The sequence below is a fragment of the Zootoca vivipara genome, chromosome W (assembly GCF_963506605.1).
Source record: "Zootoca vivipara chromosome W, rZooViv1.1, whole genome shotgun sequence".
NCBI lineage: Eukaryota > Metazoa > Chordata > Lepidosauria > Squamata > Lacertidae > Zootoca > Zootoca vivipara.
The window spans coordinates 762,018-906,196 of NC_083293.1; the positions used below are offsets into that span (position 1 = coordinate 762,018).

The 144,179-nt window shown below is 45.8% G+C and overlaps 1 pseudogene; it reads left to right on the forward strand.

Moving 5' to 3' along the window:
* Positions 1 to 35,145: 35,145 nt before the first annotated feature.
* LOC132591459 (steroidogenic factor 1-like) lies at positions 35,146 to 103,991 on the forward strand (annotated as a pseudogene).
* Positions 103,992 to 144,179: the final 40,188 nt, after the last annotated feature.

Sequence of the window (144,179 nt, forward strand, 5' to 3'; positions counted from 1 at the left end):
GTCTGGGAGTTCAAATCAGGAACAGGAAGGGTTAAGACGGGTCCAGGGCTCTGCAGAGTCCTGGTGGCTCAGCTCCAGGTTGGTAGCAGGGAAGCAGGGGAGGAGCTAGCTTCAGCAGGGGCTGGAAAGGAGGGAGGAGAGGGAACGGCACCTCAGGAGCCTGGTTTGGGACCACGGAGGACCCATAGAGCAAGGAGGAGGGGCGTTTGGAGTCTTAAAAGGGGGGTCAGAGCCCACGAGACGCCATTGTGGGCTTCTGCCCCATGCAGAGCAGACATGATTTGAGACATCTCACCACTGTATATAGCATGCACAATAAAACTATGAAAATCCAGAGGATGTGTGGAGTGCTTACTCGGGAGTAGCCAACACCCCATCTGTGACAGCAAGCCCACAATCTTTTGATGGCTACCCCGAGGGAAGAGGGCTGCAAATGTAGCAGCCGGCATGAAGTTGGCAGCATCTAAAGCAGAAGAGAGAGATGCCAAGGGAGGATTGGCATGCGTGAGGGGTGTAGCAGAGAGCAAGCTGCAGCCAGCACCCTGCAACTATGGAACGGCTCAAGCACCAGGTAGGCACCCGGGCACAGGGGAAGCCAGGCTTAGTGAACCGAGCAGCTCTGAACACAGCCAAGCCGGAGGAGTGGAGGCTGGACAAGCAGAGAGGACACTCGGGACGGGCCAGCACTTTGTAGGGCGACCCTCAGCACAAGCTGGCTCTAAGGCTGAGAGGCATGGTGGCGTGGAAGTGCAGGAGGCTGAGAGGCGAGTCCGGGCAGAGGGGACAGACGGAGGGGAAAGGCAGCGGCCACAAGCTCCCATACAGTCCCTGGAAGGCAGCTACAGCTCAGCACAGACCCCTCCAGCCAGATGTGATGCAGAGGGACAAAGCCCGCGCACGGGTACTTTCAAACGCTGACGCGGGAAAACAGAGGGAAGAGAAAGGCGGGAGATGCCTTTACAATGCACCCAGCCACTGGGTGGAACACTGCCCCCAGAGGAAGGAATGGCGAGAGCAGGCAGGCACAGACACAAGCCTGGATGCCAGATCAGGAGGGGAGGGGCCAGGCAGAGCACCAACAACTGAGCCCTCCTGTAACACCCCACAGCACGACAAAGAGATGGAAGTAAGTCTGCAGCTGCCAAGAGGCCAGACCCAGGAGACAGTCGGGCTTCTCTGCAGGGGCAGCAGCAATGATTTCCTATCGGTGGACTTTGCTAGGCAGAATCAGATTCCCCTTTTCCCAAGGAAGCTTCCCATGAGCGTCTCGGCCATAGACGGCAGGGAATTGCAGGAGGGTGAGGTCACGCAACAGACCCCCTCTCGGAAGATGACAGTGAACAAGCACGCAGAAGTGCTAGCTTTGGACTTAATGGACAATGACCCTGTGGGCAGCCAGCGCCGGGGAGATCTCACCTTTGGAGATGCAGACGGCAAGGAGCACTGCAGGAAAGAAGGAGAATCCTCAGGATCGCACCACATCAGCTCCCCAGGCGGATGGAACGACGCCGAGGCGGGGATGCAGGAAGAGAAACTGAGCCAACTCACCAAAGAGGACACTTTTACCCAGAACATACGGAGGGACTTGAGGGAGAAAAAGGGGCAGGGGAAGAGCTTGCAGAGAAAGAGGGGTTACTCTTTAGCAATGATGCCCGGTATATGCCCCAGGACTCCCTCAGAGGGAAGATTCTCAGGCAATATCATGACAACCCCACGGAGGGGCATGCAGTACATGTCTTCACGAGGCTCACACCCAGTAAGGCCAGTCTTGGGCGAAACCCCAGAGCCTTCCCAGAGCAGGGGGAGGGGGAGATTGGGGGACCACCTATTGAGGCATGGGGTGAGAGGAGGGAGACAGTACACCAACAACTGGATGGAGACGTGGCAAGGGGCAATGAGGCTTACAAGGAGGGGGCAGACCATCACAGGGGACTGGAGAAGGTCTTCCACGGAGGGGACAGGGTCTGGCTGTGGTCAGAAGGCCTTCCCATGGGGGGAAGGGGGAAGAAGCTGGCACCCAGAAGGCTGGGGCCCTTCAAGGTTCTGACACAGATCAACCCTGTCACCTTCAGGGGGGGAGTACCTACAGCGAGGAAGGTCCATCCAGTGGGTCAAAGGTCTTTGCTCTCACACTTTAGGGAAAGCCCAAGGTTCAGAGGACGTGACACACATCCAACACAAGACGCTGACAGGAGGGAGGGGGAGGAAATCACACAAAAGACACTAGACAGAAGGGTGGAGGGAGAAGGCAGCCAAGAGGTTCCAGAAAGAAAGGAAGAGGAGGAGGTCTACAGTGCCACAGCGAGCCCGGGCTCCCGGTTGGGGGAGGGGGGGTTAAAATGTCTGATGGCCAGGCAGGACACTCCTGCTTCCCAAAACGCGGAGGCACCTATGCACACCATGCAAGGGGAGGGCCGCACACTGGAACTGCACGCTCCTTTCTCCCACAGACCCAAACCACCACACGTCAGTAGCACAGGGAACACAGAGGGGGAGGGCGATCCCAGGTGGGGAGCAGGGGAGACGCAGACCCAAGGAGCCCTCCGGGAATCGGAAGCAATTTTCCAGAGGGAGGAGGAGGATGACAACGGAAGGAACTACACGGACCAGCCACCCAGCACCGACTGGGAACAGGATTTTACACACACTACAGAGGAGGAAGACCTGTCAGGCTTCCAGCCCTCTTTACAGACATCAGACCAGGCAAACCAGGCCTCAGAAAGGGGGGGGGAGCCTGGAGGGGGGGTGGATGTAAGAGAGAGGGCTTGCAGAGAGCAGCCCACTCTGCTTACTTCCATCAGATGGGAGAGCAGCAGCAAGTCTGGGAGTTCAAATCAGGAACAGGAAGGGTTAAGACGGGTCCAGGGCTCTGCAGAGTCCTGGTGGCTCAGCTCCAGGTTGGTAGCAGGGAAGCAGGGGAGGAGCTAGCTTCAGCAGGGGCTGGAAAGGAGGGAGGAGAGGGAACGGCACCTCAGGAGCCTGGTTTGGGACCACGGAGGACCCATAGAGCAAGGAGGAGGGGCGTTTGGAGTCTTAAAAGGGGGGTCAGAGCCCACGAGACGCCATTGTGGGCTTCTGCCCCATGCAGAGCAGACATGATTTGAGACATCTCACCACTGTATATAGCATGCACAATAAAACTATGAAAATCCAGAGGATGTGTGGAGTGCTTACTCGGGAGTAGCCAACACCCCATCTGTGACACTTTGGTTCAAGATCAGGACTCAGAGGATAATGTTGAAAGCCAGTTTGAGATTAAAGAACAAGAAGTGGACATTGCAAAAACTGAGGTGGATTATAAAAAAGATGACTTGGAGGAAGAACAACAAGGACTTGGAAAAGAAAAAGACTGCTGCAAGGAACAACAAAATGAAATAAAGACCCAAGAAAAGAAGGCCTCTGGAGAGACTGAAATTTGGGGATGGGCAATAGAGGGAAAGGAAAGGCAGAAGGGGGGGGGGACAAAGGCCTGGATTTGGAAGTGGGAAAGAATTGGTGTGGGGTGAGAATTTTAGTTAAAAGGTACTTTGGTGGTTGAACAACGGTTTCTGAAATCTTGGCCTGTTAAAGGAATGCTGATCCAAGGGGGGGGGGGGGAAGGCACCGGGAGGGGGAAGGAGAGTCAACAGATATAAAATTGAATTTTCTGGAGGGAGGTAGAATAGTGGTTTTGGAAACAAATTTTAGATTTGTATTAACATTTTTGTGTTTAGATGAGTGTCTGGGTAGAGGGCCGACTTCCCTCCTCTCTTTGCTCAGAAGCACCTAGTGGCAGGGGGTGCTCTGAGGGGGGAGGAGGGGGCGGAGGGAAGCCCAGACACAAAAATGGAACCTTTGAAGTGCTGCGCCCCACAGGTTCCTCTTGTGGCAGGAGGGGACTTGTGGAGGGGCAGTATGAAGAAGGAGGAGGAATAAGTTAATATTATAAGGAGAATATTTGGAATTGGAGTAGAAAATCCGCCATAATCAATTAGAGAACTTAGGAAAACCAGGAAGAAGAGATTTGAGGAAGTCACAATTACAATGTTAAGAAATTAAGATTTGGGAATTTATAATTCTTTTTTCTTTTTCTTTTTCCTTTTTTTTCTTTTTTCTTTTTCTTTTATATTGTCCTTTTGTTGTTGTTTTTTGTTAAATTGGATGTTATGCTGAAGAATCAGCTGGGAGAAAACCAAGCCTCAGAGAACCTCCATCCCTGTCCTCTCAGTGGCAGGGAGGGGATGAGGGGGGAGGAAGGAGGGGGGAGGTCAAACCCAGCCAAAAATGGACCCCTTTGGTTCCCAACGCTCACGGGTACTACTGGTGGCAGAAGTGGTCTTGTGGATGGAGGGTAATCGAAGGGACAGAGATTACATTGTATGTTATGTTTGTCTTTTTTCGTATATCAAAGGATGTCATACAGAGGAGGGAGAAAGGTTGTTTTCTTCTGCAACAGAGAAGCGGACACGGAGCAATGGATTCAAACTACAAGAAAGAAGATTCCACCTCAACATTAGGAAGAACTTCCTGACAGTAAGAGCTGTTCGGCGGTGAAAATTGCTGCCAAGGAGTGTGGTGGAGTCTCCTTCTTTGGAGGTCTTTAAGCAGAGGCTTGACAGGCATATGTCAAGAATGCTTTGATGGTGTTTCCTGCTTGGCAGGGGGTTGGACTGGATGGCCCTTGCGGTCTCTTCCAACTCTATGATTCTATGGTTCTTTAATTATAGTAAGTAAAACCTTTATTGGCATCAATCAAACTCACAGACAAAATAATAAGAGATTAAAACTGTCACCGTGGCAAACGCTGTGTTAAGAGAGGGAAGGGAATAATCCGCTATCCGCTCTCACGACAATGGGGCTTCTAATAATTCAGACGACTGCAGAGTACAACGACGAGAAAATAGTAAATTAAGATATTGAGCCACCATCTTGGTGAGGACCTGGTCCTTCCCCAGCAAAAGGAATTGTAAGATTTCCCGCTCTGGTCTCCTTCTGGGGATGTCGAGCCGGTCCAGGAATTGTTGACGAAGGTCGACGTAAAGATTACAATGAAAAACCATATGTAGAAGGCTTTCCACCTGAGGGTCATGACACAGACAGAACCTCTCGTCCTTCGCCCTGCCCGAGAATCTTCCCCACAGGAGGTTTGATGGATTTGCATTGAACCTGGCCAACGAAAATGCCCTTCTTTCTTGTGGGTTCAGTAGGAAGTCAAGATAATTAGGTTTTGTTTCATGAGCCCACGGGAGGTGGAAAAGAAGGGGGGAACATGTTGTGCCTGCTGCCGCTATAAGATCCTGTCTCTCAATGTCCCACAACCTAGTTAAGACTGTGGCTTTGGCAGATTGTAAGGACATTGAGCGGAGGAGTTCTACTGAAAGCCCCAGTTGCTGTATCTTCCTGTTGAAGTGTTGTAGCCCTGGGGGGAGGAAGGTGTCCGAAAGCATTTCCTGGAGGAAGGGATCTCTGTCAAAGTCGAGGCAGATTTTTAGCCAGAATATAAGGAATCTTGCCCAGGCGACAGATTCCACCTTGTGTTGAGCTCCCTCTAAACATAAAACTGCATATGGGACACATCTTGGAACAGAGAAAATCTTGTAGAGGAAGGCTGATTGCACTTGCTCTACTGTCTGGGTGAACCCCGGGATCCAGATTGGAATGCCATAGAGCAGTTGTGAAATGCTCTTGGCATTGAAGATCTTGAGCGCAGAAGGGATATGCGAGTTGCCCCTTGTTGTAAAAAATCACGTAATTGCCTGCATGGATATCTTACTGGCGTTCACCGCTGCGCCTCGATGTGGAGACCAGAGGAGCCTGTGGTGAAAGGTGATTCCTAGATAGTTGAATTTAAAGACCTGCTGGATGGGTTTACCTCCAAAAACCCAGCTATAACTCTTGCATGAGTTACCAAACACCAGGATTTTGCTTTTTTCAAAGTTCAAGCATAAATTCATTTTGGACATGTACTCAATGCAGGCAATTACCAGTCGCTTTAGACCTATTCTGGTCCGCGAGAGCAAAACTATATCGTCCGCGTACAGGAGGATGGGAATGTTTATGGCCTGGAGTTTTGGAGTGTGGGAATCCACCTGCTTTAGTAATGGGGCTAGATCGTTGAGAAAAAGATTGAAAAGTGTAGGAGCAAGTACGCAGCCCTGTTTTACTCCTCTGTTGATACTGACTGGTGTTGTGATTTCGTTCCCAGAATGGATTTTTAAGCAGCAGGTGTTATTGGTATACAGCTTTTTGATCAGGTAAAGAAGTCTGAGTTCTAAGCCCATAGACTCCAATTTGGCCCAAAGCAACCTCCTATCGATGGTATCAAATGCCGCTTGAATATCCAGGAAGGCGGAGACTTCTGGTTCACCGCGGACATTTTTGGAAGCGCGGGATAGCCCCTCTGGGGAATCCCGAGCTTTTTGGGGCTCACGGAGGTACTGCAAAGGCTCTGCAGACCTCCAAAACCTCAGGGGGGGTTACCCTGAGGGTCGTGGCACCCAGCGGTGCCCAGCGTGCTCTCCTGCACCCCAGATTTCTTGCGCTATTTGCGTGGGAGCTGGGGAAGGGATTGAGCTGCGGGCGCGAAGGGGAGAAGACCACTAGCCTCATCAAGCGCAGTCTCTGGCTTCCAGTGCAAAGCGGTGAGCTTCCAAAATTTAATCAATTCGTGGATTATAAAAGAAAAGTAAGATGGATATAAAATCTGGCGAATTTGGATGGCTGAGGGTGTAAAAAGGGAGTCCGTCCCAGCAGTGGTGTGGAAAATGGCACAGTAACGGATCGCAGGAATGGAGACGGGAAACTGAAACTATCTGCTGAGTGAGGTATGCTGAAGACCTCTGCTATTTTAGCGAGGCAACAGATTGTCTTTGTTTAAAGTTGTTTTGGAATTTGCATAAAGTTACTTTGTTACCCTGCTGGAGGAACGGACCCTGCTGTAAATCCGAGACTGTATCTGTTTGATCTGCCCGATTTGAGCCCGTAAGATTTAACTGCCTGCAACGCAGTATCTATTTAACTGTAGCAACGTGAGCTTTGGGGGAAGAGGGGACAATAATTTTAACTCTATTTCTACTGGATCACCGTGTGCTTCTGACTTTAAAACAGCGATCTCCCCCACTTGGTGTCTTGGGGTTTGGAAGGGGGGCCAATTGGATTAAGCCAGTAGCGGCTGAAGAGGAACTTCTCTCTTTGTGTTTTGCTCTGCTGTTTGTCTTCTCCTTGATTTTCCCAGCGGGATCCAGGCTTTCTTTGCTTTGTGCCTTTTGAGCTTTTGAGATGGAAATTTACACCCCCTAAAAATTTGGATTAAGCCTTACAAGAGGCTGAAGAGTTGCGGGACTTGGCTTCTTTTTTACAGGTACCGTAGTGGATTAAGCCAGCAAGTGGCTGAAGGGGAAAAAGAAACCAAACTCTAGAACAATAGACTGAATTATTATCACTGACTGTGTAAAGAGTGGAAAAGTACTGAGTGAAGGGAGGGGGAAAGTAAACATTGGTGCCACCTGGTGGGGAAAATATAATATTGTATGTTGTTTTGAATTTGAGAGTTGAAACGTTAGAGCTCCACCTAGAGGTCACTTGGGTATTACAATCAAAAATTTTGCTTTGAATTGAGAGCGCCCCCTAGAGTTTAAGATAAAAATTACAGGTACAAATTAAAGTTAAAGATGGCAGGAAAGGACACAAAAGATGGAAAAAAGGGACTGGCAACACCAACGGATAGAAGAGGTTCAAAACAAAAAGAAGTCAGAGACCTGGATGTTTTATGGCAAAAAATTAAAGAAGAATTAAGACAAAATGAGCAACGTATGGAGAAGAAACTAGGGGAAATGCAAGACACATTAGATAAGAAATTCGAAAAAGTGGAAGGAGCAGTGGGGGAACTCACGACAAAAATAAAAGATTTATCGGTAAGATCTAAAGTAACAGAAGAAGCGGTGAAGAAAAATCAGAAAGAAATTAAGGAAGTAAAAAAAGATTCAGATAAAGTCAAAGAAAAAATGGATAAATTAGACTTGGCGCATGAACAAATGCTAGATAATTTTGCTATGATGGAGATGAAGCAAAAACAAATGAATCTGAAATTAAGGGGGATCCCAGAAGAACAAGATGAAGATATAAAGGCCAAAATCACCGCAGAATTGGCGAAATGGTTGGAAAAGACAGTTGAAGAAGTGGGTAGTACCATTGTTACTGCATTTAGAATAAGAGTTAAATCAGCAAAGGCCAAGGCAAGGAGAGCACCAGGAGACTGTCTGGTTATTTTTAATTCAATGGACTTGAGAAACGAAATTCTGAGATTAAGTTTCACGAACAAGCTGATTATAGGAGGGAGACCTATAATCATTTTTAAAGAGATACCAGGAAGATTCTTACGCAAAAGGGACTCTTATAAATCAATGGTGTCACTGCTGAAGAAAAACGGAGTACAACATAAGTGGGAATATCCAGAAGGAATCATGTTTTATTATAAAGACAAAAAAACATGTCTTGACAAGCATGCCTGACATCGGAAAATTTCTAAGGAAATATCAGAAGTTCCTTGGAACGTTGGAACCCAGCCTGGCATACCTAGCAGAGACAGCCGAAGAAGAAGAGGAAGACCCCAAGCCAAGAAGGAAGAGGAAGAAGAAAGATGAGGAAGAGCAAGAAAAAGAAGAAGAATCAGGAGAGGACAGAAAATCAGAGGAGGAAATGGAAGAAGAGGAAGATAAAGATAGTAATATAACTCCCATCCAAGACTAAATTGAAAATTTGAAGAGAAATAAAGATGGCATTGAAGGTGTTGTCATGGAATGTAAATGGATTAAATGATAAGAAGAAAAGAAATAAAATTGAACATCTTTTAAGAAAGAAAAAATTGGATGTAATTTGCCTTCAAGAAACACATGTTGCAAAGAAACATAGACATATTTTAATTAACAAAGGATTGGGAAAAGAATTTATTAATTCCGTTGCTAATAAAAAGAGAGGAGTAGTTTTGTATATAAAGGAGAAGTTGGACCCGAAACTGATCTCAAGAGACGAAGAGGGAAGAGTGATTGCTGTACAGATAACATTTCAGGGAGAAAAATTGATCCTAGCTGGAATCTATGCACCAAATGAGAATAAGGCAGATTTTTTTAAGTTGTTAGAGGAAAGATTAATGGAATATATGGATCAGAAGATCATCTTAATGGGAGATTTCAACGGAGTGGCGATACCCGACATGGATAGAACAAGAAAGAGAAAGCATGATGGAAAACTACCAAAATCCTTTTTTAATCTTGTGGAAAACCTGGGACTAGTGGATATCTGGAGATTAAAACACCCGACGGTGAAGCAATTTACATTCTTCTCTGAACCAAATCAAAGTTCGGGAAGAATTGATCATATGTGGATATCCAAGGAACTAGTGCCAAGGACAATACGTACAGAGATTACGCCACGGACGTTGTCGGATCATAATTCAATATTCATGGAGATGAGAGGAAAAGAACAGAACTCTTTCAGATGGAGGATGAATGAAGAACTGCTGGAAAATAAAGAAATTGTTGAAAAGGCCAAAGAAATTTTGAAAGATTATTTCCAATGGAATTTACACAAAGAAACAGGACTAGACATGGTATGGGATGCAAGTAAAGCGGTAATGAGGGGCTTTCTAATACAAAAAAATAGCTTTTTAAAGAAGAAAAAGGAAAAGGAAAAGGAAGAAATCCTGAAATATCTCATGGAAAATGAGAAGAGTTTGATTGATAAACCACATGATCAACAAATCAAAAATAATATTAAGATGTTACAGACGCAATTCTCCATGCTGGTAAATCAGGAGATAGAATGGAAGATAAAACAGATGAAACAAAAGAATTTTGAATCGGCTAATAAAACGGGGAAATTATTGGCTTGGCAATTGAGAAAACGTCAAAGTCAAAATATAACAAACAAAATTAAAATCCAAGAAGAATTGACGGAAGACCCAAAGGAAATTAGAAAGGCTTTTCAAAAATATTATAAGAATTTGTACTGTAAAGGAAAAGAAGATGTCACAAGAATAAAAGAGTATCTGGAAAAACATAAATTAAAGCAGATTTCAGAGAATGAAAGAAGTAAATTGAACGCCTCAATTACCGCTCAAGAAATTCAAAATGCGATAAAGAAGATGAAGTTGGGGAAAGCACCAGGCCCTGATGGACTGTCGACAAAATATTATAAAGTATTGAATGAACAACTGGCACCTGTCTTGGTGGAAGTAATGAACAATATACTTAAAGGAGGGAAGATCCCAGATATGTGGAAAGAAGCATACATAACATTGATACCGAAACCAGGTTCAGATGGTTTGGAAGTGAGAAATTATAGACCAATTTCTTTATTGAACAATGATTATAAGCTCTTTGCAGATATAATGGCAACAAGATTAAAAGAGATATTGAAACGATTGATTCATAAAGATCAAGCAGGTTTTCTACCTGGTCGGCAATTAAAAGATAATGTTAGGCACATTATAGATGTGATTGAATATTTGGAGACCAGAATAGATAAACCTGCGGCACTAATGTTTATTGATGCAGAGAAAGCTTTTGATAATATATCTTGGCAATTTATGAAGACGAACCTGGAACAGATGAAAATAGAAGGATCTTTCTTGAAGGGAATAGAAGCGATATATTCGGAACAAAGAGCAAAGTTGATAATAAATAACGTATTAACAGAACATTTTGAAATTACGAAGGGTACAAGACAAGGTTGCCCGTTGTCACCGTTATTGTTCATCATGGTCCTGGAAGTATTATTAAATCGAATTAGAGAAATCGAAAAAATAAAAGGGATAAAAGTAGGTGCAAAAGAATTCAAGCTAAGAGCATTTGCGGATGATCTTGTATTGACTTTAGAAAACCCCACAGAAAGCGTTGTAGAAGTATTAGAAGTAATAGAAGAATTTGGAAATTTGGCTGGTTTTAAATTAAATAAACAAAAAACGAAAATGATGATAAAAAATCTAGAGAAGGAAGAAAAAGAAGAGTTGCAACAAAGACATGGTATTGCAATCGCAAAAAAGTACAATATTTAGGAATATGGATGACAGCAAAAAATATAAATTTGTTTAATGACAATTACGAACCGGTTTGGAAAGAAATAAAGAAAGATTTAGAAGTATGGAATAGATTGAAGTTGTCGTTTCTTGGCAGAATAGCAGCAATAAAGATGAACGTGCTACCCAAAATGTTATTCCTATTTCAAACAATACCGATCATAAAGGGGACAGGTCAATTCAAAGAATGGCAAAAGGAATTGCAAAGATTTATCTGGCAGGGGAAGAAGCCAAGAATAAAATATAAAATTTTGATTGATAAGAAAGAAAGAGGTGGATTCTCCATGCCGGACTTAAAGACATATTTTGAAGCGTCCTGTCTATGCTGGATAAAAGATTGGATAACATTGGGAAACACGGACTTGTTAGATTTAGAAGGATTCAACAACAGAGCCGGTTGGCACGCATATTTATGGTATGACAAGAAAAAAACACATAAAGGATTCACAAATCACGTGATAAGAAGATCACTATTTGAAGTATGGGAGAGGAACAAAATGCTGTTAGAGACTAAGACTCCATGGTGGATTTCACCAGTGGATGTATTTACTGTGAAAAAGGTGAACATGGAAGGAGAGAGATTAACATATGAAAAAATTCTAAGGAAATCAGAACAAGGATGGAAATTGAAAACATATGAAGAAATCAAAGACTCTTTAACTAGTTGGTTGCAATACCACCAAATAAATGACATATTCTCTAAAGACAAAAAGATAGGTTTTGAGGATAAAAAGTCCAAATTCCATATAGAGCTGCTAGAAGGCAAAACAAAATTATTGTCTAGAATGTATGATTTGTTGTTAGAATGGTATACAAAAGATGAACTGACAAAAGAGGCGATGATTAAGTGGGCAAAAGATTTTGGGCATAATATAGATTATGGCTGTTGGTTGAAGCTGTGGAATCAAACGTTAAAATTTACTGCATGCACCGCACTGAAAGAGAATATTTGGAAAATGATATATAGATGGTATTTAACTCCAGTGAAATTATCTAAAATGTATAGAATGAATAATAGAATATGCTGGAAATGTAAGGAGAGGGAGGGAGATTTTTATCACATGTGGTGGAAGTGCAATAAGGTTAAAGAATTTTGGGAAATGATATACAATGAACTGAAGAAAATCTTTAAATACACCTTTCCCAAAAAACCTGAATCATTTCTGTTAGGAATGATAGGTCAAGAAATTAAAAGAGAGGACAGTATATTATTCCTATATGCAACAACCGCGGCTAGGACTTTATTAGCCCAAAAATGGAAGACACAGGAATTACCGACGATTGGAGAGTGGCAGACAAAAATGATGGACTATGCTGAACTAGCGAGACTTACTAGCGGGATCCGGAACCAGGGGGAAACAAAGTTCCTAAAAGACTGGAGTAAATATGCGGATTACATGGAAAAGAACTGTAGAAGTCTAAAAACTCTTGCAGGGTTGAAGTAAATCCTGCGAACTGAACTTAAGGGGAGAAATAAAGAAACTGCGAGATAAGCTTTGGTTAGAAAACCTTATGAGGGGATGGAGGGAGGTCACAGTAGAATACATGTTACTGTGTTATGGTGTTATTTGTTAGTTTGATTGGATGTTTAAATGTGTATCAATTGGAAAAATTAATAAAATGTTATATATATATATAAAAAGAATATCCAGGAAGGCCACATGTAGATGTTCTTTATAGAATCGCGTGGATTTGGCGACTAGGTGAGACAGCACTGTACAGTTTCGTAGGGTCGATTTACCTGGCCTGAACCCAGCCTGTTCAGGGCCTAAGATGTTATTGTCATCGAGCCAGGTAGTTAGTCTGTTTAACAGATGCTTAGCGTATAATTTCCCGATGTTAGAGAGAAGACTTATTGGCCGATAATTTGCCGGCAGCTTTTTGTCACCTTTTTGAAAATAGGGATAATTATGGATTGTTGCCAGGCGCTGGGCATAATTCCTGAACTATCGACCAACGTGAACAAATCAGCCAATATCGGAGCCCACCACTCAGGTTTAGATTTAATCAGTTTAGATGGAATGGCGTCCGGGCCAGGGGCCTTCCCTACCTTCATCCGATCAATTAAATTTATAATTTCTGACATGGATACTGGAGGCCACTCATCTAGGAAAGCGAGAGTGTTCTAATCTTGCCTGTCCGGTGGGATGCAGTTGTCAAAAAATACTGTCTTGAAATGATCTATCCATGTGCCCGATGGAATTGAGGTTAGCTGCTCATTCTGTTGCAGTGGGGGATCTGCTACGGCCTTCCAAAATTTTTTATGATCTCTAGATTGTATGGCTGAGAGTAAAATTTCCCAGCTTTTCTGGATATATCTTAACCGGCCAAGCTGGATGGACTCCCTTAGTTGTTGAGTTCTAGAGAAATAGATGTCAGGAAGGCGGGAACTGCCCGATTCTCTGGATTCTCTGTAAAGTTTCCTGATTTCGGCTTTCATAGCTAAAGTCTCTTTGTCGGTCCAATCACCGGGGCTCCTTTTTTTGGAGGCCTATGCGAGTGCGTGTGGGACAGTTCTGCTATTAAGATGTTAATAAGTTCCTCAAACCGAGTAATTCCCTCAGCTGGAGAAAGAGCACCTTTCTCTGCTGAGAACAATTGGATCACGCGATCGGTTTTTACCAGGCCTTGGAAGAGAGACAGAGTGTGTTCGTTGGTTTGTATCCTTGGGAGCTGGAGTCTCGGTTCCTGGGGGAGTGGGCCGATTAACTGTACAGTCTTGCTCAATGGAAAGACAAGCTTGCAGTGAAGAGGGAGATGGTCACTGAGCATAGGATCGCCTATGTAAAACTCGTCCACGCATGGCGTCATTCCAGCAGGTATTATAATATAGTCCACCACGCTGTTTCCCTGCGGGGAGATATGGGTGAAGTTCCCGGAGCCTTCCCATTGTGTTAGCCCGTTAAGCCATGTCAGGGCCCTGGTGGTAGTCAACTTAGTGAGATGCAGACCCGCCTGGTTTATTACTGGATCCAGGGATCTGCGTTCCCAAAGACAGAAATCTGGGAGGACATAAATATCCAGGAGCTCCCAGGCTTTTGTGTACACTTCCCACCCTTGGCCCAGGCGAGCATTAAAGTCTCCAGTTAGAATGATAGGTAAATCAGGGCAGATGAGGTCCAGATTCTCAAACACATGTGTAATGAGATTCCATTGAAGGTTCTTGGCTGCTACACCCGGCAGAGTCCTCAGAGGAAAGAGAGAACATCATACAGAGGCAAGAATAAATAATACCAATATTAACAAGAACATCAACAACATTTGGGGCAGAATTTTGTCTGGGGGGACCTGTTAAATCTACAGCTCAGTTTCACCCGTTTCTATTTGTATGTCCATGGGAGGCTTCATAGTGTAATTTGGACAGCTTCATTGTTTCTTTAATTGTTCAGCTCTATTGTCTCTTTAATTGTCCAGCTCTCTATTCTTATCAACACAGTTGTAACCGTGACATTGGTTAGTCTCTTCTGCCTTATTTAATTTTCTCTTTTTTTTTTCTGTTAATTTTTTCTGTTATTACCTCTGTTTGCTTACGTTCCCCTTCTCTTTTTCTATTTCTTTTGCTTATTCTGTCTTATCTTCCTTTCTGCCTTCTTCTTTTTCCTGCTTTCCTCCCTTTTCTTCTTTTTCTTTCTCTTTCTTTTTCTCTCTTTTCCCCCCCTTTCCTTTTTTCCCACTCATTCCTTTCTTTCTCTCTCTCTTTTTTTTCCCTCCTCTTTTTTTTCTTCCCTGTTCCCCCTTATTTTTTGATTTTTTTTTATAATTATAAATTATCGGTTGTTACTACTAAGAATTAAAGTAGGACTGGTATGTCTAATGGTAATAAGAGACGCACAAGTGTAGCGACTACATCTACATACTCTAACCCTTTAAGGAGGAACTCCAACCAGGAAGCACAAAGAAGAAACTCTTTACAGGAGCTAAACATGGGTTCCGAAATGAAAGATCTTCTATTGGGATTGAGAAAAGACTTGTCTGAGATGAAAAAAGAAATGAAAGAAATGAATGATAACACAAAAAAGACAGATCACAAATTAGACTCAATGGGACTAAAAATAGATGAAAATTCTAAAATGATCTCTGATTTGACATGCAAAATGAATGATGTTGTGGCAAAGAATTTAGAATTGTCAAACACGGTACAAGAGTTGAAAGGGAAAATGGTTACTATGGAGGAAGGATTGAGAAAGATGCAGAAAGAGAACAGAGAGAAAAAGGTAGAAATAGATAAATTAAAAAAAGAAATATCAGACATGAAGGGAACACATGAGGCGGTATTAGACGCTATTGCTATGATCGAAATGCATAGAAAAGAGAATATGTTGAGATTCAGATCTATTCCGGAGGAAACAGGAGAGCATATTGAGCAGAAAATAACAACAGAATTGGCTAAATGGTTGGGAATAGAGGAGGAAGAGATGAAAAAGAGCATAGAAAGATCATTTAGGGTGAAATCTACATTTGCTAGACTAAATAATTTGCCGGGAGACTGTCTCGTCACCTTTGGGAATTTAGAGATGAGGGACAGAATATTACAAACTAGCAGTAAGAAAAAATTAAAAATTCAGGAAGTAGATATTATCATCCACAAGATTATTCCACCAAGAATCTTGAAAAAAAGGGACAAGTTTAAGCCGTATGTAGAAGCATTACAAAGAAAATCCATTGGACATAGGTGGGAATTTCCGGAGGGAATGTCCTTTTTTTATAAAGGGAAAAGAAGAAAGTATAGAACAGTGAACGATTTAGAGAAATTCTGGAGGAAATATAAGGAGGAACTGGGCTTGGTGGGTCCAATGGGGGAAGGGGGGCCAGAAGAGGAGGAAACTCAACAATTGGAGGAGGAATTAAAAAGCTAAAATCTTATAAGGATTGTGTAAAAAAAATTCTCATTCCCAATACTTTAATTTCCTATCTTTATTCTTTTTTTATATATATAGAAGAAATAACAAAAAATATAAATAAATAAAGAAATAAATAAAAGGAAATAGAAGTAATAAAGTCGTAATACAGTTTATAAGTTAATAAAAGTTGTCAAAATGGATTTAAGTGTATTGACTTGGAATGTCAACGGATTAAACGAGAAAAGCAAAAGAAACAAGGTTGAACATATCCTTAAGAAGCAAAAACTTGATTTGATCTGTCTGCAAGAAACACATATTACTGAAAAACATGCCCGAATTCTCTCAAATAAAAGGTTAGGAACTGAATTTGTGTCATCAGGAAAATAATAAAAAAACGGAGTGGTAATTTATGCGAACCCTAAACTAGATCCAAAACTAGTTTACAAGGATACACAAGGAAGGGTGGTCGCTATCCAAATCACTGTTTATGGAGAAAAGATAATTGTGATAGGTATCTATGCGCCCAATGAGAAGAAAAGCGAATTCTTCCAAAGTTTAGAGCAAAATCTAGGGGAAGCAATTGGGGAAAAAAATATATTACTAGGTGACCAAAATGGGGTAGTTGCACCAGAACTGGATAGATCCAAAAAAGCAGCCAAAAAAAAAAATTTAAAACTCCCAAAAACTTTTTTCCAATTAATAGATTTGCTAAATCTGGAAGACGCATGGAGAGTCAGGAACCCATTTGAAAGAGATTATACTTACTATTCTTATCCAAATAATTCTGCGGGAAGAATTGACGCTATATGGACAACAAAAGATCTGACACTTAAAATAGCTGTGGCGGAAATTCAACCAAAGACCATTTCCGATCATAATGCAGTATATGTAAAAATAAAAGGAGGATTGAAAAAAAACAAAAGATGGAGATTAAATGAAGGATTGCTAAAAAATGGAAAATTTTTGGAAAAAGCAAAAAGGATCTTAAAAGAATATTTTGAATTAAATTTAAACAAGGGAACGGATCAAAAAATAGCATGGGATACTAGCAAAGCAGTACTTCGTGGGTTCTTTATCCAACAAAATGTAATCCAGAGGAAACAAAAGGAAAAGAAAAAACAAGATTTACTGGAAGAAATTAGGAAAAAAGAAAGGGAAGTATATCAACAACCAGAAAAGGAAGACCTAAAAAGAGATTTGAAAATTCTTCAATCTCAATTCTCAATGCTAATAAACGAGGAAATTGAAAACAAAATAAAATTAATGAAACAAAATTTTTTCGAATTTGCCAACAAGCCGGGGAAATTACTAGCCTGGCAACTCAAAAAAAGGGAAGCTGAAAGAATTATCAATAGAATAAAATCAGATGAAAAGATAATAACTGATCCGAAAGAAATTGAGGAAAAATTCCTAGAATTTTTCAAAAATTTATACAAAAAAGAGGGAGAATCCATACAAGAAATTAAAAAATATTTGGAAAAACACAGTCTGCCCAAAATCCTAAAAAAACAGAAAGAAATGTTGGAGGCACCAATAACAACTTTCGAAGTCCAATGTGCAATTAAAGAAGCTAAAATTGGGAAAACCCCGGGCCCTGATGGGTTCCCGGCTTGTTATTATAAAAACTTTGAGGATATTCTAACAGAACCATTGAAAGACATTATGAATAATATTATGATGGAGGGAGCTATGCCAGATACGTGGAAGGAAAGTTACATATCGGTCATACCCAAACCAGGAACGGACCATCAGGTAATAGCAAATTACAGACCTATTGCACTTCTTAATAATGACTATAAGTTATACGCATATATTTTAGCACAACGAACTAAAAAAATCCTTTTGAATGTTATTCATGACAATCAGGCGGGCTTTCTCCCAGGCAGACGCATTTCTAATAATACTAGAAACATTATAAATCTGTTAGAATACCTGGATATAAGGATTGATAAGCCGGCAATTTTTATGGCGGTCGATGCTGAAAAAGCATTTGACCGAGTTTCATGGGATTTTATGAAGGGCCTACTCTACCAAATGGACTTTGGGGAGAGGTACCTGAATGGCATAAACGCAATTTATACGAAACAGAAAGCTAAAGTTATAATAAATGGGAATATAACCCAAGAATGCGAAATAAATAAAGGGGTTTGACAGGGGTGTCCCCTGTCCCCCTTAATATTTATTTTGACATTAGAAACCCTTTGCGAACAAATAAGGGAGGAAAAAGAAATTAAAGGTATAACTGTAGGAAAGAGAACTTATAAACTAAGAGCTTTTGCGGACGATCTTATCATCACTGTGGAGAATCCCAAACAAAGTCTCATTAAAGTTTTGGACATCATAAAAGAATACAGTGCAGTTTCCGGATTCAGATTAAATTATAATAAAACTAAATTATTGGCAAAAAATATGACATTAGCGGAGAAAGAAGAAGTACAAAAAGCTACTCAATTAAACATCTACCCAAGATTAAAATATTTAGGAATAATGCTAACCCCGACAAATATCAATTTATTTGAAGACAATTATGTAAAGACGTGGGAAGAGATCAAAAGGAGTCTTGAAATATGGAGCAGGCTTAGATTATCTTTTTGCGGCAGGATCGCGGTAATTAAAATGAAGATTTTACCTAAATTACTGTATTTATTTCAAACCCTGCCAATTATTGGAAAGACCACGATGATCGATAAGTGGCAGAAAGAGGTGTCTAAATTCCTTTGGCAAAATAAGAGGCCGAGGGTTAAACACAAGATACTTATTGATCTTCTAGAGAGAGGAGGATTTGGCCTCCCAGACCTTAGGCTTTATTATGAGGCATCCTGCCTAACATGGATAAAGGATTGGTGCCTGCTAAAAAATGTGGACGTATTAGACCTGGAAGGACACGAAACGAAGTTTGGGTGGCACGCTTATTTATATTATGGAAAAGGAAAGACACATAAAAAATTTACAAGCCACATAATTAGAAATGCTTTATTTAGAACATGGGACAAATACAAAAGCTATCTTGAACCAAAAATCCCAAGATGGATATCTCCAATGGAGGCAATAACACCCAAAAGAGTAAACATGGATAACAATTGGATAACATATAATATGATGATATCAGAAGAGGAAGGACAAATTGAAATTAAAAAATATGAAGATATAAGGGAACATCTCAATACATGGTTGGATTATCATCAATTGAATGAATTATTTAAAAAAGATAAACAAATAGGATTTCAGATTGAATGTACAAGATTTGAAAAAGAATTATTGAGAAGCAATACAAAACTTATTTCTAAAATGTACAAATTGCTTCTAGAATACGAGGTCATGGACGAAAAGGTCACATCTGCTATGACTAAGTGGGCACAGGATTGCGGTTATCCAATTACATGTTTTGAATGGGAGAACCTTTGGAAAACCAATATGAAATTTACGTTGAGCGGCAATATAAAGGAGAACATGTTAAAGATGAATAACAGATGGTACCTGACACCTTCCAGATTATCAAAGATGTATAAAAATATAGCAAACGTTTGCTGGAGGTGTGGTGGTAACGATGGAAACTTATTTCATATGTGGTGGACTTGTGAAATTATTAAGAAATTTTGGAATAAAATCCATGATGAGATACAAAAAATTCTGGGGAAAAACATCCCAAAAAGACCAGAGATTTTCCTATTATAACATTTCAAACATTTCCTAGTATAACATTTCAAAAAGATATACCATCACAATCAAAAGAAATCTTATTATATGCCCTAGCAGCGGCTCGTTTGGTTATTGCCAAAAACTGGAAAGACAGAGAGGTCCCAAAAATTATAGACTGGCAAGAAAAATTGCAGGAAATGGCCGAAATGGCACAGTTAACAAATAGTTTGAGAGGGAAAGTCAAGGAAGAATTTGTAAAAGGATGGGATAGATACAAGAAATATGTTAGGAAATACACTGAAGATAAAATTACTATGATAGCGTTTGAGTGAACGGGCAAGGATATAGGTTGATTTATTAGATTTGTGGAAACTTAAAGAAATAGAATGTGAAAACATATTGGAAGTAGAAACAGTATTGATTGTATATACATTCGATAATGGACGAACAAAAACTAAGCTGCTGGCGGTAACAGGAAGTCCAGAATTGTTTCCTTTTTCCTTTTTTTTTCTTCCTTTTTTCTTTTCCTTTCCGGGGTTTTTTATTTCTCCCCCCCCTTTTTTTTCTTCTTCACACTTTTCAGTTAATTGCTTATAAACATTTTGTGATGAATAACTATTATTATGAGCTTAAATTTTGTATGTTAAGCTCCCAGATATTGGGATTTGTCTCTTTTTTATTCTTTATTCTTATTAGTCAAACGGAAAATGTATATAATATTGTTATTTGAGTGGAAAATAAATAAATATTATTAAAAAAAAAAGAAGGTTCTTGGCTGTGGCAGTGGGAGTGGGAGGAATATACACGTTGATCAGTAACATTTCCTGGTTCTCCAGCACTATCTTTGTTACTAGTAGTTTACAGGTATCATTTGTCGACAGGATGTGTTCGCATTTTATATGGGGAGCCACTAGGGTTAACAATCCACCTGAAGGTCTGCCTTTCTTGTGGCTTTTAGTTGCCGGAACAGAGTAAGCGTTAAAATCTGCAAATTCGATGTGATGTAATGACCAGGTTTCTTGTAAACAAACTACATCATGTGCCCTTAATAAGTTTGAGAACTCTGGAAGGCATAGCTTTGGAGACCACCCTGCCACGTTCCATGATATCATTTGCAGAGAATTATGCACCTGACTCCCGACAGCGGCATCAAGTCAATCTAGGTGAATATCAGAAGGATGGTTATCGCTTGATGTCCCAGGCGGCCCAAGGCGCGTTTCCACCACTACCGTTGGAGCGTCAGGGTTCTTTAATATCATAGTCACTTCTCTCCAGGATGAAGAGGAGCCATTGATGAGCACCCTTTGGGTTGCCCTCCTCTGGACACGTTCCAGCTTGTCAGTATCCTTCTTGAACTGTGGTGCACAGAACTGGACACAGTACTCCAGGTGAGGTCTGACCAGAGCAGAATACAGTGGTACTATTACTTCCCTTGATCTGGATGCTATACTCCTCTTGATGCAGCCAAGAATTACATTGGCTTTTTGAGCTTCTGCATCACACTGTTGACTCATGTCAAGTTGGTGGTCTACCAAGACTCCTAGATCCTTTTCACATGTACTGCTCTCAAGCCAGGTGTCTCCCATCCTGTATTTATTTTATTTCCCCCCCAAGTGTAGTACTTTACATTTCTCCTTGTTAAAAATCATCTTTTTTGCTTTGGCCCAGTTGTCTAATCTGTTAAGGTCATTTTGAAGTGTGATCCTTTCCTCTGGGGTATTAGCCACCGCTCCCAATTTGGTGTCATCTGCAAACTTGCTCAGGATGCCGTAAAGCCCATCATCCAAGTCATTGGTAAAGATGTTGAATAAGACTGGGCCCAAGACAGAACCCTGTGGCACCCCACTAGTCACTACTCTCCAGGATGAGGAGGAGCCATTGATGAGCACCCTTTGGGTTCGGTCAGTCAGCCAGTTACAAATCCACTGAATGGTAGCATTGTCTAGCCCGCATTTTACCAGCTTCTTTACAAGAATATCATGGGGCACCTTGTCAAAGGCCTTGCTGAAATCAAGATAGGCTACATCCACAGCGTTCCCTTCCCTTAGGTACCAGTAAAATTAGCTAAAATGTATAGAATGCGTAGTAAATCATGCTGGAAATGTCAAAATAAAGATGGTGAATTTTACCATATGTGGTGGACATGCAAAAAATTAAAAAATATTTTGGGAAATGATATATAACGAATTGAAAAAGATGTTTAGGTATACGTTTCCCAAAAAACCGGAAGCTTTTCTATTGGGACTAATGGGAGAGGAGTTACAGGTAGGTAGCCGTGTTGGTCTGAGTCGAAGCAAAATAAAAAAAAAATCCTTCAGTAGCACCTTAAAGACCAACTAAGTTTATATTTTGGTATGAGCTTTTGTGTGCATGCACACTTCTTCAGATACACGGGAGAGGAGATAGCAAAAGGAGATAGCAAAAGGAGATCAGAGATTATTTATGTACACAACAACCGCGGCTAGGACTTTACTAGCCCAAATATAGAAACTACAAGAGATACCGACGATTGAGGAGTGGCAGACGAAAATGATTTGACTATGCAGAGTTAGCAAAGTTGACCTGCGGGATCCTTAACCAGGGAGAGACAAAGTTCCAAAGGGAATGGAGTAAATTCATTGACTATATAGAGAAGAACTGTAGAAGTTTAAAGACACTTGCAGGACAGAAATAAATCCTACGAACTGATTTAAAACTGCGAGATGAGAGTGAGAAATAAAGCCGAATGACAGGAGGGAGGGACGTCACAGCTCGGCAGAGCAAAACGAACGGAGATGGGTGAATATAAGATGAATTGTATAAAAAAAGTTTTGTTTGTTTATTTGGAAAAAGTTAATAGAAAATTATTTTTTTAAAAGAGAGATTTCCTTTGACAATGTACACAATAATATATTTGATTAACCCAAATTATAACAACTACATTCATACATAGCATTTCACATGCTAATATCTTATTAATCACATTCTTTTTTTAAAAAAATATTTTTATTGTTGTTATTTCCATTTTATTAATATATTTATTTATTTCCACTCAAGCAACATTCTTATACAGATTTTCTATACATCATTGAAATAATAATAATAATAATAATAATAATAATAATAATAATAGTGATAATATATAAAATACAATTTTTTAATAAGAAAATAATAATAGTAATACTGAAAAAAGGAAAAACTCACACACACACACCCAAAACAACAACAACAACAACAACAAACAAAAAACATTTGCAATAAGAAAGATAATATATTCATAATTAATTTAAAAAAAACTAAAAAACTTCTGGACTTCCTGTTGCCTCTAGCGGCTTACTTTTTGTTCTTTCAATATCGAATGTATGTACAATCAATGCTATTTCTACTTTAACATGTTTTCACATTCTAATTCTGTAAGTCTCTATATATCTGTTAATTCAACCTATTTCTTTAACTGTTCATTCAAACGCTATCATAGTAATTTTATCTTCCGTATATTTTTTAACATATTTCTTGTATCTATCCCATCTTTTAACAAATTCCTCCTGACCTTTTCCTCTCAAACTATTTGTTAGTTGTGCCATTTCGGCCATTTCCTGCAATTTGTTTTGCCACTCTGTAATTTTTGGGGCCTCTCTATCTTTCCATCTTTTGGCAATAACCAGGCGGGCCGCTGCTAAAGAATATAACAAGATCTCTTTTGATTGTGATGGAATCCCTTTTTGGAATGTTATGTGTCACAGTGGCCGGAGTGGACTACTTCAGAGTAACGACGCTACGCAGCTCTGCATTTTATTCTTTTATTGGTGCTGCGTATTTACAGTGCTCAAGTCATTGCTATTTACACGGAGCGATGTTGTCAGTCGGTTTCAGAACCTCCTAATGGCTTTTGGCGCGTCTTTCTCCAACACAAAAGCTTTGGCAGACCCATCCTCTTGCCCCTCCTCTTCCTGCGTAATTCTGGAGTTGGAGGGATGGGTCTTCCCCCCTTGCTTGCCCCTTCCTGTCCCACCTGGGACCCTGGCTCCTCTACCTTGCCTGAGCCTCGGACACGACTTCCTGCTTCCCCACTGGAATCGGAACTCTCCCTGCTTTCCCCTTTGCTCGGGGACGGGCTTGAACTCAGGAGGGGAGGGACTTCGCGATATCCCCTGTCCCTCACATCCACCCCCCTCCCAAGCTCTCCTTCACCCCTCCCCAGGCCCCCCCCATGTGTCGGTGACGACTGGAAGCCTAAGAACTCAGTGCTCTCCGAGCCCGTTGGTGTGAATACCTCCCCCCAGTCCTGCGAGCCCCCCCCTTCCGCCTGGGCGGACGGGAATCCCAAAAAGTCCGTGGCGTCAGAGCTGGTGGGGGTAAAAACGTTCTGCCAATCTGCTCCTTCCTCTGACTGGGTGGATCTCGGTGACACCCATACCTCATCCTCTGGGTCCTCAAACTCCGCTTCCCAGCGCCATGGTGAGCTGCTCTCCCGTGCCTCCTCCTCCTCCCCCTCCCTTTCCATGTGCCAGGGCTTGGGTCTGTGGGGAAAGAGGGCGTGAAATTCTTCCACCAAGAATTCCTCCTGTATCTGAGTGGCTGGGACCCATTCATTCTGGGACGGTGGAGCATCCTCCCATGCCATGAGGTACTCCAGTCCCCCCACCCCCCACCTTGAATCCAGGATGGCCGTGGCCTCATTGAGTTGCTCCCTGCCTTCCCTCTCCCCCCCTCCCTCGGGGGTTTGTTCGCCGTCTCGGAGCCTGCTGCTTTCCCTGTACGGCGACAGCAGCGATCTATGAAACACTGGATGCACCCTCATGTCCTCTGGCAGTGCCAGCCTGTATGCCACCGGGTTTACCTGTTGCGTGACCGTGAAGGGGCCCAGCCTTTTGGGTGCCAGCTTTTTGCACCTCCCTCTGGTGGGAAGGCCCTCCGAGGACAACCACACCTTGTCCCCCACCCTGATGACCTCCCCTTGTCGCCTGTGGCGATCTGCCCCCTTTTTGTACGCTTCCTTGGCCCTCTCCAAGTGTTCTCTGAGCTGCTGGTGCACCGTCTCCAGTTCCTCTGCCCAATCCTCAGCCTGTGGGCCCTCCTCCTCCTCCTCCTCCCTCTCCCTCTCTGGGAAAGATCTGAGGTCGCGCCCGTAATTGGCCTTAAAGGGCGACACCCCTGTGGAGACGTGCACTGCATTGTTGTAGGCAAATTCTGCTAGTGGCAAGCGATCCACCCAGTCCGTTTGCCGCTGGCTGACGTAGCATCTCAGGTACTGCTGCAGAATGGCGTTGACCCTCTCCGCTTGTCCGTTGGTCTGCGGGTGTCTAGCCGTCGACAAGCTGACCTCCACCTGCAGGAGGTTCATGAGCCGCCGCCAGAACCTGGAAACAAATTGGCGGCCACGATCCGAAATAACCCTTAAAGGTAATCCATGCAGTCTGAAAATGTGATCAACAAACAGTTTGGCTGTCTCTTCTGCCGAGACTGCCCTGGCACACGGTATAAAGTGACACATTTTGGACATAAGGTCCACCACCACCAACACTGCAGTCTTACCCCTGGACGAAGGCAGATCTGTGATGAAGTCCATGGACACCACTTCCCACGGCCTGTGTGGTGTGGCTAAGGGCTCCAGCAACCCTGGTGGCGCTGCTCTGACCACCTTCGCCCGCTGGCAGGTGGTACAGCCCCTTACATAGTCTCGAACATCTTCCCGCACCCCTGGCCACCAGAAGTGTCTCATGACTAGGTGAGCGGTTTTGTCCCTTCCAAAATGCCCCGCTGTAGGGTTGTCGTGCATCTGCTTGAGGACCGTACGTCGAAGCTGGGTGGTGGGTAGGTACAGCGCACCCTTGTAGAAAAGCAGCCCTCTGCGTTCTGCAAAGTCTTTTGCCTGCTCCCTCCCCCCTCTCAGTTCTCTGAAGATGCGGTTGGCAAATTCATCCGCTGCCGTCAGTGCTGTGAGTTCTGCCTCGCTCACCACAGCTGCTCCGCAGGACCATGCCGACGGGGGGAAAATGTGCCTTGGGGCTGGTGGCGCCTCCTCCTCCATGTACTCTGGCTTGCGGGAGAGGGCATCCGCCCTGACATTCTGCTCCCCCGGGATGTAGTGGATGGAGAAGTTGAAGTTCGAGAAGAACTCTGCCCACCGTATCTGCCGCTGGTTGAGCACCCTGGCAGTTCTCCAGAACTCCAGGTTCTTGTGGTCTGTGCACACCTGGATGGGGTGCTTCGCGCCCACCAGGAAGTGTCGCCAGTGCTGGAACGCAGCGTAGATCGCAAGAAGTTCCCTATCAAACACTGTGTAGTTGCGTTCAGGCTGTGTCAGCTTCCTGGAGAAGAAGGCACAGGGTCTCCACTCCCTGTTGGCGTCCAGTTGCAACAAAATTGCGCCCACAGCTTTTTCAGAAGCATCTGTCTCAATGCGTAGGGGCGCGTCCTGCACCACATGGAACAGGTTTTGGTCTGAGGCGAACACTCTCTTGAGGCTTTCGAACGCTGCTTGCGCCTCTGGTGTCCACTTGAACTTCTGCTTGCCTCTCAGGCAGTCCGTGATGGGAGCCGTAACGCGAGAGAAGTTCTTGATGAACTTCCTGTAGAAGTTAGCGAAGCCTAGTAGGCGTTGGGCATCTTTGCGCGTCCTGGGGCTGTGCCAGTCCAGGATGGCCTGCACCTTGTCCTTGTCCATCGCCAGCCCCTTGTCTGACAGCTTGTAGCCCAGGAAGTCCACCTCTTTGGTGTGAAACTTGCACTTCTCCAGCTTCACATACAGGTGGTTCTCCTTCAGGCGTTGCAACACCTCTCTGACATCTTTCACATGCTGCACTGGGTCATTCGAGTAGATAAGGATGTCATCTAGGAAGACCAAGCATTTCCTGAAGAGGAGGGACCCCAGGACGTGGTGCATGAAGGCCTGGAAGCATGCTGAGCCCCCTTGCAAACCGAAGGGCATCACCAGATATTCAAAAGAGCCCAGAGGCGTGAACATCGTGGTTTTCCATTCATCTCCTTCCCGGATCCTGATCAAGTTGTACGCCCCCCTTAGGTCCAGCTTGGTGAAAATCTTGCCCCTGCGTGCCGCTGTCAGGAGATCATCCACTCTGGGCATGGGGAAAGCCACGGGCTCTGTCACCGAATTCAGCCGTCTAAAGTCCACCACAAGACGGCGCTGTTGCGTGTCTTTCTTGTCCACCCAGAAGACCGGGCTGCCCCCTGCTGCCTTGCTTTCCCTTATGAACCCCCGCTTGAGGTTCTTGTCGATGAAAGCGCGCAGATCCTCCAGCTCCTGGTCTGACATGGCGTACAGCTTGGCTGGGGGTATCGTCGCCCCTGGCACCAGGTTGATCTGGCAGTCAAAAGGCCTGTGCGGGGGTAGGTGGTCGGACTCCGCTTCGCTGAAGACCTCCTGCAGGTCCCAGTACTGCTTGGGTATTGCCTCACCCCCTTTGATATGCATGGTGGCCACCGTGGCTATCGGAGGCCCCTCCCCTGGTTGGTGCTGCATGCAATGTTCCAGACAAAAGTCTGACCCAAACGTGATGCACCTCTGGTGCCAACTGATGGAGGGGTCGTGGCGCGCCAGCCAGCTCATGCCCAAGACGATGGGGGGGTCTGAGATGGTGGTGACGTTGAACGCCAGTGTCTCTGAGTGCCTTCCCACCGTCATTCTCATGGGGGGGGTTTGATGTGTGATGGCCCCTCCCAGCAGCTCCCTGCCGTCAATGGTTGCTACGTGCAGAGGAAAATCCAACTGCAAAAGCTGGATTTGGTGCTCTTCTGCAAAGCTTCTCGAGAAGAAGTTGGCGGACGCCCCACTGTCAATTAAGGCGAGGACCGTCAGGGGATAGCCATTTGGGAGCGTTAGCGTCACTTCTAGAACCACTCCTGCTCTGGGAGGGGTGGGCTGCCTCTGCACCTCTCTGTGCGGGTGGGCGGGCTGGGGCTGTTGTCTGCTGACTGTGCCTGGCTGCTGCCCCTTGTCTCCTGCAGCCAGGCTTTCCCGTTTCCCTGCTGTGGTGCTGCGTCAGTGGGGGAGGGCACCACCGTTCCCGCCTTTCCTTGCCACTCCCTGCGATGTGGGCAGTCTCTGACGAGATGCTGGGGTGAGTTGCAGAGAAAGCAATTCCCGCCCCTTCCCTCCTTGCGTCTTGGCGCCGCTGGGGTTTGAAAAGCCCGCGCGCGCGCGCTATCAATCTGCATGGGCTCCTGGTCCTGGCTGGCTCCAGGCGTGGCCTGAAAGGGTTGTTGAGGGAGTGGCTTCTCCTGCGACCGTGGGAACCAAGCCCGCTTTGCGCGCGTCGCTTGCTTGTCGTTCCACCGGGATTCCTGCCTCACCCCCACCGCCAGAGCTGCTTTGCTCAGCTGATCCATAGTACTGGGCTTTGGACCTCTCGAGAGTTCATCCTTCACCTCCTCGCTCAAACCCAAGTAAAACGCAGCTTGCATGGGAGGCGAATCCAAAACCCACCCCAGTCTGTGCACCAGCATGGTGAATTTCGCCCAATATGCGCGAACTGTCATATTTCCTTGGCGTAAATTATGCAGTTCCTCCTTAGTCTGGTCCAAATGACTATCGGACGAATACATCGTCCTCAAACCTTCTAGAAATTGTTGGACATTTTTCATGCAAGGATTCTTGGTTGCGATTAATGGTCTTAGCCACTCCCTGGCTGCTCCGGTGAGATGTTCCACAATAAACGCTACTCTGTGCTCATCATCGGGGAACTCATTCTGGTGCAGCTCAAGAGCATACACGATCTCAGTCTCAAAGCCCTGAAACTCCTTCGGGTCTCCATTGAACTTGCTTACAAGGGTCCCTGCTCTCCTTCCTGGCAGCACTTGGACTTGGGGAGCCCCTCCCGCCTTGTTTTTCTCTGCATCCAGCTTGTTTTGGAGGTCTACCGCCACCGCCCTTAAATGCTGCTCTTTCTCCTGGAGCTCTCTCACCTGTTCCGCAAGTTGTAGCCGGTCGTCCTGGACCTTCTTAGTCTCCTCTTTAGCTGCCTTCAATTCTCCCTGCGCCTGCAGCGACAGCTGTTGCAGTTCTAGCTGGGCTTGCTCAGCGATCTGCCGCCACTTCTCCGCCTCGGACACGCTCATCCCGGCAACTCCGAAGTAGCCCAAAAATGATTAGGAGGTTGCTGTCACAGTGGCCGGAGTGGACTACTTCAGAGTAACGACGCTACGCAGCTCTGCATTTTATTCTTTTATTGGTGCTGCGTATTTACAGTGCTCAAGTCATTGCTATTTACACGGAGCGATGTTGTCAGTCGGTTTCAGAACCTCCTAATGGCTTTTGGCGCGTCTTTCTCCAACACAAAAGCTTTGGCAGACCCATCCTCTTGCCCCTCCTCTTCCTGCGTAATTCTGGAGTTGGAGGGATGGGTCTTCCCCCCTTGCTTGCCCCTTCCTGTCCCACCTGGGACCCTGGCTCCTCTACCTTGCCTGAGCCTCGGACACGACTTCCTGCTTCCCCACTGGAATCGGAACTCTCCCTGCTTTCCCCTTTGCTCGGGGACGGGCTTGAACTCAGGAGGGGAGGGACTTCGCGATATCCCCTGTCCCTCACATTATGCTTAGTAGGAAGATCTCTGGTCTTTTGGGAATATTTCTCCCCGTTATTTTTTGAATCTCGTCGTGGATTTTATTCCAAAATTTCTTAATTATTTCACAAGTCCACCACATGTGAAATAGGTTTCCGTCATTCCCTCCACACCTCCAACAAACGTTTGCTATATTTTTGTACATTTTTGATAGTCTAGAAGGTGTGAGGTACCATCTGTTAGACATCTTTAACATGTTTTCTCTTATGTTGCAGCTCGACAAGAACTTCATATTGATTTTCCAGAGATTTTCCCATTCCAAATTCATAATTGGATACCCACAATCCTGTGCCCACTTAATCATAGCGTTTGTAACCTTTTCGTCCATAACTTCATAATCTAGCAGCAGTTTATACATTTTGGAAATTAGTTTCGTATTACCTTTCAACAGCTCTTTTTCGAATCTTGTACTTTCAGTTCGGAACCCAATTTGCTTATCTTTTTTAAATAATTCATTCAGTTGGTGATAATCCAACCATGTATTTAGATGTTCCTTTATATCTTCGTATTTTTTAATATTAATTTCTCCTTCTACTTCGGTTATCATCATGTTATATGTTATCCAATTTTTCCCCATGTTTACTCTTTTTGGTGTTATTGCCTCCATTGGAGATATCCACCTTGGGATTTTTGGTTCAAGATATCTTTTGTATTTGTCCCATGTTCTAAATAAAGCATTTCTAATTATGTGGCTTGTAAATTTTTTATGTGTCTTTCCTTTTCCGTAATTTAAATAAGCGTGCCACCCGAACCTGGTTTCATGTCCTTCCAGGTCTAATACCTCCACGTTCTTCAGCAGGCACCAGTCCTTTAGCCATGTTAGGCAGGCAGCCTCGTAATAAAGCCTAAGGTCTGGGAGGCCAAATCCTCCCCTCTCTGGAAGATCAATCAATATTTTGTGTTTGACCCTTGGCCTCTTGTTTTGCCAAAGAAATTTAGATAACTCTTTCTGCCACTTATCAATCATCATGGTCTTTCCAATGATTGGCAAGGTTTGAAATAAATATAATAATTTAGGCAAAACCTTCATTTTAATTACTGCGATCCTACCGCAAAAAGATAGTTTAAGCCTGCTCCATGTTTCAAGACTCCTTTTAATTTCTTCCCACTTTCTTACATAGTTATCTTCGAATAAATTGATATTTTTCGGGGTCAACATTATTCCGAGGTATTTTAATCTAGGGTGGATAGTTAACTGGGTAGCTTTTTGTAATTCTTCTTTCTCCGCTGGTGTCATATTTTTTGCCAATAATTTAGTTTTATGGTAATTTAGTCTAAATCCGGAAACTGCACTATATTCTTTTATTAGATCCAAAAGTTTAATAAGACTTTGTCTGGGTTCCTCAACAGTTATGATAAGATCATCCGCAAAAGCTCTTATGTTCCCATTTATTATAACTTTGGCTTTCTGTGTTGTATAGATTGCGTTTATTCCGTTTAGGTATCTCTCCCCAAAGTCCATTTGATGAAGTAGACCTTTCATAAAATCCCATGAAACTCGGTCGAAAGCTTTTTCAGCATCCACCGCTATAAAGATTGCCGGCTTATCTATCCTTATATCCAGGTATTCCAAGAGATTTACAATATTTCTAGTATTATTGGAGATACGCCTACCCGGGAGAAAGCCCGCCTGATTGTCATGAATGACTTTCAAGAGGACTTTTTTTGTTCGTTGTGCTAAAATGTATGCGAATAATTTATAATCATTATTGAGAAGCGCTATGGGTCTATAGTTTGCTATTACCTGATGGTCCGTTCCCTGTTTTGGTATTACCGATATGAAACTTTCCTTCCACGTATCTGGCATAACTCCCTCCATCATAATATTGTTCATGATATCTTTCAATGGTTCTGCTAAGATATCCTCAAAATTCTTATAATAGCCCGCAGAGAAGCCATCAGGCCCCGGAGTTTTCCCAGTTTTTGCTTCTTTAATAGCATTTTGGACTTCATAGATTGTTATTGGTGTTTTCAACAATTCTTTCTGATCTTTGAGGATTTTGGGGAGACAGTGTTTTTCCAAATATTTTTTAATTTCTTGTATAGATTCCCCCTCTGTTTTGTATAGGGTTTTGAAAAATTCTAGAAATTTATTCTCAATTTCATTTGGATCCGTTATTATTTTTTCCTCTAGTTTAATTCTATTAATAATTCTTTCAGCTTCCCTTTTTTTTAGTTGCCAGGCTAATAATTTCCCTGGCTTATTGGCAAATTCGAAAAAGTTTTGTCTCATTAGTTTGATTTTATTTTCAATTTCCTCACTTATTAGCATTGAGAACTGAGATTGAAGAATTTCTTTTTAAATCCTCTTTTTCTGGTTGTTGATATATTTCCTTTTCCTTTTTTCTAATTTCTTCCAATAGATCCTGTTTTTTCTTTTCCTTTTGTTTCCTTTGGATTACATTTTGTTGAATAAAAAAACCACGGAGAACCGCTTTACTAGTATCCCACACTATTTTCTGATCCGTTCCTTTGTTTAAATTTAATTCAAAATATTCCTTTAGCGTCCTTTTTGCCTTTTCCAAAATTTCCTCATTTTTAAGCAACCCTTCATTCAATCTCCATCTTTTATTTTTTTTCCTTCCTCCTTTTATTCTTATATATACTGCATTATGATCAGAAATGGTCTTAGGTTGAATTTCCGCCATATCTACTTTAAAAGTCAGGTCTTTTGTTGTCCATATAGCGTCAATTCTTCCAGCCGAGTTATTTGGGTAAGAATAATAAGTGTAATCTCTTTCAAATGGGTTCCTAACTCTCCATACATCTTCAAGATTTAACAAATCTATTAATTGAAAAGGTTTTTGGAAGCTTTAATTGTTTTTTTTTTTGCCGCTTTTTTAGATCTGTCCAATTCAGGTGCGACTATTGTTGTTATTTCCATATATCATTACATTTGTAATTTAGGATTTTGTCCATTCCTATAAATCATCATATATTTCCATTCCAATTTGTAGATACATATGTATATACATATTTTAATTTTAATTTTGATGGTTTAACAAATTAATGACAATCTTTATTGCGGCCCATAGACCCATCAATTCGTTACAAATCTGTTTTAACAAATTCTCTAATCCAGGAAAGACTCCCGGCTGAATCACCGCTGCATCTCCCTCTGCGCGCTTTGCGCTGACCTTGAGGAGGGAAGCGCACCGCCGCTGGGGAAGCCCGGTGCGACGTCATGGGTGCGTGCACGCACCCACCCATCCAGCCAGGAGGGAGACACTTGCCCCCCAAGAGGAGAAGGCCTCTGAATAACCCCCCATATGCCCCCCCCGTCCGATGTTTTCCCCAGGAGCGCAGAGTTTGGGTCGCTCCAATCTGGAGTGAAACCAGAACAGCCACGGTGCCTTAGCTGTGCTGGGGAGACGCGCTCGACATCACACGCACGTGCACCCACCCACCCACGCATCCAGGAGGGAGACTCTTGCCCCCCAAGAGGAGAAGGCCTCTAAATACCCCCATGTGCCCCCCGACCTATGTTCTCCCCTCCTGAGGAGCGCAGAGTTTGGGTCGCTCCAATCTGGAGTGAAACCAGGACAGCAACGGTGCCCTAGCGCCGCTGGGGAGGCCCTGTCGACGTCACACGCGCGTGCACCTACCCATCCAGGAGGGAGACTCTTGCCCCCCAAGAGGAGAAGGCCTCCGAACACCCCCTATATGCCCCCCGCCCAGGGGCGTACCCACCACGGGGCAAGTTAGGGCAGCTGCCCTACTTTAGAAGCAGGGCTGGTGGGCAGAGGCGGAGCACAGCCCGGCGGAGTGCGAGTTCGCCATTCCCGCCGCGCCGCGCCGCACCCTCCCTCCAGCTCCCCGGCGCGCCCTCAGGCAAGGCCAAGCGCGGCGGGGAACCAGGGAGCGCGGCACGGTGGGCGGGAACGCTGAACTCGCGCTCCGCTGGGCTGGGCTCCGCCTCCGCCCACCAGCCCTGCTTCTAGGGAGGGGCACAGCCCGGCGGAGCGCGAGTTCGCCGTTCCCGCCCGCCGCGCTGCGCCCTCCCTCCAGCTCCCCGTCGCGCCCTCTGGCAAGGCCAAGCGCGGCGGGGAACCAGAGAGCGCGGCGCGGCGGGCAGGAACGCTGAACTCGCGCTCCGCTGGGCTCCGCCTCCGCCCACCAGCCCTGCTTCTAGGGAGGGGCACAGCCCGGCGGAGCGCGAGTTCGCCGTTCCCGCCCACTTTGTGGCCCCTCCCCTTCCATGCCTTGGCCCCTCCCCTTGCCCCCCCTAGTTTTGATCCTGGGTACGCCCATGCCCCCGCCCCATGTTCTCCCCAGGAGCGCAGAGTTTGGGTCGCTCCAATCTGGAGTGGAAACAGGACAGCAATGGTGTCTTAGTGGTGCTGGGGCTGCGGAAGGGCGGGAAAAGCTTTGCTAGGGAAAGAGGGATTGGGGAGGTCAAGGCCGCTGAATAACCCCCCCCCCCATATGCCCCCCGCCGCATGTTTTTCCCAGGAGCGCAGAGTTTGGGTCGCTCCAATCTGGAGTGAAACCAGGACAGCCACGGTGCCTTAGCTGCGCGGGGTCGGGTGTGTGTGTGTGTGAAAAGCTTTGCTATGGAAGGAGGGATTGGGGGGGGTTCCCGTGGCAACGGGGGTGGGGGGACGGGGAACCAACCCCTCCAAGGGCCCTTCCTTCCTCGCGCGCGCGCTGGGTCCTTCCCAATCCTTTCTTCGCTTTCGCTTCTTGTAGCCTTTCGCCTCCGCTGCTACTCCTGAGTAGCCCCGTCGGGGACACAACCAGTCCATGGAAGCCAGTCTGCATCTGGGCTGATGATAAGGACGGGACGTTTCGTCTTGGGGCTGCGCAGGGAGGTATGGGGGGGATGGAAAGTGGATTAATCCTTTCCAGAAGATGGAAAACACCCCTTAAAACAGCAATTTAACACAAATCTGACTGTCTAATGAGACCATTGATCCATAAAATGAAGGCAATAATCAATGAACAGCGATACCTCAGGTTAAGCACTTAACTGGTTCTGGAAGTCCGCACTTAATCCGAAGCATCCTTAACCCGAAGCGAACTTTCCCATTGAAAGCAATGGAAAGTGGATTAATCCATTCCAGACGGATTATATTGAAAGTGCTCAACCTGAAGCGTCCTTAACCGGAAGCGAACTTTCCCATTGAAAGTAATGGAACGTGGATTGATCCGTTCCAGACGGTCCGCGGAGTACTTCAACTGAAGCGTACTTAACCTGAAGCGAACTTTCCCACTGAAAGTAATAGAAAGTGGATTAATCCGTTCCAGACGCGTCCGCGGAGTACTCAACCTGAGGCGTACTTAACCCAAAGTATGAGTGTCACTGGTTCTGGAAGTCCGTACTTAACCTGAAGCGTACTTAACCTGAAGCAAACTTTCCCACTGAAAGTCATGGAAAGTGGATTAATCCGTTCCAGACGGATTATATTGAAAGTGCTCAACCAGAAGCGTCCTAACCGGAAGCAAACTTTCCCACTGAAAGTCATGGAAAGTGGATTAATCCGTTCCAGACGGATTATATTGAAAGTGCTCAACCTGAAGCGTACTTAACCTGAAGCAAACTTTCCCACTGAAAGTAATGGAAAGTGGATTAATCCGTTCCAGACAAGTCCACAGCGTACTCAACCTGAAGCGTACTTAACCCGAGGTATGATTTTAATTAGTTCCGGAAGTCCGTCCTAAACCGAAGCGTACTTAACTCGAAGCGAACTTTCCCATCGAAAGTAATGGAAAGTGGATTAATCCGTTCCAGACGGTCCATGGAGTACTCAACCTGAAGCGTCCTTAACCCGAGGTATGACTTTAATTCGTTCTGGAAGTCCGTACTTAACCAGAAGCGTCCTTAACCCGAAGCGCACTTTCCCACTGAAAGCCATGGAAAGTGGATTAATCCGTTCCAGTTGAAAGTGCTCACCCTGAAGCGTACTTCACCCGAGGTAGAACGGAGCCCTACCTCTCCACTCGCCAGCGCCCTCCTCCCTCTTACTCCCGCCCGCCCCCTATCCCACCTCCACCCCCAACCCCCCCCCCACTCACCCTCCAGAGACGCAGCGAGCGGAGCACACAGCTATAAAGGCGGCTGGACGAGTTGTGCCCGGTCTGCGGCGACAAAGTGTCCGGGTACCATTACGGATTGCTCACCTGTGAGAGTTGCAAGGTAAGGGACAAAATGAATAGGATTCTTCTTTGGCGATCCCTCGGAGCCGAGTAATAATAATAATAATAATTTATTTTTTATACCCCGCCCATCTGGCCACTCTGGGCGGCTTCCAACAGAAATATTAAAAGACACTCATTTCTTCAAGATTAAAACCTTCCCTAGCAGGGATTAGTTACAGGTAGGTAGCCGTGTTGGTCTAACGCAGTCAAAATAAAAATAAAAAATCCTTCCAGTAGCACCTTAGAGACCAACTAAGTTTGCCATAGGTAAACAGGGATTGTCTTCCATCAACAGGGTTCTAACAATGGGTCCCTAAATGCTGGACCCCCACGTCCTTCCACAGTGGGGACACTGGTTTCCAGGCGGGAGTTGATCCCGGTGTGGGTTTGCCAAGCACGTTTCACCCTTGCGTCCTGAGTTCAAGTTTCCACCTTAGAGCCCAACTAAGTTTGTCATTGATATGAGCTTTCGTGTGCATGCCCACTCCTTCAAATACGCGTCGAGGGACGGCGATCCGTGCCTTGCGCAACTGAGAAAGGGGCTAATAATAATAATAATAATAATAATAATAATAATAATTTTATTTATACTCCGCCCTTCCCAGTCAAGACTGGGCTCACAACAAAAATATCAACGCAGGTATAAAAGAAACAATTCAATTCAACTAAGAGAACTGAATCATAGAATGATAGTTGGAAGGTACCCCCAAGGGTCTTCTAGTCCAGGCATCCCCAAACATCGGCCCTCCAGATGTTTTGGACTACATTTCCCACCTTCCCCGACCACTGGTCCTGTTAGCTAGGGATCATGGGAATTATAGGCCAAAACATCTGGAGGTCCGCAGTTTGGGGATGCCTGTTCTAGTCCAACCCCCTGCAATGCAGGAATCTCAGCTAAGGCATCCATAACAGATGGCCACCCAACCTCTAATAATAATTTGGTCATCTAGAGAATTATCTTCTGTTGGAAGCTGCCCAGAGTGGCTGGGGAAGCCCAGCCAGATGGACGGGGTATAAATCATAAATTATTATTATTATTATTATTATTATTAATGAGATGTAAAAGAAGAGAAATACTATCGAAAAGTATCTCGGACCACAACCCAAGAATAATGGAAAGAAGGGGGAAGGAGCTGATATATATATAATTTCCATAGAACATTACATTTGGAATTGAGGATTTTGTCCATTCATATAAATCACCATATATTTCAATTCCATTCCGTTTGTAGATACATATGTATATGCATATTTTAATTATTATATTTATGGTCAAAGAGATGTCAAAGAGAAAAAGAGCTACCAGATTTGTAGAAGACATCTGAAGGCAGCCCTATTTAGGGAGGCTTTTAATCGTTAATCGATTATTTTATTCTTCTGTTGGAAGCCGCCCAGAGTGGCTGGGGAAACCCAGCCAGATGGGCGGGGTATAAATAATAAATTATATTATTATTATTATTATTATTATTATTATTATTATTTAACAAATTCTCTAATCACATTCTCTTTTGGCATGGCAATATGCAGGTGAAACTCAGAAAATTAGAATATCGTCGAAAAGTGCCTTGATTTCAGCAATGCAACTTATTATTATTTTCTTTTTCTTTTGACAAATGCTTTCTTTTGGAAATTCCGCAGTAATGAAACAGATAGTTACAATCATACGAAAATAAACATCCCTATTACATTTCCTTAATGACATTCCATTTAGAATTGACAAATGATTACAATAATTGGCAAATAATTACAATTACAACAAATCAAGGCTTGGCATATCTTGCTTTGCATGTCACGCATCTATCTCATATATCGGTTTCACCTTTTAGAATCCTAGAATCCTAGAGTTGGAAGAGACCCCAAGGGCCATCCAGTCCAACCCCCTGCCAAGCAGGAAACACCATCAAAGCATTATTGACCTATGCCTGTCAAGCCTCCACTTTTAAGTTGCGTTACTGAAATAAATGCACTTTTCAACGATATTCTAATTTTCCGAGTTTCACCTGTATAGCCCGCCCATCTGGCTAGGTCTCCCCAGCCACTCTGGGCGGCTTCCACAGAATATTAAAATACCATAATCTATTAAACATTACATGTTGTTGTTTAGTCGTGTCCGACTCCTCCATAGCTGTCACGTTCTCCCTTTTTTAAAGGGAAATTCCCTTATGCTAAATAGGCTTCCTCGAGAGAAAAGGGAAAACTAGACAGCTATGTGGCCAACACGACTAAACAACAACATGTAATGTTTAATAGATGATTGTATTACATACAATAATGTATTAAACATCAAGATAGCCGAAGAATGGATGCTTTTGGATTCTGGTGCTGGAGGAGTCCCATTCTTGAGAGTCCCATGGACTGCAAGGAAGATCCAACCTCCCCATTCTGAAGGAAATCAGCTCTGAGTGATCACTGGAAGGACAGATCCTGAAGCTGAGGCTCCAAGACTTTGCCCCCCTCATGAGAAGAGAAGACTCCCTGGAAAAGACCCTGATGTTGGGAAAGATGGAGGGCACAAGGAGAAGGGGACAACAGAGGACGAGATGGTTGGACAGTTTTCTCGAAGCCACCAACATGCTCCAAGACTTTGGCCACCTCATGAGAAGAGAAGACTCCCTGATGTTGGGGAAGATGGGGGGGCACCAGGAGAAGGGGACGACAGAGGACGAGGTGGTTGGGCAGTGTTCTCGAAGCTACCAACATGAGTCTGACCAAACTGCGGAAGGCAGTGGAAGACAAGAGTGCCTGGCGTGCCCTGGTCCAGGGGGTCACGAAGAGTCGGACACGACTACTACTACTACTACTACTACTACTACTAATAATAATAATAATACAGTAATAATTTATTATTTATACCCCACCCATCTGGCTGGGTTTCCCCAGGGCCCAGCCGCTCTGGGCAGCTTCCAACAGAAAAATAGAATAAAATAATATATTAAACATTAAAAGCCTCTCATTTATATGAATGGACAAAATCCTCAATTACAAATGTAATGTTCTATGGAAATAATAACAATAAATATATATATATTTTTAAAAAAGAATGTGATTAATAAGATATTTCTGAGTTTCACCTGTAACTAATATATTATTATTATTATTAGCCCCTTTCGATTAGACATTAAAAGCATCCCTAAACAGGGCTGCCTTTAGATGTCTTCTAAACGACTCAACAACAATTAAACCTTAAATGCTTCCCTAAACTTAGTGGCCTTCTTCCTAGGAAGGAGAGAGGGAAGAGAGGTCTGAGATCAGAATTGGACACCCCCCAAAAAAATGTTTCAGGGCAGCAGCGTTGGTTTGTGGGGGTCGAAAAATAAATAAATGCAGGCTCCCCCCTCTCCAAAAAACTGCATAGCGCTGACTGAATAAAGACCCCCCCCAAAAAAATGGGATTATCATAATAAATGCCGCATTGGAAATTGGGCGTCTGAACTGTAGCGCCCTAAAAAACCCCAGCGCAAAAGCGTCGGTGCAAAATAATAATAATAATAAAAATGATGGTGGCACATTTTATAATACATGACGCTGGACGTGCGTATTTGAGGGTCCTCTTTTAAGGGACGGGGCTTGCAAATCTTGGCAGGACGAGAACGGGATTGGAAAGGAAATAATTTGGATGAAAAGAAAATCTGAATTAGAATGCGGCAGGGCGAAAGGGCCAGAACGTAATTGGAAAGGATGCAAAGAAAATCTGAATTTTTGCCAGGACGTCATATGAGAAATAATGTAAGAACGGTTATAGACGTCATTGAGTATTTAGACATGAGGATAGATGTGAAGTCTGCCCTAATATTTGTAGATGCCGAGAAGGCATTCGACAATATATCATGGAAATTTATGCAAAAATCTTTGGAAATGTTGGGCGTAGGAGAAATTTTTTTGAATGGCATCAAAGCCATTTATAACGAGCAAAAGGCCAAACTTATAGTAAACAGTGTATTAACCGAGGACTTAAATATTGAAAAAGGCACGAGACAAGGGTGCCCCTTGTCACCCTTATTATTTATCTCGGTGTTAGAAATACTAATGAAAAAAACAAGGGAAAACAAAGCAATAAAGGGCATAAAACTGGGGAAGAAAGAATTTAAACAAAAAGCATTTGCGGACGACTTGGTTCTAATGCTAGAGGACCCGCAGGACAGTATTAAAGAAGCTCTAAAAGAAATAAAGGAATTCGGTACGCTTGCCGGCTTTAGGCTGAACACTGGAAAAACTAAAATGTTGGTCAAAAATTTAAGTAAACAGGAGATAGTGGAACTACAGAACGAATATGGTATTAAGGCAGTCAAAAGAATAAAATATTTAGGGATATGGATATCACCCAAAAATATTAACTTATTTAATGACAACTATGAATCAACTTGGAAGGATATAGAAAAGGATTTAGAAAGATGGAAAAACCTAAATTTGTCATTATGCGGCCAAATAGCCACAATAAAGATGAATTTACTCCCGAGGATGCTTTTCCTTTTCCAAACACTCCCGGTGGTTAAGGGGACAGGCTGCCTCGATCAATGGAGGAGAAAGATTTCAAGATTTGTATGGCAGGGAAAGCCCCCAAGGATAAAACACAAATTGTTAATAGACAAAAAAGAACGGGGAGGCTTTGCCCTGCCAGACTTAAAAACATATTATGAGGCCGCCTGTCTAGTCTGGGCTAGGGAATGGATGGCTTTAAAAGATGTTGATTTACTAGACCTGGAAGGCTTTAAGAACAGGTACGGGTGGTGGTATAACAAGGTAAAAGTGCACAAAGGATTTTTATCACACGTATTCATAAAGCCTATTTATGAAGTGTGGGAAAGGTATAAAAACTTACTAGAAAGAAAGACCCCTTGGTGGCTATCACCAACTGAAGCCTTGACAGTTAAGAAAAAAAATATGGAAACTAACTGGTTAACATATGGCGACATAATAATAAGATCAGATGAAGGCTGGAAAATTAGACCCTATGATCAATTAAAATCCAAAATGACCAGTTGGCTCCAGTACTACCAGGTTGTAGATTTATTCAAGGAAGATAATAGGAGGAATGGCTTTGAAAGGGAGAAATCTAAATTTCAAATAGAAATTGTGGAAGGAAACAAAAAGATGTTGTCAAAAATGTATGAATTTATTCTTGAATGGAATACCAAGGACGAAGAAATAAAAGATGTCATGATCAAATGGGCAAGGGACATCGGCCACAACATAGAAATTGATCTCTGGTTAAAACTATGGAACTCTAATATCAAGTTCACCGCGTGTACGATATTAAAAGAAAACATTATGAAACTTATGTACCGTTGGTATCTGACCCCAGTCAAGCTAGCGAGAATTTATAAGAAACAGGACAGGAAATGCTGGAAGTGCAAGGAGGAGGTTGGAGAAATATATCATATGTGGTGGCAATGCAAAACAGTTAAACCTTTTTGGGAGGCGATTTATAATGAGTTAAAAAGATTGTTAAAATACACATTCCCAAAGAAACCTGAATTATGTTTGTTGGGCTTAATTGGGAAAGAAATAAGAAAAGAAGATGTAAGAATATTTATGTATGCCACCACAGCAGCCAGGGTGCTCCTAGCCCAGAAATGGAAATCCACTATGGTACCATCAATAGCGGACTGGAAAGAGAAAATGGTAGAATATATAGAGCTAGCTAAACTGACTGGAAGAGTAAGAGACCAAAAAGATCAGAAAATCGAGAAAGAATGGGGAAAATTTACGGAATATCTTAAAACACACTGCGAAACACCAATTGTATCTTTTGTGACTTCATGATACCTGCATCTGTAAATAATGGAGATTACATAGAGGATGATAAGATGTAAGAACACCAATAAGAATCTGTTTTATATGAGCGCAAGTCGTAAAAATTCGATTAATAAAACCAAGGATGGGAGAAAGGGGAAGTCGTGTTCGGCAGAACAAATGTAAAATATGTTGTAATTAAAGGAGATATCCCTAAAAAGGTATAATCAGGGATATATTTTTCAATTTAAGTTGTGATTATGTAAGAATATTTGATTATGTTTACTCGTGAAGAAACAATAAAAATTATGGTTAAAAAAAGAAAAGAAAATCTGAATTAGGGTGGGGTTTGCAAATCTTGGCAGGGCGAAAGGGCGAGAACGGGATTGGAAAGGGAATAATGCGGATGCAAACCAAACCTGGATGATTGTCGCTATCACTGCTTGAAAAGAAAATAGGATGCAAAGAAAATTTGAATCATTCTGGCCGTCGCTGCTTCATTGTGATGTGAAATAGCGATCACTGCTTCAGTATTATTATTAAAATTAATCCTTAATTTTTTAATATATACACATAGCTGCCAAGTTTTCCCTTTTCTCGCGAGGAAGTCTATTCAGCAGAAGGGAATGTCCCTTAAACAAAAGGGAGAACTTGACAGCTATATATATATATATATGGAAAGAAATAAGACATGTAATAAGGGAAAACCAGATGGATGGATAGAATTTGTGGTGGTGTGTTTGTATATTTGTCTGTAGTTGTGTGTCGGTGTTCGTACTTACGGAAATTTGCAATAAATATAAATGGGGGGGGGGGAAAGCAATCATTACAATCAAGCCACGCTACTCATATTAGCAACATAATTATATGTATAAAGGTAAAGGGTAAAGGGACCCCTTACCATTAGGTCCAGTCATGAATAATTACTGGTATAAATATATAAATATATATATAAATATAAATATTTAAATATTTAAATAATTTAAATAATTTACATATAGAAAATAATTTATATAAATAATTATCTTGATTCAAATAGCTCCCAAATTATTGTTAAACACCTTTTTTCCTTAAGCGCCAAGCCGTCTGCATGGAACTGAGCCCGGTTTTGACTGGGGAGGGCGGGGTATAAATAAAATATTATTATTATTATTATTATTATTATTATTATTATTATTATTATTATTATTATCATCATCATCATCATCATCATTATTATTACTTTGGATAACCCAGCGCTTCAGAACAGTCTTTCATTAATTCCAGCTCCTTTCCCCATATTCTGTTGAAAATCCAGTACATATTTCGACCTTCCCTCATCTTCATTTTCTCCGGCACGCCTCTGAGGAACCCACAATCTGGCCTCAGTTCCTTTGCCCCCCCCCTTCTCTTTCCTGTTTAGGGAAGCTTTTAATGTTTAAGAAATTAGTGTATTCTAATATTTCTGTTGGAAGCCGCCCAGAGTGGCTGGGGAAACCCAGCCAGATGGGCGGGGTATAAATATATTATTATTATTATTATTATTATTATTATTATTATTATCATTATTATTATTATCATTATTATCATTATTATTATTAATCCTTTGTTATCTTTTAGAGCCTATGATTAAATTAGATATAAATTATCTATTATTAAAGTAGATATAAATTATCTATTATTAAATTAGATATACATTATCTATTATTAAATTAGATATATATTATCTATGATTCAATTAGATACAAATTATCTATGATTAAATTAGATACAAATCATTAATTTAATTTAATAATAATTAATTTAACCTATTATTGAATTAGATATAAATTAAATTAGAGGCCGCAGGAGGACTGCAAATGTTTTTCGCTTCTCCTGGCTGGAACCCCGGTTTTTGCGCATGGCGAGTTTTAAGGGGTCCTGATTCCCGATTTTTACGCATGGCGAGTCTTAAGGGGTCCTGATCCGGCGCCCCAAAATCACCACTCCCGTTCAGGAGCGGTAGGCTCCCGAGGTCTGTTCCGGGGCGCATAGTTGTCCACTTTTTCCTTTTTCTCGCGAGGAATCCTATTCGGAATGAGGGGATTTCCCTGAGAAAAAGGGAAAAGTTGACCGCTATGGGGGGGGGGTGGTCAAATCCTTCCCCTGCGCGGCCTTTCCGTCCCTAAAACCCTTTCCGAAAAATGCGCGCGGTGGGAATTATTTGGAAATCTGATCGGAGAAGGAATAAAACGTTTCTGGAATAAAAATGAAACCGACTGATTTGACGGCGATTCGGATCAGGAAATGCGTCCGCGGAAACGCATTGCGCTCTGGCATTCTCAAAAGGAGATTCCAAAAAGGAGACCCGTCTTTTGGAGACCCGCAAGTCTTAGCACTTCATATTATTAAAAGCCTTAATTTGATGGCAAATCCGGTGTCTCCATCTAATTTTGAAGACTGTTTAAAAAACGATCTTGAAGAACCGGATTTGCTATCCTATTAATTAGCAGTTCATATTTTTAAGAGCCTTCATTTGATAGCAAATGGGGTTTCTCCATCTAATTTGAAAGACTATTTAAAAAACGACCTTGAAGAACCGGACTTGCTCTCCAATTAATTAGCAGTTCATATTATCAAGTGCTTTTGGAGAGGGTGATGATGGCCATGTGAATTGAACGCAGCTTAGTTGTATTATACCTGTACAAAGCTCAGAGGGGAACCAAGTAAAAAAAGTTGACTTTTGAATCCCAAAGCAGGGCCTGGCTCATAGTCCATTACACCCTTACACTCTGCATTATGCCAGAGGCCCCAATGATGTAAGAACCTTGAGAAGGAGACGCTGCAGGAAGACAAAACAGCCTTGCAAAAGGAAAACATTCCTGACAAAAGGATTCTCTTATCAAAAGGGTATGATGCCTAGCTGCCAGAGACAGGGAACATACCCAAGGGCACCGGGGCCAGCCAGAGATATGAATTCGACAGTAATTGACAATACGCATAGATGATGTAAAAGGGGGGGGGGAAGATGCGCAAATCACCATTGTCCCCTATAGCCCTGTTTATGTTACCCCTGCCTAAGCCAGCATGTGTTTATGCACAGGACGTGTACTAGTGACCCCCTTGTGTGCGTGACCCCCTTGTGTGTGCACATTTACAGGGAGGGGGAGAAGAGCACAAAGGAGTGGATAAAAGCCTCATGTAAAAGTGCCTTTTTACTCTTGTCATCAGGAGTCTCTCTATATAGAGATTAAAACTCTTTCTCTGAAACTGAACCCCCGGTGTCGTTTTGACTATCTCTGTCCTGCTTGGGGCAACTAAAGGACCCTTTACTAGCTGATAAGGCTACATTTTGATTTGATAGCAAATCAGGTTTCTCCATCTCATTTGAAAGAATATATAAAACATGATCTTGAGAAACCGGATTTGCTATCCAATGAAGGGAAGCCCCGACGACAAGAGAGTAGAGGATGAATTAAATCACATGATGGAACAGTTAAAGAATGATGTCGTGAAATGTCGAATGGGAAAGAAGATCAGAATGATGTATAAAGGAAATGATAGGGAAAAGATTTTAATAGAGAAATAATATGTTTAGGGAAGTGATATTTGAATGTATTTTAATCTCTGTTGGAAGCCGCCCAAATGGGCGGGGTACAAATAATATCTATTATTATTATTATTATAGTAACAATGCCTGGCTTGTGTAACAAGGGTGCTATGGGCGGGGTACAAATAATATTTATTATTATTATTGTTGTTGTTGTTGTTGTTGTTGTTATTATTATTATTATTATTATTATTGTAACAGTGCCTGACTTGTGTAACAAGGGTGCTACAAAGTTCAGGGATTTAAGGATTTAAGCTTGTACATCTACCAAAGATTATGTATGGATTTAAGTTAACAAATGTTTAATAGTGTTTAATAGATTATTGGATTTTAATATATAATAATAATAATAATAATAATATATTTATAATATATTATAGTACCTGGCGTGCTATGGTCCATGGAGTCACGAAGAGTCGGACATGACTAAACAACTAAAAAACAACATTATTATTATTATTATTATTATTATTATTATTATTATTATTATTATTACAGATTATGTGATTGGAAGGCAGACACATGTGGAGGGGGGTGGAGTGGGATGACGATCAACTGAAAATGCATTCTACCGTAGTTTTGTATTTAATTTTGATTGCATGAAGATTAGTTCAAGCAAGGAAATGATGTATGTAAGATAATTATGTATGTCTAATGATTTCAACATTTTTCTTTTCTCTAAAAAAATAAATAAAAGTAAAAAAATGAAACTCAGAAAAAGAGAATATCGTCAAAAAGTGCATTTATTTCAGTAATGCAACTTATTATTTTTTTTAATTTTAATTTTAATTTAATTTAATTTTTCCCTTTTAATTTTGACAAATGCTTTCTTTTGGAAATTCCGCAGTAATAAAACAAATAGTTGCAATCCTACAAAAATCTACAAAAATCAACATGGCTATGACATTCCATTAATGACATCCCATTTATAATTGACGCCACCGACAAATAATTACAATGACAACAAATCAAGGCTGGACATATCTCGCTTTGCATGTCACGCATCTATCTCATAGATTGGTTTCACCTTTTAAGTCGCATTACTGAAATAAAGGCACTTTTTGACGATATTCTAATTTTCCGAGTTTCACCTGTGTGTAAGATAATGTATATGTAAGATAATGTATGTATGTATGATGATTTTAATCTTTTTCTTTTCTCCAATTAAAAAAAAAAGAGCCTACGGAAAACAACCTAGGGGAGAGTTGGGTGTGTGGGTGGGATGGCAATGATTTTCCAAGAAAGCGCCTTGCATATTTTTATGTGCGGGGAAATCTATGATTCGCGGACTCTGTGCGCCCGAGGAGGAGCCTGCGTGCCTCTTTTTCTGGAGCCAAAAGACAAAAAGAAAAATGTAACAAAAAAACAAAAATAAAAAACAAATCCATACATAATCATAAGCACATTTGAACATGGATAACATTGAAATTAACTTTACATAGTCATATATTGCTCAAATACAATTCTTTATCTCTATGGACTTCCTCCTATCCTCCCTTCTACGTTTCTATTAATAACTAATTCAACACTTTCTAATTCTTATTCACCTTCTTTTTCCAAATTTACTCATTATAAATCTTATTCTTGATCCTTTTTCCTGACATTTTACCAATACATCAAAATATAGTTTGGATCTTGAAAACTCATTACCTATTTTTCATTTATCTTAAATCATCCTCCATTAATCAATTTTGCTTCTACAACCACTTTATACTTCCACTTCCTTTATTAAATATTTTTAATCTTATAATTCTTCTCTAAATAAATTTTAAATTTCTTCCAGTCTTCTTCCACTTATGCTTCTCCCTGGTCCCGGATTCTCCCAGTCAGTTCAGACAGTTCCATAAATTCCATCAGCTTCATCTGCCAATCGTCCACTGTAGGCATCTCTTCAGATTTCCAATTCTTTGCTAATACAATTCTAGCTGCTGTTGTGGCATACAGAAAAAAAGGAACATCTTTCTTTGGCAGTTCTTTTCTTGTAATCCCAAGTAAAAAAGCCTCTGGGTTCTTAACAAACGTGTTTTTAAACACTTTCTTCAACTCATTATAAATCTTGTCCCAGAAGCTCTTTACTTGGGGACAAAGTAAAAGGTTCCTTCCCCTTCTTTGCATGCTCCGTGTCCGCTTCTCTGGAGCAGCAGAAAACAACCTTTCTCCCTCCTCCATATGACATCCTTTCATATATTTGAACATGGCTATCATATCACCCCTTAACCTTCTCTTCTCCAGGCTAAACATACCCAGCTCCCTAAGCCGTTCCTCATAAGGCATCGTTTCCAGGCCTTTGACCATTTTGGTTGCCCTCTTCTGGACACGTTCCAGTTTGTCAGTATCCTTCTTGAACTGTGGTGCCCAGAACAGGACACAGTACTCCAGGTGAGGTCTGACCAGAGCAGAATACAGTGGTACTATTACTTCCCTTGATCTAGATGCTATACTCCTCTTGATGCAGCCCAGAATTGCATTGGCTTTTTTAGCTGCTGCATCACACTGCTGACTCATGTCAAGTTTGTGGTTTACCAAGACTCCTAGATCCTTTTCACATGTACTGCTCTCAAGCCAGGTGTCACCCACCCTTTCATTTTTTTGCACTTTCCATTTCTCCCTGTTTAAATCCATCTTGTTTGCTTTGGCCCAGTTGTCGAATCTGTTGAGCTCATTTGGAAGTGTGATCCTGTCCTCTGGGGTATTAGCCACCCTCCCCATTTGGTGTCATCTGCAAACTTGCTCAGGATGCCCTCAAGCCCACCCCCAAACTGACCTGAGCACTGGTCCTGTTAGCTAGGGATGGTGGGAGTTGTAGGGCAAAACATCCCTCCGGCTGCTTGGGGACTACAATTCCCATCATCCCTGACCACTGGTCCTGTTAGACAGGGATCATGGGAGCTGTCGTCCCAAAGCAGCTGGAGTTTGGGGGTGCCTTGTGCTGTAGTCTTAAGAAAAATCTCCCACCCTGTCTCACTCTCTGGCTGGGAAAAGTGAATTCCTTCCCTTAGTGTGAGTGCCTGGAGGCGGTTGGAGGATGGATGGCAGCTAACGGATTGAGGCTGAATCCTGACAAGACAGAAGGACTGTTTGTGGGGGACAGGAGGCGGGCAGGTGTGGGGGACTCCCTGGTCCTGAATGGGGTAACTGTGCCCCTGAAGGACCAGGTGCGCAGCTTGGGAGTCATTTTGGACTCACAGCTGTCCATGGAGGCGCAGGTCCATTCTGTGTCCAGGGCAGCTGCGTCTGGGACGCAGGATGAGACCCTACCTGCCCACAGACTGTCTCGCCAGAGTGGTGCATGCTCTGGTTATCTCCCGCTTGGACTACTGCAATGCGCTCTACGTGGGGCTACCTTTGAAGGTGACCCGGAAACTACAATTAATCCAGAATGCGGCCGCTAGACTGGTGACTGGGAGCGGCCACTGAGACCACATAGCACTGGTCTTGAAAGATCTCCATTGGCTCCCAGTTCATTTTCGAGCACAATTCAAAGTGTTGGTACTGATCTTGAAAGCCCTAAATGGCCTCCGTCCTGTATACCTGAAGGAGCGTCTCCACCCCCACCGTTCAGCCCAGACACCGGGGTCCCTCTCCCGTGGGCCTTCTGGCGGTTCCTTCATTGCAAGAAGTGCGGTTACAGGGAACCAGACAGAGGGCCTTCTTGGTAGTGGCACCCGCCTTGTGAAACGCCCTCCCAACAGATGTCAAGGCAATCAGCAACTATTTTACTTTTAGAAGACTGTTTTGGGAAGTTTTAAATGTTTGATGCTGTACTGTTTTTAAATAGTCAGTTGGAAGCAGCCCAGAGTGGTTGGGGAAACACAGCCAGATGGGCGGGGTATAAATAATAAATTATTATTATTATTATTATTATTATTATTATTACTTCAGAGTTAGAATTAGAATTATTCAATGTAGTGCTCCCTCTTCATCGACAGAAAGTCCCAGGGCGGCTCACAACCAATCTGAAATTCAGAATTAACAAATGCGTGGCAAGGCGGCACTGCTTCCCTCCCCCTTTGCCTATGGTTCTTGAATCCTGGCTGAAGGTTGATTACAGAAGGCAGAATATGAAAGGGCACATGGCAGGCATGCTGTACATAATAAAGCGTAAATTATCAAACACACAAACATCTCTCCTCCCAGAATCACCTTGAAAAGGACACAAAATGTTAATTGGCTGAATGCCTGGTTGAAGGAAAACATTTTCCCTTCAACATCTTTATAGACGACTTGTTCAATTTCTTCCACATCTTTATCAACAAAACTGTGGGCCCGACTAGGGAAGCAAATACCCTGCGCAGGCGCCTCGCTTGTTCACACGGGAGGGGAGAGGGGCTTGAGGGCATCCTGATCAAGTTTGCAGAGGACACCAAATGGGGAGGGGTGGCTAATACCCCAGAGGACAGGATCACACTTCCAAATGACCTCAACAGATTAGAAAACTGGGCCAAAGCAAACAAGGTGAATTTGAACAGGGGAAAATGTAAAATGTACCAAACTTGGGCAAAAAATATATATGAAAGGATGGGTGAGACCTGGCTTGAGAGCAGTACATGTGAAAAGGATCTAGGAGTCTTGGTAGACCACCAACTTGACATGAGTCAACAGTGTGATGCAGCAGCTCACAAAGCCAGTGCAATTCTGGGCTGCATCAATAGGAGTATAGCATCTAGATCAAGGGAAGTAATAGTACCACTGTATTCTGCTCTGGTCAGACCTCACCTGGAGTACTGTGTCCAGTTCTGTGCACCACAGTTCAAGAAGGATACTGACAAGCTGGAACGTGTCCAGAAGAGGGCAACCAAAATGGTCAAAGGCCTGGAAACGATGCAGGGGCGTACCCAGGATCAAAACTGGGGGGGGGGCAAGCCATGGTCGTTCAGGGGCGGGGCCAAGGCATGGGAGGGGAGGGGCCACAAAGTGGGAATGTGGGTGGGGCTACAGGGCCAGCGGGCCCAACGACTCGGCGGCGGCGGCTGCAGCCGCTAAATGAACCCCCTAAACTCTCTCTCACAAAATTCCCCTGTTCTGAAGCAGGGCCGTCTCTAGGCCTGGGTCTGGTGGCGCGGGGCGCCAGGCCATCAGGGGCACCACTGTGCCCGCTGAGAGGCACGGCGGAGGCCACCCCAGGCGCGCCTCTCAGCTGTTCATCGGCTTCAGGCTGCTTTCCGGAGGCGTGCGGGCCTGGGGCCGCCTCCGCCGTGCACAGGGGCATCGCAACAGGGGGCGGGCAGCACCCCCTGGCCCAGGGCCAGCCCTATGGCCAAGCTGGGTTGCGCAGGACTTCGGCCCTCCAGGCGGCAGTCGCACAGTGAGCTGCGCCCGCCGTGCCGGGAAACGGGGCGGGGTGGGGGCACCAGAGGGATCCGTCACACCACGGTGCCAGGGCGCCAGGTATGCTTAAGACGGCCCTGCTCTGAAAACACCGCTCCCATCCATTTACGGCTAGCCATCCCCCTGAAAAACCCCTTTGGGCCCCGCTTTCCCTCCTCCAGGTCCCCCCAAAGCCTTGCCAGTTCCCACCCTATATATCTGGGATGGGGAAGGAGCTCAGAGGTCTGCTAGTCCTGGGGGGCCATCCCCCCGTGGCCTGGGAGGATACTGGGGACCCCCCCGCCAAGCTGAGACCCTCGAAGAAGAAGAAGAAGCTGCCACCGCCGCCTCCCCATCGCAAGGGAGCAAAAGATGGAAAAGGTGGGGTGGCGCAGCGCAGGCAAGCGAGCGAACCCCCCCCCCAGTTGCGACCCTACGGCGGCAGCGGCTCCCCCGCCCTCAACGCCCCTCTCTCGGCAGCGGCAGCAAGGGAGAGCGGCTGGGGGGGGGCACATTGCAAAGAAGGAAACAGCAGCCAATGCCCGGAGAGTGCAATGCACGCAGGGGGAGCGGAGAGCTGTGCCACCCCCCAAGGCAGCTCCTTTCCTATTGCCGGGGGTGGGGGGCGGCGAGGAAGGGTCACTGCCGCTGGGCTACTCCTGCCGCCGGCAATCCGGCGCAAACGCCCCCACGCAGCTTCCTTGCAGCAGCCACGACCACCGCCTTTGGGCGCCGCCCCCACTCCTCCTTTGCGGGCTTCTGCCCGCCGAGGCTGAACTGGCTCCTGTCGGTGCACTTCCTCTCCCGGCCCAGGAGGAGTCTCAGTAGCAACTCCTAACTCAGGGGGGGTAGGGGGTGTGGAGGGGGGAAGGGGCTATTCCCAGCCCGTGGCGCCGACGATCGCAGTGCAGCCTACCGGGAGGCAGAGCGCGGCAGCGGCTGCAACCAATGCAGGGAGCTGCGTCTCCTTCACTTGCCAGCCCAGCAGAACGCTTAGGCAAGAGAGGTTGCCGCCCGGCAGGGCTTTCCATTGGGAGGCGCGAAGGCTTTAGTGGGCGGGAATTGGTGCAAATGTAGGCAGGGCGGGCACCAGCAGTGTGCACCAGCAGCGTTTCCTCCCCCTCTCCCCTCCCGTGTCAACAAGCGAGGCACCTGCGCAGGGTATTTGCTTCCCTAGTCGGGCCCGCAGTTTGGTCTTCTGGGGGGGCAGCTGCACCCCCTTGCCCCATGCTGGGTACACCCATGAAACGATGCCTTATGAGGAACGGCTTAGGGAGCTGGGCATGTTTAGCCTGGAGAAGAGAAGGTTAAGGGGTGATATGATAGCCATGTTCAAATATATAAAAGGATGTCATATAGAGGAGGGAGAAATGTGGTTTTCTGCTGCTCCAGAGAAGAGGACACAGAGCAATGGATTCAAGCTACAAGAAAGAAGATTCCACCTCAACATTAGGAAGAACTTCCTGACAAAGAGCTGTTCGACAGTGGAACTTGCTGCCAAGGAGTGTGGTGGAGTCTCCTTCTTTGGAGGTCTTTAAGCGGAGGCTTGACAGCCTTCTGTCAGGAATGCTTTGATGGTGTTTCCTGCTTGGCAGGGGGTTGGACTGGATGGCCCTTGTGGTCTCTTCCAACTCCATGATTCTATGTGATGAGATGTGATGTGATGTCTGTGTCCAGGACGGCTGTCTACCAGCTCAATCTGGTACGCAGGATGAGACCCTACCGGCCCGCAGACTGTCTCGCCAGAGTGATGCATGCTCTGGTTATCTCCCTCTTGGACTACTGCAATGCGCTCTACGTGGGGCTACCTTTGAAAGTGACCCAGAAACTACAACTAATCCAGAATGCGGCAGCTAGACTGGGTGACTGGGAGCGGCCGCCGAGACCACATACACCGGTCCTGAAAGACCTCCATTGGCTCTCAGTACGTTTCCGAGCACAATTAAAAGTGTTGGTGCTAACCTTGGAAGCCCTAAACGGCCTCGGTCCTGTATACCTGAAGGAGCGTCTCCACCCCCATCGTTCTGCCCGGACACTGAGGTCCAGCGCCAAGGGCCTTATGGCGGTTCCCTCATTGCGAGAAGTAAAGTTACAGGGAACCAGGCAGAGGGCCTTCTTGGTTGTGGCACCCGCCCTGTGGAACGCCCTTCCGTTAGATGTCAAAGACAAAAACAACTACCAGACTTTTAGAGGACATCTGAAGGCAGCCCTGTTTAGGGAAGCTTTTAATGTTGAATAGATTATTGCATTTTAATCTTCTGTTGGAAGCTGCCCAGAGTGGCTCGGGAAGCCCAGCCAGATGGGCAGGGAATAAATAATAATGATGATGATGATTATGATGATGATGATGATACAGTTTTGTCCCTCCTGCACCCGAGCTTAATCTGTGTCGGGGTTCACCGAATCATAGCCCCTGCACTGGAAGGTCTGGCATATTTACGAAAGCGAGAGTTCCCCTGGGCATACTCAGAGAGCATGTTTAAATCTTCCTCCCAAGGGACAGATGCTTTGGGCAGGGCGGGGTTTCAAGGCGAGGAGTGTGGGACCCACCTGTGTTCCCCATTTATAATAATAATACAATAATAATAATAATAATAATAATAATAATAATAATAATAATAATTTATTATTTGTATCCCGCCCATCTGGCTGAGTCTCCCCAGCCACTCTGGGCGGCTTCCAACAGAATAATAAAATAATTGATTAAAGATTAAAAGCCTATCTAAACAGGGCTGCCTTCAGATGTCTTCCAAAAATCTGGTAGCTGTTTTTTTCTTTGACATCTGATGGGAGGGCGTTCCACAGGGCGGGCGCCACTACCGAGAAGGCCCTCTGCCTGGTTCCCTGCAACTTGGCTTCTCGCAGCGAGGGAACTGCCAGAAGTCCCACGGGAGAGGGACCCCGGTGTCCGGGCTAAATGATGGGGGTGGAGACGCTCCTTCAGGTATACTGGACCGAGGCCGTTTAGGGCTTTCACGGTCAACACCAACACTTTGAATTGGTCTCGGAAACGTACTGGGAGCTAATGGAGGTCTTTCAGGACCGGTGTTACGTTGTCTTGGTAGCCGCTCCCAGTCCCCAGTCTAGCTGCCGCATTCTGGATTAATTGTAGTTTCCGGGTCACCTTCAAAGGTAGCCCCACGTAGAGCGCATGGCAGTAGTCCAAGCGGGAGATAACCAGAGCATGCACCACTCTGGCGAGACAGTCTGCGGGCTGGTAGGGTCTCATCCTGCTACCCTGGACACAGAATGGACCTGCACCTCCATGGACAGCTGTGAGTCCGAAATGACTCCCAGGCTGCGAAGCTGGTCCTTCAGGGGCACAGTTGCCCCATTCAGAACCAGGGAGTCCCCCACACCCACCTGCCCCCTGTCCCCCACAAACAGTCCTTCTGTCTGGTCTGGATTCGACCTCAATCCATTAGCTGCCATCCAACCGCCTCCAGGCACTCACACAGGACCTTCACCGCCTTAGCTGGTTATGATTTGAAAGAGAAGTAGAGCTGGGGGTCACCCGCATATTGATGAACACCCAGCCCCATAATTTGTGGGGAATTATGGGCACTTCCAGACTCCTTGTCCAAGCGAGAGATAACTAGAGCATGCAGCACTCGGCTCTAATAATAATAATAATAATAATTTATTATTTATACCCCGCCCATCTGTCTGGGTTTCCCCAGCCACTCTGGGCGGCTTCCAACCAAATATTAAAAACAATACAGCTAACCAATCTGTTAGCCGCCATCCATCCTCCAACCGCCTCCAGACACTCACACAGGACAGTCACCGCCTTAGCTGGTTCTGATTTGAAAGAGAGGTAGAGCTGGGGGTCACCCGCATACTGAGGACCATCCAGCCCCATAATTTGTGGGGAATTATGGGCACTTCCGGACTCCTCGAACTTCTCTCACACTTCCTCCCCGCACGTCTTTTCCCTCAGGGCTTCTTCAAGCGAACGGTGCAGAACAACAAACATTACACGTGTACCGAGAGACAGAATTGCAAGATCGACAAGACGCAGCGCAAGCGGTGTCCCTATTGCCGGTTCCAGAAGTGCCTCGTTGTGGGGATGAAACTCGAAGGTGACTCCCGTGGGCATAGTCTTGGGGGGTGGGCATAGCTGTCTAGTTCTCCCCTTTTTTCAAGGGAAATTCCTTCATGCTGAATAAGCTTCCTCGCGAGAAAAGGGAAAACTGGACAGCTATGGGGGTGGGGGGGGGAGGGGGCGAGTTGTTGCAACCCGGAAGGGAGGTGCTGACTGCAAAACGCCTTCTGCCAAGGAGGTGGGGAGTGGGGAGGGATCCTGACATCCAGTCAATGTCCCGGATCAGGCTCCCCAAACTCGGCCCTCCAGGCTTTTTGGGACTACAAATGGGAGTTGTAGTTCCAAAACATCTGGAGAGCCAAGGTTGCCTATGCCTGGATTAATGGATGGATGGATAAATGGATTGATGGAATGATGGTTGGATATATTAATGCAGGCATAGGCAACCTTGGCTCTCCAGATGTTTTGGAACTACAATTCCCATGATCCCTGACCACTGGAGCTAGGGATCATGGGAGAGCCAAGGTTGCCTATGTCTGCATTAATCCATCTTTCCATCTTTCCATCTTTACAACCTGGGCTCTCCAGATGTTTTGGAACTACAACTCCCATGATCCCTGGCCACTGGCCCTGTGAGCTAGGGATCATGGGAGTTTTAGTTCCAAAACATCTGGAGAGCCAAGGTTGCCTGTGCCTGCTCCAGATGTTTTGGAACTACAACTCCCTTCATCCCTGGCCACTGGCCCTGTGAGCTAGCGATCATGGGAGTTGTAGTTCCAAAACATCTGCATAGGCAACCTTGGCTCTCCAGATGTTTTGGAACTAAAACTCCCACGATCCTGTTGCTCCCATGATCCTGTTGGATGTTGCTGCCTCTGAGCTAACCGCGGCCAGGAGGGCTTTTACTCCGGTCCAAACAAGCCATGGGGACGTGAAACCTGCTGCCATTTTCTTCCTCGTTCCCCCTCTTAACCCCCGTTGCTTTTCTCATGGGAGTTGTAGTTCCAAAACATCTGGAGAGCCAAGGTTGCCTATGCCTGCTTTAGATGTTTTGGAACTACAGCTCCCATGATCCCTGACCATCTAAAGGCAGCCCTGTTTAGGGAGGCTTTGAATGTTTAATAGATTACTGTATTTTATTTTTCTGTTGGAAGCCGCCCAGAGTGGCTGGGGAAACCCTGCCAGATGGGCGGGGTATAAATAATAAATTGTTGTTGTTGTTGTTAGTGCATTTCCCACCTAGGTCGTGAGAACGCAAAACCTTCCCTGGCGAGCATGCGCGTTTTTCACAAGAGCGTGCTCCTCCATGCACAGCATCCACCAGCCAAACAGCAATGCCAGGGGGTTGAAAAGAGACTTTTGGAGATGTTCTAGATCAGGCATCCCCAAACTGCGGCCCTCCAGATGTTTTGGACTACAATTCCCATCTTCTCTGACCACTGGTCCTCTTAGCTAGGGATCATGGGAGTTGTAGGCCAAAACATCTGGAGGGCCGCAGTTTGGGGATGGCTGCTCTTTGCCTTCTCCCCACCCTGTCCCCTAGCATTTCCCCCAACCTTCTCCTTCTGTTGGGTTTCCAGGATGTGTCCTGTGTGGCTCCCTATATGAAGGCCAGGGACCTAACCCTGCAACGACTCTTGGAAGTGAGGAAGTGAGTAAAACAGGCATAAGCAACCTTGGCTCTCCAGATGTTTTGGAACTACAACTCCCATGATCCCTAGCTAACAGGGCTAGTGGTCAGGGATGATGGGAGTTGTAGTTCCAAAACAGGTGGAGAGCCAATGTTGCCTATGCCCAGGCATCCCCAAACTGCGGCCCTCCAGATGTTTTGGCCTACAACTCCCAACTCCCATGGCTGCCTATGCCTGTTTTGGAACTACAACTCCCATGATCCCTAGATAACAAGGCCAGTGGTCAGGGATGATGGGAGTTGTAGTTCCAAAACATCTAGAGCAGGCATAGGCAACCTTCGCTCTCCAGATGTTTTGGAACTACAACTCCCATGATCCCTAGATAACAGGGCCAGTGGTCAGGGATGCTTGGCTCTCCAGATGTTTTGGAACTACAACTCCCATGATCCCTAGATAACAGGGCCAGTGGTCAGGGATGATGGGAGTTGTGGTTCCAAAACATCTAGAGCAGCCATAGGCAACCTTGGCTCTCCAGATGTTTTGGAACTACAACTCCCATGATCCCTATTCCTATTAATTCAGCGTTCCCTTTGAGTTGTCGTTGAGTCGTTGACGAGTCCACCGCTCTTAACCACTACAACCCTCTGTCTTCCCACGACGTCTGATGCCTTTCCCCCGCTTTCTCTCCCTTTGCCCCGCCTTCCCCTCCTCCCTGCAGCCGTGCGTGCTGACCGCATGCGGGGCGGCCGGAACAAGTTCGGGCCCATGTACAAGCGGGACCGCACCATGAAGCAGCAGCAGAAGGCCCTGATCCGCGCCAACAGCTTCAAAGTAGAGACGCCGGCCCCGCTGCCCATCGTATCCCCGGTTCAGGCGGCCGTGGAGTACGGCTTGAGCCATCACCCCCACTCTGGGGTGCCGAAGGCGATGCCCTTGCCCGGCAACGGCTCCAGTGGTGGCAGCAGTGGGATAGGCAGCTTGGCCGCCATGACACCCGTCGACTACGAGCGCAGCTCCTATGGGACGCCCACTCTGGCAGTGCCCACGGTGCCCTTGGGGTACCAATACCCGCCCTTCGCCAGCCGTGCCATCAAGTCCGAATTCCCGGACCCGTACGTGGGGCATCCGAGCGAGGCGGCCCCGGCGGCGTACCCGTACCCGGAGGTCTACCCCAGTGGTGGCGGCGGGTCCCCGGCAATGGGAACCGACATGCCGGACGTGATCTTGAAGCTGCTGCCGCATCCTGTCCTGCCTGCAGGAGGAGCAGAGCAAGGGCCGCCATGACAAGCTCAGCACCTTTGGCCTCATGTGCAAGATGGCGGATCAGACCCTCTTCACCATCGTGGAGTGGGCGCGCGGCTGCATCTTCTTCAAAGAGCTGGAGGTGAGTGGGGGGGGCGGGGGGGCTAACCCACGAACTACATCTCAAGTTTCCCGCGGTTGCTTTGTTTGGTCCCGGCGGGGGTGGGGGTGGGGGCGCCTTTGAGCACGTGCAGAGCACCAGCAGCGGACACAGGGTAAGTCTTCCGCTGGGTAAGGACTCCCGCAGCTTCGCCTGCGCTCAGTAATTTATCATAAAGGTAAAGCAGGTATCCCCAACCTGTGGCCCTCCAGATGTTTTGAGACTACAACTCCCATGATCCCTAGCTAACAGGACTAGCCTGTTTGATGTGTTTGTCTCTTTAAGTTCTGTTTTGCTATGTGGGTTATATGGGGGGAAGAGTTGGAAGAGACCACGAGGGCCATCCAGTCCAACCCCCTGCCAAGCAGGAAACACCATCAAAGCATTCTTGACATATGGCCGTCAAGCCTCCGCTTAAAGACCTCCAAAGAAGGAGACTCCACCACACTCCTTGGTAGCAAATTCCACTGCCGAACAGCTCTTACTGTCAGGTCTTGGCAGCTATGACCACACTCCTCTACTCCATTCCTCTCATTTCACAATACATCACCACCACACCTATGAACCATTTGGGTAGCTTAAATACAGAATTCAAAATAGTCAGTTACCCAATAACATTACAGCAAGCAAACTCTACCTTCAATTATTCAAATTAGCAAAAGCTCACAGGTGTGTTAACATTCAGAACAAGGTTACAAACACACATCTCTGTGTAGCACCATTGACCACATCAGTCTTAAAGGAAAAACCTAAAAGAAACACCATCAAAGCATTCCTGACATATGCCTGTCAAGCCTCCGCTTAAAGACCTCCAAAAAAGGAGACTCCACCACACTCCTTGGTAGCAAATTGCACTGCCGAACAGCTCTTACTGTCAGGAAGTTCTTCCTAATGTTGAGGTGGAATCTTCTTTCTTGTAGCTTGAGTCCATTGCTCCGTGTCCGCTTCTCTGGAGCAGCAGAAAACAACCTTTCTCCCTCCTCTATATGACATCATTTGAAATATTTGAACATGGCTATCATATCACCCCTTAACCGTCTCTTCCCCAGGCTAAACATAAAAGCAAGAGCAATAATCCGCCAACGAGTTTGGGATGTGGAACTTCAACGCCATGTGAGCAAGATGAATAAACATCCAGCTATAAAAGACAATGGGAGAAATTTCCCCCCAGCAAAGTATTTGTCAAAATTACAAATACATTTACCCTACTGCCATCTGCTTTACTGCAGGGAAGATTCGCAGGCAAACCATATGTGGAAAGAATCTGTCCCTGCGGTCTGTCAGAGAAACTGCCTTCAAGCCCCAAATCTCCAAGACTTTGGCCACCTCATGAGAGGAGAAGACTCCCTGGAAAAGACCCTGATGTTGGGAAAGATGGAGGGCAGAAGGAGAAGGGATGGTTGGACAGGGTTTTTGAAGCTACCAACATGCTGTAATACTTTGGCTACCTCATGATAAGAGAAGATTCCCTGATGTTGGGAAAAATGGAGGGCACTAGGAGAAGGGGACGACAGGGGACGAGATGGTTGGAGAGTGTTCTCGAAGAGACTACCGTAACATGAGTTTGACCAATGGAAGACAGGAGTGCCTGGCGTTCTCCTGAGGTGGCCAAAGTTTTGGGGCCTCAGCTTCAGGATCTGTCCCTCCAGTGAGCACTCAGGGCTGATTTCCTTGAAGTTAAGAAGCGAGGAGAAGTTAAATCCCAAATTAATATTTAAAGATGAAGAGGGAAGATATGTTGCAATTGAAATAACATTGCAAGGCGAAAAATTTTTAATTCTGGGAATCTATGCACCAAACGAAGGAAAATCGGACTTTTTAAAAAAGTTGCATGAGAAACTCTTGGACTATTTGGATTACAAATTATGCTTGTTGGGAGACTTGAATGGAGTGGTCTCAACATTAATGGACAGATCACAAAGACAAAAATGCACTAAAGAAGGAAGACTGCCAAGGTCTTTCTTCGAACTGACTGACAATTTTGATCTGATTGATACTTGGAGATTGAAAAATCCGTTGGAAAAAGACCAAACTTTCTTCTCAAATGCTAAACAATCATGGAGTCGTCTCGACTATATCTGGACCACAAGAGAGTTGGGGCCGAGAATTAATAACGTGGAAATATGCCCAAGAACGTGCTCCGATCACAATGCGGTACTATTGGACTTAAAAGTATCTCTACAGGGTACTTACAGATGGAGAATGAATGATGCTTTATTAAGAAATGAATTTTTTTTTAGAAGACCCAAAAAACATTAAAAGATTATTTCGAGACCAATTTGAGAACAACGGTCGATAAAAAAGTAGTATGGGATGCCAGTAAAGCGGTAATGAGAGGATTTTTGATTCAACAAAATGCAATTAGGAAAAAAGAATACAATGTAAGGAAAGAAAATATTTTGAACCAAATGAAAGAAAAGGAAAAGAAATTAAGATGTAATCCTAAGAATTTACAGATACAAAAAGAGATCAAGGCATTGCAAAGTCAATTTTCACAATTGATGAATCAAGAAATTGAATCCAAAATTAAATGGATGAAGCAAAAATCCTTTGAATCAGCAAATAAATGTGGAAAATTACTGGCATGGCAATTGAAAAAAAGGCAGAAGTTAAATACCATCACAAATCTTGTGCAAGAAGGAAAACATCTGGAGCACCCGACAGAGATTAGAAAATGTTTTCAAAAATATTTTAAACAATTGTACAAACAAGAAAGACAGGATAAAGATGAAGTGGAGCGATTCTTGGACAAATATGGACTGCATAAAATCCCAGAAGATATGAAGTCCCTACTTTCGCAACAAATCTCAACACAAGAAGTGGAACAGGCAATACAACAAATGCAATTGGGTAAAACTCCAGGACCGGATGGACTTACAGCTACATATTACAGAACAATGAAGGATTGGTTAACTCAACCGCTGAAAGACTTATGTAATGATATATTGAAAGGAGAGGCCCCCGAGTCTTGGAAAGAAGCCTATATCACGCTGATACCAAAACCGGATACGGATAGAACGCAAGTTAAGAACTATTGCCCAATCTCCTTATTGAATGTGGATTATAAAATATTTGCTACTATTTTGGCTTCTAGATTGAAAAAGGCCTTAAGAGACTTTATACACCACGATCAAGCTGGCTTTTTGCCAGGAAGACATATGAAGGATAATATTAGGAATGTGGTGGACATTTTGAAGATGTTGGAACAGAAAATAAACAAAAAAGCTGTGTTGATGTTTATTGACGCAGAGAAGGCCTTTGACAACATTTCTTGGCTATTTTTAAAAAGGAATTTAGAAAAAATGGAGGTGGGCCATGCGATCTATTCAGAGCAAAAAGCAAAGATAATTGTTAACAACATGGTCTCAGAAGACATTAGAATTGAAAAAGGTACAAGACAAGGGTGTCCCCTCTCCCCCTTGCTTTTTATATCGGTTCTGGAAGTTCTACTCGACAGGATTAGAAAAGATGAGGATATAAAAGGTGTGACTGTAGGGAAGAAACAATACAAACTTAAAGCCTTTGCAGATGACTTGGTTTTGACATTACAAGACCCAGAGTCCAGTGTTCAAAGGGCTCTGGAAGTAATTCAAGAATTTGGGAAGGCAGCAGGTTTTAAATTGAATAAATCAAAAACCAAAGTATTAGATAAAAATTTGGACAGTAAGGAAAGAGAAAAATTACAAGAAGCAACTGGTCTATCGTTTGTTAAGAAAGTAAAGTACCTTGGTGTAAATATGACGTCAAAGAATTTGAATCTATTTAAGGACAATTATGTTAAAATGTGGAATGAAGTTAAGAATGATTTAGAAACCTGGACTAACTTGAAACTGTCTCTGTTGGGCCGTATAGCTACTGTGAAAATGAATGTATTGCCAAAGATGTTGTTTTTATTTCAGTCATTCCCAATAATTGATAAGTTGGATTGCTTTAAAGAATGGCAAAATGTTTTATCGAAATATATATGGCAAGGGAAAAAGCCAAGAATTAAATATAAGATTCTTACTGACGATAAACAAAGAGGAGGCTTTATCCTGCCGGACTTAAAAATTTATTATGAAGCTGCTACCTTTTGCTGGATGAAGGATTGTTTTTTGTTGGAAAATTCAGATATTTTGGATTTAGAAGGTTACGATAATGTTTATGGTTGGCATGCATATTTATGGTATGATAAAGTAAAGGCCCACAGAGGCTTTAAAACTCATACAATCAGAAAATCATTGTATAGTGTTTGGTCCAGGTACAAAGATCTGTTAGAAAGAAAAACACCCAAATGGATTTCACCATTGGAGGCCAAGGTGCGTAAAAGAGTAAACATGGAAACCAGTTGGCCGAAATATACAGACTTGTTGATTGAAGATGGAGACCAATTTAAGTTAAAGACATATGAGGATTTGAAATGTAAATTAGATGATTGGCTCCAGTATCACCAGATAAATGAAGTTTTCAAAATGGATAGACTACTTGGTTTTCAATCAGAGAGGTCAAAGTTGGAAACAGAATTGTTAGAACCTAAGACGAAAATACTTTCCAGAATGTACAAATTGTTGCTTGAGTGGCATACGAAAGATGAACAAACAAATAATGTTATGATTTTGTGGGCAAATGATGTTGGTCATAATATCATGATTGAGGAATGGGGAAAATTGTGGCATGAGAATATTAAGTTTACTGCGTGGAGCATAGCTGCCAAGTTATCCCTTTTTTAAAGGGATTTTCTCTTATGCTGAATAGGCTTCCTCGCGAGAAAAGGGAAAACTTGGCAGCTATGGCGTGGAGTCTACTAAAGGAAAACTTAATGAAGATGATGTATAGATGGTATCTTACACCAGTAAAATTGGCAAAGATATATCACAACCATGATAACAAATGTTGGAGATGTAAGAAAGAAGTAGGTTCCTTTTACCACATGTGGTGGACGTGTCCACTAGTAAGTGACTTCTGGAATAAGATTTATAATGAACTCAATAAAGTGTTGAAAAACACATTTGTTAAGAAACCAGAAGCATTTCTAGTGGGCATTGTCGGTAAGGAGATTCCAAAGAAAAATGTATCTTTTTTTTTATGTACGCCACGACAGCAGTGAGACTTCTGATTGCTAAGAACTGGAAACTACAAACATTACCAACAATCGACGATTGACAGATGAAGATGATGGAATTCATGGAACTGGCTGAGATGACCGGAAGAATCCGCAACCAGGGAGAGGAAGCGATGGAACAAGAATGGAAAGATTTTAAACTGTATTTAAAAAAATATGCTAAAGTAACATATTAGATCAGAAATTAAGTTGTAAATAAACTGTGGAATTTAGGAATATGTGATATGAAGGTAGAAATTAAGGTTAGATAAGGTGATGAAAATGATTTAGAATTTGCTAACTATAAATGTGTTAAAGAACCACAGGGAGGGAAACCCGAGGAGGTCCCATTATACTATGTGAGAAGACATGAGAATTGTTATTGTATTTGTTTTCTTTTTTCTTTTTCTTTTTATGTGTCTTTTTTCTGTTTTTTCCTATATATTGTTGTCATTTTTGTGAAAATACTAATAAAAAAAATCTTTAAAAAATAAATAAATAAAGGGCTGATTTCCTTCAGAATGGAGTGTCTCCTCCAGCACCATAATTCAAAAGCATCAATTTTTTTGGCGATCAGGCTTCTTTATGATCCAGCTCTCGCTTCCATACATCACTACCAGGAAAACCATAGCTTTAACTATACGGACCTTTGTCGGCAAGGTGATGTCTCTGCTTTTGAAGATGCTGTCTAGGTTTGTCATTGCTTTTCTCCCAAAAAGCAGGCGTCTTTTAATTTTGGGACTGCTGTCACCATCTGCACTGATCAAGGAGCCCAAGAAAGTAAAATCTCTCACTGCCTCCATTTCTTCCCCTTCTATTTGCCAGGAGGTGATGGGACCAGTGGCCATGATATTGGTGTTGTTTTTTTATGTTGAGCTTCAGACCATATTTTGCGCTCTCCTCTTTCACCCTCATTCAAAGGTTCTTTAATTCCTCCTCACTTAGAATCACAGATTTGTGGGGTTGGAAGGGACTCCAAGGGCCATCTAGTCAAACTTAGAATCACAGATTTGTAGGGTTGGAAGGGACCCCAAGGGCCATCTAGTCCAACCCCCTGCAATGCAGGGATCTCGGCTAAAGAATCCAGGACAGATGGCCACCCAACCTCTGCTTGAAAACCTCCAAGGAAGGAGAGAGTCCACCAAATTTCTGAGGAAATTTGTTCCACTGTTGGATAGCTCTTACTGTCAGAAAGTTCTTCCCTAAGGTTTAGACAGAATCTCTTTTCTTGTAACTCGAATTTGTGTATCTGAAGAAGTGTGCATTGCACATGAAAGCTCATACCGATGGCAAACTTAGTTGGTCTCTAAGGTGCTACTGCAAGGAATTTATTTATTTTGAATTTGATAGTTTGGTTCCTACCCTCTGGAGCAGCTTGCTCTATCTCAGGCATCCCCAAACTTAAACTGAAGCGATATATATATAAACTAGCTGGCCCGGCCACGAATTGCTGTCACAATTTTGAAAAAAACTGAAGTAGAAATAAATTTGACGTTGTAAAGCAGCCATCCCCAAACTGCGGCCCTCCAGATGTTTTGGCCTACAACTCCCATGATCCCTAGCTAAGAGGACCAGTGGTCAGGAATGATGGGAATTGTAGTCCAAAACATCTGGAGGGCTGAAGTTTGGGGATGCCTGCTCTGTCTTCCCTGTGACAGCCCTTCAGATATCTGAAGATGGCCACCTCAGTCTTCTCTTCTCCAGACTAAACATAACCAAATCCCTCAAGCATTCATTGTAAGTTTGGGTCTCAAGAGCCGTTATCACTGGTCGCCCTCCTCTACCCCCATTCCAACTTCTCAATATCCTTCTTAAGGTAAACTGAACCCACAGGGTGCTAATCAATGGCTCCTCCTCTTCCTGGAGAGAAGTAACTATGATATCCTTGATTCCAGCAAGGCCGTTGACAAGGTGCCCCATGATATTCTAGTAAAGAATCTGGTAAAATGCGGGCTAGACAATGCTCCCATTCAGTGGATTTGGAACTGGCTGGCTGACCGAACTCAAAGGGTGCTCATCAATGGCTCCTCTTAATCCTGGAGAGAAGTGACTAGTGCGGTGCCACAGGGTTCTGTCTTGGGCTCAGTCTTCTTCAACATCTTTATCAATGACTTGGATGATGGGCTTGAGGGCATCCTGAGCAAGTTTGCAGATGACACCAAATGGGGAGGGGTGGCTAATACCCCAGAGGACAGGATCACACTTCCAAATGACCTTCACAGATTAGACAACTGGGCCAAAGCAAACAAGATGAATTTCAACAGGGAGAAATGTTGGGCACTTGGGCAAAAAAATTTTTTTTAAAAAAATGAAAGGATGACTGACACCTGGCTTGAGAGCAGTACATGTGAAAAGGATCTAGGAGTCTTGGTAGACCACCAACTTGACATGAGTCAATAGTGTGATGCAGCAGCTCAAAAAAACCAATGCAATTATGGGCTGCATCAATAGGAATATAGCATATAGATCAAGGGAAGTAATAGTACCACTGTATTCCGCTCTGGTCAGACCTCACCTGGAATACTGTGTCCAGTTCTGGGCACCACAGTTCAAGAAGGATACTGACAAACTGGAACGTGTCCAGAAGAGGGCAACCAAAATGGTCAAAGGCCTGGAAACGATGCCTTATGAGGACACGGAGCAATGGATTCAAGCTACAAGAAAGAAGATTCCACCTCAACATTAGGAAGAACTTCCTGACAGTAAGAGCTGTTCGGCAGTGCAATTTGCTACCAAGGAGTGTGGTGGAGTCTCCTTTTTTGGAGGTCTTTAAGCGGAGGCTTGACAGGCATATGTCAGGAATGCTTTGATGGTGTTTCTTTTAGGTTTTTCCTTTAAGACTGATGTGGTCAATGGTGCTACACAGAGATGTGTGTTTGTAACCTTGTTCTGAATGTTAACACACCTGTGAGCTTTTGCTAATTTGAATAATTGAAGGTAGAGTTTGCTTGCTGTAATGTTATTGGGTAACTGACTATTTTGAATTCTGTATTTAAGCTACCCAAATGGTTCATAGGTGTGGTGGTGATGTATTGTGAAATGAGAGGAATGGAGTAGAGGAGTGTGGTCATAGCTGCCAAGTTTTCCCTTTTCTCGCGAGGAAGCCTATTCAGCATAAGGGAAAATCCCTTTAAAAAAGGGATAACTTGGCAGCTATGAGTGTGGTGTATATAATTGTAAATAAAAGCAAGCAAAGATACTGAAGACGACTTTGTTATTTCGTCGACCCTGCCGCTGTTGCCACTCGGTTGGTGCGTATTTTGCCCAACATCCGGTTATGGGCCCAGAAACTGCGCATGGGTGTTTGAACTGCTTGCTAAGAGGGCTGCGAAGCTGAGCTATCTGCTGGTCAAAAAGGAGCCAGAAGTATATCCAGGATGGCAAAAAGACGGCGCTTACCTTTCCTCAACTAACTGATGGTAATTATAGTCTTTGGTCCTTTAGAATGAGAGGATTACTCGAATGTAAGGACCTGTTTGACTACACCACAGACAACCCTCCTCAGCCAATCACCCCTGAATGGATACGGGGGGATAACAAAGCCAAAGCTTTTATAAACATGGCAGTGTCCGACCAGCAAGTTGTGTATATCAGAGATAAAACGTCAGCTAAAGAAATGTGGGAGAGTTTGGCTGCGGTCCATTTGAGAAAAGAGTCCGTGTCAGCCTTGGCTTTTTACCGCCAGCTTTATCAGGCAAAGCTGCAACCTGGCGGTGACTTGGCAGCTCACCTGAGACATTTACAGGAAATCAGGTTGGAGCTTTTGAGAAGAGACATTGTGGTTCCTGTTAATCAATTTTGTTTTATAATCCTCTGCTCATTAAACAAAGAGTATGACGCAGTTGCAAGCCAGCTCGCTTTGGTCCCTCCTGACCAGCTGAGTATTGAAGGCGTGACTGCAAAACTGGTGGCGGAGCTGGACAGGTGAGACGCCTCTGTTATGCCGGTTCCCAAAGAGCAGAATGTACATTCAAATGACAATAGGGATGTTGTAGCTTTAAGAGCCAACAAGAAATGTTTTGCCTGTAGCCTTTTGGGACATATTGCTTCGGAATGCAGAGCAAAGAGTAAAAAGACTTCCTCTAGGTCGCAAAAGGGACACACAGCCACTAAGGCGTGGAAGCCTTCACAGCGACCGCAGCGAGGTAGTCAACCCGAGCCGAAAGCATTCTTTGCATAACCACAGCCTTGTGAGGTTAAAAGAGGTAATTGGGACTTTTTCATCATCGATAGTGGCGCATCGCAGCACTTGAGCAGCAATCACAGTCTCTTCATAACTTACACACCAGAGACTGGAAATGTGCATGTAGCGAATGTGCATGTAGCGAATGGAATAGTTTTGCCCTCACTTGGGAAGGGTACTATAAAACTGCATAGTTTGAATATTACTATATCAGATGTTGTTTATTGCCCTGAATTGTGTGGGAATTTATTATCGGTTTATCAGTTTGCACGTCAAGGTGTTAGAGCTAAATTTACTGAAAAAATGTGCCGGTTTTATCGGGCCAATAAGCAGGTTCTCTATGCAAAACAGACTCATGGGCTTTACAGGCTCAAGTTTCACTCCTCTTCAGGAGGAAGCAATAGCTGTTGTGGTGTAGCCAATAGGAGTAGGCAGGGGTTGGCAAATTGCCAGCCACATAAAAACTGCCTACATGAAGCTCACCGCAAGCTTTGCCATAAAAACTTTGCAGATGTTTTGAAAACACGGGATATAGTCATAGCTGCCAAGTTATCCCTTTTTTTAAGGGATTTTCCCTTATGCTGAATAGGCTTCCTCGCGAGAAAAGGGAAAACTTGGCAGCTATGGATATAGTGCATGGTCTAGAGATTAAACCGTGTAAATTTTACATGAACTGTCTGTCATGCTGCAAACATAAAATTAAGGTGGCATGAAAGGGCAAAAGCACTATGAGAGAAGTAGCAGAGCCTTTTTTTAAAAATAATAATTTTTATTAAGAATTTTCAACTTATACATTTTCTGTATCATCATAACATGCGATATCCTAAATACAATGCAAAAAGGCATAACAAAAAAATAAAAAAATAAAAATGGAAAAACAGTAAAAAAAGAAAGAAATTTTTTAAATCTCACCGAGTCCATTTTAAATCTAACTTCAACAATTTTATTATTTTCAAATTATTCTTATATCAATAGTCAAATTTGTTACATAATTGATTATATTCACATTCTATTAAATTTCCTTCAAAAATACTTAATCAAATATTTAAACTAAACCCCTTAGCCTATAATTTCCCTAAAAAATATTCCCAATTGATTACTTCAAAAAATGATAAGAAAAATCCCAATTAATTTGTTAATCCCCCCTTCTTCCCCTGATAGGCAATTCCCTGCAAACCTCGACCAGTTCCTTATAACAATCCAATTTCAAACCATTTAAACCGTCCCCTGTTAAAAATTCATTATTTTTTCACCCCACTCCATCTCTTGCCCACTCCATACCCCCTCTCTCTCTCCATTCCTCCTTATGTTGTTCCAATCTCTTTCTCCAATTCTCTTTCCCCACTGTCTTCTCTTTACCCCCCCAAAGCCACCACTTCATCAAGTTTACAATCTTTATCTGGTTATCCATGCCCAGAGTCTGGGCTCCCTCTCCCACTGAGAGTCCAGCATTCTGGGTCTCTTGGGCTAGTGCCTTCTGAATAAAATCCCTGTCCTTTGCGACGTCTCTCACAAGTTGCTCAGGTTCCTCCGTTTTCGGCTCTTCTTGGTTCTCCTCCTGTAAGTCTAAAGTAACCTTTAGGGGAAACAGTTGTATCACTTCTTTGAGACTTTGTGTCTGTCTCGTGTATTCCTGCACGTCCTCTCTCAGTTCTTGAACTAATTGTAGCAAAAGTTGCATACTATCTTTGTCCAGCTGGAGACTCATTGTTTTGGCTATCCAGTTATTTTGTGTTCTCAAGTTACAATGGAGGGCGCATGCTATTTTTCCAAAGATGGTGCACAGTTCCTTCCCACATTTACTTCAGTCCTTTTTATCCAATTCTTGTCCTTTATTTAATTGTAAAATCCAACTTCACTTTTCTCTGTTTAAATCACTCACCTCACAAAGTCCTGTTATTTCCGCACCCAATTTAGCAAATCAAGAGTTCTTTTTGATACATATCTTCCTTGCCGATGAGATCACAATGGCGGCTGGTCTTTGTTCCCAGGGTCTCGCCCCCTGGTTTAGAAGGGCTTGTTCCAAAACGTCAGAATTTTTTTGCAGAGATCCAAAAATAAAATCAATCTCCTTCCCTTGGCTCTGCACCACCGGGAAGGGGTCCAACTTAATTTTTTAGCGGATTTTCCAGTCCGTTTCCAGCGTTGCAGCTGCGGGTCTGGTAACTGCTTTCTTATCTCGGTAAGGGGGGGGGGAACGACCTCTGTTTCCCTTTTAGATTCCCCTCCCCAGACCAAATCTTCTCCACTTATTAATCCAAGAGAATTTACTTACAAGTCCAATCTTCATTCAATTTGGGGGTATCTGGTGCTCAAATTGATGTCCGCACGGAGCTTCGCGTCCCAGAGGTAGCAGACTACCCAAGGCTCCATCCCGCTCAGCCGGCTCTCGGCGCACCTCAAAAGGCGCGTTCCGGGCGGCGAAACGGGACTCACGGGGCTCAGCTGGGTCCCATGCTCCCGGAAAGCACAATCCGGGGGTTATCCGGGGGGTCGTGGTGCCCTCGCGACTTCCCCCCCTCCTCTGGGTCGCTGGGGACTTCGGAGACCGGAAATCCCCCGCCGATCGCAAATGGCGCCAGACCAGAAATCCGAAGTAGCAGAGCCTTTTGAAAGGGTTCGCTGTGATCTAGTAGGACCATTGCCAGAATCTCTTGGAGGGTCCCGATTCTGGCTAACACTTGTGGACCAGAAAACCAGATATGTTTGGACATATGCAATCTCTAAGAAGTCTCAAGCACTAGAAATGTATAAAAAGTTTTGCAATTGTGTTAAGACTCATTTTGGTAAAAATGTACAAAATCTATACTCTGATCTTGGAGGTGAATTTATGTCGCAGGATTTTGAAGAGTTCCTAAATGCGCAGGGGACAGTACACCAAGTGTCATCACCTAGGAGTCCCTGGCAGAATGGGATTGCTGAGGTTGTTAACAAAAACCTACAATCTGGGATAAAAAACAATGCTCCATGATGCTCAACTTCCTGATAGCTTCTGGGCTGAATGTTTGATCTGTTACACTCATGTAAATAATCGATCCTATCATTCTGCATTAACAGTAACACCTTATGAAATGCTTTTTGGAAAGCGTCCCAATCTAAAGTATTTGTGCGTTTGGGGCAGTGATGTTATGATGCATTACCCAGCTAAAGGGAAGCTGCAGGAAAGAGGTATCCTGGGTAAATTTATGGGATACCAACAAGGGAATTATCACATTTATTTACCAGACACAAAAAAGTTTCACCTTACCCGTAGCATTATACCATCAGTACACTGGGATGGTGTAGCTGAGTTTCAAGACTGTGATGGTCTAAAAGAAGTATCCCCAGAGATTACAGCTGATGCTAAAGAACAGCCAGTTGATACCGATCCTGACAGCAATCAGTCAGAGATTGGAGAATGTGAGTTTAAAGGGGAACAAGAGACAATGGACAACTCAGACCATACTTTAGGTCCAAAGCCCTCTACTAGCCGTATTTCTGAAGTTTTGGAAGGAAATTTAAAAGCTGACAGTGAAAGTTTACCAGAGCTTAGACGCTCCAGTAGGATAACTAGACAGCTGCAGCGTTACATCTATGAGCAACAGCTACAAAGGCAGAAACGACAGGAGCAGTTGTTTGAACGTATAAATATTGCTACTGTTGATGAGGAAATAGAAGAAGTTGCAAACTATATATATTGTAACCAAGTTAGTTTTGAACCAAAAAGTTTTAAAGAGATACAAACCATGCCAAAGTCACAAACTCAACAATGGAAAAAAGCAATAGATTCTGAGCTTGCATCTCTAAATCAAAATAACACCTGGACTTTTGTGAAGCAAACACCTGATATGTGGGTCATTGATTCAAGATGGGTGTTCAAAGTAAAACTTAATGATAAAAATAAAGTAATGAGATATAAAGCTAGGTTAGTAGCAAGGGGTTACCAACAATTGGAAGGCGTTGATTATGAGAATGTGTTTTCTCCAAGTGTGAAGTATGAAAGTATAAAGTTGATGATGCTAGACGCTGTTAAAAATGGGTGTGAATTGTACCATTGTGACATTTCCACAGCTTATCTTAATGCTGATTTGCATGAACACATATACATGAAAGTTCCTGATGGTGTAGATGCTGCACCTGGGGTAGTTTGTAAATTAAACAAGTCTCTGTATGGCCTGCATCAAAGTGGCAGGAATTGGCACGAAACTTTAAAACAAACCTTGATTGAATTTGGGTTTGCGCAGGGGAAAGCTGATAATTGCATTTTTACCAAACAATGTGATAATTCTGTTGTCAAATTGGCCGTTTATGTTGATGATTTATTATTTTCATGTAAACATTTAAAGGAATACCAGTTGTTTATTTCTCAACTTTGTAAACGTTTTGATGTAAAAGATTTGGGGAAAGTTAAGAATTACCTGTCCATGCAAATAGACAGGGCTGCAGATGGTTCTTTTGCTGTACATCAAACTGCAAAAATCAGAGATTTAATAGAAGTGCTAAATTTGGAGAACGCAAAAGGAAAAGAAACCCCATTAACATGTGGATTTACTTTTACTAAAGAGGATACACCTTTTCATGACAAAACGCTTTACCGGTCGATATTAGGAAAGCTGAACTTTATTCAGCGCGTGTCCAGACCAGACATATCTTTCAGTTTTAATTTTCTTTCCACATTTGTTTTCGAACGTTAAAAAGAGTGGTGCTGTATCTTAAACACACACTGCATTACAGATTACATTTTAAGGCGCATAATGATACAGGGTTTGATATTTTTTGTGACGCATCTCATGCATCTGAACATTTCAAATATAAAGGTGTGTCCGGTTTTGTTTACAGATACAATGAATGTCCATTAGAATGGAGAACACGCAGACAGCACATAATTTGTCTGTCAACCACAGAAAGTGAACTTTGTGCATGATCTGAAGCCATCAGAGACATTGAATGGTTTTTGCAGTTGTTTGCAGATCTAAAAATAAAAGTAAAATTACCAATACCTGTGCACATTGATTCTCAAAGTGGAATAGCCATTTTGACATCAGAAGGCAATACCCAACGTACCAGAACATTACGGTTACGCTTGGAGCATAGCTGCCAAGTTATCCCTTTTTTTATACAAAAATCATATATAAATCATAATATACAAAATCATATAAATCATATAGTAAACATAATATTCCAGAGCATAAAGAAAAAAGAAAGAAAGGAAAAAAAGCAAAAAGAAAAGGTGAAAAAAGGAAAAACATACATTTATCTCATCATTCACGTCCAAAAACAACCAATAACAGTATCCTCTAAATTCATCAAAGATCTCTATCTCATACCTATGTTCCTTCCACTAAAGACTCCCACTTATCTCTATTCCCAGATTTCCTTAAATATTGTTCCCTGTTACTGCATTCCCAATATAATTAAATAAGTATCTCCAATAATCATCACATAAAAATATAAGCTCAATTAACAATTAGATTGTAAGACAAAATATAATAAAATAAAGTAAAAAATCTCTCTTTTCCCTTACTGTATCTCCATATGTTTTACTTCCCTGTGGCTCGGTACAGAATACTAGAAATAGACCCAAGACTTTACCATGGGGCACTGTCCCTTCATGTACTCCCCGAATTTTTCCCAATTTTGCTGAAATTTTTCATTAGTATGCCTTTCAATTGAATTAGTCAAATTGTCTAGATCCAAATAACTTAATAACTTCTCCTGCCATTCCAATATGTTGGGTATTTCTTTCTGTTTCCAATAGGATGCGATCAAAGTTCTCGCCGCTGCTGTTGCGTACAGGAACAATGTCTCATCCTGTTGTTTGATCGTGTTATCTATAATCCCCAACAGAAAGGATTCAGGGCTTTTCTTTATATTATATTTAAGTATTTTTTTATTTCTTCGAAGACTTGATTCCAGAATTTTTTAATTCCCTCGCAGTGCCACCACGCATGTATATATGTACCCGTTTCCCCCCTACATTTCCAACACAAATTATCTTTAGTCTTGTACATCTTATGGATTTTAACCGGGGTTAGGTGCCACCTATAAAACATTTTGTTCATGTTCTCTCCGACTCCCTCTGAAGCTGTGAATTTCCATGTTTTCCTCCATAAACGTTCCCATTGGTCGACTTGTATATTTTTTCCTATATCAATAGCCCATTTTGTCATCGTCTCCTTTCCCAATTCATCTTTGGTTTCCCATTCTAACAGCACATTATACATCCTTGATATGACTTTAGTTTCTGGTTGTATTAATTTTTTTCCAATAGAGAGGGTTCTTCCAAAAAGCCTGATCTTTGTTTGTGTTCCTTAAATTTACTATAAATTTGATGATATTGGATCCATCCCGTTAATTGATGTTTTATCTCCCCATATTCTTTTAATTTGATATTTCCTTCCCTATCCTCTAGTAACTCTCTATAATTCCCCCAATTTTTTCCCGAATTTAATTTTTTAACTGTAATTATTTCTATTGGCGATGTCCACCTGGGAGTTTTAGGCTCCAACAGTCTTTTATATTTGTTCCAAATTTTTAAAAGAGATCGTTTGATTACATGGTTGTTGAAGTCCCTGTGTACTTTGACCTTCTCCTCTACCAGATAAGCATGCCATCCAAATTTATTCCCCACCCCCTCCAAATCCAATAATTTGTTATTTTCCAATTTGATCCATTCTTTTAGCCACACAAATCCTGCCGCATCATGATAGAGATTGAGGTCAGGCAATGCCAGGCCCCCTCTTTCCTTAATATCGATCAATAATTTATACTTTATTCTAGCAGGTTTGTGTTTCCATATGAATTTCAACAGATCTTTCTTCCATTGTTGGAAAACATTATTGCCCGTGCCTAAAATCGGGATCATCTGAAATAAAAATATCATTTTAGGGAGTATATTCATCTTCACGGCCGCGATTCTACCTAGCAGTGACAAATTTAGCCGTTCCCAATTTTCCAAATCTTTTTAAATTTCTTTCCAAGTTCTATTATAATTATCCTTTATTAAATTGTTTGTGTTATTGGTTATCCAAATCCCAAGATATTTTGCTCTTTCCACAACCCTCAACCCCACTTTCTCTTCTAATTGGTCGATCTCTTGTTTTGTTAAATTTTTAGTTAACATATTTGTCTTATTCATGTTTAATTTAAACCCGATAATTTCCCGTAATCATTTATTATCTTCAATGCATGGGGGATACTCTCTGTCGGTTCCTCAATCGTGATGATAATATCATCTGCAAATGCTTTTGTTTTATAAACATTTTTCCCAATTCTAATTCCTTTAACTTCCTCCTTTTTTCTTAAATTTCCCAATAAAAATTCGAGACTCAATATAAACAAAAGTGGAGACAGCGGACAGCCTTGCCTGGTACCTCTTTGGATACTTATCTCTCCTGAGATTTCATTGTTTATTATTCATTTGAATGTTTGGGTCTTATAAATTGCCTCTATTCCATTATTCAATTTTTCTCCAAATCCGAGGAAGTTCACACATTTTTTCATAAAGTTCCACGATACTTTGTCGAACGCCTTTTCGGCGTCCCACAATAAAAATGCAGCTTTTTAATCAATTTTAACACTGAGATATTCCAATAAATTTATGACATTTCTTAAATTTCCATGCATGAACCTTTTTGGTAAGAAACCCGACTGATATTTGTTTATCAATTTCCCCAATACCTGTTTTATTCTATTAGCCAATAGATCCGCGAATATTTTATAATCATTGTTAAGTAAAGAGATCGGTCTAAAATTTTTGATTTGGGTATTGTCTGTTCCTTGCTTAGGTATTACCGCTATCTAAGCCTCTTCCCACGTTTTGGGGATTTCACCTTGATCAATGATTTTATTCATCAATATTCTCATGGGGTCTAACATAATTTTTTCAAACTTTTTGTAGAACAAAGCTGGGAGCCCATCTGTTCCCGGTGATTTTCCTGTTTTTGCTCTCCTAATTATTCTTTGTATCTCCAAAGGTGAAAAAGGTTCATTCAACGATTCAACTCCTTCCTTGTCTATTTTTTTAAAGTTGATTTCCTGTAAATATCTTTCTATCTCTCCTTGGTCTACCTCTTCTTCTTTGTATAATTTTGCATAAAATTGGACAAAATAATCCCTGATTTCCTTAGGTTCCATTGTCACCTTGCCTTCCTGTGTGAATTTATCTATCACTCTTTCTTTTTGCTTTTTCTTCAGTTGCCACGCTAAGTATCGACCTACCTTGTTGGAAAGCTCAAAATTTAATTGTTTTAAATATCTTATTTTGTTTTCAATTTCCTTATCCATTAATTTAGAGATTTGGTCTTTTAATAATTTTATGGCTCTTTTTATTTCCTCCTTCTTTTGGTTCTTAGCCTTCCCTAATTCTGATTCCTTCTTTGTTATTTCTTTTAACAGGGTATCCAATTTCTTCTCTTTTTCTTTTCTTTTCCAACTACCTTGGCTGATGAAAAAGCCCCATATCACCGCCTTTCCGGCGTCCCACACTACATTTATTGATGTCCCTTGGTTTAGATTTTCCTCAAAATACTCTTTTAGCACCTTCTCCGCCTTTTTTATTATATTTTCATCCTCTAGTAATAATTCATTTAATCTCCACCGCCTAATTATCCGTTCATTCCCTTTTATTTCCATCAAGATTGGGTTGTGGTCCGAGAAACATTTAGGCAAAATCTCAATTTTTTTACATCTCATTACTAATTCTCTAGGTATCCAAATTAGGTCGATTCGGCTTTCGGTATCATTTGGGTGGGAGTAATACGTAAATTGTTTCTGGAGGGGGTGCTTATATCTCCACATGTCTCGTAAGTCCAATTTTTCAATTAAATTGAAAAAAATTGGGGGTAATTTTCCTTCTTTTTCCCCAGCATCTTTACTCAGTTTGTCCATCTCTGGGGAGACCACCCCATTAAAATCCCCAAGCAGGATAAGTTTTTAATCTATGAAATCCAATAATACTTCTTCTAATTTTTGATAGAATTCTGTTTTATTTTCATTGGGTGCATATATTCCCACCACTATGATTTTTTCTGCTTTCCCTTGTATTTTCACCATGATAATTCTTCCATTGTTATCTTTATAAATTTGTTCCGGGTTTAATTTCGAATTCACATATAATACGACCCCTCTTTTTTTAACTACATCCGAAGATACAAACTCCTCCCCCAGTTTTTTCTTCACTAGCAATCTACGATGCCTCTTTGTAATATGCATTTCTTGTAAGCAAATTACGTCAGGTTTCTTCTTGCCCAATAAATGTTCAACTCTGTTTCTTTTCACCTTATTGTTGAGACCATTAACATTCCACATAATAAATCTTAGATCCATTTTTGAGCTAATAAAATATTTATTCTACCTTTATTAAGTCTCCTCGTTAGGGAGTAAGAGAGCTTTTTAGATTATCAAGCAAACAACAAAGAACAAGAGAGAGAGAGAGAGAGTTGAATAAAGGAAACAAAACAAAACAAAAAAAGGAAAAAAGGAAAAACAACAGCAATAATCACCACCCAGTTTTGGGGTTCAAATCTCTTACATACAATTTTTAAAATTACATATTATACTAGAGCCGAATACGAATTGGACAGAGTAACTAGCTTTCTTATCTTGCTTCCTTATTCTTCCTCACTTTCCGAACTATGCTTATCCCCTTTAGCCTCTTTCTTATCCCCAACTTTCCCTCCCCCCCCCCGAAACTTTTCATATTTCCTCCAGAACTTTTCCGCCTCTAATTCTGTGGTGAATCTTCTCTTATTTTGCTTGTAGGTGAAAGTGATTCCTTCAGGGAATTCCCATTTGAAGTAGATGTTATTCTTCTTTAATGCCTCGGTCAGGAAGTTATATTTTGACCTTTTTTCAAAAGTATTGGTGGTATCTCCCTCATAATTGCTATTTCTTTATCATCTATTTTCAGCTTTTGGGTTTTCTTGCGTCTCATGATTTTATTTCTCAGAATCCTTGAGTTTAAGAAAACTAAGCAGTCTCCTGGCCAGTTGTTCGCGCGGGCTTGTTTCGATCTCAGCCTGAATGCTTTGTCCATACAAATAGAAATGTCCTCCTCCTGCAAGTCCATCCATTGTGCCAGGGTTGTGATGATGACATTTTCTATATTTTCATCTGCTTTCTCCTTCAGTCCCCTGAATCTCAGAGTCAAATCATTCTGCTTTAGTTCTTGCATCGCAAGAGCGTCCAGTAATGCTTCCTGGCTGTCTTTTAGTTTTTGTATTTCTTCTCTCATTTTTTCTTGATTTCGCCTACATTCTCTACATTCCTCTGCATGCTTCTTTGCCACTTCTTCCTGCTTGTTTATCCTTATAGTTAGGTTCTGGGTATCTCTTTCCATTTCTTTGTTTTTCCCTTGTAAGTCTGCAGGGGCGTAGCCAGGATCAAAACTAGGGGGGGGGCAAGCCATGGTCGTTCAGGGGCGGGCCCCCGAAGTGGGAACGTGGGCGGGGCTACAGGGCCAGCTGGCCTGATGATATCGTGGCGGCGGCAGCGGCCACCTTGTGCTTCTGAGGCTGGCAGCATCGGCGGCTACCCTGCTTGGCTGGAGAGGACGGGAGGGTCGGGCAGGCGAGAGGGGGTGACAGGGCGGGCGAGGCAAGGCACGGCCGCAGACACGACGGCTCCAAGGCGTTGCTGCATATCAGCATAATATTTCAACCATGTTGTGGGTTCAAGCCCCACCTTAGGAAAAAATTCCTGCATTGCAGGGGGTTGGACTACATGACCCTTGTGGTCCCTTCCGACTACAATTCTATGATTCTATTGATATATAGCCATAGCATATGCATCATTCTGCTTTCTTGAATTGTCCTACTCCTAGGCATAGCAGCCAACTCCTAGAGGCCTAGGTGCATCTTCCCCCCCCCCAATTACTGGTAAATACAGTGGTACCTCGGGTTACGAACGCGATCCGTTCCGGGTCGCAGTTCGTAACCCGAAAAGTTCGTAACCCGAAAAGGGCCCGAACCGCCACTTTGCGCATGCGCAAAGCGCTATTTCCGCTATTTTTGCTCTTTGCGCATGCGCAAAGGCGTGCGGCGCTTCTGCGCACACGCGCACGGCGAAAATACTTCCGGGTTTGCGAAGTTCGTAACCCGGGTTGTTCGTAACCCGAGGTGTTCGCAACCCGAGGTACGACTGTACTGTATTTTAAAGAGTCACCCCGCCCATGTTGATGGGCTTTCTATGTGGGGCTTTTCTGGCCCCCCCCCCGTATTTTATTAAGGATGGAAGAGGGAAGGAAGGAATAGAGAGAGGGATAACTCATATTTGTGGGTGCCTCTGGGTGATGCTGTGATGCTGGAACTCTGCAGTAAGAGGACGGGAGGGTCGGGCAGGCGAGAGGGGGTGGCAGGGCGGACGAGGGCGAGGGAAGGCACGGCCGCAGTCACGACAGCTCCGAGGTGTTGCTGCATATCAGCATAATATTTCAACCATGTCGTGGGTTCAAGCCCCACCTTGGGAAAAAGATCCTGCATTGCAGGGGGTTGGACTAGATGACCCTTGTGGTCCCTTCCGACTACAATTCCATGATTCTATTGATATATTACCATAGCATATGCATCAATCTGCTTTCTTGAATTGTCCTAGGCATAGCAGCCAACTCCTAGAGGCCTAGGTGCTGCCCCCCCAATTACTTGTAAATACTGTATTTTAAAGAGTCACCCCCCCCTGTTGATGGGCTTTCTATGTAGGGCTTATCTGCCCCCCCCCGTATTTTATTAAGGACGGAAGAGTGAGGGAAGGAAGGAAGAAATAGAGAGAGGGATAACTCACATTTGTGGGTGCCTCTGGGTGACGCTGTGATGCTGGAACTCTGCAGCAAGAGGAAGATACTGGTACGCCTGTACAGGAGCCTTGCAAGCAGCTTTCTCTCTGCTTGATTTACAGCAGGCACGTCCAACAGGTAGATTGTGATCTACCAGTAGATCACTGGATGTCTGTGGTAGATCACTGCTAGATCACTGGCACCCCTAAAAAAAGCTCACCCAAAATTTTCCTCCTCCCTAAAAAAAGCTGAACTATGACCTGAAGCCCTAAACAAAAATGGGCCTCCCTTCCTCCTAAAAGAAGCTCAACAAGTTTGACCTAAACTCAAAAAAACAGGGCTTCCCTTCCTTAAAAAAACTCAACAGCTTTGACCTGAACCCCCCAAAAGGGGGTAGATCACTCCCAGTTTTTAACTCTGTGAGTAGATCAGAGTCTCTTGGGAGGTGGCCACCCCTGATTTACAGTATACAGATGCAGGAGGAGGGGCAGACTGGAACACCTCTGCTTTTTATAAACATCACTGTGTCTATCAAAAGCTACAGCCCCCCCCTTTCTTATTCATTTCCTTTTAGCCTTGCAGAGCCACCTTAGTAAATGCACCCTCATTAAATCGCCAATAGAACTCTTAATGCGATCCCTGAATGCTCATTAACAACTACCACTGAAGAACAATAGGGTGAATTGGTCAGCTATCAAACCTTGCTTGAAGGGATTTTCTGCTCCATTGTCTTAACTGCTTAAGTACCGGTAGCCACTTTGCTTTATTTATTTGATGTGTTTTTGTTACAGCCCCCCCGCCCCCAGCAAGTGGAGAGCTGCTCTCGCTAAAGCAAAGCCCTTTCCACTTCAGTTTTTGGAGGGGAAAAGTGCTGGTTATGGTCTGTAAAATACAATAATTTTTTGCTTCTAGGGGGGGGGCAGCTGCCCCCTCCTGCCCCCCTGCCTACGCCCATGTAAGTCTGTGACTTGTTTGTCTAAATCCTCAATCGCTTTGGTATTCTCTTCTGTTTTTTCCCCCAATTTTCTTCAATTCTATTCCCCATCTTATCCATTTTGTCATTCAATGAGTCCATCTTTTCTGTAAGATCCGTCTTTAACCCCAGAATCAATTCCTTTATATCCAGCGTATCTGCATCCATGTTTGATGCTCTTCTTTGGGTGCCGGCCGGTGTGGTAGTATATTGGCTCTTAAGCCTCTTATTCTCAGTCATTCTTGGGTGCTTTTATTTTCCCAAAGCTTAGGATTCGATTCAAAGTTATAGATATCCGTTATCCTCACCTTCAAGGTGGAAAGAAATTTATTTTCAGTCTTTACTCTTGGGGGGGGGAGGTGGGTTCTTATGCTGATGTCATATTACTGCAGCTTAAGTCAAGGGAGAGAGTACAACAGAGCAGTAGTGTTAAATCCACTTTTCACAAACAGAGCAGGAGTCTGGACAATATAGGCTGTCACTAGAAGTCACTCTTTCCTTATTCTTCCTCCCCTTCTCCCAGCCCTTTTCTTGTAGCCTGCCACTCTTCAGCTTCTCCTTCCTGCTTCTTGTATCACCAACTTCTGTTTCTCAATGAATCAGCAGTTTCTCTCCGCCATTATTCCCTTTCAGTCCCCCTTTTCAATTAAAGTCTTCCCTTCCTGGCAGCGTTATTTTCTTCAGCCTCCAATCTCCCTCTCAATAGCTCAGCGTTTTGGCTTCCCTTCCCTCCTCTTCTATCAATTCGTTCGTTATTTTGTAGTCCCCCTTATTGCTTTACTCTGTCCAACTCTCTTTCCTCTTCACTCCTTGTCTCTTCTCTCCGCCCTTCGTTCTGCCTCTCTGTATCTCTCTTAGTGTCTCTTTGTATCTCTTTGTTGCCGTTTGTGTAGGGAAACCACCCCTCGCACTCCCCTTTTATCCTGCTACTCACAGTCTTAGCGTTGTTCACCTCGTCCTTTCCCCAGATTGTGGGTACATCCAGACCAGGCGTGTGGGGTGTGTGTGTTCGGTTCCTCTCTTTATCAGGGCTCTAGACCTTCAGGGTCTGCGTTTGTTGTAATTCTGTACCACTTTTTATTGCAGTTTGCGAGTCCTCTGGGAGTAGGGATAAGTTCCGTTTGCACTCCTCCCCAGTTGTGTGGCAATGTCCCTCCCTCCCCAGAAATAATACACAAGACACAGAGAAATAAGTTTAAGTGGGTGAAAAGGCCACAACTTTATTGGTTAAGGATGTTGAGCGGTATTGGCTTAGGCATTGGACCCTAACCGACTGTAACCCGTGTGTTACAGTCTGGGAGAAATTAACCACCAGAAAGGAGCCCAGTGATATGTATCTACTGAGACACCTTATGTGGCCACCGTTGGGGGGTGCTCTAAGGCCCTGACCTCCGTAGGCCCAGGACAAAGCTACCGCCCCCGGAACCCCTTTAACGGGATTAAATCTCCAATTTCGGGCAGAGGATGACGTAATCTGCCCCCCCATTCTTTATCTATGCAAATTTCCAATGCCTAACCGCCACTCGAGCCCCAAAGGCTCGCCGCCAATACCCTCACACCCGCAACCAATGCTCCAACCCCCTAATTATGTCACCTAACCAAATGTCGTTCCCTTGGGGTGAAAGGTGTACTCCGTCGTTACGATAAAGGGCTGCTTCAGTGCGTACTATCTCTGGGTGGGAAATTATCTGCCCATTCAAATCAAGGACCCTGCGCAATACAAATGAATTCAATAGCCTCCTGGTTCTGTTCAATGCCTTCGGGCAGAGCCCCTCACGCCAAACGCGCCTCTGCAACAAGGCGGACCACAGCAACGTCATCCCCGGAAAAGAAGCCAGCAGCTTGTTAAAGTCCTCAAAGATATTCCATTTCAATTCCACTGCGTTTCGATACGCCAAATCATTCTCCCCCAGCTGTATGACCAGCGCATGGGGGGGCCCAACTGAAGCAGCCCTTGCCAAGACAGCAGGCAGGAGTTCTTTCCAGCGCATTCCGCGCCTGGCAATCCACGATACTTTGACATTTTCTGGGAGGCCGAGATCACTCCCAAGACCGGTTTCCATTGCCCTTTCTTTGGCCCAATGCACAATGCTGTGACCCGCAATCCACACATTGATGCGGCGCCCATCTGAAAAGAAAACAATGACAGACGGGGGATCAGTTAGGGCTTGCAGCTACGAGGTGGGTCGCAGGTAACCTCTATAAGCATTGGACTTCCACCTTCCTAGTTCCTGAATCCTTTCAGCTGAAAGGCCCAAGTGCATCGCGGAGGTTGCTGCACCAATACGAAAGGAGTGGGCGGAGAACTGGCTCGGGTCAACGCCACACAGCGAGAGGGCCTTGCGTAAAACCCGTGTGAACTGGGAGCGCGTGAGCTTAGAACTGTCCTGGTGGATCAACAGAGGGTCTGTGCCGGCCGGTCTCTGATATAGGAAGTGCCTGAGGTCCCTTACTGGACAAGGGCCTTGGCCACCTGCTGCAGGGAGGCGAATGGTGGCCCCCAATCCCCGCTGATCAGTTTTAGAGCGGCGGATGTGCACTACTGCCAACGAGCTAGATAAAGATACATCCTGCATCCTGATCCCTCTGGAAGACCCGTTAGGGTGGTCCTCACATACTACTTCTCCCACTCTGAGGGCCCCGAAGTATGCTAGCGAGAAGGCCGCGGAGAACAAGCTCGCCTCATAAGGAGACCAGCAAAGGGAATGGGTCTCCTGGGGTCACCGGCTGGCGGCTGTAGCCTACGCCAACCTTCCATGGCCCTGCACAAGTGGAAGTTATCGCAAGGGTCCGTGGAGTACAGGGACTTGCAGAAGAAAGAGATCGCTGCCGTATGTATATTAAGAGTCTTGGCCGCACGGCCCAGTTCCCTTAGGTGAACCACATATCGCATGACCTCCCTCTCTGTGGGGGGGGGGGCCAAAGGTGAAGGGGAGGGACCCTTATTTCTGAATTTAGAGAATTCTGCCCAAACGCGTTTGTAAGAGCTCAGAGTCGAGGGGGCAACCGATGCGAATACTCCCTTCAAGATTTCTCGCTCCCAAGGTTCCATAGGGATTCCGGGGACGGCTCTGGACACTGCTGCGCCTCCGGTGCCAGCAAGCGGAAGCGGTCCATCTGGAAACGAGACAACGCATCAGCGATATCGTTATTGACCCCTGGAACGAATTTGGCAGTGAAGTGCAAGTTCAGTTCTAGACTGCGCAGCACGAAGGCCCGCAGAAGGGCAGACACCCTCACGGAACGGGATGATTGTCTGGACATCACGCTGACCACCGCTTGATTATCAGTCCGGAAGCAGACCCGGCGGTTCCTGAATTCCTCGGCCCACAAGTGCACCGCCACCACAATTGGGAAAAACTCCAAAAAGGTTAAATCGTGTGTGACCTCTGAGGCATGCCAGCTGGCGGGCCAAGGCTGAGCACACCATCTGCCCTTGAAGTAGACTCCGAAACCCAAGGACCCGGCTGCATCTGATTGTACTTGGAAATCTGAACGTAAGCTCAGATTGTCCTGCCAAAGTGACACTCCATTGAAGTGATCCAAAAAGGTTAGCCAAGCCTCGAGGTCGGCCTTTACTCCCTTGGGTAAACGGACCCTGTGGTATGGGCGCTTCAGACCTACGGTAAGTCTAGCCAGGCGACGGCAGAAGGGGCGTCCTGGCGACACCACCCTGCACGCGAAATTGAGATGCCCGAGCAAAGATTGAATCTGTTTAAGTGTGACTTTTTTAAGGGGAATCAGTTGTAAGATTAACTCCTTAAGAGCGGTCAGTTTATCCAAAGGTAAGCGTGATGTTTGGGCCTCAGTGTCCAATTCGATACCCAGGTAAGTTAAGCAAAATACTGGCCCTTCAGTTTTTTCGGCTGCGAGTGGAACCCCGAGCTCTCGAGTAAGGGAAGCAAAGGCCTTCATAAGCCTCGCACACTCCTCGTTATTCGCCCCACCCACGAAAAGGAAATCATCAAGATAATGTGTAACACCTGCTAGGCCTGTTTTAAAGCGAAGGGCCCAGTCTAAGAATGTGCTGAAGGCCTCAAAAGCTGAACATGCGACAGAACAACCCATCGGCATGGCTTTGTCAATGAAAAACGCACCCTCGAACTTGAAACCCAACCACTTGAATTCGTGAGGGTGAACTGGCAGGAGCCGAAATGCCGATTCAATATCACATTTGGCTAGCAGTGCCCCTTTACCGAATTGTCTAACCAATTTAACAGCCTGGTCAAAGGATGCGTATTTCACTGTGCAAAGGTCCTGTGGGATGCCGTCATTGACTGATTTACCGACTGGGAAGGAGAGATTGTGTATAAGCCTGAATTCGCCTGGGGTCTTTTTTGGTACCATGCCTAGGGGGGAAATGTGGAGGTCCGGTATGGGAGGTGTCACAAATGGGCCCGCCACCCGACCTGCAGCGATTTCTTTATTAATTTTCTTAATTGCTATATCTGGCCTATCGCGCACAGATTTTTGGTTAGGTGGGTCACCAGCTAATGGCGGGGTAAACACCGGGATTCTGAAACCCTGCGAGAAGCCGTCCCAAATGTAAGAGGAGGCGGTGGAATTGGGATAGCTGTTTAACAGAACGCGCAGTGGGGGAAGTTTTATGGGGGTGAAAGCCAGGGATAGGGACTTATTAGTATCTACTCTGGCCAGCGGCTGGTCCCTGGGCGACACCTTGGGGGTTCCTTGGACCCTGGCTTGAGCCCCCCCCTCTTCCTCCTCGAAAGGGCTGCCTCCCTTTGTAGCAGGAAACTCCAGGGTGCTGGCCGAGACATTTGTCGCACTCATGTGCTTACTTACAATTGGGCCTCTGACAGAGGCCCTTGTTGTACTCCCAGCAGACCCTGCGACGCGGGTCCTTCCTGGGCTCAAACCTGGCAGACTTTTGCGGCTCCGCCTGCTTCTTTTCGACGAAGGGCACCACGTGGTTACTCCAGTAGTGCTGATTCCTCTGGTCCCAGCGCGTCCTTGAGTTCTGAGAGGCGTTTCTACGAAAATCCTCATCGTAGTTAAGAGCCGCCGCCTCCCCCGCCATCGAGTAGGCCAGCCTAACGTCTGCTATGTAGGCCAACAAATGCATTGCCCTCTTGGGGTATGCCGCTGCAATTACTGCAACCCAAATGTGGATACCGTCCTGCCAATTCTCGAAAGTGCAGTCTGCACGCGGGGTTCTATACCTACGCTTCCCGAATTGTTTCCTTTTCTCCCCCTTCCCTAGCATTTGCGACAGGGGCAGCAACGTGAAAATATCGATGTAATCACCGTTCAAGATCTTCTCACGCTTCCGGTTTGACAGATGGGACCCCAAAATTATGTCAATGTCGGAATTGGTGGAGGATTTAGCCTCTGGCACCAACCCACCACCCCGGCATTCAAGGGTGCCGTTAAAACCCTTGCGATGGGAACTAGAGCGCCTCCTATGTACCCAAAAAGGAAGGCCCATCTGGTCTTCTGCCACTCCCCAATAGTCCTCCATGGGAATGTCCGCATCAGAATCGGAAGACGTACCTGAGTCCTCATCTGAGTCGTCCTTCCCGCTGCGCTTCCTCTTCTCCGTCTTCTTCTTTGCTTTACCTCCGGTCTGGCCTGTCGCACCACCCGCCGACTCGCTGGGGGGCTCGGCCACAGCCCGCATGCCAGCATCCTCCCGTGACGATACCGAACCCACGGGCAATGGAGGAGGCCCGGTCTGGGCCTGTGAGGATTGGGATCTAAAGAGTTCTGAAACAGACTGAGCAGAAATGAGGGGCGAAACTGGTGCACGAACCTGAATGTGAGTGGACTCGAACGCGCCCTGGGGGGCGTTTGGGGAGGCCGTTAGAGGGGCCTGAGCCATGGTCTGGACCTGCTGCGCGGCCTGCAGGAAAGAAGCCGATGTGCCCTGCTGTGCCCCCAACTCCTGTTGTAAACCATGGAGGGAGGCGACCTGGGGAGGGTTACTGGAGAGCGGAGCGACCTGGAGAAGGTTCTGAGAAGCCGGTTGAGAAGCTTGCGCCATGGCCTGACTCTGATGAAGTATCTGGAGGGAAGCGGCAGATGTGCCCGGCTGAGCACCCATGTCCCGCTGTGAGCTAGGGGGCGGGGCGGCAGATGTGCCTGGAGCTCCCCCCCCCACTAGACTGGGAGCTAAGGAATGAGAAGGAAGAGCTAGATAACTGACTATTGTCGGGGGGGGGGGTCTCAGGAACGCAGGCTTGGGAATTGTTAATACCATTTTGTACCCCTCTGTTCGCGGAGGCAAGAGAAACACATAAAGGAGCCAGCGTGGAACACAGTGGTCCTAACTGATTGCAAATATTCTGTAAATTGGAAGCCACTTGGGCCAGAGCATCAGGATTAAAGGCGGGAGCAGGGCCTGATGAGGCAGTGCCAGCATCCGCTGCTGGAGCAGCACCCTTAGAGGATTTGCTGCGCATACTGCGTCCCGAAGACATGTGCTTGCTGAGTTATCTGTACACTTCAAGAAATTTATTTACCAAGAGAACTTACTCAAGACTTGAATGCACTAAGGCTAATTTCTCCTGCGATGAGTAATCCAATCTAGTTGGTCCCGAGTGAATTTATTCCAAAAGTACAATTTAATAGCCGAATAAATCAACTAACACCAATTATCCCGCGATCTGATCAAAATCCTAGCGGGTTGAACCAACGTCCCTTAAGACACAAGATGGTAAGCAATACTAGAAATTGATGCAATAGGAAACAAATCAGGCCAGATAATAACAAGAAAATAAGTAACGTAAATTGACACAAAACGCTAATTAATTTTCAAAGTGAAACAACTAAGCAATCAAACCTGAAAGAATGGAGTAACGCTAATTAATAACGAGGTATTAATTCTCAAAGTGAATCAACTATAGTTAATAAAACACAATATGGTAAGCAAAACTATAAATTGAGGCAATAGGAAACAAATCAGGCCAGATAATAATCGAAAATTAAGTAACGTAAATTGACACGAAAGCTAATTAATTTCCCAAGTGAAACAAGTAACTAATCAAACCCAGAAGAATGGACTAACAGCAATTAATAACAAGGGGTATTAATTCTCAAAACGAACCAACTACATTTAATAAACTACCTGGAGAAGAACTAGCGTGAACTGAACACAAGCAGCTGATGCGGCCCCGCCGCCGATCCAGATAAAATATGGGCCTTATTTACAGGCAAAGCCGCAGTCAAAGGGGCCAAGGCCGGCAGCCACAATAGCAAATGAGGCCAAGCTATGCGCAGCTAGGGGTGGGGGCACTCAAGATGGCTGCCGCATCCCACTCACGTGGACGTTCCTAAGATGGCCGCCGAGGCCGAGGCACGTGGTGAGAAGGCCCCCGGTCGAAATGGCTGCCGTAGCTAGCCCCACGTGAACCCAAACAACAGTAGGAAAGAAAGTTGCCGGGAACTAAAACGGTTTGGAGAGAATTTACGGGGGACGGTTAACCAGGGGCACCAGTTACTGGCAAGGAAGTTGAAGGGAAACCCAGCAGTACTGGCAGGGAAGTTAAAGGGAAACCCACGTCTCGCTAGCTCACCACCTCGGCCTCGATGCTTCCGCGACGACTTGCGCCGATGGCAGGGCTGATCGCGGGGAGACAGCCGCCTCAACCCGATGCAAGCTGGTGTTTCGAAGAATCAGAGCGCGCGCGCGATGGGGGGTGGCGCCGGCAATGGCAACTGGCTCGGCGACGCTGGAGGCAGGCTGGACGGAGGCTCCCACTGGCTGAAGATCTTGCAGACGGGCAGAAGGGCGAGCCCGCTTCCCCAGGGAAGCAGAAAAGACACCAGGCACGGAGCGCCAGCCAAGCACCGATCCCCGCGCCAACTCCGCGAGTGCTGCCTGCTGAACAGCTGATCGGCGGGAGCTCCCGCCTGCCGGGGCTAAAGCGGCAGCGTCGGCAAGTTCCAGGAGCACGCGGAGACCTGTTGGAATAAAGCCTGGAGAAAGGAAAACAAAAACAAGGCCAAGAAATTCTGGATGGCCAGGCGAAGGTAACAACTAAGCAATCAAACCCGGGTAAGACGATCGGAGCGCAAGGCTGCTGATCCGATCGCTTGCGGTGCCAGGAGAAGAGAGGCAGCGTTCCCGCCTCCGGCCAGATTTAAACGCGGGGGAGGCCCCGCCTCCCGGCCGGCCCTATTAGTCGGCCGGGGTATGACGGAGGCGGGAACACCACTCTCGCGAGAGGGCTGAGCTACAGCCCCCTCGCGAGGGTCGAGACGGGCCACGCCCACAACTCCACCTCCGTGAAATGCGGAAGTGGTTTTTTCGCTTGATGGTCACAATAAATTCGCTCAGCAGAGAACTTGGCAGAACAGATTTGAATTAAAAGGGTAAAAGAATAAAAACTGTACTTCTTCTGCTCTTTAGAATGCTTTTCCTCGCTTTGAAGTGCTGTCGCTAGTCCGTGCTCCGTCCTGAGGCAGCTTTTAGAGGGGCGGCCATTTTCTAAGCGCCGGGACTTGGATTTCCCTTCAGTTTTTAAGCGTCTTTCTCGCCCCTTCTTCTAGCGCCGCTTTTTGTCCCGGGACCCTGAACTTTTCCTTCAAGGGTTTTGAGGTTCCGCTGCCCACGGAGACCCCCTAGCACCCCTCTAAAATTGAATCGCCACGAGAGCTCTCGGCAATCCCGACGCAGCTCCGGCAGCGAGCAACCCGGAGACAGAACCCTGTGGCACCCCACTAGTCACTTCTCTCCAGGATGAAGAGGAGCCATTGATGAGCACCCTTTGGGTTCGGTCAGCCAGCCAGTTACAAATCCACTGAATGGTAGCATTGTCTAGCCCACATTTTACTAGCTTCTTTACAAGAATATTATATGTGGGGTTTTTTGTCAGCGTCACTTGTGCAGGTTCTCTGATGTCCGCTTGTGTTCCTTTGGTGGTGAGAGACGTTGGGTTTGGCCATGGGTACGGTTGTTCATCTGTGGTTGGCTGTGGTGGTTTTTGTTTCCTGTGTGAGTGTTGTGGGTCGGTGTTGCCAAAGAAGAAGAAGAAGATTTATAGTTGGACGTCTACCAGTTGCAGAACGGCCTTGACCAAAGGTGTCCTGGGCTTTGACGATACTCGATCTCAGGACGCAAGGGAGAAAGGTGCTAAGAGGAAGACATGCTTGGCAAATCTACACCTGCCTGGAAACCAACATCACCACTGTGGAAGGACGTGTGGATCCAGAATTGGCCTCCACAGTCACTTACGGACCCATTGTTATAACCGTGCTGATGGAAGACAATCTTACTTGGCTACGAGGGATCGCCAAAGAAGAAGAAGAAGACTTATAGTTGGATGTATACCAGTTGGAGAATGGCCTTGACCAAAGGTGTCCTGGCCCGGCCAAGCGTTGCTGTGGCTCAACCCTGTCCCGACCCATGAAGTTTGGGGATGCCTGATCTGGGGTGAGGTCTCGTGATTTGAGTCTGGCGCTGCGGGTTAAACCCCAGAGCCTAGGGCTTGCCGATCAGAAGGTCAGCTGTTCGAATCCCCGCCACGGGGTGAGCTCCCGTCGCTCGGTCCCTGCTCCTGCCCACCTAGCAGCTCGAAAGCACGTCAAAAGTGCAAGTAGATCAATAGGGGAGGTAAACGGCGTTTCCGTGCGCTGCTCTGGTTCGCCAGAAGCGGCTTGGTCATGCTGCCCACATGACCCGGAAGCTGTACGCCAGCTCCCTCGGCACAATAACGTGAGGTGAGCGCCGCAACCCCAGAGTCGGTCGCAACTGGACCTAACGGCCAGTGGTCCCTTTAGAATCATAGAGTTGGAAGAGACCACAAGGGCCATCCAGTCCAACCCCCTGCCAAGCAGGAAACACCATCAAAGCATTCCTGACATATAACTGTCAAGCCAGACTCCACCACACTCCTTGGTAGCAAATTCCACTGCCGAACAGCTCTTACTGTCAGGAAGTTCTTCCTAATGTTGAGGATGGGTGACACCTGGCTTGAGAGCAGTACATGTGAAAAGGATCCCGGAGTCTTGGTAGACCACAAACTTGACATGAGTCAACAGTGTGATGCAGAAGCTCAAAAAGCCAACGCAATTTTGGGCTGCATCAAGAGGAGTATAGCATCTAGATCAAGGGAAGTAATAGTACCACTGTGTTCTGCTCTGGTCAGACCTCACCTGGAGTACTGTGTCCAGTTCTGGGCACCACAGTTCAAGAAGGAGACTGACAAGCTGGAATGTGTCCAGAAGAGGGCAACCGAAATGGTGAAAGGCCTGGAAACGATGCCTTATGAGGAACGGCTTAGGGAGCTGGGTATGTTTAGCCTGGAGAAGAAGAGGTTAAGGGGTGATATGATAGCCATATTCAAATATATCAAAGGATGTCATATAGAGGAGGGAGAAAGGTTGTTTTCTGCTGCTCCAGAAGAAGCGGACACGGAGCAATGGATTCAAGCTACAAGAAAGAAGATTCCACCTAAACCTTAGGAAGAACTTCCTGACAGTAAGAGCTGTTCGGCAGTGGAATTTGCTGCCAAGGAGTGTGGTGGAGTCTCCTTCTTTGGAGGTCTTTAAGCGGAGGCTTGACAGGCATATGTCAGGAATGCTTTGATGGTGTTTTCCTGCTTGGCAAGGGGGTTGGACTGGATGGCCCTTGTAGTCTCTTCCAACGCTATGATTCTATGATTCTTGGCTCATCTGCCCTCTTCTTATCTCGAGTCCCTTCCTGGGCCAACTTGCATCTCGCCCAGTTCCAACACAGTGTCTTACTGGGAAAACCACCCCCCCGCCCAACATCCCTTGTTTGCCCACAAAAAAGGCCTGTGTCTCCCAGCAAGCGGCTTTGGATACATTTTGCCCTCGGGGACACAGTACATCCTTCTCCAGCGTGAAGGAATGCAGAGGGGAAGGAAGCGGCTGTTAGGGAGAAGCCCCCAGTTTTGTTTTGTTCTCTTATTAAGGTTTTCTTGATTTGCAAAAATATGTGCAATGTCTCTCGTCAGGTTCCTACAAATCAGTTTCGTTTCTTGAGACATTGGGGAGAAAAGGGGGAAACTCGGGAAAATGAGAATATCGTCGAAGAGTGTGTTGATTTCAGGAATGCAACTTAGTAGTTTTTTTTTTTTCTTTTAATTTTGACAAATGCTTTTCTTTTGGAAATTTGCAATGCACACAAAAGTTCATACCAATGACAAACTTAGTTGGTCTCTAAGGTGCTACTGGAAGGAATTTATATTATTTTTTGTTTCGAGTACGGCAGACCAACATGGCTACCTACCTGTATTTATTATTAAAGATTCTATTGATTTGCAAAAATAGGTGCAATGTCTCTCGTAAGGAAGAAGTAAGAGTAGACTCCCTTATGTTGGGAAAGATGGAGGACACAAGGAGAAGGGGACGACAGAGGACGAGATGGTTGGACAGTGTTCTCAAAGCTACCAACATGCTCCAAGACTTTGGCCACCTCATGAGAAGAGAAGACTCCCTGGAAAAGACCCTGATGTTGGGAAAGATGGAGGGCACAAGGAGAAGGGATGGTTGGACAGTGTTTTCGAAGCACTAACATGAGTTTTACCAAACTGCGGGAGGCAGTGCAAGACAGGAGTGCCTGGCGTGCTCTGGTCCAGGGGGTCACAAAGAGTCGGACACGACTAAACGGCTAAACAACAACAAATTATTGTATTTCAATATCTGTTGGAAGCCGACCAGAGTGGCTGGGGAAACCCAGCAGATGGGCGGGGTATAAATAATCTATTATTATTATTATTATTATTATTGCTGAGCTGCCCGCACAAACTGGCCCTGGAGCTCGGGAAGAGTTTGGGAAGCTGAAAGAATTCGTTTGTTTCCAGTACGTTTTCGAGCATATTCATTTTAAAAATAAAATATTTACGAAGCTGCTTCTTCTTCTTCTTCTTCTTCTTCTTCTTCTTCTTCTTCTTCTTCTTCTTCTTCTTCTTCTTCTTCTTCTTCTTCTTCTTCTTCTTCTTCTCTTCTTCTTCTTCTGCGATCCCTCGTAGCCGAGCAAGATTGTCTTCCATAAACACAGTTTTAACAATGGGTCCATAAGTGACTGTGGAGGCCAATTCTGGATCCACACGTCCTTCCACAGTGGGGACACTGGTTTCCGGGCGGGAGTTGATCACAGTGTGGATTTGCCAAGCGTGCCTTCCTCTTAGCACATTTCTCCCTTGCGTCCTGAGATCGAGTTTTCTTCAAAGCCCAGGACACCTTTGGCAAAGGTCGGCAGTTCGAATCCCCGCCATGGGGTGAGCTCCCGTTGCTCGGTCCCTAATCCTTAAAAACCTAGCAGTTCGAAAAGCACGTCAAAGTGCAAGTAGATCAATAGGTACTGCTCCTGCGGGAAGGTAAATTGCCAAGAGATTTTCGGGATGAAGGATTGTATACAAATGCATTAATTCGTTCATTCATTCATTCATTTATTTAACTAACAACTCTTAATCATCTTTGGAGAAGTTTCTAAACTGTTTCTTCTTCTTCTTCTTCTTCTTCTTCTTCTTCTTCTTCTTCTTCTTCTTCTTCTTCTTCTTCTTCTTCTTCTTCTTCTCCTCCCTCCTCCTCCTCCTCCTCCTCCTCCACCTCTCCTTCCTCCTCCTCTTCTCCTTCACCTCCTCCTCCTCTTCTTCTTTTTCACCTCCTCCTCCTCCTCCTCCTCCTCCTCCTCCTCCTCCTCCTCCTCCTCCTCCTCCGTCTTCTTCTTCTTCCTCCTCCTCCTTCTTTTTCTCCTCCTCCTCTCCTCGTCCTCCTCCTCTTCTTCTTTTTCTCCTCCTCCTCCTCCTCCCTCCTCCCCTTCTTCTTCTTCTTCTTCTTCTTCTTCTTCTTCTTCTTCTCTTCTTCTTCTTCTTCTTCTTCTTCTTCTTCTTCTTCTTCTTCTTCTTCTTCTTCTTCTTCTTTCTTCTTCTTCTTCTCCTCCTCTTCCTCCTCCTTTTCCTCTCCTCCTCCTCCTCCTCCCAGGTGGGTGACCAGATGAAGCTTCTGCAGAACTGCTGGAGCGATCTGCTGGTCTTTGACCACATTTTCCGCCAGGTGCATTATGGGAAGAACCGCAGCATCCTGCTGGTGACCGGCCAGGAGGTAAAAGCGCTTGCTAGGGTTGCTTGCGGGTCCCGCACATGTTCAGAAATTGCAAAAAATCATTAACCCCCCCCCCCCCGTGCTGCAAACTCTGAAACTAGAGGCAACACGTAGACCAATGAATGATAAAGGAATAAGTCCATAAATTCATAAATTCGTGACGCATAACAGCAAAGCATGGTGCAAAAAACAATGTATTATTTAGAATAAGATTCCTAACATCACAATCTCTATGATGTTACACACATTAAAAACTTCCCTAAACAGAGCTGCCTTCAGATGTCTTCTAAAAGTCTGGTAGTTGTTTTTCGCTTTGACATCTGGTGGGAGGGCGTTCCACAGGGCGGGCGCCACCACTGAGAAGGCCCTCTGCCTGGTTCCCTGTAGCTTTGCTTCTCACAGCGAGGGAACCGCCAGAAGTCCCTTGGCGCTGGACCTCAGTGTCCGGGCAGAACGATGGGGGTGGAGACGCCCCTTCAGGAATACTGGACTGAGGCCGTTTAGGGCTTTCAAGGTCAGCACCAACACTTTGAATCGTTCTCGGAAACATACTGGGAGCCAATGTAGGTCTTTCAAGACTGATGTTATGTGGTCTTAGCGGCCGCTCCCAGTCACCAGTCTAGCTGCCACATTCTGGATTTATTGCAGTTTCTGGGTCACCTTCAAAGGTAGCCCCACATAGAGAACACAGGTCCCCTGCCCCACAGGAGAGGGAGATAGAAGCCGGAGTAAACATGGGGCTGGGGGGAGAAGAATCGGCAAGTACAGTGGTACCGTGGTTTAAGTACACAATTGGTTCCGGAAGTCTGTACTTAACCTGAAGTGAACTTTCCCATTGAAAGTAATGGAAAGTGGATTAATCCGTTCCAGACAGGTCCGCGGAGTACTTAAACTGAAGTGTACTTAACCTGAAGTGAACTTTCCCATTGAAAGTAATGGAAAGTGGATTACTCCGTTCCAGACGGGTCCGCGGAGTACTGAACCTGAAGCGTACTTAAACCGAGGTATGACTGTACTCCATTGTGCTTGTTTAGACTTTGGTTTGCAGTTCTCTCCTGCCGTGAGTGCCTGCAGGTCCTGTCCCTGCCTCCCACCACCTGGCCCAGGGCGGGGCCTCGCGGGCCTCCTGGGGACAGTTGCTGTCCAGTGTGAACTATGCAGAGTTCTTTTTAAAATGTTTTAAAATGTTTTTTTTATTTCCTTTCACCTTTTTAAATTGGAGTTTTGTTTGGGGTTGGGAATTTGTTTAATTTGGGTTTGTTTAATTTTTAGTTTGTAATTTTCTGTCTTTGTTTGTATTGTTTTATTGTATTTTTTCTTTTATATAGGTTTTATTCTGTTTTTAAGGGGAGGGTCACGGGCTGCCTGGGAGTGGGTCCCAGCCAACAAAATGGCTGGGGCAGGTTCCACAGGAGGGGGTGCACTGGGACAACGGATCTCAGTGATCATGGGTAGGAGGAGGAGTTATGCTAAGACCAGACCATGTCATTACCGAGGAGGCAGGCTCAGTCGTTGTTTGAGGACTATCCCTGCCTCCGGGTCTGGTCCTGACCGGATGGATACTGGAATCAGCAAGGGATACCCACACCCACATGACCTGAAGGTGCTGCTGTGCAATGCCAGGTCAATGATCCACAAGACCACTGCCATCCACGACCTGATTGTGGATGGAGGATTTGACCTGGCATGTGTGACAGAGACCTGGTTGGATGAAGCAGATGGGCCTGTCCTTGCCGCTGCTTGTCCACCAGGTTTCTCTTCTGCACAGCAACCCAGGCCATCTGGGCGGGGAGGGGGGGTTGCAGTGATTTTTTAGGAAGTCATTAGTTTTGCACCAGGTGTCCTATTGGTAAGACTGAGTTTTCTGAGTGCATGTTCTGGAAGTTGGGCAATAGGGGCAGTACAGGATTCCTTTTGGTCTACCGACCTCCCCGCTGCACCAAGGATTCCCTGTCCGAGCTGCTTCAGGTCGTGTCGGATGTGCTCCTGGAGACACCTGGCTTGGTTGTCTTAGGGGATTTTAACATCCATGCCGACACGACCTTACAAGGAGCCGCTTGGGACTTCGTGGAAAGCATGGCCTCCATGGGGCTGTCCCTGAATAAGTCTGGCCCAACTCATAGCCGCGGACATGCCTTGGACCTGGTGTTTACCTCTATGGATGTTGGTGATCTGACACTAAGTAAAAGTGAAACTAACGAAGTGCCATGGTCAGATCACTACCTGGTGCAACTGGACTTCTCCGCGACCCTTCCCCTCTGCAGGGAGGTGGGACCTATTCGGATGGTCCGCTCCCGCCACTTAATGGATCCAAATGGTTTCCAGAGAGTGGTAGGGGATGTCTTATCCCATGTTGATGGCCTTTCAGCCGATTCCCTGGTGGCCCGCTGGAATGTGGAGTTAACCAGGGCTATTAACTGTTTGGCTCCGAAGCCCCCTCTCCGATTGCATGGAGCCCGGACAGCCCCGTGGTTTTCCCCGGAGCTGAGGGCGATGAAACAGTTCGCTGAGACGGCTAGAGCGCCGGTGGCGGAAAACTCATTCTGAATCCGACCGAACACGGGCTAGAGCTCAACTTCGAGCCTACCAAGTGGCAATAGCGACGGCAAAGAGGACCTTCTTCACTGTTTCTATCGCATCTGCAGAAAACAGCAGCAGGAGACTGTTCCAGGTGGTTCGCAATCTATCCAAACCACCTTCTTCATCAGGGCCTGATAGGGACCCCAATTTCTCCTGCAATGCTTTTGCAAAGTTTTTGGCAGATAAAGTCGCTCAGATTCGGAGGGGAGATAGACTCCACCGTGGGAGCAGGGCCGGGGCGGGGGAGTGCTGGAGCCCTGTCTAGTCATGTTTCATGGGATCAATTTCAATCTGTTACCTCCGAGGATGTGGACAGGCTGCTTGGACGAGTGAAACCAACCACCTGTCTCCTTGACCCTTGCCCGTCCTGGCTAATAAAAGCTAGCCAGGAAGGGCTGGGCGATGGGCTCCGCGGGGTGGTAAATGCTTCCCTCTACGAGGGAGTATTCCCAGCCCCGCTGAAAGAGGCGGTCATTAAACCGCTTCTTAAAAAACCATCTTTAGATGCGGCTAATATGGCCAACTATCGCCCAGTCTCAAATCTTCCATTCTTGGGCAAGGTGATTGAGCGAGTGGTTGCTGAACAACTCCAGGCACACCTGGAAGAAGCGGACCATTTGGATCCCTTTCCAGTCAGGATTCAGGCCTCATCATGGGACTGAAACGGCCCTGGTCGCACTGGTTGATGATCTCCGGCGGGCTAGAGACAAAGGTGAGAGCTGCTTCCTAGTCCTGCTGGATCTCTCAGCGGCTTTTGACACCATCGACCATAACATCCTTCTGGACCATCTAGAGGGGTTGGGAGCTGGGGGCACTGTCATACAGTGGTTCCGCTCCTTCCTCCTGGGCCGTGTTCAGAAAGTGGTGGTGGGGGATGAGTGTTCAGACCCCTGGGCTCTCACTTGTGGGGTGCCTCAGGGTTCTATCCTGCATCCACATGCAGCCGCTGGGAGAGATCATCAGGGGGTTTGGGCTGGGTGTTCATCAGTATGCGGATGATACCCAGCTCTACCTCTCTTTCAAATCAGAACCAGTGAAGGCAGTGAAGGTCCTGTGTGAGTGCCTGGAGGCGGTTGGAGGATGGATGGCGGCTAACAGATTGAGGTTGAATCCTGACAAGACAGAAGTACTGTTCGTGGGGGACAGGAGGCAGGCAGGAGTGGAGGATTCCCTGGTTCTGAACGGGGTAACTGTGCCCCTGAAGGACCAGGTGCGCAGCCTGGAGTCATTTTGGACTCACAGCTGTCCATGGAGGCGCAGGTCAATTCTGTGTCCAGGGCAGCTGTCTATCAGCTCCATCTGGTACGCAGGCTGAGACCCTACCTGCCCGCAGACTGTCTAGCCAGAGTGGTGCATGCTCTAATTATCTCCCGCTTGGACTACTGCAATGCGCTCTACGTGGGGCTACCTTTGAAGGTGATTCGGAAACTACAACTAATCCAGAATGCAGCAGCTAGACTAGTGACTGGGAGTGGCTGCTAGACTAGTGACTGGGAGTGGCCGCCGAGACCACATAACACATGTGATCTACATTGGCTCCCAGTACGTTTCCGAGCACAATTCAAAGTGTTGGTGCTGACCTTTAAAGCCCTAAATGGCCTCGGTCCAGTATACCTGAAGGAGCGTCTCCACCTCCATCATTCTGCCCGGACACTGAGGTCCAGCACCGAGGGCCTTCTGGCAGTTCCCTCGTTGCGAGAAGCCAAGTTGCAGGGAACTAGGCAGAGGGCCTTCTCGGTGGTGGCGCCTGCCCTGTAGTACGCCCTCCCAACAGATGTCAAAAAGGAAAACAACTACCAGACTTTTAGGAGACATCTGAAGGCAGCCCTGTTCAGGGAGGCTTTTAATGTTTAATAGATTATTGTGTTTTATTTTTCTGTTGGAAGCCGCCCAGAGTGGCTGGGGAGACCCGGCCAGATGGGCGGGGTATAAATAATAAATTATTATTATTATTATTATTATTATTATTATTATTATTCTCTGCACAATAATTTGGGAGGAAGGCCTATGGGACGCTAAGAGACATCACTTGTGACTCATCCTGCGTTGGTTAGGCTTTGTTCGTTATTGCTTATCCTTCTGTGTACGGCCAGCACCCAGATGTAACCATATTTATCTTATGGTACCTACGGTACCTATGGAACCGCCTCTCCCGCTATGCCCCGCGGAGGACCTTAAGGTTCACAAATCACAACATTTTGGCGATCCCAAGACATAAGGTAGGGCCAGGGCCTTTTCAGTACTGGCCCCGACTTGGTAGAACGCTCTCTCACAGGAGACCAGGGCCCTGCGGGATTTGACATCTTTCCACAGGGCCTGCAAGACGGAGCTGTTCCGCCTGGACTCAGTCTGACCCCTATGTCTTTCCTCCCTTATCGTTTTGACTGGGGCCAGTTTAAAATTTGTATTTAAATTGTATTTTAACCCGTATTTTAATTAATTGCTTTTTTTTTCTTTTACGTCTTATTGTCATTCTACTGGTGTCAGCCGCCCTGAGCCCGGTTTCGACTGGGGAGGGCGGGGTATAAATAAAAAAGATTATTACTACTACTACTACTACTACTACTACTACTACTACTACTAGCTGGCCCTGCCACGCATTGCTGTGGCTCAGAGTCCCCCTTCAGACTCCCCTGTAGGCCCCAATGTGGTTTAGTCTATTCAATGGGCCCTCAGACTCCTCCCCCGGCTCATCCCTGTGATTGGCCCCACCCTGTCCCAACCCATGACCTGCCCCCCCCCAGGCTAATCTCTGTGATTGGCCCCACCCTGTCCCAACCCATGACCTATCCCGCCCCCTCCTCCCCCCACCCCCGGGCTTATCCCTGTGATCAGCCCCACCCTGTCCCGTATTTTAATTCATTGCTTTTCTTTCTTTTAGGTCTTCTGGTCATTTTACTGGCGTCCGCTGCCCTAAGCCTGGTTTTGACTGGGGAGGGCGGGGTATAAATAAAAAATTATTATTATTATTATTATTATTATTATTATTATTATTACTAGCTGGCCCTGCCACGCGTTGCTGTGGCTCAGTCTGTTAAATGGGTCCTCAGAGTCCCCCTTCAGACTCCCCTGTAGGCCCCACTGTGGTTTCATCTGTGAAATGGGCCCTCAGATGCCTCCTCCACCCCCCAATAATAATAATTATTATTAGCCTTCACAGCTGATTGCTCAAAAGTCTTTATGATGGAGGCCGTCCCCTACCCCACTGCCGCCCAGCTCTTGAACCTCCTTGTCCCCCTGCCAAGATGGTGCCTTTGGGGCGGTCCTGATCCCTTCCCACCTCCCCTTTCTTCCAGGTGGACATGTCGACCGTTGCCTTGCAGGCGGGATCCATCCTGAACAGCTTGGTGCTGAGGGCCCATGAGCTGGTGCTCCGATTGCATTCCCTCCAGGTGGACAGGCAGGAGTTTGTCTGCTTGAAGTTCCTCATCCTCTTCAGCCTTGGTAAGTGCGGAGGGGTGTGGATGAGGGCAGCGAGTGACCTGGGAAGAGCAAACAGGGGCTGCCATGGGGAGCTTTGTGCTTCAGCCCCTCACCCCACACCCCTGCAAGGGCGCTTGTTGGCTTCTCACGAGTAAGAGGCTTCAAACTCCGTCGCTGGTTTTTACAGAGTTTCATTATATACACTAGCTGGCCCTGCCACGCGTTGCTGTGGCTCATCCACAGAGCCACTGTGGTGTAGTGGTTAAGAGCGGTGGCCTCGTAATCTGGGGAACCGGGTTCGCGTCTCCGCTCCTCCACATGCAACTGCTGGGTGACCTTGGGCTAGTCACACTTCTCTGAAGTCTCTCAGCCCCACTCACCTCACAGAGTGTTTGTGGTGGTGGAGGAGGGGAAAGGAGATTGTTAGCCGCTTTGAGACTCCTTCGGGGAGTGATGAAGTGGGATATCAAATCCAAACTCTTCTTCTTCTTCTTCTTCTTCTTCTTCTTCTTCTTCTTCTTCTTCTTCTTCTTCTTCTTCTTCTTCTTCTTCTTCTTCTTCTTCCGTGAGATTCCCCCCACCCTGTCCCGACCCATGACGTATCACACCCCCTCTCCCCCCACCCACCGGCTTATCCCTGTGATTCCACCCACCCTGTCCCAACCCATGACGTATCACGCCCCCTACTCCCCCCACCCCCGGCTCATCCCTATGACTGGCCCAACTGTGTCCTGACCCATGACGTATCCCTCCCCCTCCTCCCCCCCACCCCAGCTTATCCCTGTGATTCCCCCCACCCCCGGCTCGTCCCTGTGACTGGCCCCACCGTGTCCTGGCCACCTCTTCATGGCACCTCCAGAATGTGTTATCGCTTTGTTGTTGTTGAGTCCGTTAGCCGTGTCCGACTCTTCGTGACCCCATGGACCATAGAACGCCAGACACTCTTGTCTTCCACTGCCTCCCGCAGTTTGGTCAGACTCATGTTGGTGGCTTCGAGAACACTGTCCAACCATCTCGTCCTCTGGCATCCCCTTCTCCTTCTGCCCTCCATCTTTCCCAACATCAGGGGAGTCTTGTCTTCTCATGAGGTGGCCAAAGTCTCACAGACTTAGCTTCAGGATCTGTCCTTCCAATGAGCACTCAGGGCTGATTTCCTTCAGAATGGATCGGTTTGATCTTCTCACAGTCCATGGGACTCTCGAGAGTCCTGCACCATAATTCAAAAGCATCAATTCTTCGGCGATCAGCCTTCTTGATTGTCCAGCTCTCACTTCCATACATCACGACTGGGAAAACGATAGCTTTAACTATACGGACCTTTGTCGGCAAGGTGATGTCTCCGCTTTTTAAGATGCTGTCTAGATTTGTCATTGCTTATCTCCCGATAAGCAGGTGTCTTTTTAGAATGGACCTGTGCCTCCATGGACAGCTGTGAGTCCAGAATGACTCCCAGGCTGCGCACCTGGTCCTTCAGGGGCACAGTTACCCCATTCAGGACCAGGGAGTCCTCCACACCTGCCCGCCTCCTGTCCCCCACAAACAATCAGGATTCGAGCTCAATCTGTTAGCCGCCATCCATCCTCCAACCGCCTCCAGGCACTCACACAGGACCTTCACCGCCTTCACTGGTTCTGATTTGAAAGAGAGGTAGAATCATAGAATCATAGAATCATAGAGTTGGAAGAGACCACGAGGGCCGTCCAGTCCAACCCCCTGCCAAGCAGGAAACACCATCAAAGCATTCTTGACATATGGCTGTCAAGCCTCTGCTTAAAGATCTCCAAAGAAGGAGACTCCACCACACTCCTTGGTAGCAAATTCCACTGCCGAACAGCTCTTACTGTCAGGAAGTTCTTCCTAATGGTTAGGTGGAATCTTATTTCTTGTAGTTTTAATCCATTGCTCCGTGTCCACTTCTCTGGAGCAGCAGAAAACAATCCTTCTCCTTCCTCCATATGACATCCTTTCATATATTTAAACATGGCTATCATATCACCCCTCAACCTTCTCTTCTCCAGGCTAAACATACCCAGCTCCCTAAGCCGTTCCTCATAAGGCATCGTTTCCAGGTCTTTGACCATTTTGGTTGCCCTCTTCTGGACACGTTCCAGCTTGTCAGTATCCTTCTTGAACTGTGGTGCCCAGAACTGGACACAGTACTCCAGGTGAGGTCTGACCAGAGCAGAATACAGTGGTACTATTACTTCCCTAGATCTAGATGCTATACTCTTATTGATGCAGCCCAGAATTGCATTGGCTTTTTTAGCTGCTGCATCACATTGCTGACTCATGTCAAGTCTGTGGTCTACCAAGACTCCTAGATCCTTTTCACATGTACTGCTCTCAAGCCAGGTGTCACCCATCCTGTATTTGTGCTTTTCATTTTTTTTGCCCAAGTGTAGTACCTTACATTTCTCCTTGTGAAAATTCATCTTGTTTGCTTTGGCCCAGTTGTCTAATCTGTTAAGGTCATTTTGAAGTGTGATCCTGTCCTCTGGGGTATTAGCCACCGCTCCCAATTTGGTGTCATCTGCAAACTTGCTCAGGATGCCCTCAAGCCCATCATCCAAGTCATTGATAAAGATGTTGAATAAGACTGGGCCCAAGACAGAACCCTGTAGCACCCCACTAATCACTACTCTCCAGGATGAGGAGGAGCCATTGATGAGCACCCTTTGGGTTCGGTCAGTCAGCCAGTTACAAATCCACTGAATGGTAGCATTGTCTAGCCCGCATTTTACCAGCTTCTTTACAAGAATATCATGGGGCACCTTGTCAAAGGCCTTGCTGAAATCAAGATAGGCTACATCCACAGCGTTCCCTTCATCTAACAGGCTTGTAATTTTGTCAAAAAATGAGATCAGATTAGTCTGACATGACTTATTTTTCAGAAACCCATGCTGACTTTTAGTGATCACAGAGTTTCTTTCTAGGTGCTCACAGACTGTTTGCTTGATGATCTGCTCTAGAATCTTTCCTGGTATTGATGTCAGGCTTACTGGGCGGTAATTGTTTGGGTCCTCTCTTTTCCCCTTTTTGAATATAGGGACAACATTTGCCCTCCTCCAGTCTGCTGGAACTTCACCTGTTCTCCAGGAATTATCAAAGATTATTGCCAGTGGTTCTGAAATCACCTCTGCCAGTTCTTTTAATACTCTTGGATGTAGTTCATCTGGCCCTGGAGACTTGAATACATCTAAACTAGCCAAGTATTCTTGTACTACCTCCTTACTTGTTCTGGGCTGTGTTTCCCCTGCTGAATCATCTGCTCCATATTCTTCAGGTCGGGCATTGTTTTCTTTTTTGGAGAACACTGAGGCAAAGAAGGCATTGAGGAGTTCTGCCCTTTCTCTGTCCCCTGTTTGCATTTCACCATCTTCTCCTCTAAGTGACCCCACTGTTTCCTTGTTCTTCCTTTTGCTACGGACATACCCATAAAAGCCCTTTTTGTTGCTTTTAACCTCTCTGGCGAGCCTGAGTTCATTCTGTGCTTTAGCTTTTCTGACTTTGTCTCTACACGTGCTGGCTATATGTTTGAATTCCTTTCTGGTGATTTCCCCCCTTTTCCATTTTTTGTACATATCCCTTTTAAATCTTAACTCAGTTAAAAGTTATCTAGATAGCCACCCTGGCTTCTTTAGGCACCTTCCATGTTTCCATCTCATTGGTATTGCCTGAAGTTGTGCTTTTAATATATCTCTTTTAACAAACTCCCAACCATCGTGAACTCCCTTCCCTTTTAGTATTTCTGTCCATGGGATCTCACCCAGCGTTTCCCTAAGTTTTCTGAAGTCGGCTTTCTTAAAGTCTAGGATTTGAGTCTTAGTATGCTTGGTTGCTCCTTTCCACTGAACAATAAACTCCAGAAGAGCATGATCACTCCCACCTAATGATCCTGCCACATCTAGAGCTGGGTATCATCTGCATACTGATGAACACCCAGCCCAAACCCCCTGATGATCTCTCCCAGCGGCTTCATATAGATGTTAAAAAGCATGGGGGAGAGGACAGAACCCTGAGGCATCCCACAAGTGAGAGCCCAGGGGTCTGAACACTCACCCCCCCACCACTTTCTGAACATGGCCCAGGAGGAAGGAGCGGAACCACTGTATGACAGTGCCCCCAGCTCCCAACCCCTCTAGACGGTCCAGAAGGATGTTATGGTCGATGGTGTCAAAAGCCGCTGAGAGATCCAGCAGAACTAGGAAACAGCTCTCACCTTTGTCCCTAGTCCACCGGAGATCCTCGACCAGCACGACCAAGGCAGTTTCAGTCCCATGGTGAGGCCTGAATCCCGACTGGAAGGGATCCAAAAATACTCTAGCGAGTTTTTCGTTGCGCGAGGCATTAGTCTTGCGAGGCACCACTGTGCAATGTCTAATTTATCTCCACATAGGGGTAAACAATGTACTAAATAGCAGTGGCACTTGACCGCTCTGTCATGTAAATCAAAATAAAGTATTACAACAAATGTTCAAAAAGGACCCAATATATGTGGATCCCATGATGTGCGAAGTTCATAAGTAGATGCAAGCAGAACAGGGTTTTCCAGAATAAAAACAACCTGTTTCGCCTTTTGGCTTCTTCAGCCGCTTGAGGCCAACAGAACATTTAACAGACTGAGCCACAGCAATGCGTGGCAGGGCCAGCTAGTAGTAGTAGTAGTAGTAATAATAATAATAATAGTAATAATAAATTTTGATAATAATAATCTGATAATAATAATAATAATAATAATAATAATAATAATAATAATAATAAATAATAAATAATAATAATAACAGACTGAGCCACAGCAATGCGTGGCAGGGCCAGCTAGTAGTAGTAGTAGTAGTAGTAGTAGTAATTTATTATTTGTACCCTGCTCATCTGGCTGAGTCTCCCTAGCCACTCTGGGCGGCTCCCAATCGAATATTAAAACAATGCAGCAAGCTTCCCTAAACAGGGCTGCCTTTAGATGTCTTTTAAAATGGGAAAGCTGCTTCTTTCCTTGACATCTGCTGGGAGGGCATTCCACAGGGTGGGTGCCACTACCAAGAAGGCCCTCTGCCTGGTTCCCTGCAACTTGCCTTCTCGCAGTGCGGGAACCGCCAGAAGTCCCACGGGAGAGGGACCCCGGTGTCCGGGCTGAACGATGTGGGTGGAGCCTATCCTTCAGGTATACTGGACCGAGGCCGTTTAGGGCTTTCAAGGTCAGCACCAGCACTTTGAATTGTGCTCGGAAACATACTGGGAGCCAATGTAGGTGTCACAGGCGCTGTAGCGGCTACTCTAGAGTAACGACTCCTCCAGGCGTTGTCTTTTCATTCTTTTATTTAGTGCTGATTATTTACAGTGCAGAACAGTACTATGTACATGTTGTCAGTTAGGGATCAGAACCTCCGAATGGAGATTCGCGCGTTTTCTTCCAGCAAAGTAGTCTAGGCATACTGAATCTCCGCCCCCGTCGTTTCCTGCGCAATTCCGGGGTCGGTGGGATCGGCCTTCTTCCCTTGCCTCCCACTCCCCTTCCCCTTCCTACACTGGGCATGGGCTCGGTCACCACTTCCTGAGTCTCCGCTGGAGACCTCTCCCTCTCCACTAGCACTCGCGCTGGGTGACGAGCTGCTACTTAGGATGGGAGGGACTTGCCTGTAACTTCTGTCCCTCACATCCACCCCCCCTCCAGGCTCCCCTCCCCCCCTTCCTGAGGGCTCAGAGAGAGCCGGGGACGACTAGAAACCAATAAAGTCCGTGGCATCGGAGCTGGTGGGGGGTGAAAATTTCCCCCCAATCCGGGGAATGCCCCCCTTCTCCCTGGGAGGACGGAAAGCCCAAAAAGTCCGTGGCGTCAGAGCTGGTGGGGGTGAAAATCTGTCCCCAGTCCTCTACTGACTCCGACGTTCCAGCCTCCTGGTAAAACCATACCTCCTCTTCCGGTTCCTCAAAACCCGCTTCCCATCTCCATGGGGAGCTGCTCTCGGATTTCCCTCCTGAGGGTACCTCCCCCTCCCCTTCCCTGTCCCTGTGCCAGGGCTTGGGCTTGTGAGGGAAGAGAGCGTGGAACTCTTCCACTAAGAATTCCTCCTGTATCTCCGTAGCCGGCACCCACTCATTTTGGGACGGCATTGTGTCTTCCCACGCCAGGAGATACTCCAGCCCTCTCTCCCCCCACCTGGAATCCAGAATTTCCGTGGCCTCATTGAGTTGCTGCGTGCCTCCCCGTTCCTCCCCACCCTCTGTGGTCTGGTTGCTGTCTGTGAACCTGGTGCTTTCCTTATAGGGCAACAGCAACGACCTATGGAACACTGGGTGTACCCTCATGGATTCCGGTAACTCCAGCCTGAAAGCTACCGGATTGACCTGCTGTGTGACCTTAAAGGGTCCCAGACGTCTGGGCGCTAACTTCTTGCACCTTCCCCTGGTTGGAAGCCCCTCTGAGGACAGCCACACCCTGTCGCCCACCCTGATGACCTCCCCTGGTCTCCGATGGCGATCCGCCCCCTCCTTGTACGCCGCCTTGGCCCTCTCCAAGTGTTCTCTGAGTTGCTGATGCACCGTTTCCAGTTCCTCCGCCCAATCCTCTGCTGCGGGACCCTCCTCCTCCTCCTCCCATTCCCTCCCCGGGAACGATCTGAGGTCCCGCCCGTAGTTTGCCTTGAAGGGCGACACCCCTGTGGAGACGTGCACTGCATTGTTGTAGGCGAACTCCGCCATTGGCAGGCGATCCACCCAGTCTGTCTGTCGCTGGCTGACATAACACCTCAGGTACTGCTGAAGAATAGCATTGGCCCGCTCCGCCTGTCCGTTGGTCTGCGGGTGTCTTGCCGTGGAAAGGCTGACCTCCACCTGTAGGAGGTTCATGAGTCTGCGCCAGAACCTGGAAACAAATTGGCGCCCCCTATCTGATATAACCCTCAAGGGTAATCCGTGCAACCGAAAAACGTGGTCTACGAACAGTTTGGCTGTCTCTTCCACCGAGACAGCCCTTGCACAAGGTATGAAGTGGCACATCTTGGTAAAGAGGTCCACCACCACCAACACTGCCGTCTTGCCCCTGGAGGAAGGTAGGTCGGTGATGAAGTCCATGGAGAGGACCTCCCACGGCTTGTGGGGGGTGGGTAGGGGTTCCAGTAACCCTGCCGGCGCTGCTCTGACCACCTTGGCCCTCTGGCAGGTATCACAGCCTCTCACGTAATCCTGAATGTCCTCCCTCACCCCCGGCCACCAAAAGTGTCTCATGACTAAGTGCGTGGTTTTGTCCCTACCAAAGTGGCCGGCCGTTGGGTTGTTATGCATCTACTTGAGGACCTTACCTCTGAGCTGGGTGGTGGACAGGTACAGGGCTCCCTTATAAAAGAGTAACCCCCTACGTTCCTCAAAGTCCTTTGCTTGCCCCCTCCCCCCTTGCAGGTCTCGGAAGATGCGTGTGGCGAACTCATCCCCTGCTGTCAGGGCTGTGAGTTCTGCCTCACTTACTACTGCTGCCCCACATGTCCATGCCGATGGGGGGGAAATGTGCCAGGGTGCCGGTGGCAACTCCTCCTCCATGTACTCTGGCTTGCGGGAGAGGGCATCCGCCCTGACATTCTGCTCTCCCGGTATGTAGTGGATGGAGAAGTTGAAGTGCGAGAAGAACTCTGCCCACCGTATCTGCCGCTGGTTGAGGACCCTGGCTGTTCTCCAGAACTCCAGGTTATTATGCTCCGTGCACACCTGGATGGGGTGCTTTGCGCCCACCAGGAAGTGTCTCCAGTGTTTAAATGCAGCGTGTATTGCCAAAAGTTCCTTGTCGAAAACCGTGTAGTTGCGCTCGGGTTGGCTCAGCTTCCTGGAGAAAAAGGCACAGGGTCTCCACTCTCTGTTGGCATCCAATTGCAGTAGGATCGCGCCCTCCTCTCTGTCAGAAGCGTCAGTCTCGACGCGCAGGGGTGCATCCTGCACCACGTGGAACAAGTTCTGGTCTGAGGCGAACACTCTCTTGAGACCCTCGAACGCTGCTTGCGCCTCCGGTGTCCACCGAAACTTTTGCTTGCCTCTCAGGCAGTCTGTGATGGGAGCCGTGACGCGGGAGAAGTTTTTGATGAACTTCCTGTAGAAGTTGGCAAAGCCCAGTAGGCGTTGGGCATCCTTGCGAGTCCTGGGGTTGTGCCAGTCCAGGATGGCCTGCACCTTGTCCTTGTCCATCGCTAGCCCCTTGTCAGACAGCTTGTAGCCCAGGAAGTCTACCTCCTTGGTGTGAAACCTGCATTTCTCCAGCTTCACATACAGGTGGTGCTCCTTCAGGCGCTGCAAGACCTCCCTGACATCCTTCACATGCTGCACGGGGTCATTGGAGTAAATAAGGATGTCATCTAAAAAGACCAAACAGTTCTTGAAGAGGAGGGATCCCAGGACGTGGTGCATGAAGGCCTGGAAGCAAGCTGAGCCCCCTTGCAAACCAAAGGGCATCACCAAATATTCAAAAGAACCCAGAGGCGTGAACATCGTGGTTTTCCACTCATCGCCTTCCCGGATCCTGATCAAGTTGTACGCCCCCCCGCAGGTCGAGCTTGGTAAAGATCTTGCCCCTGCGTGCCGCTGTCAGCAGATCGTCCACTCTGGGCATTGGGAAGGCCACCGGTTCCGTCATGCTGTTCAGCCGTCTGAAGTCCACCACCAGGCGGCGCTGTGACGTGTCCTTTTTGTCCACCCAGAAGACTGGGCTGCCCCCTGCTGCCTTGCTTTCTCGTATGAACCCCCTCTTGAGGTTCTTGTCGATGAACGCACGCAGATCCTCCAGTTCCTGATCCGACATGGAGTACAGCTTGGCTGGGGGTAGCGTGGCCCCTGGCACCAGGTAGATCTGACAGTCAAACGACCTGTGCGGGGGCAGTTGGTCGGACTCCGCTTCACTAAAGACCTCCTGCAGGTCCCAATACGGTTTGGGGATTGCCTCCCCCCCCTTGACGTGCATGGTGGCCACCGTGGCTATCAGCGGCCCCTCCCCTGGTTGGCGCTGCATGCAGTGTTCCAGACAAAAGTCAGACCCAAACGTGAGGCATCTCTGGTGCCAACTGATGGACGGGTCGTGGCGTGCCAGCCAGCTCATTCCCAGCACGATGGGGGTGTCTGAGATGGTGGTGACATTGAATGCAAGCGTCTCTGAGTGCCTTCCCACCGTCATTCTCATGGGGGGGGGGGGTTGGTGGGTGATGGCCCCTCCCAGCAACTCCCTACCGTCAATGGTGGAGACGTGCAGGGGAAAGTCCAGCTGCAGAAGTTGGATTTGGTGTGCTTCTGCAAATTCCCTCGAAAAAAAGTTGGCAGACGCTCCGCTGTCAATTAGACCTAACACCGTCAGGGGGTACCCATTTGGGAGTGTCAGAGTCACTTCTAGAACCACCCCTGCTCTGGGGTGGGTGGGCTGGCGGTGCTCCGCTGTGTACGGGTGGGTGGGTTGGGGCTGTCGTTCGGTGCCTGCGCCTGGCTGCTGCCCCTTGTCTCCTGCAGCCAGGCTGTCTCGTTTCCCTGCGTCTGCGCGGACTCAGGTGGGGAGGGGACAACCGTTCCCGCCCTCCCTTGCCATTCCCTGCGGTGGGGGCAGCTTCTGATGAGGTGGCTAGGGGAATTGCAGAGGAAGCAGTTCCCGCTCCTTCCTTCTTTGCGTTTTCCCGCCGCTGGGGTTTGAAAAGCCCCCGCGCGCGCTCCATCAATTTGCATGGGTTCCGGATCTGGGACGGCCCGGGGCGGGGCTTGGGGTGGGGCCTGGGGTGGGGGCTGGTGATGCTGTCTCTCCTGCGAGCGTGAGAACCAAGGTCGAGCTGCGCGCGTCGCCTGTTTGTCGTTCCACCGGGATTCTTGCCTCACTCCCACTGCTAATGCTGCTTTACTCAATTGATCCATATTTGGTGGCTTTGGCCCCCTCGAGAGTTCATCCTTCACGTCCACGTGCAACCCCAGGTAGAAGGCAGACTGCACTGGGTCACTGTGCAGATCCCACCCCAGTTTGTGAACCAGCATGGTAAACTTTGCCCAATATTCTCTGACCGTCATTTTCCCCTTCGTCAAATTGTGAAGCTCCTCCTTAGTAGCCTCCATCTCACTGTCGCTGGCATACATTACTTTTAAGGCTTCTAAGAATAATTTTACATTCTTCATGCATGGATTTTTTGACGCGATTAACGGCCTGACCCATTCTCTTGCGCCTCCTGTCAAATGTTCCACGATATAAGAGACTCTGTGCGCATCATCCGGAAACTCCGCGTCATGCAGTTCCAGCGCATAATTCATCTCAGTCTCAAAGCCTAAGTACTCTTTGGGGTCTCCGTTAAACTTTGTCACTAGGGCTTGCCCCCTCCTCACTGGTAGCATCAGTGGCTGGGGCACCCCCCCCTCTCGCTGCTTTCTCCGCATCCAATTTGTTTTGCAGATCTGCTACTATGTCCCTCAGCTGCTTCTCGGTTTCGTCTTTCGCTCTCACCTGCTCCACTACTTTCTGTAGCTCCTCCTGCGTTCTGCGCGATTCCTCTTTGACGACGTTCAACTGCTGCTGGGCCTGCGCTGCCAGGTTCTGCAACTCCAGCTGCGCCTTCTCGGCCTCCTGCCGCCATCGTTCCGCCTCCTGCGCGCTCATCGCGGCAACTCCAGAGTAGCCAGAGAGATTCGGAGATTGCTGTCACAGGCGCTGTAGCGGCTACTCTAGAGTAACGACTCCTCCAGGCGTTGTCTTTTCATTCTTTTATTTAGTGCTGATTATTTACAGTGCAGAACAGTACTATGTACATGTTGTCAGTTAGGGATCAGAACCTCCGAATGGAGATTCGCGTGTTTTCTTCCAGCAAAGTAGTCTAGGCATACTGAATCTCCGCCCCCGTCGTTTCCTGCGCAATTCCGGGGTCGGTGGGATCGGCCTTCTTCCCTTGCCTCCCACTCCCCTTCCTACACTGGGCATGGGCTCCGCTACCTTGCCTGAGCCTCGGTCACCACTTCCTGAGTCTCCGCTGGAGACCTCTCCCTCTCCACTAGCACTCACGCTGGGTGACGAGCTGCTACTTAGGATGGGAGGGACTTGCCTGTAACTTCTGTCCCTCACAGTAGGTCTTTCAAGACCGGTGTTATGTGGTCTCGGCGGCCGCTCCCAGTCACCAGTCCAGTTGCCACATTCTGGATTAATTGCAGTTTCCGGGTCACCTTCAAAGGTAGCCCCACGTAGAGCGCATTGCAGTAGTCCAAGTAGGAGATAACCAGAGCATGCACCACTCTGGCGAGACAGTCCGTGGGCAGGTAGGGTCTCATCCTGCTACCCTGGACACAGAATGGACCTGCACCTCCATGGACAGCTGTAAGTCCAAAATGACTCCCCAGCCAGCCTACCAGGTACTAGATAACACATTGGCCTGATCCAGGTAATGGCTCTTCCTACTTGCGTAAGCTTCCTCTGGCCATCGGACTGACCTTGCCAGCCTTATGCTCTGCAGATCCTTAGCAGTGCATCTCCACGTGGAGGCTATGCAAGATAAATAAACCTGTGCCTTACATTCGGATGTTCCCTAAACAAACCTTCACTTCAAAGCCGCTATCTTGTGCTCCTCTCTAAACACCGGCTGGAGGGATCCTATATAATAAAGTCCAAGTTGTTCCTGCGTCCAAGTTGTCCCGTGTGTCCCAGGGGTACTGCGCATGGGCCCCAGGAACACAGGGATTGGACGGAGATACAGGACACACACACACACACACACGCTCCCCCCACCCCCCCTCTGCCAACCGCCGCTCTCCCTCGCACTCCCCTCTCGCATTGCCACCCGGCTCAGGTGCAGGCGGCGGCCGGATCCGCTCAAGCTTCTCCAGCAGGAGCTGGGAGGGAGCGCGGCTGCTGCCTCCCCAGACTTCCTGGCGGGGCCGCCGGCGCTTGCGGCGCTCTCTGTTGTTGCCAGCGGCCGCGCTCCTGGGCACCTGCCCTCGCCCTCCCTCCATCCCGCGGTCGCCAGGTGCGCCGCCGACGCTGTGGCGGCGGCACGTGGGGGGGGCTGGCCCCTCCCACAGCCGCCGTTTGTTGGGGCGCTCCGCTGAGCCCAGCTGGGCAGCGGGCGCCCAGAAGAAGGCCGCAATTCGGCCTCTTTCTGTGGCGGCGCCGCGTGGGGGGGGCCGGCTGGCCCCTTCCACGGCCGCCGCTTCGTCGGGGCGCTCCGCTGAGCCCAGCTGGGCAGCGGGCGCCCAGGAGGAGGCCACGATTCGGCCTCTTTCTGTGGCGGCGGCGCATGGGGGGGCCGGCTGGCCCCTCCCACGGCCGCCGCTTCGTCGGGGCGCTCCGCTGAGCCCAGCTGGGCAGCGGGCGCCCAGGAGGAGGTCGCGATTCGGCCTCTTTCTGTGGCGGCGGCACGTGGGGGGGCCGGCTGGCCCCTCCCACGGCCGCCACTTCGTCGGGGCGCTCCGCTGAGCCCAGCTGGGCAGCGGGTGCCCAGGAGGAGGCCGCGATTTGGCCTCTTTCTGTGGCGGCGGCGCGTGGGGGGGCCAGCTGGCCCCTCCCACGGCCGCCGCTGGGCGGCGCCAAAACAGGCCGAATTGCGGCTTTCTCCTGGGCGCCCGCTGCCCAGCTGGGCTCAGCGGAGCGCCCTTGAGGAAGCGGCGGCCGAGGGAGGGCCAGCCCCCCCCCGTGCCGCCATTGCCGAAACAAGCTTCTCCCGGGCGCCCGCTGCCCAACTGGGCTCAGCGGAGCGCCCACTGCTAAAGGGAGGGAAGGCCGGGGCCCCGCCACTTCTCTAGCGCCCGTTTACTGAACGGGCTGAATGACACTAGTTGGGGTATAATCTGCTTGGCCTTGCCAGGGCTCAGCCAACATGGTAACCGTTATCCAAGGTGGCTGAAGCAGCTTAGCCCAAAGAGCAAGAGGTAAGGAGGAGGAGAGAGACAGGTGTGAAGGAGCGGCGATAAGCACATCCCTCTTAAGCTTCCCACCTGCCTGAAAATTTGCCTGCTCTATGCACACTGCTCTTGGAAACATAGTATAGGCTCTGGGTTAAACCCCAGAGCCTAGGGCTTGCCGATCAGAAGGTCAGCTGTTCGAATCCCCGCCACGGGGTGAGCTCCCGTCGCTCGGTCCCTGCTCCTGCCCACCTAGCAGCTCGAAAGCACGTCAAAAGTGCAAGTAGATCAATAGGGGAGGTAAACGGCGTTTCCGTGCGCTGCTCTGGTTCGCCAGAAGCGGCTTGGTCATGCTGCCCACATGACCCGGAAGCTGTACGCCGGCTCCCTCGGCACAATAACGTGAGGTGAGCGCCGCAACCCCAGAGTCGGTCGCAACTGGACCTAACGGCCAGTGGTCCCTTTAGAATCATAGAGTTGGAAGAGACCACAAGGGCCATCCAGTCCAACCCCCTGCCAAGCAGGAAACACCATCAAAGCATTCCTGACATATAACTGTCAAGCCAGACTCCACCACACTCCTTGGTAGCAAATTCCACTGCCGAACAGCTCTTACTGTCAGGAAGTTCTTCCTAATGTTGAGGTGGAATCTTCTTTCTTGTAGCTTGAATCCATTGCTCCGTGTCTGCTTCTCTGGGGCAGCAGGAAACAACCTTTCACCCTCCTCTATATGACATCCTTTTATTATTTGAAATATTTGAACATGGCTATCATATCATCCCTTAACCTTCTCTTCCCCAGGCTAAACATGCCCAGCTCCCTCAGCCGTTCCTCATAAGGCATCGTTTCCAGGCCTTTGACCATTTTGGTTGCCCTCTTCTGGACACGTTCCAGCTTGTCAGTATCCTTCTTGAACTGTGGTGCCCAGAACTGGACACAGTACTCCAGGTGAGGTCTGACCAGAGCAGAATACAGAGGTACTATTACTTTCCTTGATCTAGATGCTATACTCCTATTGATGCAGCCCAGAATTGCATTGGCTTTTTGAGCTGCTGCATCACACTGTTGACTCATGTCAAGTTGGTGGTCTACCAAGACTCCTAGATCCTTTTCACATGTACTGCTCTCAGGCCAGGTGTCTCCCATCCTGTATTTGTGCCTTCCTTTCTTTCTTTCTTTCTTTCTTTCTTTCTTTCTTTCTTTCTTTCTTTCTTTTGCCCAAGTGTAGTATTTGGGAGCAAGAAGATCAAACCTATCAATTCTGAAGGAAATCAGCCCTGAGTGCTCACTGGAAGGAGAGATCGTGAAGCTGAGGCTCCAATACTTTGGCCACCTCATGAGAAGAGAAGACTCCCTGGAAAAGACCCTGATGTTGGGAAAGATGGAGGGCACAAGGAGAAGGGGACGACAGAGGACGAGATGGCTGGACAGTGTTCTCGAAGCTACGAACATGCTCCAATACTTTGGCCACCTCAAGATAAGAGAAGACTCCCTGGAAGAGACCCTGATGTTGGGAAAGATGGAGGGCACAAGGAGAAGGGGACGACAGAGGACGAGATGGCTAGGCAGTGTTCTCGAAGCCACCAACATGGGTCTGACCAAACTGCGGGAGGCAGTGGAAGACAGGAGTGCCTGGCGTGCTCTGGTCCACGGGGCCACGAACAGTCGGACACGACTAAACAACTCAACAACAAAAGCTGGAAACAGCAGGAGGGTAGAGGGTTCTCGAAGCCACCAACATGAGTCTGAACAAACTGCGGGAGGCAGTGGAAGAAAGGAGTGTCTGGCGTTCTATGGTCCAGGGGGTCACGAAGAGTCAGACACGACTAAAGGACTCAACAACAACAAAGCGATAACACATGCTGGGGGTGCCATGAGGAGGTGGTTAGGACATGGTGGGGCCAGTCACAGGGATGAGCCTGGGGTGGGGGGAAGAGAGGGCCTGATACGTCATGGGTCGGGACAGGGTGGGGGGGGAATCACAGGGATAAGCCAGGGTGGGGGGGAAAAGGGGGTGTGATACGTCATGGGTCGGGACAGGGTGGGGGGAATCACAGGGATAAGCCAGGGTGGGGGGAAGAGGGGGCGTGATACGTCATGGGTCAGGACAGGGTGGCTGCAATCACACGGGTGAGCCACAGCAACGCTGGAACAACAACAACAACAACAACAACAACAGTACTTTACATTTCTCCCTGTTAAAATTCATCTTGTCTGCTTGTGTCCCCCCCCTTATTCCCCCCCCCTGCTGCAGATGTGAAATTTGTGGAGAATTCCAGCGTGGTGAAGGAAGCGTGGTGAAGGAGACACTGAAACCACTCTTCCCCTTCTTCGATGCCTCGCAGCTATGAGTTGAGCAAGTCAGCCGCTCCTTTTATTTTGCTTTGGTTATCTGTTAGTTGCATTCATATATATATGCTGGTCCGGCCACGCATTACTGTGCCTCATCCCTGTGATTCCCCCCGTCCCGTCCCGTCCCAACCCATGACCCACCCCGAACCCTGTGGCTCATCCCTGTGATTCCCCCCACCCTGCCCTGCCCCATGACCCCATCCTGACCCCATCCTGACCCCATCCTGCCCCCACCCCAACGAGCCCCCGCCTCCCTTCAGCCCAGCCTGCTGTTTCGTTCTTTCCTGCAAACCCAAGCTGAGCTGTTTTGGAGAGGGGAGCGTTTCTTGATAGCTAAAGTGCAGAATTTGGCCACGTCATATGACACTGGGCTTGAGGAATCTTCCAGAAGGAATTTTCGTAAGAGTTCAGGGGAAGATTCCAAATAATACTGCAAGGGTGTAAATTTTGATAAAAGGGGTAAAATAAGTCGAGCTCGTTCTTCACTATAAAATTCACAAAATAAAAGAATGTGAGTCACAGATTCTACCTTGTTAGACATGCAAGGGCAAAGGCGCTCATGAATTGGTACCCGCATAAATTTACCGTACAGCACCGCTGAGGGCATTGCCTCAAAGCGGGCTCTAGAGAAGGCCCATCTATAAGCTTTGTTAGTGATGTTAGATAAGTAAGGGGCAGCTGTAAAATTAGGCCACAATTTTAGATATCTATAATTCTCCGGGAGTAAAGCATCTTCTTGTTGTAATTCAACATCGTGAAGTCTCTGAGTAATAATTATTTTTGCCTTGTTCAGAGTTCCATTAAAAAGATCTTCAGGATTTAGGCCAATTTGTTTGATTTTGTTAGTTATTTGCATAAGCCAGGGTGGGTAGGGAACTGCGGCCAGGAAATGAGGTAGCATTCCCTTTGGATTGTAATGGATTTTCAACCAGAGGGATATTGCTTGCTCCCAGACTTTTAGTTCCACTCTGGGGAGTCCTGCCTCTTGCCTTAACATTGCATTAGGTGTGCTCTTTGGGGTACCGAATAGTGATCTTAAAAAATTTGATTGTACTGTTTCAAGGGTCTTTAGATTGGCCGAGGGTCCGATTTGAGAGCCATACAGGAGCTGGGCTAAAGATTTTGCCTGAAAGGCTTTTAGGGCCATAGGAAGGAAGCCAGCGCCTTTCCTTCTGAATAATCTAAGTATGGCATTTGCACTTCTTCCTGCTGAAGTAGCTGATGCGGTCAAGTGTGTTGACAATTTGGCATTGTAGGAGAAGGTTATGCCTAAATATTGGAAGATCTTAGTTTGTTCTATGGCGTTTCCCTTTATACTCCAATTGTCTTTCTTAAAGGAACGGTCAAAACGTACAATTTTAGTTTTGGCAAAATTAATTGTTAACAATTCGGTGTTGCATTGGTCACTAAACTTCCCTAAGGCACGTTTCAAACCAACTTTAGTTTGAGAGAGAAGAACAGCGTCATCCGCATACATTAGGATTGGTGCTTTTCTACCAGTAGAGAACACGGGAGGGTGGGTATCAATTTCATGACAGCATGTGATCAAAGAATTAACATAGATGTTGAATAAAAAAGGAGCTAGTAAACATCCTTGTCTAACCCCTCTTTGGACTGGGATTTCTCTAGAAAGTCTGCCATACTGTGCAAATCTTATCTGAAGGGTATTATTTTCATGAAGCTTAATCATCAGAAGTAATAGCCTTCTGTTAATACCCATGTTGGCCAATTTAGCCCAAAGCCTACCCCTAGACACAGAATCAAATGCTGCCTTTAGGTCCACAAAGGCTGCATACAATGACTTTTTCCAGTATTTCACGTATTTATAGATAAAGTAATCTAACACTAAGCAGTGATCAATAGTGGAACGTCCAGATGTAAAGCCTGCTTGTTCAATTTCTAGTAAACCATTCACACAATTTTAGGCACAGATGTTTTGTATATAGTTTGCAGATCACATTCAGAAGACTAATTGGTCTATAGTTCGATGGATCAGAGGGATTGCCCTTTTTAAATATAGGAACAATTATGGCCAGTCCCCAATCTTTAGGAATTTGAGCTGTCGTATCTATATATGAAAATAGATTTGCAAGAACTGGGGCCCACCAATTTATTTGCGCTTTCAAAAGTTCAACAACAATGAAGTCACTTCCTGGGGCTTTACCAGATTTCATTTGTAGAATTAATGAAGTGATTTCAGATTCAGATATTGGGGGCCATGGTGCAGCATTATCTAAAGAGATGTCAAGAGGCACGGGATGCCATTGGTCCCTAAACAACACTTTATAATGCTCTTCCCATATATCTGCAGGGATTGTTGTGCCCTCATTATGTGATTTGGTTTGGGTGGAGATAATTTTCCAAAAATTGACATTGTCTTTTTCTATGGAGGCTTTGATGAGGGCCTGCCAGATAAGAGAATCCGTGTCTCTTTTTTTTGGTTTTTAATAGCTCTTTGTAATCCTTTTTTTAAGTTGTAATTCAGATTTAGTAATTGGATTTGGATTTTGCTGGAAAACCTTAAAGCATTCTCTGAGTATAAGTTCTGCCTGGATACATTCACGATCAAACCATTTTTTATTAGTAGGGCATTCATTATGGTTAGAGCTTCTAGGTCTTGAAAATAGTGGTTGAAGTTTTCGGGTTAATAAGTTGTACTGATCAATTGGGGAAGTCTCTTTGACGTTGTTGGAGGTCAAATTATCCCAGAAGAGCTGACCTTCTGCTGATTGTGTCCAGAGGCTAAGCCTGTTATTGACATGAGGGGACCATTTGATTCTGGTTCTGCCTCTTTGTTGTAAATCATTAAATACAAGTGCATGTGGGGCAAGCCCACATCTGGTGGGTCCCCAAAATTCAGTCCTTTTGAGATTTAGGGGTAAATGGTCACTTTCGGTCCTTGTATCTACCATAAATTCGATATGTTCATCAAAAAGATCTTGAGAGATAAGAATATAGTTGATAACAGATTGCCTTAAGCCTGACCAATATGTAAATTGACCTGGGCAATCACCCGAAGAGAGGCCATTTAAAACAACAAGGTTTAACCTAAATGCCATTTGGAAAAGGCATGCACCAGCAAGGTTAGCAACTGGGTCAAGTGATCGGCGCCTGAAGAGGGGCCAAGATTCATCATTTGCATTTAAGACACCTATTCCACTTTCATTGATCAACTGTTCATCTGAATGGCCTAACCTTGCCTTAAGGTCCCCACCAATAATTACAGAGGCTGAAGGGAACTTGTCTGTGACAAAGAAGATACAATCTTCCAGCTCGTTCCAAACATTTTTAAGATCAGATTGTTTCATAAGAGGGTGAATATATACATTGATGCATATGATCTTAAAGTGGGCAGAGAATATCTTGACAGCCAAAATCCATTTTTTACCGATTTTCAATTGACTTGGGTAAGTTCCTAAGTCTGTTGACACGAAGGTGCTCAAGCCTCCAGCAGGTCTTCCCCCTTTTGGGCTGATTAAAGCACAGGAGTGGAAAGCAAAATAATGATGAAGTTCAAACGGATTTTGCATCCAGGTTTCTTGGAGCAGGACAATCTTAAACTGTGACACATAGTTAAAAAAATCTTTGTCCATAGTTTTCGATTGCCATCCAGCAACATTCCAGGACAGTAAAAGAGGTGGGAGTCATTTCATCTCCTCAATAGTATCCAAAGCCTTCCCAGGGTCATGGAAGATGCACCCATTAGATGATGAGTTCTCTGGTAACAGGATGAGGGGCGCCGCAGGGTTTTCAGCATGGACTTCAGTTGGGCAAGATAGGGGTATATATTCAGGCGCCACCAGAGGAATTTCATGTCCCGTTTTCCAATCAGGGTTAGATGGAGTATTCGTCTTATTTGTGAGCGTAAAATCTTCTGAATTACGAAGACAGAGTAATAGCTCATCCAGTCTGTCCGTTATCTCTGCTTGTTCAATTTTTGGCAAATGAGAGAAGGATACAAGTAATTCCTGCTCCATGGAGTTCTCTAGGTGGGTAGCCTTTGTTAGGAGGGGAATGGGGGTCTCTGTCCAGTTAATTAAATCTGAGGTCGGAGATGTAGAGCTCATAATAGATGGGGCCCCCTCATTTTTAGCTGCTTTCCTTTTAAATGAGGAGTAAGGTAGGAGAGGGCAAATCTTAGTGTTGATAAAGACTCTTGTGATAAAAATTCCATAATTAATCAGAGTACTTCGTAGAGACATCAAAGAGGTTGGAAACTTTTTGGATTCCAAGGAAAGCAGTACTCTCTGCGTTTGTGGCCTGCTGTAGATATGGGCAATGGATTTCAAATCGATGGAGTGGGGGTTTACTCCCAACAGTACAGCTAGGTGCCTTCTTGCATCGTGCGTGGAAGACCAATTAACCAGCTGACCTCTGAAGGGGTGGACAATTAGACAGAGTTTAGTGGCTTGCAGCGAGAGATTATAGGAAGATATGGAATGTAGTTCTTCCTGAATTTGTTCATTTTCGTATTTGCAGCCAATTTGTGAAATTGAGTGTGGTAAAATTGATGCTTTGGGCGTTTGTTCGGCCCTGTCCTCTGGTAAAGCATCTCAGGGTCTGTCTTTACCTTTTGGAGATACAAGAGAGACAATCTTCTCTAGGGAACCATTGATGTCTCTTATGCATTTAAAAATATAGTCCACAGTTTTAGCAACTAGGTGTAATGTGGTAGAATGTTCAAATAATATTTCAGAGAGGTAGCTTTCTTGCTCTCTGATGCAGTCTTTCGCCTGAGTAACCGTAGTTGGATCCTTTTTAGGACCTTTTGGTCTAGTGGCGTTGTTGCTTGAAGGAATAATGGACTGTTTGTCAGGTAGTTCCTTCAGCGTGGTTTCTTTATCAATCATCTCTGCTAGGGGAGAGAAGCTATTTGAAGTCGGTATGTTAAAAATATCCTTTGTTTTTCCAGAGAAAAATTCATTAATTTTTGTTTGCTTGGTGAGGGGCAAACACGCCATTTCCTCTATATCCTCAGCTTCTCTGCAGCGTTTCCCCATTCCTCTTCTCTTATCAGCAGAGCTGCCGAGATGCTGAGTCATCTCACTCTTCGCTCTCTCTTCCCCCGGCTATTTCAGAAGTACAAAGTCAGAGAGGTGCCTCCCAATTAAAAGCTACTATAAAATACAGTGAGATGCTTAATTTTATCTAATCTCAGTGCTCATTAAAACAATATTAAAACAAGTCTTTAAAAGATTAAATTAGAGAGCTCACGCTGACTAGGTGCTGTTCGCCATCTTGCCGGAAGTAATAATATTTCCGGTGATGTTATTGCTGGTTTTCTTTCGTTTGGAATTATGTTATTCTGTATTGCTGGCTTTTGCTGTAATAAAAACTGAACTGAGTAATTTGGAGAGGGGAGCTTTTCTACCTGCAGTACCAGTGAAGTCGCCGCCAGAGGGAAATGTTTTGCAACCTCTCATGCTCCTCTTTTTCTGGTTGTTGTTTTTTTTTAAAAAAACCCATATTTTTACCTATGGTAGGTGTGACATCTGTACAATCGCCTATTTGCATGTGACGTTGTGTCCAAATTTCAACGCAATCGGTCAAGCGGCTTCGGATAAAAGTGGAATATAACACACACAGGCAGCTTACATACATACATACATACATACATACATACATACATACATACATACATATAATACATACATACATACTGTGAGGGACAAGGTCTATAGACAACCCCCTCCCATCATGAGAAGAAGTTCTTCCCCCAGCACCAGCTGCAGCGGAGAGGGAGAAGAGTCCAGCGGGGAAGCAGGAAGTAGGGGACATGGCTCTGGCAGGGTCGCAGAGCCCCTGCTCCGCTTGGGAGAGGAAGAAAGGGAGAGGGAGAAGGGGAGGAGGGAAAGCACGGGAAGAAGACCTTTCCCTCCGGTGCCGGAATTGCGCAAAAAGAAAAGAGGGAGGAGATTCGGGATTCCAAGACTTTTATGTTGGAAGAAAACGCGCGAAACCCCATTCCAGGGTTCTGACTGAACTGGAAGCATGTACACTGTATAGCTCTATCACTGTAAATAGATTGCACTTAATAAAAGCATGAAAAAGGCAAAGACGGAGTAGCGTCTTTACTCTAGAGTAGTCTCCACCTCTGTGACAGCAACCCTGGAATCTTTTTGACTACTCTGGAGTAGGAAAGATCATGAGTGCCTCAGAAGCAGAGGAGTGGAAGAAAATTGCGGAGAAAGCCCAACAAGAGCTGAAAGCTGTTACCGATCAAGCTAAACGACAGCTAGAGATGGCCAGCGCTGAAGCGGCACAGGGACAGCAGGAGATGGCCAAGCTGGTGGAGCAGGTGAGACAGCAGCAGCAAACGGAAAAACAGTTGAGGACCATGGTGGTCAAATTGGAAGCTCAGCTAGAGGAGAGGAGGCGGGGGGACGCATGGGCACCCCAAAAGGGACCAGCAAGAAGAGGGCAGTCCTTAGTTACTAAATTTAACGGGGGCCCAAGGGAGTTCCTAGGATTTGAGACAGAAATTCAGTACGCTCTTGAGCTGCATGATGCGGAATTCGCAGACGACAGCCACAGAGTCGCCTTCGTAGTTGAGCATTTGGTGGGCGGAGCCCGCGAATGGGTGAGGCCGTTAATCGCGTCAAAAAATCCCTGCATGCGAAATATAAGACTGTTTCTAGAAGGGATGAGAGTGATGTATTCAAGCGAGTCCCAGATGGAAGCGGTCGAAGAGGAGCTTCATCATTTAACGCAGGGGAGAATGAGCGTTCGGGAATACTGGGCTAAATTCACCATGCTGATCCACAAGCTTGGGTGGGATTTGCATTCAGACCCAGTGCAATCGGCGTTCTACCTAGGACTGCACCCAGAGGTGAAAGATGAGCTCTCCAGGGGGCCAAGACCGAAAAACATGGATGAAGAAGAAGAGTTTGGATTTGATATCCCACTTTATCACTACCCGAAGGAGTCTCAAAGTGGCTAACATTCTCCTTTCCCCTCCCCCCCCCACAACAGACACCCTGTGAGGTGGGTGGGGCTGAGAGACTTCAGAGAAGTGTGACTAGCCCAAGGTCACCCAGCAGCTGCATGTGGAGGAGCAGAGACGCGAACCCGGCTTCCCATATTACGAGTCTACCGCTCTTAACCACTACACCACACTGGCTCTCCAAAGCAGCTCTAGCGGTGGGGGTGAGGCAAGAATCCAGATGGAACGATAAGCAGGCAGCGCGCGCAACACGGCCGTGGTTCCTACGCTCTCAGGAGAAGGCGAGCCCAGCTGCAGCCCAGGCCCCGCCCCGTGCCCTCCCAGGTCCGGAACCCATGCAAATTGATGGAGCGTGCGCGCTTTTCAAACCCCCTTGGCGGCTAAACGGAAGGAGGGGAGGGGCGGGAACTGCTTCCTCTGTAACGCCCCAGGCCATCTCGTCCGGAACTGCCCACATCGCAGAGGGCGGGAACAGTCGTCCCCCCCCCCCCCCACGGAAGCTGCTCAGCAGTAGGGAAATGGGAATGGCTGGCTGCAGGAGACAAGGGGTAGCAGCCAGGCGCAGACTCCAGACAGCAGCCCCCTCCCACCCTCCCACACCGACAGGAGCAGCACCAGCCCACTCCCCCCAGAGCAGGAGTGGTACTTGAAGTAACTCTGACGCTGCCCAGTGGTTTTCCCCTTAAGGTGCTGGGTCTCATCGATTCTGGTGCCTCTGCCAACTTTTTTTCGAAGGAATTTGCAGAAGCGCATCAGATCCAACTTCTGCAGCTGGATTTTCCCTTGCACGTCTCCACCATAGACGGCAGGGAGTTGCTGGGGGGGGCATCACTCATCAGACCCCCCCCCATGAGGATGACAGTGGGGAGGCACTCAGAGACACTGGCCTTTAACGTCACCACACTCTCAGACCCCCCCCATAGTGCTGGGCATGAGCTGGCTGGCACGCCATGACCCGTCCATCAGTTGGCACCAGAGATGCCTTACGTTTGGTTCGGACTATTGCTTGGAACACTGCCTGCAGCACCTACCAGGGGAGGGCCCTCCACTGGCCACGGTGGCGACCATGCAGATCAAAGGGGGGGGGCAGCCATACCCAAGCCGTACTGGGATCTGCAAGAAGTCTTCAGCGAAGCGGAGTCCAACCACCTGCCCCCACACAGGCCTTTTGACTGTCAGATCAACTCTACCACCTGCGAAGCTGTACTCCATGTCGGATCAGGAGCTGGCAGACCTGCGTGCCTTCATTGACATGAACCTCACGAGGGGGTTCATACGAGAGAGCAAGGCAGCAGGGGGCAGTCCAGTTTTCTGGGTGGACAAGAAAGACACGCCCCAAAAATGTCTGGTGGTGGATTTCAGACGGGTCAATTCATTGACGGAACCTGTAGCCTTCCTCATGCCGAGGGTGGACGACCTGCTGGCAGCCGTGCGACGCGGCAAGATCTTCACCAAGCTGGACCTGCGGGGGGCGTACAACCTGGTCAGGATTCACGAAGGGGATGAGTGGAAAACCACGATGTTTACGCCGCTAGGAGCTTTTGAATATTTGGTTATGCCTTTCGGATTACAAGGGGGCTCGGCCTGTTCCCAAGCCTTCATGCACCACGTCCTGGGGTCCCTCCTCTTCAAGAACTGCGTCGTTTTCTTGGATGACATCCTCATTTATTCAAATGACCCCGTCCAGCACGTGCAAGACGTCCGAGAGGTCTTGCAGCGCCTCAAAGAGAACCACCTGTATGTGAAACTGAAGAAGTGCAGGTTTCACACCAGGGAGGTGGAGTTTCTGTGCTACAAGCTATCGGACAAGGGGCTAGCGATGGACAAGGACAAGGTGCAGCCATCCTGGACTGGCACAGCCCCAGAACGCGCATGGACGCTCAACGCCTTTTGGGCTTTGCCAACTTCTACAGGAAGTTCATCAAGAACTTCTCCCATGTCACAGCTCCCATCACGGACTGCTTGAGAGGCAAGCAAAAGTTTCGGTGGACGGCGGAGGCACAGGCGGCGTTTGAGTGCCTCAAGAGGGTGTTCGCCTCCGACCAGAACTTGTTTCACGTGGTGCAGGATGCACCCCTACGCGTCGAGACGGATGCTTCTGACAGGGCCGTGGGCGGAGTCCTTCTGCAATTGGATGCCAACAGGGAGTGGAGGCCGTGTGCGTTTTTCTCCAGGAAGCTGAACCAGGCAGAACGCAACTACACTGTTTTCGACCGCGAGCTGTTGGCCATACATGCCGCCTTTAAACACTGGTGCCACTTCCTGGTGGGCGCCAAGCACCCCATCCAAGTGTGCACTGACCACAAGAACTTGGAGTTCTGGAGAACGGCCATAGTGCTCAACCAGCGGCAGATACGGTGGGCGGAGTTCTTTTCCCACTTCAACTTCTCCATCCACTACATACCGGGAGAGCAGAATGTCAGGGCGGATGCCCTATCCCGCAAACCAGAGTACATGGAGGAGGAGTTGCCCCCAGAGCCCCAGCACGTTTCCCCCCCGTCGGCATGGACATGTGGGGCAGCGGTGGTGAGTGAGGCAGAACTCACCGCACTGACGGCAGGGGATGAGTTCGCCAAGCGCATCTTCCGAGACCTGCGAGAGGGGAGGGGGAACATCAAGGACTTTGAGGAGAAAAGGGGGTTGCTCTTTTACAGGGGAGCCCTGTACCTGCCCACCACCCAGCTAAGAGGTAAGACAGATGCACGATAACCCGACGGCGGGGCATTTCGGAAGGGACAAGACCACGCACTTGGTCATGAGACACTTCTGGTGGCCAGGGGTGAGGGAGGACATTCAGGACTACGTGAGGGGCTGTGACACCTGCCAGAGGGCGAAGGTGGTCAGAGCAGCACCAGCCGGGTTGCTGGAGCCTTTGCCCATGCCACACAAGCCGTGGGAGGTCGTGTCCATGGACTTCATCACCGATCTGCCCTCCTCGAGGGGCAAGACAGTAGTGTTGGTGGTGGTGGACCTCCTGACCAAAATGTGCCACTTTGTGCCGTGTGCGAGGGCGGTCTCAGCGGAAGAGACAGCAAAACTGTTTATGGACCACATCTTCCGGCTGCACGGCCTACCCTTAAGGGTGGTCTCGGACCGAGGCAGACAATTTGTTTCCCGGTTCTGGCGCAGGCTCATGAACCTCCTGCACGTAGAGGTCAGCCTCTCCACGGCCTGGCACCCCCAGACAAATGGGCAGGCCGAGAGGGCCAACGCCATTCTGCAGCAGTACCTGAGGTGCTATGTCAGCCAACGGCAAACGGACTGGGCGTCTTTACTCTAGAGTAGTCTCCACCTCTGTGACACATACAATATATATGTATAAGCTGGCCCGGCCACGCATTGCTGTGGCTCATCCCTGTTACCAGTGGAGTCGCCGCCAGAGGGCATTGTTTTGGAACCTCTCATGTTCCTGTTTTTCTGGGTTTTTTTTTAAAAAAAGTTTTTACCTGTGATAGGTGTGACATCTGTACAATCGCCTATTCTAGCTGCAGTACCAGTGGAGTCACCGCCAGAGGGCGATGTTTTGCTCCTCTTTTTCTGGTTTTTTTTTTTTAAAACCCATGTTTTTACCTGTGATAGGTGTGACATCTGTAGAATCCAAGTTTACACAAAAACTCACCTATTCATATGTGAACGTTGTGTCCAAATTTCAATGCAATCGGTCAAGCGGTTTCGGAGAAAGGTGGAATATAACAAACATGGGCAGATTACATTCATATATATATATATATATATATAGAGAGAGAGAGAGAGAGAGAGAGAGAGAGAGAGATATCCCTGAGCGTGTTACATTAACTAGCCATTAGTCTGTGTTGGGAGGAGGATATGATAACTGATGTTTGTGTCCTGAATGTATGTTTTGCCTATGTACCTTTGGAGCAAGTGTTCCGATCGTGTGTCTGTGTGTTTTTCCAGGGTGGGGTGGGGACTTATTCGGTCTGCCTCTGGACACAACCACTACTTTGGCTCGACAAATAGACCCACCTCGAAGCACTGCTTGCCCAGCCCATGATCTAGCCCAAGCATCCCCAAACTTCGGCCCTGCAGATGTTTTGGACTACAATTCCCATCACCCCTGACCACTGGTCCTGTTAGCTAGGGATCATGGGAGTTGTAGGCCAAAACATATGGAGGGCCGCAGTTTGGGGGTGCCTGGGTCAAGGCATTGGCTTAGATCAGGCATCCCCAAACTCCACTGGTCCTGTTAGCTAGGGATCATGGGAGTTGTAGGCAGACACACATACCCTTCTCAGGGCTGCCCCATCTCCTTATGCGGAGCGTCACACCAGGGCATAGCTGCCAAGTCTCCCGTTTTTCGCGGGAAACCCCCAGATTTTAATCCGTTTCCCAGTGTTCACCCGCATGGAAAAAAATCCCGGAAATCCCCCAGATTTCCTACCTGCCAGAGGCTCCATTTCGGGTGCCGCTCTGCCCATGCCTGGCCACCGGAAATCGGGCAGAGTGGCACCGGAAGTCGCTTCTACGCATGTCCAGACATGCGTAGAAGCGACTTCTGGTGCCGCTGCGCTGCGGCCATTTTGGAAATGGGCAGAGCATGCGTAGAAGCAACTTCTGGTGTCGCTCTGCCCAGTTCCAAAATGGCCGCAGCACGACTTCCGGTTCCGCCCAGCTGCCGATCCTGGATTTTTCCATCTGGAAGTTGGCACCTATGGTTGGGCATGAAACTATTGATTGGGGTCAGCTGGAGTTTAGCCTGGTTGGTTTTCCAGACGGCCTGCCCTGGTTTGGTAAGAGACCCTCCTGGAACACAGCTGAACCCCCAAGGACATTAGAATGGGAAGGGTCATCTAGTCCAGCCCCCTACAAGGCAGGGAATCTCAACTAGATCCTCTAGACAGACAAAGCTCTTAACCCGAGGTACTATTTATGGGTTAGCGGAGTCTGTAATCTGAAGCGTTTGTAACCTGAAGCGTTTGCAGCCGAGGTACCACTGTATTATCCATTCTCTTAACCAATATAGACGGGCCGAATCATAATACAATTTGAAATCAGGTGGCGCCAATCCGCCTCTCTTTTCCTTATCTATGAATCATTTACATTTAATTCTTGGCTTTTTGTACAGTGGTACCTCGGGTTAAGAACTTAATTCGTTCCGGAGGTCCGTTCTTAACCTGAAATTGTTCTTAACCTGAAGCACCACTTTAGCTAATGGGGCCTCCCGCTGCCGCCGCGCCACCGGAGCACGATTTCTGTTCTCATCCTGAAGCAAAGTTCTTAACCCGGGGTACTATTTCCGGGTTAGCGGAGTCTGTACTGAAGCGTTTGTAACCTGAAGCGTTCGTAAGCCGGGGTACCACTGTATCATCCATTCTTTTAACCAATTTAGACGGACCGAATCATAATACAAATTGTACAGTGGCACCTCTACTTACGAATAACTCTACTTACGAATGTTTCTACTTACGCATGGAGCTCTGTCCGCCATCTTGGATGCGGTTTCGATAGTATTTTTTCGACTTACGAATTTTTAGATAGGGTTGCTTCGAATTTGTTCTCCCAATGCATTCCTATGGGATTCGACTTGCAAATTTTTCCGACTTACGAATGTGCGTTCAGAACGCATTAAATTTGTAAGTAGAGGTACAGTGGTACCTCGGGTTAAGAACTTAATTCGTCCCGGAGGTCCGTTCTTAACCGGAAGCATCTGCAACCCGAGGTTACCACTGTAACAAAATGTCAGGAATGGCTTGGCTGTTTTATAGCAGCGGTTGCGCCAGATGAAGGCAGGGGTTCCCTGATCATTTTCTCCTTGCTCCCCTTTTCTCAGCAAAAGCACTCCCCACCGAGCAAGCCCGCCCACCTTTGCCCTGTGACCGAGCGGAGATTCGGTGGCGCCCCTTCAGAGCCAAGCCACAGCTCTGTGGAGGAACATCTTTGAGGCCATCGTGTGCCTTCCCACCAGACCTTTTGCAAAGCCTTTGATTCAGGCACCCCCAACGCTTTTACTGCACTGGTTTCTGGGTCCTGTAAAGTCAACACTAGGTCATCAGTGAAGGCTTTTAATTTATACTGTTTCGAACCTACTCCTATTCCTTTCACTTTTTTATTTTCTCTTATCATATTCAACAAAACCTCCAGGACTGTAATAAAAAGCAGAGGGGAAAGTGGGCAGCCTTGCCTGGTGCCTTTTCCAATTCTAATTTCATCTGAGACCACATTGTTCACAATAATTTTAGCTTTTTGTTCTGAATAGATTGCTCTTATGCCATTTATAAAACCTTGCCCAACCTCCATATTTTCCAAATTTTTCATCATAAAATCCCATGAAATATTATCAAAGGCCTTCTCTGCATCTATAAAGATTAACGCTGCTTTGGTATTGATCCTTTAGCAGTAAGGATCAATACCAAAGCAGCGTTAATCTTTATAGATGCAGAGAAGGCCTTTGATAATATTTCATGGGATTTTTGGGGTTCCGGTTTCCGCCTGCAGGAATGGCGGACCTGTTTTCCATCTCTCTGACCTTCGTAAGGAATTTGGCGGTTGCTAGGGGAGTAAATGGCAACCCCCTACCCTCTCCGGGGGTTACGGAGAGGGGCCGCTGGCCCGCGATGCCCCCAGACCCACTCCGACTGTTTTTGGAGTGGGGGGAGCTTGGGCTGAGCACTTACGAGGGCCAGGACTCCCGGACGCTAATCTGCATGGCGGGGATTTCCATGGTTAAAGAAGATAATTAGGCTTAAATCTATGGACATACTTCAGAAGGAGGGGAAGAAGCGCTGTTTACTGCTGAGAAATTTATGCTGCTGAGGGAGAGGAGTCAAAGACTGTACTGCATCTGGAAGAAGGATTGATGGGGACGGAGCGATAAGGGAAGTGAGTTTTTATTTTTTCTTCATATATGTTGCCTCGTACCTTCCCGGACGCGATGTCCTGGCTTGTTTGGAGTGAAAGAGAAGCAAAAGACTGTGTGAGTTGAACTTTATAACTGTTGTTACTGAGCATATTTTTTAAAGATGTGGAGTTGCCGATGAGAAAAGCCCCCCCCTAGTCGGACGGAAGGAGTTCTGGACGCGTTCGGAGGATTTATGAGCTGTGACGCACTTTAAATTGGAGCAGCGACCTGAAGCTAAGTTCAGCTATAGGGCAAGGAGATCCATTAATTTACCAAGAGTTTATGGTTTGATGTTTGGGTCTCCTGCCTGGAAAAGCTGTAAATTCTATAAAGATCGTAAATCTTCATGGCTATGAGAGAAAACGAAAGTGATTTGAGCTTTTTAAGATGGCGCTGCTTCGAGCTGCTTCGACGCAACAGGGAGCTCCATTAAGAAGATTTATGGGGAGGCTGGACTGATTAACTCACACAGGAGAAAGAACATCTGTGAAACTTTGTTTGATATTTATCTCAGCAGCTGGGAAACAATTGGATGAAAGTGGAAAACATCTATGTGACTGTAAGGGGAAGATCTGGATTATTATGAACTTGGAGGACGATTTGAACTTTAGAAAAAAGACGGCAGTGGACGGTTGCGAGGAATTCCCAATTTCTTGAAGCATGGGAACCCAAATAAAAAATTCTTTAGATGATTTGGCATAACATTCGGTTTGATTGATATATATATGTGTATAATTTGAAATATTGAATGTGATATAATTGGTTTTAATTGGAAAATTAATAAAACTATTTTTTTAAAAAAATATAAAAAAAAAGATAATATTTCATGGGATTTTATGATGAAAAATTGGAAAATATTTTCTAAAATATTGATTATATTTCTAATATTATCTTTCATATGTCTTGCAGGCCAAAAGCCTGCTTGGTCTTGATGAATCTGATCTTTCAACACCTTCTTCAATCGGGCGGCGCAAGCCCACCCACCTTTGCCCCGTGACCAAAGCGGGACGCCTCTCTGATCTGGATTCGGTGGCGCCCCCTTTGATTCAGGCACCCCCAACCTTCGGCCCTCCAGATGTTTTGGACTACAATTCCCATCATCCCTGATCACTGGACCTTTTAGCTAGGGATCTGGAGGCCCGAAGTTTGGGGATGCCTGATCTAGAGACTCTTTGACAAATTTGTTGCGATTGCTTCATTTCTTCCCCCCTGTGGGTTCCGATTATACTTTTTGCTGCCTTTTCTGCTCCAGATATAATGTTTGGACAACTTTTGTGTGTGATTTCTGGTCCGAAAGAGTTGGAGAAGACAGTTTGGAAGTGCCAAGCTCTGCTTGCATGTGTTTTTCTCCTCCTTCTGAAATAAAAAGTGCCCTTAAATGTCTCCCTTCTCAACATCTTACTCAGAAGGTCCTTCGGAGAATGGTTAGTGGCGAACTATCGTACCAAATAAGACATTCCAATAAATTTTTCAATTCACTTCTAGCTCTCTGTGTGCCATGTTTTCTTTTCCTCCCCTCCTCAAAAAAAGTCAGCTTCTTGGGTTGGGCACTACTCAGGGCGGAATTGGAGAAAGGCGCTCTGCGCGTGCTCAGAGACACTGCTCAAATTATCACTACACTAGCTGGCCTGGCCACGCGTTGCTGTGGCTCATCCCTGTGACTGCCCCCACCCTGTTCCGTCCCCTGACCTATTCATCCCTGTGATTGGCCCCACCCTGTCCCAACCCATGACCTATCCTGCCCCTCCTGCCCCCACCCCCAGATCATCCCTGTGATTGGCCCCACCCTGTCCGAACCCATGACCTCTCCCGCCCCTCCTCCGCCCACCCCCAGCTCATCCCTGCGATTGGCCCCACCCTGTCCTGATTCATGACCTATCCCGCCCCCTTGGCCCAGTCTGCAAAGCCGAGCCAAGATGCTGTGGAGAGGGAAGCATGATATTCTTGTAAAGAAGCTGGTAAAATGCGGGCTAGACAATGCTCCCATTCAGTGGATTTGTAACTGGCTGGCTGACTGAACCCAAAGGGCTCCTCTTCATCCTGGAGAGTAGTGACTCGTGGGGTGCCACAGGGTTCTGTCTTGGGCCCAGTCTTCCTCAACATCTTTATCAATGGCTTGGATGATGAGCTTGAGGGCATCCTGAGCAAGTTTGCAGATGACACCAAATTGAGGGGGGGAGCTAATACCTCAGAGGACAGGATCACACTTCCAAATGACCTTAACAGATTAGACAACTGGGCCAAAGCAAACAAGATGAATTTCAACAGGGAGAAATGTCAAGTACTCCACTTGGGCAAAAAAATATATATGAAAGGATGGACTTCCGGTTGGTCGCAGCGCCATTTGCACTCGGAGATCTGATCGCGGAGCAGACCTCGGCGCCCAAAAGTAAGGGGGAACCTGTCCCAGCGAGAGACGGACCCCATAAAACTCCGAATCGCGTGTTTCGGAGGCTGAGGGCTTGGCAGACATCGGTTTTTGGAGTTCTCTCCCCCCCCCCGGTAAGGCTCAATCGGAGCCCTCGAGAGCGGGGGGATCGGAGCTCCGGACGCAGCAAGCAACCCATCGCTAACTTTTGAGGCGCGAAGCTGCAGGACTGCAGGATGAAAGCGGCCAATTATTCCAAAACAAAGACTTCATAAGGACCAAACCGTGAGTGTACGGGAATTAAATTTCAATTCGGAAAATTTGGAAGCACGGGGAGGATGTTAAAAGGAATTGGAAGTCTGTCCGTCCCGCCACGGAGGCTGGGGGGTGCACTGGAAACAGTAAGAAAGCAGCTACAGCCAGCTGTTAAAGAACTGACTTTTAAAAACCCTTCTTTTAAGCCAAAAAACCCCTGCTGATACAGGGCTACAGCAGGAGGGACTTTTCTGTAATGTTATATGCCGTATAAGACTTTGAAAAGTATTTTAGAGTACTGATTCTCTCACGGAGAATGGAGACCCCAGGAAGCCAGACAGGCATTGTGATGTCATAAAGAGCTTCATTGTGCTGTTGAACTATTGAACTTTGTTTCCTTTTGATCGCTTTGGAAGTTGCCTGCAACAGTTCAGACTGTTAAAAAGTAACAAATACAGTGGAGAAAGAGTAAATACTTTGTTCCAAAGTGGAAAAAGACTTTGTTGCGTAGATATAAAGAGTTAACTTGTAAAATAGACTTAGAGGCTTTGCCAAAGGGGGGGTCTCGGTGGATACTGAGTCTAGAGTGGAAAATACCTAAAAAGTGACCTTGAAGCGCAGCTGTTGTTATGTCTGGAACGGGAAGAAAATCTTCAGCTCCAAACATCCATTCTCAATCTCCAAAAGAACAATACAGGAAAATTCCAGGAGCAACAGCTCTAGTTCCAGTATCATTAGACAAAAAGGCACAAGCTGCTGGTTTTCAGTCAACTATTGAGACAGCCTTACAGGAACAAGAAAAGAAACAAGCTATACCACCACCATTAGAACAGAGAAGAACATTGACATCAACACCACAACAACCAACATCTGAACATACTTCAATATTGGAGGCCTTAAAAGATTTTAAATCACATATGATAGAACGTTTGGATAAGGTTGAGGCAGTAGTAAGTTCAAGTGCAATTGGAATAAAAGAAATCCAACAGGATTTGGCAGTTTTGAAAAAGGATGTGCAAGCCAACACGCTTCAGATACAGGCAACGGAGGTAAGAGTGGCAGATTTGGAGGCGCATAGGCAGTTATTGGAAAAGCAATAGGAAGCCACAGATATCTCTCTGGCTTTTCTACAAATGAAACAGAATGAATCATTTCTTCGAATACGGAATTTTCCGGAAGTGGATAGAAGTATCTTGAGAGAAACAATCATCGAAGAGTTTGCAGTGCAGTGGGATATGGATAAGGCAGAATTGGATAAGATTGTGGACTACGTGTATAGATTTGGATCAAGAGGAAAAAAAGGCTCAAGAGTTGCAGGGGACTGCATGGTCAAATTCCAAAACAGATCCCAGAGAGATTTCATTTTAAGCCTTCATTTTAAAAAGAAGTTGGTCATAAAGAAACAACAGGTGGCGTTGTACAAAGACATTCCTAAGCTGTTTCTCAGTTACAGATCTAAATATATGGACTTAGCAAGTGCATTAACTAGACAGGGAATCCCCTATCGTTGGGAGTTCCCACAAGGCCTGTTCTTTGAGTTTAAAGGAAAGAAAATTAAAATTTCTACTCCTGAAGAAAAGAGGAAATTTATGCAAAAGAACGAGAGGGAATTTGGAGCAGCATCAGGAGCAACTAGAGGAGAAACATCAGGATCTTTGGCAGTGGTGGAGCACGAGACGGAAGGCGCAACAGCAGCAGTGGTAGACTTGACTCTAGGAGCAGAATCATCGGCCTAGACAAAATGTCTCTAAGGATATTTAGTTGGAATGTTCATGGTTTGAACTCCCGGCCTAAACGAAACCGAGTACAACATGAACAGAAATTGGATGTAATTTGCTTACAAGAAACTCATGTGACTCGAATTCATAGACAAATTTTACAAAACAAAAAGCTGGGAATAGAATATATTTCATCGGACAAAGTTAAAAAGAGAGGAGTAGTAATTTATGTGAATGAAAAATTGGAATCAAAATTGATGTTTAAGGATCAAATTGGAAGATATTTGGCGGTGGAAGTATTGATTCAAGGAGAGAAATATTTGTTTGTGGGAATGAAGGGAAATCGGAATTTTTCAAGAAGCTCCATGAGGAACTGATGGACTATATGGATTATACAGTGATTTTGATGGGGGACCTGAACGCAGTGGCTTTTACTATGATGGATAGATCACAAAGGCAAAAAATTTCTAATGAAGGCAGACTACCCAGAACTTTTTTCGAGATGTCAGACAATCTGGACTTGGTGGATATTTGGAGGTTGAGAAATCCAATAGAGAAAGAAAGTACGTTTTTCTCAGACTCACAACAATCATGGTCCAGAATTGATTATATATGGACAGCAAAGAATGTGGCGACGAAAGTGACCAAAGTTGAGATTTGTCCTAGGACTCTTTCAGATCATAAGGCGGTAATGATGGAATTGAAGTTATTTATTCAGGGTTCGTTTAGGTGGAGAATGAACGATGCTCTGATGAGAAATGAAGAAATAGTAAATAAAGCTCAAAAGACATTGAAAGACTATTTCGATATGAACTTGAATACAGGAGTGGAGTTAAAGACAATTTGGGATGCCAGCAAAGCGGTGATGCGAGGATTTTTAATACAGCAGAATGCAATTAGGAAGAAACAGCAAAACGAGAAAAAAGAAAAGGTCTTACAACAATTGAAGGATAAAGAGAAGAAATTGAGAGAAAGGCCCAAAGATAAACAGATACAAAAGGAAATTAAGTTGTTACAGGTGCAGTTGACCCAAATAATAAATTTAGAGATTGAGTGGAAAATAATGATGATGAAGCAAAGAAGTTTTGAATCTGCGAATAAATGTGGAAAATTGTTGGCATGGCAGTTGAAAAAAGACAGAAGCAGAGCAATATTACAAATATTAGGATAGAGGATAAATCCATCGAGAACCCAATTGAGATAAGGAAGGCCTTTCAAAAGTATTATAAACAATCGTATAAACAAGAGAAAGAGCAGAAGGAGAAAATCGAACAATTTCTGGGGGGAAATGAACTGCAAAAAATCCCAATAGATAAGAGGACGCTACTTAATCATAGAGTAATGAAGCAGGAAGTAGAAGAAGCAATAAAGCAGATGTCACTAGGAAAATCACCAGGACCAGATGGACTGACAGCAAAATATTATAAAGTTTTAAAAGAATGGTTAATTGAACCATTGACAGATTTGTGTAATAAGATCCTTGGAGGGGGCAAGGCACCTGAGACCTGGAAAGAAGCATATATAACTTTGATACCAAAACCAGACACAGACAGAACACAAATGAAGAACTACCGCCCAATATCCCTTCTGAATGTGGATTACAAAATTTTTGCTAGTATTTTGGCATCAAGATTGAAAAGAATATTAATACCCAATATTAAAAATTTCAGACCGATTTCTTTACTTAACAACGATTATAAAATATTTGCGAACCTATTGGCTAACAGAATGAAGCAGGTATTAGGGAATGTAATAAATAAAGATCAGTCGGGCTTTTTACCAAAAAGATACATGCATGAAAATTTAAGAAATGTTATTAACCTATTGGAACATCTTAGTGTAAAAATCGATAAAAAAGCCGCATTTTTACTGTTGGACGCCGAAAAGGCCTTCGACAGAGTATCGTGGACCTTTATGAAAAAATGTGTGAACTTTCTCGGATTTGGAGAAAAAATAAACAATGGAATAGAGGCAATTTATAAGACCCAAACAGCTAAATTAATAATAAATAGTGAAATCTCGGGAGAGATAAACATCCAAAGAGGTACTAGGCAAGGCTGTCCTCTATCTCCACTTTTGTTTATATTGAGTCTTGAGTTTTTATTGGAAAATTTAAGAAAGGAGGAAGAAGCCAAAGGAATTAGAATTGGAGAAAATATTTATAAAACAAAAGCATTCGCAGATGATATTATCATTACAATTGAGGAACCGATAGAAAGCATCCCCCATGTATTGAAAGTAATAGATGATTACGGGAAATTATCGGGTTTCAAATTAAATATCAATAAGACAAATATGTTAATCAAAAACCTAACAAAACAAGAGATTGACCAATTAGAAGGGAAAGTGGGGCTAAAGGTGGTGGAAAAAGCAAAATATCTTGGGATTTGGATAACTAACAATACAAATAATTTAATAAAGGATAATTATTGTAGAATTTGGAAAGAAATAAAAAAGGATTTGGGAAATTGGGAACGATTAAATTTGTCATTGCTTGGTAGAATCGCGGCCGTAAAGATGAATATACTCCCTAAAATGATTTTTCTTTTTCAAATGATCCCTATTTTAGGCACAGGAAATAATATCTTCCAACAATGGAAGAAAGATTTGACGAAATTTATATGGAAACACAAACCTGCTAGAATAAAGTATAAACTCTTGATTGATACTAAAGCAAGAGGAGGCCTGGCATTGCCCGACCTCAATCTCTACCATGATGCGGCAGGTCTTGCGTGGTTAAAAGAATGGATTAAATTGGAAAATAACAAATTATTAGATTTGGAAGGGGTGGGGAACAAATTTGGATGGCATGCCTACCTGGTAGAGGATAAGGTCAGAGTGCATAAGGACTTCAACAACCATGTAATTAAAAGATCTCTCTTAAAAATCTGGACTAAATATAAAAGATTGTTGGAGCCTAAAACTCCCAGGTGGGCATCACCAATAGAAATAATCACAGTTAAAAAACTAAATTCTGGGGGAAAGAGGGGAAGCTATAGGGACCTATTAGAGGACAGAGAAGGAGAAATTAAATTAAAAGAATATGGGGAGATAAAACACCAATTAAACGGATGGTATCAATATCACCAAATTCATAGTAAATTTAAAGAACACAAACAAAAATTAGGCTTTCTGGAAGAACCCTCTTTATTGGAAAAGAATTTAATACAACCGGAAATTAAAATCATTTCAAAGATGTATAATGTGCTGTTAGAATGGGAAACCAAATATGAAATGGGCAAGGAGGTGATGACAAAATGGGCTATTGACATAGGGAAAAGTATACATGTTGATCAATGGGAACGCTTATGGAAAACAACATGGAAATTTACAGCCTCAGAGGGAGTCAGAGAGAACATGGTCAAAATGTTCTATAGGTGGCACTTAACCCCTGTCAAAATCCACAAGATGTATAAGACCAAAGATAATTTATGTTGGAAGTGCAGGGGGGAAACGGGGACATACATGCATGCATGGTGGCACTGTGAGGGAATTAAAAAATTTTGGAATCAAGTTCTTGAAGAAATCAAAAAAATACTTAAATATAATATAAAGAAAAGCCCTGAATCCTTTCTGCTGGGGATTACAATCAGGCCACAGGATGAGACATTGTTCTTGTACGCAACAGCAGCGGCGAGAACTCTGATCGCATCCTATTGGAAACAGAAAGAAATACCCAGCATACTGGAATGGCAGGAGAAATTATTAAGTTATTTGGACTTAGATAACTTGACTAATTCAATTAGAGGACACCCTAAAAAAAAATTTCAACAAAATTGGGATAAATTTGGGGAGTACATGAAGGGACAGTGCCCCATGGTAAAGTCTTGGGTCTACTTCTAGCACCCCGTATTGAGCCAAAAGAAAATAAAACATATGGAGATGAGGGAAAGGAGAAATTCATTATCTTATTACTATTATTATTATTCTACAACTTAAATGTTATTAACGCTATTAATCTGATACCTTATGAAATGGATATTGGACATGTGTATTGAATTATACCTAATGGGGAATGCGGTAATAGGAAAAAATATCTAGAGAAATCTGAGAATAGGGATAAGTGGGAGTCTTTAGTGGGAGTTTAGATAACATCGCTACGGATTGTTTCTGGATGAGAATGACGAGATGAATGTATGTCTCCCCTCTTTCTTTCTTCTCTCTTTCTCTTTTCTTCTCTTCTCATTTGTCCTCCTTCTTCTTTTTCCTCCCCTTTTTTTCTTTTCCCCTTCTCTTCCCAATGCACCCTTCCCCCCTCTCCTCCCTTCTTCTCTTTTTTCTTTACTATCATATAATTTATATGATTTTGTATATTATAATTTATATGATTGTGTATGATTTTGTACGTTATGATTTATATGATTTTGTATATTTGAATTTATGTTTGGTATGATTGTGATCTCTGAGTATGTGTGGACTGTATTTTAATTTTAAATCCTAATAAAGTATTATAAAAAAAAAAAGATAAGAGGACGCTACTTAATCATAGAGTAATGAAGCAGGAAGTAGAAGAAGCAATAAAGCAGATGTCACTAGGAAAATCACCAGGACCAGATGGACTGACAGCAAAATATTATAAAGTTTTAAAAGAATGGTTAATTGAACCATTGACAGATTTGTGTAATAAGATCCTTGGAGGGGGCAAGGCACCTGAGACCTGGAAAGAAGCATATATAACTTTGATACCAAAACCAGACACAGACAGAACACAAATGAAGAACTACCGCCCAATATCCCTTCTGAATGTGGATTACAAAATTTTTGCTAGTATTTTGGCATCAAGATTGAAAAGAATATTAAGAGACCAGATTCATAAAGATCAAGCTGGGTTTTTACCCAATAGGCAATTGAAAGATAATATTAGAAATATTGTGGGTATATTAGAAATGCTGGAAGTAAAGAAGAATACAAGTGCAGCTTTAATCTTTATTGATGCCGAAAAAGCGTTTGACAATATTTCTTGGAAGTTTATGATAAGTAACTTTGATAGAATGGAAGTTGGGAAACAGTTTATTAATGGGTTGACAGCCATATATGCTGAGCAAAAAGCCAAGGTTATTGTAAATGGGGTGGTATCAGAGGATATTAGAATAGAAAAAGGATCCAGGCAAGGATGTCCGCTGTCCCCTTTATTGTTCATTACGGTTCTGGAAGTTCTGCTAGATAAAATTAGAAAGGATGAAGACATTACAGGAATAAGAGTGGGGAAGAAACAATACAAGCTCAAGGCCTTTGTGGATGATGTAGTCCTGACAGTTCAGGACCCAGAAGTTAGTCTACCTAAAGCACTAGAGGTTATACAGGAGTTTGGGCAGTTGGCAGGGTTTAAATTGAATAAGGTAAAAACCAAAGTTCTAACTAAAAATCTGTCACCAGAAGAAATAGGAAGACTGCAGGAGACCACTGGTTTGATGTTTGTTAAAAAGGTGAAATACCTGGGTGTAAATATGACTGTTAAGAATGTTGATTTGTTCAAAAATAATTATGAAAAATTGTGGAATGAAATCAAAAGGGATCTAGAAATATGGGATAGATTGAAACTATCATTGCTAGGCCACATTTCAGTGATAAAAATGAATGTATTGCCTAAAATGTTGTTTTTGTTTCAAGCGATACCAATAGTGGAGAAGCAAGTTTGGTTTAAAAAATGGCAAAAAGCATTATCAAGATTTATCTGGCAGGGGAAGAAACCTAGAATTAAATATAAGTCATTGACGGATGCTAAAGAAAGAGGAGGCTTCTCTCTGCCAGATTTAAAGTTATATTTTGAAGCTGCTGCATTTTGCTGGATGAAAGAATGGTTTACGCTTGAAAATACTGATGTTCTAGATTTGGAAGGCTTTGATAATGCATTCGGATGGCATGCTTATTTGTGGCATGACAAGATTAAGGTGCATAGAGGTTTTAAATGCCGTATTATAAGGAAATCACTGTTTAATGTATGGGCCAGATATAAATATCTCATAGAAAGAAGAACGCCCAGGTGGATTTCACCTCTAGAAGCAAAAGTAAATAAAAAGTTAAATATGGAAGCCAAGTGGCCGACATATAAGGATATATTGATAGAGGAAAATGACCAATTTAAATTGAAATCGTATGAACAGATGAAAAATCAATTGAATGATTGGTTGCAATATCATCAGATTAATGAGATGTTCAAAATGGATAAGAAAATTGGTTTTCAGAGTGAAAAATCAAAATTGGAAACAGAATGGATAGAGCCAAAAAATAAAAATTTGTCAAGAATGTATAGTCTATTGCTGGAGTGGCATACTAAAGATGAGCAAACCAAACATGTAATGATTGAGTGGGCAAAAGACATAGGCCATAATATTATGATGGAGGATTGGGAAAGGTTATGGAAAGGTAACATGAAATTTATGGCATGCAATGGGTTAAAATAAAATTTGTATAAGATGATGTATAGATGGTATTTAACCCCAGTAAAACTGGCAAAGATATATCATAAAAAGGACAATAAGTGTTGGAAATGCAAAGAATCAGAAGGGACTTTTTATCATATGTGGTGGACTTGTCCCCGAGTGAAGAACTTCTGGGACAAGATTTATAATGAGTTGAAAAAAGTGTTCAAAAACACGTTTGTTAAAAAACCAGAAGCCTTTTTACTCGGAATAACAAGACAAGAACTACCGGTACCAAAGAAATACATTACCTTTTTTCTGTATGCCACGGCTGCAGCAAGGATTGTATTAGCAAAGAATTGGAAAACTGAAGATTTGCCTACGATCCGATTGACAACTGGCAGATGAAGCTGATAGAATTTATGGAACTGTCTGAACTGACTGGGAGACTCCGAGACCGGAGAGAGGAGATGGTGGAAGAAGTTTGGAAGATATATTTGGAGAAGAATTATAAGGTTAAAGAAGGACAATAAGGGAGGGGGAAGTACAAGAGGCTGAAGAGGCGAGAAGTGAAGCAAGGGAGGGAAATGATTGTATGTTAAATAGTTATTATAGATTTCAGATTCTAAGGAGATCTTTAATGATCTTATGTCTGTGTTTAAAAATAGGACTGGAATAGTATATGTAATGAGTGAATTAGAACGAAGAATGGAGGAATGAATTAGAGAGTGCCATATTAGTTATAAATAGAAACGTGGAGGGAGGGGAAGGAGGAAGTCAATTGTGTAAAGGAATTATAGGGAAGCAAAATTTGGTCAAGGGGTATTATATGGGCAAAGTACAATAATATGGTTCCCTAAATGTGATGTATTTGGATGTATTTTATTTTTATTTTTATTTTATTTTTATGCTTATAATTGTTTTTTTCTTTTTTCTGTATCTTTCTTTTTATTATATGTTCCTTTTTTAGAAAAGCAATAAAATATTTTTAAAAAAATAAATGAAAGGATGGGAGACACCTGGCTTGAGAGCAGTACATGTGAAAAGGATCTAGGAGTCTTGGTAGACCACCAACTTGACATGAGTCAACAGTGTGATGCAGCAGCTTGAAAAGCCAATGCAATTCTGGGCTGCATCAATAGGAGTATAGCATCTAGGTCGAGGGAAGTAATAGTACCACTGTATTCTGCTCTGGTCAGACCTCACCTGGAGTACTGTGTCCAGTTCTGGGCATCACAGTTCAAGAAGGAGACTGACAAGCTGGAACGTGTCCAGAAGAGGGCAACCAAAATAGTCAAAGGCCTGGAAACGATGCCTTATGAGGAACGGCTTAGGGAGCTGGGTATGTTTAGCCTGGAGAAGAGAAGGTTAAGGGGTGATATGATAGCCATGTTCAAATATATAAAAGGATGTCATATAGAAGAGGGTGAAAGGTTGTTTCCTGCTGCCCCAGAGAAGCAGACACGGAGCAATGGATTCAAACTACAAGAAGATTCAACATTAGGAGGAACTTCCTGACAGTAAGAGCTGTTCGGCAGTGGAATTTGCTGCCAAGGAGTGTGGTGGAGTCTCCTTCTTTGGAGGTCTTTAAGCGGAGGCTTGACAGGCATATGCCAAGAATGCTTTGATGGTGTTTTCTGCTTGGCAGGGGGTTGGACTGGATGGCCCTAGTGGTCTCTCCCAACTCTATGATTCTATGATTTTACTACCTGGCCCGGCCACGCGTTGCTGTGGCTCAGTCTGTTAAATGGAGCCTCATAGTTCCCCTTCAGACTCCCCTCACCTTCAGAGTCCTTATCTATTCTATTCTCCCACCCCTGACAGTAATGGCTGGTATTTTATTCTCTGTTTATACTCCGTCTTCTATTTTCTAATTGCGTCTTTTTCTACGGTGTAAAGCAACGACGGAAATCAAAGCATTTCTAAATCCTGAGTGCTGCTGATCCTATCTTTGCCTCCTAAGGACAGATGGGAATCAACGCCGACCGACCTTGGCATTTCAGAAATCTGCCGCAAAGCGCTGACTTTCCTGGAAAAATTAATCCCTCTAGCCTGAGCCAAAGACTGAGATTCGAGGAGCTCAGCCAATGGTGCGAGTCCCTCGAACCCAATACCCGTCAAGAGGCGGGTTAGGGACAAAGGTTTCCTAGTCCTGCGGCTTTTGGCACCATCAACCATAACATCCTTCTGGACCGTCTAGAGCAGGCATCCCCAAATTTCGGCCCGCCAGATGTTTTGGACTACAATTCCCAACATCCCTGACCAGTGGTCCTCTAAGCTAGGGATCATGGGAGTTGTAGGCCAAAACATCTGGAGGGCCGCAGTTTGGGGATGCCTGGTCTAGAGGGGTTGGGAGCTGGGGGCACTGTCATGCAGTGGTTCCGCTCCTTCCTCCTGGGCCGTGTTCAGAAAGTGGTGGTGGGCGATGAGTGTTCGGACCCCTGGGCTCTCACTTGTGGGGTGCCTCAGGGTTCTATCCTGCATCCACATGCAGCCGCTGGGAGAGATCATCAGGGGGTTTGGGCTGGGTGTTCATCAGTATGCGGATGATACCCAGCTCTACCTCTCTTTCAAATCAGAACCAGTGAACGCGGGGACGGTCCTGTGTGAGTGCCTGGAGGTGGTTGGAGGATGGATGGCGGCTAACAGATTGAGCTTGAATCCTGACTGTTTGTGGGGGGCAGGAGGCGGGCAGGTGTGGAGGACTCCCTGGTCCTGAATGAGGTAACTGTGCCCCTGAAGGACCAGGTGCGCAGCCTGGGAGTCATTCTGGACTCACAGCTGTCCATGGAGGCACAGGTCCATAATGTGTCCAGGGTAGCAGGATGAGACCCTCCCTGCCCGTGGACTGTCTCGCCAGAGTGGTGCATGCTCTAGTTATCTCCCGCTTGGACTACTGCAATGCGCTCTACGTGGGGCTACCTTTGAAGGTGACCCAGTAACTGCAATTCATCCAGAATGCAGCAGCTAGACTGGGGACTGGGAGCGGTCGCCGAGACCACATAATGAAAGACCTCCATTAGCTCCCAGTACGTTTCCGAGACCAATTCAAAGTGTTGGTGTTGACCTTGAAAGCCCTAAACGGCCTCTGTCCAGTATACCTGAAGGAGCGTCTCCACCCCCATTGTTCAGCCCGGACACTGAGATCCAGTGCCGAGGGCCTTCTGGCGGTTCCCTTGCTGCGAGAAGCCAAGCTACAAGGAACCAGGCAGAGGGCCTTCTCGGTGGTGGCGCCCGCCCTGTGGAACGCCCTCCCATCAGAGGTCAAGGAGATAAACAACTACCTGAAATTTCGGAGACATCTGCCCTGATCCGGGAAGTTTTTAATGTGTGACATTTTAATGTATTTTAATCTTTGTTGGAAGCCGCCCAGAGTGACTGGGGAAACCACATGCAAAGCAAGATATGTCAAGCCTTGATTTGTTGTCATCCTAATTATTGGTCGTTAGGCCGGTCAATTATAAATGGAAATGTCATGAATGAAATGTCACAGCAATGTTTATTTTTGTATTATTTGTTGTCAGGCGGGTCAATTATAAATAGAATGGAATGAATGATGAGCCGCAGCAATGCGTGGCAGGGCCAGCTAGTGCAATTAATGAAATGTCATAGCGATGTTGATTTTTGTTTATTTTGGTATGATTGCAACTATTTGTTTGATTACCGCGGAATTTCCAAAAGAAAACATTTGTAAAAATAAAAATAGAAATAAAAAATGATAAATTGCATTACTGAAACAAATGCACTTTTCGACGATATTCTAATTTTCCGAGTGAAGTAGTCTAACTCAGTCTAGCTCAGGCATCCCCAAACCTGGCCCTCCAGATGTTTTGGGACTACAATTCCCCCCATCCCTGATCACTGGTCCTGTTAGCTAGGGATGATGGGAGTTGTAGTTCCAAAACATCTGGAGGGCAGAGTTTGTTTTCTTACTGTGGAATTTCCAAAAGAAAGCATTTGTCAAAATTGAAAGGAAAATAAAAAAAAATAAGAAGTTGTGTTACCGAAACCAACGCACTTTTCAACACAGGAGATCCCATCAATATCAGAGTGGCAAACTAAATTAAATAATAGCAACAGACTGAGCCACAGCAACGCGTGGCAGGGCCAGCTAGTAGTAGTAGTAGTAGTAGTAGTAGTGGTAATATATTAAATAATAGCAACAGACTGAGCCACAGCAACGCGTGGCAGGGCCAGCTAGTAGTAATAGTAGTAGTAGTAGTAGTAGTAATATATTAAATAATAGCAACAGACTGAGCCACAGCAACGCGTGGCAGGGCCAAGTACTACTACTACTACTACTAGTAGTAATAATAAATTATTTGTACCCCCCCCCCAATCTGGCTGGGTTTCCCCAGCCTCTCTGGGAGGCTTCCAACAAAGATTAAAATACATTAAAATGTCACACATTAAAAACTTCCCAGAACAGGGCTGCCTTCAGATGTCTCCTAAATGTCAGGTAGTTATTTATCTCTTTGACATCTGATGGGAGGGCGTTCCACAGGGCGGGTGCCACTACCGAGAAGGCCCTGTAGCGTTGCTTCCAACAGAAAATTAAAATACATTAAAATGTCAGACATTAAAAAACTTCCCTGAACAGGGCTGTCTTCAGATGTCTTCTAAATGTCAGGTACAGGTGAAATTCAGGAAAATTAGAATATCGCTGAAAAGTGCCTTTATTTCAGGAATGCAACTTAAAAGGTGAAACCAATCTATGTGATAGAGGCGTGACATGCAAAGCAAGATATGTCAAGCCTTTATTTGTTATCATTGTAATTATTGGTTGTTAGGCGAGTCAATCATAAATGGAATGGAATTAATGATGAGCCAAAGCAACACGTGGCAGGGCCAGCTAGTGTAATGAATGAAATGTCATAGCGATGTTTATTTTTTTATGATTGGAACTATTGTTTTGTTACTGTGGAATTTCCAAAAGAAAGCGTTTGTAAAAATCAAAAGAAAAATCAAAAATAGTAAGCTACATTACTGAAATAAATGCACTTTTCGACCATATTCTAATTCAGCGTTTCTCAACCGCTGTTCCGCGGCACACTAGTGTGCTGCGAGACGCTGGCTGGTGTGCCGCGACGTGTGGCGACGAGAAGGGCGATTTGCTGCCTTGTCACGTGCCTGGCGGCCGCCATTATTGGACACGGACACACCGGAAAGGAAGCCGGCCGGGTCACGACGCGGGGAGAGCGCAGCTCTCAACAGCCACCACCACGGCCTCGGACGTGAGAGGCGGCCGGCGGGTGCTGCTGCTGCTGTTTGTCTCGCTCTCGCTCCTCTTGCTGGCGGCGCCCGGGGCTTGGTCGGCGCAAGGCCGCGGGCCGACAAGCAGAACAGCCTCCGGAGGGCAGCCAGCGGCGTCTACGAGGGAGTGAGCTGCCTCTTCGGTGAGGAGCACGTGCGCGCCCTGCAGAAGGTGAGGCGCCTGTTCCAATGGATATTTTTAAAATAAACGTCATATTATGTTTCACAGAGAATCACTAACATCTAACTCTCAATGCGTCTAACTTTGAGGCTCTCTAGTCCTTACAACTTAATTAAATTTTCTGTTTTAGTATCGGTATAGTAGATTTTGGGATGCTAATTATTGCCAAGCAATTCACTCTCAGCTCCAGCCGATTAGTAATATGGTGCTGTATCCTCAAGAACACACTTACTGTGTCCTGTGGGATCACAGTAATGAGGTCCCCATCCTGAAAGGCTGCCAGTGGCTGTCACTTTACCCCTGGAGAACTTGGGATCACTTTAGGACTAACAAATTCTCCATGGTTTGATATCAAATTGGGCTTGGTCAAAGCAAGCTATATTCTAAACAAAAACATTCAGGAGCATGATGTGGTCTAGATTGCCTCCCGCCAAGTCTGCAAACCACACAAGTCCTTGAACTCATCCTCACCACCTTCCCTTCTTGTTTATCAAGTGGCAATAGAAAAGTCTCACTTAAAATTTATCTGACAGGTCACCTCCCTCTCTGGCACTTTGTAGAGAGGTATTACCAATATATGATGAATGCCACATTTGCAGTAGCCCTTACTTTATATATAGTCAATATAGGCACAGAGTTAAATTTGTTAACTTTTTTAATGGTGGTGTGCCTCGTGATTTTTTTCATGGAACAAGTGTGCCTTTGCCCAAAAAAGGTTGAAAAACACTGTTCTAATTTTCCGAGTTTCACCTGTAGTTCTTTATCTCTTTGACATCTGATGGGTGGGTGTTCCACAGGGCGGGCGCCACCACCGAGAAGGCCCTCTGCCTGGTTCCCTGCAGCTTGGCTTCTTGTAGGGAGGGAGCTGCCAGAAGGCCCTCAGCGCTGGATCTCAGTGTCCGGGCTGAACGATGGGGGTGGAGACGTTCCTTCAGGTATACTGGACCGAGGCCATAATAATAATAATAATAATAATAATAATAATAATAATAAATTATTTATATCCCACCCATCTGGCTGGGTTTCCTCGGCCACTCTGGGTGACATCCAACAGAAAAATAAAATAAAATAAAATAATCTATTAAACATTAAAAACCTCCCTGAACAGGGCTGCCTTCAGATGTCTTCTAAAAAT